The following is a 144,179-nucleotide window of genomic DNA, read 5'->3' as shown; positions in this document are numbered from 1 at the left end:
GGACGGGGATGGGGATGAAAATCACATACCCGACAGGTACGGGTACGGGGACGGGTATAGATTTGGCTCGCGGGGACGGGGACGGGTATCATGAAACCCGTACCCGCCCCGCCCCGTTACCATCCCTACTCCCAAGGCCGTTACATGGTATAACGCAACTACTAAACATCTCATAAACATACTAAGATAGGTATATAGAAAATATATATACATAAATATAAACAACTAAGTTGTTTGGCAAACAACTATGAATAACGATACTACATAATAATCTACAACAAGGGGCAGTCAACAAAAGAAAACTATCCAACTCCTACGCCACTGGTGACCTTCGCTGCTACACTCCAGCATATCTTTGTCATGCTCTCATATCACGTATGATCATCACAATCCATACCTACATGAAAATATGCAAGGGTAAACTAGGTAAAGCAAATAACACACACATATATATAAAAACATTTTACTATCATCACAGCATACAACACACAACACAATGCAACTTTTAATCAACACAACAACTCATTTCTTCACAATTCAACCAACACAAGAACAACACACAACATCACAACATATTTCAACATTGAATCAACACGGCAACACTATCAACACAATTCAACATATCATCTCTATGCGTTGTTACGCATTTCAACTCGGAATCTTCTACAACACAGGATAAGCACTTTAAGTGGCTAGATCCTACCAAAGCGACAACACAAGTGATCTTTTTGGGCTTGCTAGATCAACAACAAATTAGATATCAATCCACAACACGAAAACACAGTTTCTCAAACTTCATCATTTAAACAAGGAAGTATAGTACTATGTCAGGATAGAATAGCTAGGTACGGGCCTACCACGACATTAGCTAGCTTAACCAAGCCTCCTATTAGATTAGCTCATCGACTATCTTCCAAATACTACAACCTTCCGATACTCAGTTAGGAACAAAATTTCTGACTTCGTATTTTACTCGATTTTGGTCGCTTGTAATCAGTATAGCTTGACCTGACCCCTATACTGTGGTCACTTCATACACATGTGTCTCAACCTTATTCACACAATACCAACTAAGTCCTAAAGGAGAACAACACGACATCCACTCTAAGGGACAACTTCCTATGGAGGGTTTTCAACAAATTAGGCTCTTAGAGCACCACAACACACTCAATCCACACAATGGGATGAGTAATTTTCAAAAACATCTCTGCTAGTCCTAAGTGGTCAATACATCTCATCAACACAACAAAACAACCCAATTACATCAACATTGTTTAACAACACATTTTTAACAACGCAACAACTCAATCAACTAACAATTTTCAACTCATATAGCATCTCTACACAACTCAGTTAGAGCATGCATATCACATCTCACAACTCAATCATCACTACATGCCTCAACAACACACCAATAGTCAACACACGAAGCAACTCAACCAACAAACTTCCAATATACAACTCAACTACACATTCAACCATATAACAACTCAAACATCATATTAGCAACTCATATACAACACAAAACTAAAAACACATTTCTACTACACATAATAGAACCATGCCCGGTAAAATTATTATTTCACATAGCACTAGGCTCACACAAAGAGCTCTAAAGCTTTGTCACGCCCGACATGTGTAAAGTCACACCCGACGTCAGTCTATTAGAGGCCTATGAGGGTAATTACACCTGGCGTGGTAAGTGTCACGCCTGAAGAATTTATCTGAGGGCTCCATGGCCCTCTCATGCCCAACACGGGGTGTCATGCCTGACGCTAAGGCTTGATAGGGACCACCCAAGATAAATCACGCCCAGCGTGATTACCTTGCGCTCGACCTCATATCAGTAGAGACCCAAACCACTCCAACTACTGATATCACGCTCGGCACCACCACCTCCACGTCCAACGCCATTCATCCAAAAAAACCCCAATTTCACTATTCACCTAGCGCAATCAGTTTTGCACCCAATGTGAACATAAAACTTGGACATTTGATGAATGTCTGCCCGGTGCCATAAAGGCACGCCTAATGCAAATTCAAAAACCAATCCTTCAAGTTTGAAAATTTTCATCAAAACTAGCAATCTAAGACATTAACAACACATGCAATCCAAAGATAAGCCAACATATTAACCACATATAGCACAGAAACTCCAAGAATATCAACATGCAACTCTAAATTGTAACATTCTGAATCTTCTACATAGTTAATTATTATTATTTTATATTTATGGAGCTTATTTAATGAAATTTTATAGAACATTTTAGAGATTTTTAAAAAATTAATTTTTATATGAAATTTTATTTTATTTTATTTTTTTAGGCCCAGAATGGGCCGTTCCAAAAAGTAGAACGGGCCGTTCTAGACAAATAAAATGGTCTAAAAACCTTAGTTGAAAACGGGTTGTTCCAATTATGGTCAATGTGTGTTAATATCAACCCTAAAACAGGGCGTTCTGGTTTAAGAACGGGCCGTTCTGGTGTTGAGAACGGGTCGTTTCAGTGATAAATTTTGCACATAATGAATGGCTCCAAAACGGGCCGTTCCGAGTACCCTTGAATGCCTATAAATAGGAGGGAGGGGCTGTGAAAAAAATTGTAACTGACGACGGTAAAAACTTCGAGAGAGAAAGAGAGAGAGAAAGAAAGAGGGAATCCAGAGGAAGAGATTAGCAAGGTTCTGCTTTAGTTTCAGCTCCTTCTTATCGAGGTAAGGGGGAGTGAGAAACCTCGCTCGAGGGTGTGAGAATAATTGTTGGGTAGTCGGATTGGCCCCCAATCTTTTGCTTGATGTATGTTTCTAGCAACATGAATATGTTCTGTTTTACTTTCTGTTTGCTCTACTGTGTTCCTTGTTGGAAGTGATGAATGAATATGTAATTAATTTTGAAAATAAATAAGTTTTAATATGAATAAGAGTGCTCTGTGGATTCTTGTGTGGACCTTATGAGGAATAATTATGACATGACTATGTGAAATATGAACAAATGACATGAGACATGAGAATGGGCTATCGAGATAAGCTATGACTATGAGAATATGAAAATGATGACATGAGGTAATAAACGAAATTCCGTAATAAGTGAAATGTTGAGTCAATAAAATAGTGAATGTATGACATACATCATATACATATATAACTCCAGGTGTGCCGCTTATGCCGCATACCAGTGATGTAACAAGCTATGTGATGAAATGACTTATTCCAGGTGTGCTGCTTAGGCCACATACTAGTGATGTACTGAAATATTTTAGGTGTACCTTAGGGTCATCAGTGATGTTACTGGCTAACAAGGTGTACCTTAGGGTCACCAGTGATGTAACAAGCTAACAAGGTGTACCTTAGGGTCACTAGTGATGTAACAAGCTATGAGAAATGTGAAACTTCCATATGGCGCCACATGCATGTATTTAAGAGTTGAGTTCATGACATCATTGCATGATAAATGAGTGTATATGTGATATTGATTGTGTATGTGTATTGTTTACATGTCTTATGTTTGTTGTGTGTGTGTATGCTATTTAACCTTTATTTCTGCACTTGGAACCGAGTGAGATATTTCTCACTCCCTTGTTATTCTTGTACATGTTTAAATTGTGTTGCAGGTGATCATCATCATGGGGATGTTGGTGATGAGGCTTAAGGTTTCAGTTGGGCATGCTCTTATAGGATATGTGACATCGGAGCATAACTAGACTTAGTTCAGGATGTTATTATTTTGAAAACCTTGGTTTCTTTTCTTTTGTAATTTCTAGCGAAGGTATAACGTAAATAAAGTCTATAGTGAGTGTATTGTAAATTTTGAATGTTCTTGATGAAAGGCCAAAGTATGCATCTTTGTTATATTTTTATTACATGATTTGGAAGTTATAAATTAATTCCTAACTAGGAGGCACTGCTACCTTTACTGGAACTAATCTATATTTCCTTTATTATTTTTTATGATTTCTTGAGTTTTGATACTTACATGTTGATTTTTTATAGTTTATGAGTTACGAATGTGAACCTTCTATGTTATGATATTTGAGACATTCGTTTTATACATGAAAGATGTTATTAAACTATGAAAGATTTTATTTACTCAAAAAGAAAAAAAATTATTGTTTACATTTATTGTGTATTAATGTTGGGGTAGAGGGTGTCACATAAATCACTCAAATCATCTCTCTTTCCAAAACAACTCAAAAAGCCACTTTCAACTCCAACTTTCTCAACTTAAAACCCACACTCAACCAACGATTTCAAACAGCACACAACTCATACTTCAGTTTAACATTTAATAGCGAAAATTCTAGCTTCCCTTACCTCGAATGAATCGAAGCAGGATCTCCGAGCTACACCGAGGAAGAAAAAAAGAAAACTCAACTCTGTATGACCCCGAAGACTTGATTCAAGGTTCTCCACCACCTGAATCACACAACACTACTTAGAAATAGGTATGGCAATCTAACCCGCCCCCGTGGGTACCCGCCCGAACCCGCCCGAACCACCCCGATTTGGATGGGGAAAACCCGTGTTTATCAGGTTCGGGTTCGGGTTTGGGTTTTCCCCGGTTGATAAAATCGAGGGCGGGGCAGGGGCGGGGATGTTAATACCCACCCCACCCCCGCCCCCATACCCGCCCCCGTCCCCGCTCTGCTCTGCTTAATAATATAATTAAAAAATTATTTGTATATATATATATATATAAACCAAAGGTATAAATATTTATATGTAAAAATTTATATTATTTTACTTTTCTTTTATTTTTTTAAATTTGTTCATATTTATTTAAAAGAAAAAAAAGAAGAAAAAAAATAGGAGCGGGGGCGGGGGCGGGGCAGGAAACCCGAACCCTGACGGAGGCGGGGATGGGGACCCAGATTTTATCCCCGACGGGTATCGGGGGCGGGGGCGAAGGCGGTTTAAATTTGCAGGGGCGGGGGCGGGGAATGTAAAACTCACCGTCGCCCCGCCCCGTTGCCATGCCTACTTAGAAATGAAACGGGGAAGAAAGGACAAGGAGATTGAAAGGAAAGAGTTCACGGACCAGAGTCCCTCTCTTTTAAGATCTTTCTCACACATAACAATATTTTTCAATAAACGTTTGTGTAAATATCACTCTAAAACAAAAACAAAAATTTAAGATAAGATTTTGCAAAATTTGTTGTTTTAATTTGTTTTAAAACCTTCTCCAACTATTAATTAATATAATTAATCTTTCATCTTAACTAATTATTTATTATATCATGTTATTATAGTTTTTATATTAATAATCTTCTATATATTTATGTCAATTTTATTAAAAAAAATGGTTAAAATTTATTAAAAAAAAAGTAATATATCAATACATAACATTACTTTTCAATAAATTTTTTTCCATCAAATATTAATTAGTATAAATATTTTACATTAATTTTGGTTTATATTTTTATTTTTCTAAAATTAGTAACTATTATTTTTAGTTTTTATAATATATTTTTGATTCTCATAAAAAAATGTGTAAATTTTAATTTTAGTCCTAAAACGCTTTTTTTTTATCTTTCTAAAATATAAAAATCACTATTATTGGTGTGTAACGATGATTTAAAAAAAAATTCAAATAATTATTTTTAATGATTCAATTAAATGACATTGTAATTATCATCCAAATTTAACATTTAGAACTAGTAGTAATTAAATATAAACGTATGTGTAAATATCACTCTAGAACAAAATAATTATAAGATGATTTTTTGTAAAATTCTATAATTTTAATTTCTTTTAAAACCTTCAATAATTATTAATTAGTATGATTAAAATTTCATCATAACTATTTTTTTCATCAAATATTAATAATTAATATAAATATTTTACATGAATTTTGGTTCTTGAATTTTTTTCTCTATTTTAATTTTCTAAAATTAGTAAATATTATTTTTAGTCTGTATAATATATTTTTGTTCGTATAAAAAATGTGTAAATTTTAATTTTAGTCTTGAAAAATATTATTTTATTTTTATCTCTCTAAAATATAAAATAATAACTTTTAATGACTCTATTAAATGACATAATAATTATCATCCAAATTTAAGATATACAGTTAGTTGCAATTAAAAATAAATATTTGAGTAAATATCGTTCTAGAACAAAATATTTTTAAGATAATTTTTATAAAATTTATAATTTTAATTTATTTTAAAACCTTTAATAATTATTAATTAATATAATTAAGCTTTCATTATAACTAACTATTATAACTAACTGTTAATTATTTCATGTTATTATAGTTTTTCTTATATTAATAATTTTTTATATATTTATGTGAGTTTTATAAAAACAAATTGATGAAAATTTTTGGAAAAGTAATATCTCAATATATAACATTATTTTTCAATAATTTTTTTCATTAAATATTAATAATTACTATAAATATTTTATATGAATTTTGGTTCTTGAAGTTTTTTTCTCTATGTTTACTTTTTTTAAAATTAGTAAATATTATTTTTATTTTTTAGAATATATTTTTTGTTCTTATAAAATAGGTGTAAATTTCAAATTTGGTCATGAAAAATATTTTTTATTTTTATTTCTCTAAAATATAAAATGGTGCCTAATTATGATTTCAATAGAATTAAAAATAATAATTTTTAATGACTCAATTAAATAACATAATAATTATCTTCCAAATTTAACGTATATAATCAATTCCAATTAAATATAAATGTTTGTATAAATATCGCTTTAGAGCAATTTTTTTTTTAAGATAAGTTTTTGTAAAATTTTACAATTTTAATTTATTTTAAAACCTTCAATAATTAATAATGAATATAATTTATATTTCATTATAACTAATTATTATAATTAATTGTTTACTATGTCATGTCATTATATTTTTTATATTATTAATTTGTTATATATTTATGTGAGTTTTATAAATAAAAATGGTAAATGTTTTTGGAAAAGTAATATCTCAATACATAATATTATTTTTTAAAATAATTTTTTCATTAAATATTAATAATTAGTATAAATATTTAACATGAGCTTGGTTCTTGAAATTTTTACTCTATTTTCATTTTTTTAAAATTAATAAATATTATTTTTAGTCTTTACAATATATTTTTGGCTTTTTGTAAAATATGTGCAAATTTTAATTTTGATGCTGAAAAATATTTCTCTTTTTGTTTTTTATCTCTTTAAAATATAAGATCATTATTACTAATGCTTAACGATGATTTTAACAAAATTAAAAATAATGACTTTTAATGATTCAATTAAATGACATAATAATTATTATTCAAATTTAACGTATACAATTAATTGTAATTAAATATAAATATTTGTATAAATATTATGCTAGAACAACAATTTTAAGATAATTTTCCTAAAATTTTTAAGATAATTTTCCTAAAATTTTATAATTTTAATTTATTTTAAAACCTTCAATAATTTTTAATTAATATAATTAATCTTTTATTATAGCTAATTATCATAACTAATTATTTATTATTTCATTTTATTATAATTTTTTATATTAATAATTTGTTATATATTTATGTGAGATTTATTAAAAAGCTTGGTGAAAATTTTTGGAAACGTAATATCTAACACATAACATTATTTATTGGTATTTACATGTCATTTATTTATTAATTAAGCTCGTACAATATATTAATAACTCTTTTATTTTTTATTTTATTTCTTCATTTTAAACTTAAATATTGTTGTTTTTCTCTTTTTGAATTCATACAAAAATTAGATAATTTGTTTTCAAAATTAATTATTTTTAAACAACTATTTATTTTTGTAACGTGAAAAAAAAATATAGGTGATTTAGTAGCCCAGAACGGGCCGTTCCCAATCTGGAACGGGCCGTTCCATGCTTCTGAATTGATCTATAAAACGTAGCTAAGAACGGGCCATTCTGGAGGGAGAACGGGCCGTTCCAAATTCCAAAACGGGTCGTTCTAGTTGGAGAACGGGCCGTTCCAGAGGGAGTACGGGCCGTTCTGGATGGAGAACGAGACGTTCTGGATGAATACTAGAACGGGCCGTTTTAATTTCAGAATGGGCCGTTCTGCATGTGATTTTTGTACATGTTGAGGGAGAGTAGAACGGGCCGTTCCGGTTTCGGTACAGGCCGTTCTGGCCACTCCGGAACTTCTATAAATAGGGGTTGGGGGTAGTTGAGGAGAACAAGTTTTTAGAGAAAAGTTTTAGAGAAAAGGGCTTTGGGTCTGTGAGCTCCTTTCTCTCCCAAATTTCTCTGTATGATTCCTTTTCTCCTCTAGATCACTGATGCCTTCTGTCTTTCCTTGAAATTCAAATTAGGAAGCTTACTTTGGGAGGAATGAAGTTCCAGGTTGAGCTTTAGAAGAGAGTTCTACTTCTTCTTAGTTATTGGCTATTTTGAGTCAATCTTCAAGTGAGGGAAGCTAGAATGTTTGTTATTTAGGTTGCATGTGAGTTTACAAACTCAATAGGTGCATGAATGTTGAGAATCCATAGATGGATTGAAGAAAATCTCATTTTTTTTGGGGGTTTTGAGAAAAAGGAAGATTTTGATGATTTTGATGCATATGTTGGATGCATGTGAGATTTAAGTTTATTTTGAGTCGTATGGAGCCTATGCATTGTGTTTTGTGTTTGCATGTGGCTGAATTTGTTAGTTTGGATGAGAGTTTTAAACTCTCTAACTGGGATTTAGGCCGGGCGCAGGTTGAGCGTGCCAGACGTGGAAGAGTTTAGGGCTTTCGGGTTGGATGTTGGGCTAGGCGTGATTTGGTTGCGTCAGGCGTGGAGACTCTTAGGAGTCTTTGTCTCAAGGACACCGAGCGTGAGTTGAATGCGCCGGGTGTGGATGAGTTTTAGGACTCTCAGGTTGGGATTAGGCTGGGCGAGCTCAGGCTGCGCCGAGCATGAATATGTTTATAAATAATTGATTTAAATTGATGCTTATGCATGTTTAAAGTTGAAATTTTAGATCATGTATGTATGATATATGATGTATAGTGTAGTGTGATTCATATGTATGCTTTGTGATGATACGTATGAATGTCTAAATATGATATGACATGTGTATATGTTCATATGGGTATGTTTGTTGATCATAATGGTGGGTAGACCATATATGATGTATGATGCATTATTGCATGTGATGTCTTATGACATGTGTATGGTTGTTGATCATGATGGTGGACAGACCATGTATGATGTATGATGCATATTGCATGTGATGCCTTATGGCATAAGTCTAGCCTAGGACTTGAGGAGAGGAAAAATATTTTCGAACTGGAAGAGCTCACATAGAGTCTCTTAAGAGTGGTGCTTGGATAGGCCACTGATATATGAGAGTGGTGCTCAGGGAGGCCACTGGATTTAGGAAAGTGGTGCTCAGATAGGCCACTAGGTTGGGTGAGTCTCCTCTAAGTCCTTAGCTAGTGTTGGAGCAGGGTATGAGGTCGAGGGTTATTCCCTTAACCAAGTACTCGGGAAGGTGCGTGGATCCTTGTGTATAGTCGGTGGGCGAACTCCATAATTGACTTGGTTATGCATGCCAAGGTCGTGGTAAGCCCGTACCCAGCTGTGTTATACCTGACGGTGGATCTGGACTTCTAATTGTGTAAGTGACATCATCCGAGTAAACTCGAGTGAGGATTATATCCTATTTAGTTGTGACCGAGCGGGCACATTGGGAGTGAAAATGGTTGGGGTGGTTTCGGTAGGATGGAATATCACTTATACAACTCTATTGTTATGGAGATCTCCTAGGTGTATGCGTGACGATGCATTAGATGATTGATATGCATTGATATCTGTCATGAGATACATTTATTGCATGATTATTAATATGATGAAATGTGGTGTTTGACTTCATGATTGGTGGATTTTATTTTATGCATGAGTAGTATTGGATAGAGTGTATGGTGTGACTCTATAAATATGATTGATAGTTGGATGATGTGTAGTATAGATTTTATTCTATACTTGTATGATTGGTTTTGAACTCTAGCTTACCCTTCTGTTTCCATGTGGTGGAACTGCGATGATCATACTTGGTATGAGAGCAGGTTAGGGCTAGCTTGGAGTTGAGGTGTCCGTTGCGAGACCGGAAGTTTTGATCCTCATGTTAGAGTTACCATTTTGGGTAACGATTTTGTCTGTGTTTGACCGACACTAGGGAATATTATTTTTGGGATGACTGTACATATATGGAGTTCTATTTTATAACTAGAAACTTAGTTATTTTCATTTTTATTTGTACATGTATGTATGAGTTATCCAGCTTAATATTTCTCTTAGTTTCACTAGCAGTTGTGCGATTCCACTAAGTGTAGAGACTATGGCAGGTCGTTACAATTTTTCATTTTTAAAATATTAATCAAAATAAAAATCCCTAAAATTATTTTAATATTTATATTTTAATTAAACAACATAGAAAAAATATATATTACTCTTTAGAATTGGCACTAGTACATATTTTTATTTTTAGATTTTTAAATTTTTATTATATATATTTTATAAATTATTTTCAACTATTTTAGATTATTAATATATTATAATTTTAGTATTATTATTTTTTTTAACTTAAAGTATTAGTCTATTATTCATTTTTTATTTTGTTAATGTATTATTATTGTAGTAATATTTTTATTTTTCTTCTATAATTTTTTTATTACTTGAAGGCCTTTTGGGGTTTTTTCGATGTTGAACAGTAACTCTCTCTATAATTAATCTATGTATGGTTTTAATTTTCTTTTCCTTCTACACCCCTATGGTCATTTAGTGTTGCTATAGTTATAGACATAAAATTTGAATTCATTAATCTTATTGTTGCTTTCTTTTTCATGTAAAATCCTTAGATTCATGGATATGACAATGGCAAATCTAGATTAAGGGTGGTTTGATGGTTCTGCAAACAATTGTAGAGAAGAAAAGTGTGACAAGAGTGTAACAAAGGAAGAAGATTTTACTTTTATTTTTTATTTTTTATTTTTTATTTATAATTTTTTATATTTATTTTTTTTGTTGTGTAATTTAATTTTTTTACTTATTTGTACTAGATTGGACTTTTATGTTAAATGAGATAAAGTGACAAATTTAAAGTTTATGAGGAAGAAATTAATGAATAAAGAAAAAAAGGATGACAAAATTGGGTATTCATATTTTTTAATTATTTTTAGTTTCTATAGTTTAAGATAAATCTTTTTAATCTTTATACTTACTGTGAGGTTTGACTTGAAAGGGGGTTCTCTAGGTAGATACCCAGTTTGACCCTAAAGGAAATAACATATAAGGTTTCTATTTTGAATATAACCTCATAAACTCTTTCCTTCAACTTTTTAGAGAGATGAGTCTAGAGGGAAGGTCTCTAGTCTGTGAGCTCTTTTTCTCTTAATCTTCTTCTCTTCTTCTTCACAATTCTCTTATAAGTGGTGTTGTTGTGATTCAAGTAGTGGAAACCTCGAATCAAGTCGTTAAATTTGTGTAGAGCCGATCGTTCTTCTTTTACCTTGGAGTTCTTTAGTTTCACTCCATTTTGAGGTAAGGGAAGCTAGAATCTTGAATTCTTATTGAAACATTGGATTATTGAATGAATTAAAAGCTTATTGTTGATGAAATTTCAGAAATCTATAGCTGTGGGGATGGATTCAAAGGGGTTGCTTGTTGAAAATTAGGGTTTTGGTGTTATTAGTGAAAGGTTGAAATGTTGATGATTTCTTTGAGTTTTTGATGCTTGCATGTGGTTCTTTTTGTTGTGATCGAGTCGACGCTTCGAGCGTGAAAATGATTGGGTTGGTTCGGTAGGGTAGAAATCACTTAGATTGCTCATGTTGTTAGGAGATCTCCGTAGGTGAATGCATGACGACGCATTGATTGATATATTTGCATATGATGTGTGTTGAGGTGTGTTCATATGTATTGTTGATGTTTTGTGGGACATGATTGGATGAGGTACAAGTTTGCTTCGAGTGTGTTAGATTTCATGTATGATATATGGTGTGTTGTATATTATAGATTTATTTTCTATATGTGCATATTTTTGAACTCTAGCTTACCCTTTTTATTTATATGGTGGTTTGGACTACGATGATCATACATTGTATGAGAGCATATTAGAGCTAGGCTTGAGGAGCTGTTGTGGGCAAATGTTGTGATCCTTTTTGACGACGGTGCTACTGATATAGCTTGTATAGTCATGCTTGATTGACACTTAGGATTCTATACTATTTTATATTGGATGATTGTACATATATGGCATATATTTATAAAGTTGTTTCTTAGTTGCTTTTATACTTATATACTCAGCATAGTGTGCATATCCATGTATAGTGAGTATAAAATCTTAAGCATGTGAGTAGTTTCGCTATTATTTGAGGATTTCCACGAAGTGTATCAACCATGTAGGGTTGTTACATTTACAATTTTTAATTCTTTTAGTCTCTACTATTTTTTTTTATAACATTGTCACCTTTGTGTTGACATGACAGAAGCATTCAACTTTATATTTCTATTGTCTAATTTATTTTGTTGAAATTATCCTAAATTTGACCCTTGACGCTTCGCATCTTTTTTTTACTCTTGCTTGCAATGTCCATTGGTGAGACACATTTTTTTACTTTCATGAAATTAAAATTTTTTATCATGTCGATACAAAATAGATGATGTTAAAAAAATTAGCAATAGAGACTAAAAAGGATTAAAAATGGCAAGTTTAAGAACTAAAAAGGTATATCTTAAACTAGGAGTTTTTGTTGGGTGTTTATTATTGCTCGGAGCAACATGATGTGTTGTATGTAGAAATTACAATTTTGTTAGATGGTATGAAAGTTTGTTGGGATGTAGGTTATCGTGAGTCGATGTGTTACTCGGACTCACTAACTCTCATAAATATGGTTAAGAAAAGACCATCGTGATTTCGTAAGTATAGTAATGAGATTCATTTAATCTAGACGTGGCTTGGTAGGGCTTAACATGTAGCCTGCACCATACTCTTCATAAGGGAAATCAATGTGTAGATGTTTTAGCTAAGAAGGAGCTACTTTGGTAAGTTCTTTGGAGGTTCTACATGATACTCCAATGAGTTGTAGTTTCAATTACAGGAAGATGTTATAGGGGTTGCATTTCCTAGAGTTTTATTGTTTTGCATTTCCCTCTTCTCTAATTGCTTGTCTTTTTCTTGTTTCTTCAAGATCTTGTTATAAAAAAATTATAGACAAAAAATGATTAATAAAGATAAGTATAGGAACTAAAAATGCATATTTCAAAGTATAAAAACTAAAAGGTAAAGTAAAACTATATGAACTAAAAATATTTCAACCTTAAAAAATTATTTACTCAATTTTGTTAAACTTTAAATAGTCATTGTAATGATTAACTGAAATTTCAAATCTATCACCTTATCAACTTCTTATAGGTACAAAATGTTCATGTAGCTAAGACAAACATTATTGAACCACAATAATGATTTATAATTATCTTAAATAAGATCTCGAATTCAAGTCTTACATATGAAAAAAATGTGGTTGTGAAGGAAAACTTTACTATAAAGATGACCAGTCAAATACTCGACAAAGATTAATAATTAACGAAGTAAATAAACACTTTGTACCATAGCCATGACCGTGACAGCGGCAAGGCCAATGAGATCACTGTTTAGGTCCCTACAAACATTTTTTTTATTATATATTATTCAAAAATAATTGATTTAAATTATTGGATTATATATTTTATAATTAATTTGTTAGTTAATTATACAATTTAAAATTATGCATATACATAAATATTATAATAAATTAATTAAGAAGTCGACCAATCATTTAGAAAATTATAGATATAAAATAAAGTATATTTTTTAACTAAAAAATGATATTAGAATAAAATGAATAAAGAAAATAAATTTTATAAAAATAGCATGACATATAAAAAATTATTTTGATGAAATCATACATTTATTTAAAGATATAAGGGTAAGCAAAACTTTCAAAAGAATATACAAAAAGAAAGTATAGGATTAAAGACAACTATACTAATCATGGATACCAAATTGCAAACCAACAATAAAGTATGTCATGGTTCACAACATATCATCACAACAAAACACCTCAACATGACATTAACAAGTTTTAAAGACAAACAACTCAAGCATATTAAGTTTACATCGCAACCATGTCATTCAACAATATAATCACCAAAGCATATGAACAACACCAAATCACACCACATCATATGCATACACCTCAACTAATACATTGTCATTCACCTATAGAGACCTCCTACAATAGGGTGAATAGTATAAATGGCTTGATCTTATCAATCCAACATGACCTTTTTACATTTGTTAGGTCAACAGTCAAATTGAGATACCAATTCCTAACAACATGGTTTCTCGAATGTAGTCACTTAAACTAGGAAGTCTATTATTTTTGTTAGGGTAAAACAATTTGATTATGAATTTATCACGACATTAACTTATAACACTAAATCCTTTATGGAATCCTTTATGGAATTAGCTTACTGACTACCTTCCAAATACTATGTCCCTCCAGTACTCAATTAAAGACTAAGTTCTCAATCTTGTATTTTACTCAGTTGGTCACTTTATACAAGTATGCCTTAATTGTCCATATATGAATCAACATTGGTCACTATTAATCAATATAGTTTGACTTGACCCCTATATTGTAGTCACTTATAGTTGGTATGTCTAGACTTGATCCATATACCGTATCAACTAAGGTTCTAGAGGAGACTCAATAATCCATTCCATGAGATAACACATACTCAAGAAGGGTTTTTCAACAATTGGGCTCATGGAGAACCATACCAATATCCACACAGTGGGATATCCAACTTTCAAAAACAACATCTTCTTTAGTCCTAAGTCAATCAACATGCCTAAATGCATATAGTACTCTCAACATCAACACCTCAACTGATTAACAAATTATGCCTAAATGCCCTAAAAATTCTAGCATCACACCTCAACAACATACAATCATCTATATGCATTACCCTAGGCCAATGGATATAGATTTAACAACATTAATCAACTTATAGTATACCAATGCATTTCAACAAACTCAACCATACAATCATCTATATATATTATTCTAGATCAATGTACATAAAAAAATATCACAAATCACCAATCAATATACAACATAAAACAAATTCACATAACCTATTCATGTTCACCATTTAATCATACAAATAATGAGAATTTTATTGGATTGAGCACTTATCACTAGACCAAAAACTATAGTTGATAGTCAACGTGCAATTTTTTCTACTTAATCGTAGCAACCCAAGTGTCATGTGACTTGACTACTCTAAACCTCTACCATGGGACAATTGATGCCACCTGACAAACAAATTTTCAAAGCAACCTATGCTAGGTGCCACACAACTTATGTCCGACGACATTAAGGCATGAAACTCTTTGTCTCACCCACACTCGACTCCATACAACCTGCTCCCAGCATTGATTATGTATAGACCATTGAACCATCACACCTAGCGTGACAAAGTCTCATACTAATAACGATGTCGAACGTTATCAAATAAAATTAAGTTTCCCCTCTGAAAATTATTTGGAGTATAGGGAACAACCTAGGTCATCTCTATAGAGAACACAATTCACAGGAACTTGAATTTGATCAAGAATTAGAGAGGGAAATTTTTATTGAACACTTTATGTGCAGTAATTATTAATTGAAATTTAAACTCTCAAGATCACGAATTTTAAAATCCAAATTCCAACATTTAATATTTAATTTAAATTAAAGAATGAAGAACGCAATCATGCTCCATGAAAACCCTACGAAGACAAATATGTTTTGTATTGTTCCAATCCAAATTGAATCCAATTCGATGTTCTAAAATTAATTATGTTCTTTAATTAATCAAAAAATAAAATCCATAATCATGAATTTAATTCAAAATTAATTGAAGAACAGAAAAAAAGAGAAGAGAGGAATTCAGATTTGAGAAGATTTTACCGCATAATCGAGAACTTGAATCAATTAAGAGAACTTAGTTGTGCATCTCTATCATTGTCCACGCACAAATCTATTCAGAGAGAAGATGAAGAGTCTGGCCAAAATATAGAGGAATTCGTGAAAGAGAAAGAAGAGAGTTGAAAGAAAAAAAAAAGTTTCTAAAGCAAGAAATCTAAATTCTGAAAAATGAAGTGTAAAGTGTATATAACAAGTCTTACAACACCTATTAATAGATAAATATAATGGGCCTAATCTAAGTAATTAAAGGCGTAGCCCACTAAATCAACTAATTACATCACTAAAAAAATCCTAACATTACAATCTAAAAATAAACAGAAAATGTTGCACACGATCGCAACCTTGCAATGCATTTTTAGGTCCCTTAACAATTGAACTAGCCTTTGATCCCAATAGAGAAGTTGTAGAACTCTCTTTTTTATCTTTCCATAGACACCAAAAAAGTCCAAATTCGATATTGAGAGCTCTTGATGGAGCTAAGTTGAAGAAGATTGATGAACTTCAACTCCTCCATGCTTGGACCGAATGTTCTTGAGGTTAATCCTTTGGAGAAGCTTGAATCTCCATGAAAGAAGCTTCCATGGAGGAGAAGCCTTGAAGAGGAGGTTCGGCCACTTCCTAAAGCTTGTGAAGGAAGCTTGAGGAACCAAAGCAAAGTTGGAGAACTTTGCTAGAAAACCTAGGAGAGAACTCTCTACGGTTTTATGACTCTTGAGTGGGAGAGAAATTCAGATTTTATTTCTCAAATTTGTCAAAAGTGAGTACAAGTGTAGGAAAATCAAATATATAGGGTAAGGTAGCTTGTAGGAGAAGCTAACCTTAACCATGGGTAGGGTTATCTTAAACTCCCACGGTTTAGCTAGCTTCTAGGAGAAGCTAACCTTGACCATGGTTCACTTAGGAACCATGGTAAGGTAAGCTAACCTTGCTTGAGTTTAGAAGCTTGCAAGACAAGCTTCAAACTCAAGAAGGAATGCTTGAGAAATTCGGCCAAGGAGAAGGAACAAGCTAGGCGGCCCATGGTTCAAAATGCTCCTTGAATTGATTTGAAAATCTTTGATTTGGTTTAGTTAGGTTCATCATTTGATGATGAAACCTAGTTAAATCAAATCTATGAAAAAATAGGAGCAAAATGAGTCCAATATGTAAAATTTTGCCTAGGCCCAACTCAGGCCCAATTTCTAAGCACACCCTCAAGCATTGCTAAATGTCACCCCCTTTTCCCTACTAAAAAAATACAAAATGAAAGTATCAACTAGGGAGGTTAAATGGAGCTAAACTCTCCAAGTAGCCTACCTTAAAAACAATATACAATCACTAGGAAAAAGCAAGTAAAGTGCCTCACAAATACAAAGGCAAAATAACCTATACAAAATACTATGCATAAACTGTACAATATAAACAAATAGAACTAAGGCCTTCTCTTCATGATAGAGCATTCCAAGTGAAGATTACCTTGGGCCTGACAAGCCCATTAGTCTTCTCAATATCCAGCTCTTCCTGTATCCTCCTAGCCATAGCTCTGGTCACTGGGCCCTTGGCCCATGGTCTATCAGCTCTATATATGACCTGCATAAGAACAAAGTGTAAAAGTGGGTAAAAATCCAAAATTTGAGTAAAAATTACAACAATCATCAAATAATACAACTATCATAAATCTAAGCCAAAACATGAATATAAGACACATACAAAGGTCAAAAAGGTCAAATAAATGCATACAAAGTTGCTTCCCAAAATGCACTATCACACACTCAACCTAAATCTTGGTAAAGACGAGTCTCTCTCCTCATGTCGGACGTCAATCCAAGTAGAGCCAATTCTCTCACCTCACGTCCAAAGCCATTCAATCATCCACCCAACGTTAGGCAGACAGAGAACCTCTTATTGAAACCACGCTCGCACCATGAAGACACACTTGGCACGATAGTGAGTTTTGCACTTGTAGACTCGCAAATTTGACTCAAAGCCACCTAAACATCAGATAACCAAGCATACAACAACATAATTCACATATACAATTCATGAATCACTCATTTCCAACCAAATATAACACGTGAAACAACAATTTGTTCAAGATCACAATATCTTTCTCTTGAAAACCAAAAACAACCAAGTTCAACTTTCATCAAAAGAATTCATGCAAATCAACAACACCATTACACCTAATCAACACCCAATTCATGCCCAACCATTCAACAATTTAACATGCAACTAGTTATAGATTCCTTTTACCTAACCTCAAAGCTAAAGAGAGGAAGGAAAAGAAGAAGAATAATAATGGCTTTGACAATAACTGCGTAGGACACACCTTGATTCTTGGTAATGAACTTTGAATCAACACCCACCATGGATCAAAGATGGTCTCTTACAAGGAAGAAAGAAGTCTTAAGGATTCTAGAGCATCTCTAACTACCTTCTCTCTAAGGTTCTTTGAGAAAATAAGTTTATAAGGCTCAAATCTAAAAAGATCCTTATATATTTTTTTTCTCATAGTCAAACTAAATCTTTGTCTAGAAAAATCCTAAATCACTTAAAGACTCCTAGGGGATTTTCTTAACTCTCATAACCTCTCAACCATACCTCAAAACTTATTTATTTATTTATGATTCAATTGAGATAAATTATGTTACAAGATAATGATAGAATGAATTATAATTCTTTTGACACAAAATAAATTACAATTAAATTAATCATTAAAACTATTTGATTGTTACCCCTTAATTAACAAATTTTCAATTAAAAAAGTTAGAATAATGAAATAATATGTTGAATTATACTAAAGTAAGACTTACCAAATTTGCATTAAGCCTCAAATTTTTTTAGATATTAGTATATGACTCTATTTCAAACCAATAACATAATTAAAAAAAATTATAAAAAAAACATAAAAGGATGATAGTTTTTTATCTACTTCCGATAAACTTATATATAAATAAAAATATTAAATTTTATTTTTAATTTAAAAATATTTTTAAAATAATAAATAAATATTCTATCTATAATAAATATGTTTAATAATATTTTAATAAATATAATGTGTATTTTATATAAAATTGTGAAAATCAAATACATTTAGCTTCTTTCGTTAGTCTATGCGAATTTCCTTTTTTTTTTATTTATTTATTTTATATATAAGTTGAAAGGAGTAGTATTTTTCTAAACAACGCTATAGATTTCGTCATCATCATTGTTGTGTCAAAATTAATTAATTAATTATTCTTTTCTTAAAAAAATGAAATGTGTTTCGGTCAAAAACAAAAAAATGACAATACCGTGTTGTTTTGTACAGTTCGTACAAAGTTGACTTCGGACCAAACAGCGTTTTTTTTTTTTTTTTTTTTTTTTTGGAGTTTGCATGCGTTTAGTATTTACTTGTGAATAAAGTGAGCGAAAAATCAGTTACAAGTGAGGGGAAAAAATGAGAAGAAATACTAATTAAAAAGAGTAATAATTATTTTTATTAGATTTTGTTTGATTTTTGACTTTTGTTAGATTTAGTTAATTAAAAAGATTATTTAGTTAGAATTATTGTATCTACCTTGTGCGTTGGTTTGAAAACCGTATAGAACTAGCCCCAAATCATTTGCGATATATTAGGAGAATTTATTTATTATAAGTAGTTATCTGTTGACTTATTGAGTAAATAATCGACTTTTATGTTGTTTACTTACAGCTCGATTGTCATTTTACTTTGTATGGAAAATTTTAGAGTGGTCTATTCAACTTGAAACATTAGAACTAGATGCAAAAAGGTTGAAAATTTTCCATGTTATTTTTCTTAGAACAATTTGAAGTAAAACTACTTCTTCAATCTAGTAGCTCTAAATTTTTTACTAAATGGATCTGTGAAATAACCTCATGATTCTTATTTTATATTTTTATTTCATTAAAAATACACACAAATGAGCTCATAATTTTCAAGATCCTATTTTGAGAGGTGCTTATATAACTACCTAATGTTTGAAGAACATATACTACAATAAAAAAAATATTATTAAGTAATAGTATTTAATAAAAAAGTGAAATAAAAACCTTGCGTTGAAGGTGCTTTAATATTAGAAGACGAAGAATCCGTTACAATTTACAAACAAAAGTCCTGACATTACTCTTTCTAATAATACTTTATATGAGTAATAAACATGTGTATTTTTTTCAATTATCAAGAAAATGAAGATCTTTAAGACGCAATATTATTAATTATTAATTTCTTAACATACTCTTAATTTATTGTAAAAATTATTAATAAATATCAATCTATTTTGCATGTAAATGAACGCATTCATTGATATTAATGCTTATTTACAAGTCACGAGAAAAAATATTCCTTAAATTATAAATAACTTATACTACAATATAAAACGATATATTTTTAGTAACTGTTTTTAATTTCTATTTTTAATACAGACATTTTTTTCTTATTTATATTCTGTAATTCTTTTTTTACTATTTTACTTTTTATAATGTTCAGAAAAATAATAATAATTTTTTAATGTACTTTTTTTGCTAGTATTATAAAATACAAAAAAATTGTATATATATATTTTTATGATCAAAAGTTTAGGTGAGTTGGTAAACAATTAGAAGTTTATGATAACGCAACGCAGCGCAGCGCAGCGCAACTTGCAGTGTTTGACCGAGGAGACTAAGTAACGAACGATGGCGAAGACGAGGAAGAGAGAGTAATAATAATAATTAAAACTGGGGAGGGTGGGGCCAGCGACAGACAAGACTCTCTTCCTTCCGGTTCCATCCTCAACACCAACTGTCTCTCTTTATCCATCGCCCTTCCCGCTTTCCACGAACCTTCTCCTAAGTCCTATCTCTCTCTCTCTCTCACACACACACAATCACAATCTCTTCTCTTCATTCTTCGCAATCTCACGCTCTTTCTCTCTGCTTCGTTACTTCCTTTCCGGTATTCACTCTCACTTTCTTCTTCTCTGTAACTGCTTCCTTGCTTTCTCAATTGTTTCTCCTCTGACTCGGCTGCGAATTTCATTGTTCAGTTAATTAGGTTATTTAATTTCTACGAGGATCCAGGGTACTAATTTGTTTTCGTTTTATGGAATTATTATTATATTGTTATTATTGGAGTGAATGGTTTATACACTGAATTGTCATCAGATCATAAACTCTGCCTGTACGATATGTTTGATTGTTTTTAACGTAACTATTTAAAAGGCATGTCAATAATTTCTGAATGGTTGACCTAGTAAAATTAAACTCTCTCATTTATTATGTTTGGAATTTCGTCCCTGATTAATAGTGCACTGTTTTAGTAATTCCTACACACACGGTAGCCATCCGTATCGTGATGATGTGTACTGCTAAGTGCGTGCTGATATTTTGAGGGAGACTATATTTCTGGCTATCGCCCTTATTTTTTTTATTATTTTTTTTAATGTCTCTGTTGTCGGCTATTATTGGATGTTTTATTTCGTTTCTGGATTTATTATGCTTTTGCTAATTGTCGCTTATGTCGGATCAAGATATGGGAAGGTGCTTGGGCTACTATTTTACCCTGTTGATGATGCTGTGGATGAGTTTGTCTGTGTTTTGGTTGATAATTGAAGTATGTAACGGTGAGTGTTTCTATTATTTCAGGAGTAGGCTGTGAGATTTTAAGGTGCATGAAGAAGCTATTCAGTGTCCTGTGACGTTTGCACTACACTGATTCATTGAATTCTACCTTGCTTTTGAACTAGGACGTTCAGTCATGAATTTTCAGCAAGACAAATTTGTTAGGTTAGTTTCATGGTGCTTACTTTTATTTTCTCTATTGTGTGATGTTAGTTGTCACTGGAAGCAAGTCTTTTATGCTTGTGATAAAGGCTTCCCTTTTGTTGGTCTCAACTTTTGGAACCACTTTTCAGTTACCACTCTTCAATATCAAAATGCTTTAAAAACTTCAAATTGTTACCCTTTTTCAGAAGTTTTATTCCGTAATAATCACTTCTGTGCTTGTATGTCTCTTTCATAGTTCAATTGTCCCTGCTTTGGAAATATTGCTCATTAGGTGGTTGATCATAGTCTGAGTTTTATATTATTTATATGATTTTCAGATTTCGGGATTGGAATTCAGACAAGGGTTCTGAGAGCAACTCTCCTGCAATTCATGTAGCACGCTCAGGGAGAATTAGGAATACACTATGGTCAGTTTCCGAGAAGTTTCAAAGGGGTTTGGAATCTAGTTCAGAGGGGATAAAGAGATTTAGAAAATCATTCAAATCTCTTCCGTATAATAGAGTTCTTTCTGGAAGTTTTAGTTCCAGAAAGAAAATCCTTGATCCACAAGGTCCTTTCCTTCAAAAGTGGAATAAGATATTTGTATTATCATGTCTTATTGCTGTATCCCTCGATCCTTTGTTTTTCTATGTTCCTGTGATTGATGATAACAAGAAATGTCTTTCACTGGACAGAAAAATGGAAATTACAGCAACTGTTTTAAGATCTTTCTCTGACATTTTTTATATAATCCATATAATTTTCCAATTTCGTACTGGATTCATTGCTCCCTCTTCTCGAGTATTTGGAAGAGGTGTTTTGGTTGAAGATGCTTGGGCAATAGCAATGAGGTATCTGTCATCATACTTCTTAATCGACATTCTTGCCGTTCTTCCCCTCCCACAGGTAAGGAAATTCTAGCTGCTGTTGGACTTTTTGGCTTTCATCTTTTGTACATCCCTATAACTGTTCAAGAACTATGGGTTGATGAGTTTGTGTGTGAATGTAATCCAAATTTTGTTTTCACATGCTCTCTCTTTCTAGGAAGTTGACACATTTTGCTGTCATTATTATTGTACCAAATGATTGCATTAATAAAGTCCAGTACAAAAAATGTGGACTTGTTCAAAAAATATATTGTAATAAGTGATAAGTTTGATCCTCCAAGATTAATATATTCGTATTTTTGTGGGCTTAATATATATATATATATATCATTGAGTTAATTCAATAAGCTTATTGTGACTCCACCTGCTCCTATAATGATAGGTGGCAATTCTAATTATCATTCCAAAGTTGAGAGGCTCTGAATCACTGAATACGAAGACCTTGCTGAAATTTATCGTCTTCTTCCAATATATCCCACGGTTTTTACGAATAATTCCATTATATAAAGAAGTTACTAGAACCTCTGGCATTCTCACCGAAACAGCTTGGGCTGGAGCTGCATTCAATCTCTTTCTTTACATGCTAGCAAGTCATGTAAGTTTATGCTGCAGCTTTTCTTTTTCCTTTTTCTTGTGTATATTACTGAATAATATTTTGTCATATTGCTTTGTACTAAATTTATTATTTACTTTTTCCACTCTGTTTCGGGGATCAGTAGCCTTTTTTCTATCAACCTTTTGGCAACTTGTTAGTTTCTGCCATCCACCAATGATCATTTTGTGGCCAAGAATGAGTCATACAATGATGAACTGGTTGTGATTCACACCATCCTCCTATTGTGAATTATACCAATGGTGATTTCTCCTATTTTCACTAGTAGTAGTGATGCATGAGGATTAGGAAATTTATGTTGATGATCATTCCGGCCATTCTACTAGATTTCTTTCCAGCAATACTATCTCTAGTGTCTCCAACATCCTTGAGTTGCCTTTGCATCCAAGTTTAGTGGATCCCATGTTATAGTTTTCCTTTTTAAAAAGGTTTAGTTGTTACAAGCTAAAACTTAAGCTTTGTAAGCTGTACTGCTGTAGTTTGAAGGGCATCCAATAATATCTTCATTATCTTGATTTCATCTTAGAATTATTTAAAATAATTTTAGATGATCTCTTTGGCTTAGTTTTTATACTTCACAATATTTAATGATTTTATTTCTTTATTTAGTTAGGATTATTATATAGTATTGGCATAAATACGAATTAGTGCTTTATGTCTTGTAACTCGTCATTTGATGTTATATCAACTTAATATCAATTTCAGAGTATTTAGTCTCTATTATCTCCTTTTCTACAATATCATCTGCTTCTCTCCGATGATTTATTTGTTACTCGTAGGTTATTGGTGCCTTTTGGTACTTGTTTTCTATAGAAAGAGAAACCACATGCTGGCAACATGCATGTCGAAGAAATAGCACATGTAATACAGCAGAAATGTATTGTGATAATCATCGAGGTGTGGGCACAATTTCAGGATTCCTGAATGCTTCTTGCCCAATACAGGATCAAAATACAACACTGTTTAATTTTGGAATATTTCTTGATGCCCTTCAATCTGGAGTTGTGGAGTCAAGAGATTTCCCACAGAAGTTCTTCTATTGTTTTTGGTGGGGCCTAAGAAATTTGAGGTGTGCTTTATTGGTTATTTTTATTATATGCTATTAATTTTAAGATTATGCAGTAATCATACATTGCAATGTGTTCATGATTTTGATGACAACTGTGTTGAGTTGATATGAGTGTGATGCTAGGAACCTGTAGTTGGGCTTGGACTCCATATGTCTGCATGCTCATATCATAGAATTGTTTCTTATAGCTCTGTTTACCGACATCCCTTGAATTAAAATATTCTACCATTTAATGTGTGTATACTCAATAAATGAATCATTTCCCAGGTGTTTTGTGTGTGAAATGCATGTGTTTTGAGGGTTTGTTTGGGCATATAATATTTGCAGATAAAGTGGACAAGTATTAAGTATGTTTTTCATATCTGATTCTGTACCGATTTTTCTTGAATTGAAAGGCATTAATTTTCAATGACAAAAATTGCATAATCTATAAGTTGGATTACTTCTGATTTGGTGCTTAGAAGTGGAAAATGGTTGCCTTCAGTTTTGAATTTGTTTAATGCAACAAATGTGAGGTGGGGGACTGGGAGAGGCATCAATCAGTTATCAATTTTGAAGTTTCATACTATTCATATCATATCTTAGGGGATGTATTGAATTGGGATTTCAAAAGAAAATTTTAGCATGAAAAAGTCTTAATGGATTTTAAAAGACTTCGTAGGAATGTATGACTTTTAATTTTTTTTTAAAATACCTTTAAAACTTGGGTTTTAATCAAGACTTTGTAATTCATATTCTAATGGATTTTGATGGATTTATATTATAAGATTTTATGGATTTCATAGGAAAACATGGATTTGTAATATTACGAAATTTAATCATAAAAATATAACATAAATAAGAAAGAAAAGTAAAATCAATACAATTTTTCTATCTTTGACAAATAATTGTCTTTATCTTTTGATAAATAATTGTCTTTATCTTTTGACAAATAATTGTCTTTAATATCCTTTTAATCAAAATTTATTCACATATCTAAAGTTATACAAGCCCTCAATACATTGAAATATTCTCTTTCATGCACTTGAGTCTAAACAATATATTTAAAATTATAGTCTTCATTAACCGGTAGAATTAAAAATAAAGATTCATCTACTAATTCATTTGAAAAATCATTATAATGACATTCTTTGTAAAAAAAAAAGTTATGTAACGTTACATGTTAATACAAGTTCAATTTGTGTCTTAAATAGAAATTGAGGTCTTGGCTCAAAAATTGTGAAGTGTGATTTAAAAATACTAAATATCCTCTCAATCACATTTCTTAAGGATACATGGCATAAATTAAATTTTCATTTTCATTTTGAGGGTCTACCATGATTTGCAAATTTTTTTAATATGTGTTTCAAAATTTTATATTTCGATATTAAATTTTATTAAAATAAATAGTTAAATTTTAATAATTTAAAAAATTTAATAATAGATACTATTTAATAATATAAAAATCATTTCAAATATTTAATAATTAAAAAACAAATATTGATAAGTTATCCATCAATTGACAGATAAAAATAGAAGAAAAAGAGATAAATGAGAGATGAATAAAAAGAGAAAGAGAAGAGATAGAGAAAAAAGAGAAAGAGAAGCAAGAAGGGCAAGAGAGGAGAGAGAAAAAAGAATATGAGATAAAAAAGAAGGGATAAATAAAAAGAGAAAGAGAAAAGAAGAGAAAGAAGCAAAAATGGCGAGAGAGAAAGAGAGAAAAAAAATTGGAGAGAAGCAAGAAAAGCGAGAGAAAATATTTAAGAGAGAAAAAAAAAGTAGAAATAGAAAGGGAAAAAAGTCATGCGAAATCTCAAGTTTTGGTGTGATTGTTTGATGAGTGAATTACATGTAAATCATACTTAAAAAGTCTCAAAAATCCAATATTCAAAATAGTCTATTGAAATCTATATATTTTTTAATACCAACAGACTTTATTTAATTAACAAAAAAGTCTTAATTGAACATTACCAAATTTTGATGAACTCTTAAAAAAATTGTGATTTTTTTAATTGAATACCACCAGATTTTAAGGAACTCTTAAAAAAAATCCTAATTGTTTTAATTGAATATCACATGACTTTTTTATATTAAAAAAAATGTCTTGATTGAATACCACAAAACTTTTTTACAATAAAAAAGTCTTTTAAAGTCCATTGAAATCCTAATCAAATGCACCCCCTTAATATGATTTCAATTTTGATTTTGTTGTTGAGCATATTGTTATCAAGCTATCTGGCATTCTGTTAATATTCCTCCGTCTATTGCAGTTCTCTTGGTCAGAACCTTGCAACGAGTACCTATGTTTGGGAAATCTGCTTTGCAATTTTCATCTCAATTGCTGGTTTGGTATTATTTGCATTCCTCATCGGAAATATGCAGGTTGGTGTCAAATATCTTTTTATTGTCTGTTAATCAAGCAATAATACTGGCAAGTAGCAGTATTTGTTAATTTACAAATAAAATGGTTGGAGTACCATATTTTCCTCCTGTGATCCGTCTCCTTCCATCTTTTTATATTAGCTGTTTTTTGGTGCTGTAATTCTTTTTTTGTTAGTTAATTAAGATTTTCTCTTTTGGAAACTTCCTCGTGAAACACGACATCATAAATCAATTTTTGCAATAAGAATTAGAGCAATTACTGTTATAGTGTGAATTTGCAGTAATAATTTTGAAGTATTTTTGGGGAGTGAACATCAGATTCTGTGGAATTCGTTTTTCTGGGTTGTCCTCCTGGTGAAGTAGATGTCATTATCAATTCTATAACTTATTGTTGTGAGAAAATATTCTTCCCAAAGAAATAGTCTTAATCTTACACTGGATTTTAAGGAAACACATGCATTTGAAATTTCCAGTTTCTCAAATGTTGTTATTTGCCTTGTGCCTGCAAGTGTTGCCTGAAATAGGGAGAACAGTTAAAATTATTGTATATTAAGTTACTGTTATTCTCTTCAGGTAGGCATGGACTACAATATCTGTTTCTAATGCTCTTCCTCTTCCAGAATTATCTATTTTTTCTGATCATATTTTAGATATATATATCTAAAATCTTGGTCCGCATTTTTTTATTTCCACATTTCTGCTTGGAAACTAGTTCCACCCCTGGGCCAAATTTTCTTCTACTTTTTGACTCATCATATTATTCTTTTGAAACAGACATATTTGCAGTCAACGACTACCAGATTAGAGGAAATGAGGGTGAAAAGGAGAGACGCAGAACAATGGATGTCTCATCGATTACTCCCTGACAGTCTGAGAGAAAGAATCAGACGACATGAGCAGTACAAATGGCAAGAAACCAGAGGTGTTGATGAAGACAATTTAATTAGAGATCTTCCCAAGGACTTAAGAAGGGATATTAAGCGGCATCTTTGTTTGGCTTTGCTGATGAGGGTAAGTTTCTTAATTTTTTGTATATCGTACTTAAGAAGGGATATTAAGCGGCATCTCGGTATCTCTTTCTTAATTTTTTGCATATCGTATTACTATTGTTCTTTAACTGTGACTATGATCATTGCTTTTTTTTTTATTTATATTGAAAATGAAAATATGCTTGGCCTATTTTAGTATATCTGTCTTTGATCCATTGGGGCATTGGATAGGAAGATATGGGATACCTGCGTATAAATATAACAGAAATGCTGGTTTAACAAATTTAAGATTTTTCCAAACTTTGCTTCTAGGTTGATTAAATAAAAATATGCAAGTGCGTTACCATATATCTTTATGCAATTTTTTCTTTGCTTTTCCTAGTAATTTGTTTGAACATGTGCTGCATGCACATCTGAACTCTCTAAAGGAGTATTAGGGATGGTTTCCTTAGTAATTTTGAAGCACTGCAGTTTCCTGTGTAATTAAATGGAATGGAGAAATGATAAACATAGTTGTGATCGTTGAGCTAAAACTATTTAGGTGTGTCCTGGAGGCTGGAGAAGGATCCATAATCTATTGGTAATTGAAAATATTTAGGTATATCAAGAGGGAAAGTCTGATGGATTTGAAATTTTAAGACAATCCTTGAAAAGTAAACCAATTATCATTGCTATTGGAAGTTTTGAAGCTATAGTTGTTTTCCCAAGTACGAAATTTTTGTAATAACTTAATCTTTCTCTTGCATGGACTTAAGGTGCCAATGTTTGAGAAAATGGATGAGCAACTTTTGGATGCAATGTGTGACCGACTCCAGCCAGTGTTATACACAGAAGAAAGCTGCATTGTCCGGGAAGGTGATCCTGTTGACGAGATGCTCTTCATCATGCGAGGCAAGCTATTGACCGTGACCACCAATGGTGGAAGAACAGGCTTCTTCAACTCTGAATACCTCAAGGCTGGTGACTTCTGTGGAGAGGAACTTCTCACATGGGCATTAGATCCTCACTCCACATCCAACCTTCCCATATCAACTAGGACTGTCCAAACTCTTTCAGAAGTGGAAGCATTTGCTCTAAAAGCCGATGACTTGAAGTTTGTCGCATCTCAGTTCCGTCGCCTTCATAGCAAGCAGCTTCGCCACACTTTCCGGTTCTATTCGCAACAATGGCGAACATGGGCTGCATGTTTCATACAAGCAGCCTGGAGGCGCTATAGCAAGAAGAAGCTGGAAGAGTCTCTGAGGGAAGAGGAGAATAGGTTGCAAGATGCATTGGCCAAAGCAGGTGGTAGTTCACCCAGTTTAGGTGCCACAATATATGCTTCAAGGTTTGCAGCTAATGCACTTAGACTTTTACGAAGAAATAGCACGAGGAAGAGCAGGGTGCCTGAGAGAATATCACCCATGCTGCTGCAGAAGCCTGCTGAGCCTGATTTTACTTCTGAAGAGCAATAGTTGTGGAAATATTAATGATTATGGATAGATGGCCAAAAATGTCATTTTGTTTATTTGTTTTATTTTGTAAGTTAGTGTAACATATAAAGATCATGTCTATAAAATATAAACTGAAGTTGTACATAAATGTATGATTGTTGCTAAATGCTTTCATTGGTGAACGTAACTCAGAAAAAATAAACCATTTTTTTAATTTTTTTTTTTTTTTTACTTGTCGATTCATGGAAGTGATATTTCAAACGCAAATGGGATAATCTTCCGTTCAAAAATAATTTAAAATTGACTCAATTTTTTTAGTCTTGATCTACAAAAGTTGTCTGGTCTATAGACAATATTTCATTTCGTGTTGTACTTATTAAATATAAAACAATATTTTAATCTCTGTAAATGCACATGATTAAGGGTTTAATTAATAACTATGTACAACAATGTAAAACAGGTTTTACATATTGTCTAACAATCATAAATTATGCTGTCCAGAAAAAACACCATAAATCATTATTGATATAACTTTAATTATTATAAAAGTAAATAAACTTATCATATATATTAATTTGTGATTAGATGATGAAAAATCATTATTGATATAAATTTAATTATTATAAAAGTAAATATGTTGATTTGTGGTTAGATGATGAAAAATTATTATTGATATAAATTTAATTATTATAAAAGTAAATATATTGATTTGTAATTAGATGATGAAAAAATTATTATTGATATAATTTCAATTATTATAAAAGTAAATAAACTTATCATATAGTGACTTGTGGTTAAATGATGACGTAAAATGTGTAGCCTATTTTATCATAATTTAAATAATTTAGTTTTAAAAAATTATAAAATCTTAAAAATTAGTCTTAAAATTGTACGTAGAAATCACCATGTATGCACCCGCGCTTAAAAATTAGTCTTAAAATTGCTCAAGCGTGTGGTTCAGCGGTAGGGGTTGATCCACGCTTAAGCAAGGTCAGGAGTTCGAATCCTGCCTTGTGTATGCAGCCGCGTTAAATCTTGGGGCTAGCTATCCCACCCTTTGAGGTGCCTCCAACGTAGCGAGGAGATTAGTCACTGCTGTCGGCGGTGGATACTCCAGAGACGAACCAAAAAAAAAAATGTACGTAGAAATCACCATGTAATGGATGAAGGAGGAGAGGAAGTATAAAAAATGAATTGAGAGTCAAGCTAAAGTTTCTTTTTTAAATACTCATTTTATAATATTTAACTAAATTGAGAGTATGGGTCAAGAATGTGATTCCTAGGTAATATTCCTTTAGTACCTTTCGTTTAGTATTCTCATAATTCATGGCTAATATTTAGCCGATTATTAATATTAAAAATTTAACACGTAAACAAAAATATTTTAAGCATAACATGCAACAAAATATTAGTAAATCATTAAAAGATGGTAACAAATTCTGGAAGAACAAGGTATGCCTTTTATTTATATATGCATGAATTTCAATTACATGATACACGTAGTAAACAAAAATAAGGATACTCTTTAGGAGCTACTATTACTGAGAGGATGCTCTCCATATTGCCTCTGCTTCTAATTCAGTCTTTCTTGAGATGAGAGGATGATATCCCTTTTATTATTTAATATGAATTTAGAATTTCCTGCACATTTCTCTCTTTACTTTTCTTTTTCAATAGAAAGTTTAGTAAGCCTTCAAATTGGTACGTCAGTCGTTTATTTTTAAATAATCCAACATTATAGATATAAAAATAAACTTACATTATTTTTTATTTTATCTATTTTAAATGTCCTATGGTTGCAGCACAAACAAAACAAGGCTTTTGAATTTGAGCTCCACAGCAATAACGTATTCAAAAGACTAATCTCATGTTTGATTAACCCAGGCAATTGTTCCAAATTGGCGATCAATTCATCAAATTAACAAACAAAATTTCAATAAGAAATCAAACTTCGAAAAAATCCAGAATTGCACCACAAATTATTTCCACGTATAATTTACGTGATTGATAATGCACGTCTTACAAGCATATTCAGAAAGGGAAAAAAACTAATATAGAACAGTTAACTAAATACGAGACAACCACCCTAAGATTTCAACAAAGCTAATCCGAATTAGTTAACATAAAAATAATCACACCAAAGTTCCTATTTATCCCACACTTGTCAATGACAATGAAGTCAAAATCGCTTATTTAGGAATTACATACGTAAACATGCATTGTTATGCTACTGAAGGGCAGGATCACGGAGCAGACTCACTTCTCTCTTCAGAAACACAGGCAACGCAAAAGCAGCTGAGTGCATCTGCAAAAGCATCCATACCCATAAATTTCACTTCATATGAATAAATCTAGAGTTTGCAATTGGCATTTAAGATGTGTTCAAGTAAATAAATAAGTAATCATTCAATAAGCTCTTATCACATGAAGGCTTATATCAAAGCCTTGATGAGAATCACAAAGTCACATGCTCTATATAGTAAAAAGATCACTGATACCAATGAAGGTTATATAGGAAAAAGCATCGACGGCCTATAGACCATATATTTTACCTCTGAGTTATAGAAACGAAGTTCTCTTTTGTGCTCATTAGCACCTTCCAACTTTTCAATGGGGTTGATGGGGTTTACAAAATCAACGGGTGGCCCTTCTGTTGAGCATAGAAGAAAACCTATCACGCCACTGCAGGCAAAGGTAGATGTTAAACAGCATTCAATCACCAATATTATCTACATAAACCAAAATGTAAATTACATTCCTCAACAAAAAAATAAAAATAATCTTGAAGTCGGTAGCAGGGTTCACTCTTTTGATTTCGATTTTCCCAGTTCCTAAATCAAATACTCCCTCCACTCTCAAATATAAGCAACAAAAAGTCTAAAAAATACAAGCAACAAAAAGTCTCGTGTTTGTTAGTCTTGAAATATAAGCAAATCTTAACTAATTTTACCTCATTTAATGATGTCATCTCTAAAAATTCCTTCATTTAATAAGGGTTTTATTTCCAATAACTCATTTTAATTCTTCATATTAAATTCAAATGAAGGGTAGTTTAAGAAAAAAGGATTTTTTTAGGATAAGACTGACACAATTAAATGATACGAACTTTTTCAATTAGCGTGAACTAGTGTTTATTTTTTGTTTATATTCAAGACCAGAAAGAGTAACTTACAATTATGAAAAATTGAAACCCCCCACCAAAAAGGTTAGCTGAAAACTTATGCCTAAAACTTGAAACACAATAAGGCAACAATGATACACACCCAGAAAAGCTAGGATTGATTTAACCTAAATTTATATTTTTTCCTTTTGCACAAATTCATGAAATTTTTAAAATAGTAAAACTAGAAAGGTTCTTGTCTGGTAAAGAATTTTTCCTACATAACCTTTTGGGTCCCACTATCATGGTCAGCCCACAGCAGTAGCACTCACTTCATCAAAAGGTGTAACTGCCACACTGTAAAAAAACATGTTTTCTATCTTGCACCAGATGGAAGCAAAAGACGAGAAAATTTATGAATTTCTGAAAGTAACATGAAAGTAGACAGAGGCGGATATTAATTTATCAGCACATTGAAAAGCACAACTACCTTGGATAAGTTGGTACACTTGCCCATGCATAATGTACAGAACCTTTGAAAGTTTCTCGACAAATGGAGATCATATCTTGAATAAGGTGTGTATGAAGCCACATACTTTCTGCCATATTACAAAGAACTCCACCAGGCCTTAACGCCTTAGCAATAGTCTCAAAAAATGGCTTCTCAACAAGTTCCTGGGCAGGACCTAAATTACGAAAGTAATACTGTAAATAATTAAATATAATAACCAACAATTGAGCAATCTTAATCTCTTAAATCTCTCTATATGATTAGCATGTGTCTAATAGGTTTACGGATAACACAAAATTTAGCAACAAAAATTATGAGAAAACCACAGAAAATGAAACTTTTCAATGAAAATCATAGTTGTATGCAAGGTAGATGCAGATAGTTGATCAATATTATTATACCAGCCAACACAAAGAATTAAAATTGTCAATGAAACTTCCTGGTAAATAAAGGCTAAACACAAGTTGCAGAGAATAGACCTAGTATGTAATTGAGTGTCAAATGGAGTTACAAGGGTTCAGGTCAACATCATCTAGTTAAGCAATGTCAAAACTGAAGAAAAAATATAGTTGTTCATCAAAACACTATTTTTCATTCCTCAATAACGTTTTGTTCAGTATTAAATACAAAACTACACAGTTCTAACCGAATATATTAAATGAAACATTTTAAATTGATGACATACCCACAGGATCAGAGGAATCAACAATTATGGCATCATATTTCCCTTCAGGAGAACTTTTAAGAAATTCAACAGCTGCCACAAATGGGTGAAAATAAGAACAAATGTACTCAGATCTAGAAACTCAAATTTAAAACAAGACCAGCAGATAATATATACCATCACCAACATGCAAGTGTACTCGAGAATCTTCAAACCCAACAGCTAACTGAGGAAAAAACCTCTTAGAAACCTACAAAATAACTATCGCAATAAGTTTTTCCCAATAATGAAATCAGCTATATTAATGAATAAAACAGTGCCTTTACTTACATCAATAACCATCTTATCGATCTCACAAATATCAATATTTTCCACTGAACTGTGGCGGGATACTTCCCTTAAAACTCCACCATCTCCGCCGCCAACAACTAAAACCTGTATCAAGAACATAAGAAATCATTAAACATGTTATAAAAAAGAGACGAAAAAAACAATTTTTTAATATATCTCAATTACTTTCCACCATGCAGATGAGAGCATAAAAAATAAGAAGAACAACCAGCAAGGTTGTCAAGACTCAGGATATATTAAATAACCAAAGCATGCAAATATAGGAGGAGCATTGACAGATATACTAAACAAAAAGAAGGACTACGAACCTAGTAAATAGTACCATAATAGAATGCACTAAACTTTTTGATATATCATTTTGCATTAATGATGATAAGGAACCATACTTTTAAATTGAAACTAAAGCAATTAAATTAGTTTTTTCAATTGAAAGTCGTGATTATAAACTCAAACCAAGATCATTGGATCTAATGACATTACATTTTTGGGGGACTGAATTGAACAGAGGGGAAGATGAGTTATCATCTCCTGGTAAGCACATTCATCCTTCTCAGTCAATTGAACAATTCCATCAAGTACAAGCACTTTCCCATATGTTGATGACTGCAAAATAAAAATTAGGGTTAATCACCTATCACTTAAAGGTATAATTTAGAGAACATTATAATAAGAGGCCAAACCTGAAAAACCAAGACCTCTTGGTACTCTGACTTTTCCTTGTATAAAATCTCTTCTACTTTGATTGAATGGGCTTCTCCTAATGATAGACACTAAAGCCATCAGCAGCAATCATTTCGTACACAATGCACAAATAAAATACATACTGAACAATCAAAGAGAAAGCTTCTATATATGACTGTAAAATACGGACATTGGTGATCATTATTTGCAGTTCAAAAGAAAAGGAGAAAAACAGATTCAAATGTTCAATGCAATAACATCAGACATCTGGGCCAGTCTCCAGCCAAAAGTAATTTTCAATGTCAAACAAGATTCTCTTTTCCCCTTCAGCCTCTACGAGGGTTCAAGGGTATATAAAGTTAACAATAATCATCAAACAAATATTTTCTTTTTTTAAATGTTTGCAATTAAGGTCATGAAACATCATAAAAGAGGAAAAAATCCAACTCCAATAGACATGAAGCAATAATACACGAACTGTGCAAAACTGCAGGTGTATATGTAACACCCACCTGGCCACATTGGGTTGTTGAAATACGCAGCTTTTCCGGATTTTCCTGTAAAAAAAAAAAAGATAATGTGGAGTAATGAACAACGGTAATACTTTTGCTGCAGCAATTAGATTGTAAAGAAAAAAACGGAAAACAAATAAAAGATAATGACCAGAGCAAGTTTGAGAAGCTGAGAACCACCCAGAAACAACAGTAGAATGGCACTTAGCCTCTGACTCCGGGACTGAAGCCAATGCCTTCAAACAACAAGAAGGAATTTCCTTCTCTAACCCATTCCCATTACTCGCCTTCCCATCCATAGTCTTCTGGCATTCCAAACCTCTTCCTGCGCCGTCCTCCATATATTATTCTTTTCTTCTCTGGCTCCAGTCTCTGCATAATAATAAGCACATGACATGACTCATCACAAAAAAATTATCCCACTATCTTTAAGTTGACAAAACAAAAATAGCAGCACTTACAAACCAAACTAAATAGCAGAGAGTAAGGGGGAAACAAAACACAATGCCAATTCCGAGCAAGATGAACCTCAATTTATATGCATAACCCCTAAAGAGAAAAACTGGAAAAGATTTTCTTTCCTATTTTATTTGGTTTTATAAATTAGGTCTGACCTGTGTTCACCGACAACGTACAAAATATATGACTCCTCAAACAAATAAAGGGCGAAATTGGTTAAGAAAACAAGCCCCAGAAAAAGGAAACAAAACAAAACCACAACGATACTTTGGGGCATAATTTAATAATTTAAATTTTAACGATAAAGAATATAAAAAAAATATACTTAATTAGACATAATCAGAACGAAATCATTTCAGTCAGCAGCTTGATATCCGTTTCGAAAATACAATAAAATATAATATATGGTATCATATACAGCATCCATCAATCATGAAACATGAAACATGAAACAAGCACTGATTTCAGGGTACAAAATCATAGACGAGACAATCAAATTGAAATCTCTCTAAACGCCTAAATAAACAAATTAGTTTCATTCCCTATTTAATTACACCCCGACATGACAGACTTGGATTATGTCCTCTCTCTAAAAAAAAAAGTGACGTCCGGTTTCGCTCCATTTGGAGAATAGGAAAGGAAATGATAGTAAAAAATAGGGAATGGTGGAAAATGCAGCGGAAGGTGAAAGGGAGGGTCTTGCCTGGTGTGAATGTGGGAGAGTGAAGGAAGATGGATAGACAGAGAGAGTCACAGTCACACACACTCTGTATCGCACTATCCACCTTTTCTCTCTCTTCTCTTCAGAGCTTGCTTTGGAAGAAAATGGAGTCGCTTCTGCCTTTATTTATAAAGACGATGGTAGAGGCGCACGTTTCGACTTTCGATTCTGCCTTCCACGTTTTCTTTTTTTCTTTTTCTTTTCCTCCCCAACAACAAATGTTCTGTTGCTTTCGCCTTTTATAAATCAAAGGTACCATGCCACCTCAACATTATTCAATTCACATTCTTTAATTTGTTCAATAATTATAAATTTTTTTCAGTTTTGAGGAGGGAGAAAAATTTTATAATCTTTAATTTAGAAATATTTTTTTTTTTTGGTGAAGAAAGGGGCTAAGAGCCCAAAACAAACTCAGATAACACCCGCCAAATCAGCGGCTAAAGCGCGAAAGATGAAACTAGGAGGCGAATCGTAAATAATTAGATTCTCCTCTCCTATATTACATTGTTTAGCTAAGAGATCTGCCACTAAGTTGGCCTCCCTACCAATATGCAGGTACGAAACTGTCTCACAGGAAGCCGCTAACTCTGATATCTCTTGAACTAGGTCAAAGCATTCATTCTGACGGGGGCAGCCATTCCTTAGCAGTGTGATTGCTTCTAGTGAATCAGATTCTATTAAAATGTGCGTACCCAATTTTTTAAGGTGAATTAGTCGAAGTCCTTGGGTGATGGCCCATAGCTCAGCTTTAATGACAGAGCAACGGTCTAGCTTTCTTGAGAATGCCATAATGCACCTCCCATCTAGGTTTCGAATTAAACCCCCACATGAGCTTGTCCCCGAATATGAAAACGGCCCCATCGCCATTTAACTTGATAAACCCCGAAGGAGGGCAAACCCAGTTCCTTGTGATACGTGTGTAATCTGACTGAGCTCCTGCATCAAATGGAGTGCTACTGTTAATTATTGACTTTGCACAATTCGTTACCTTGAGTACTAGTTGGCTTGCCGATAAGGACGACTGCTGAAACACAACTTCGTTTCTTCTGTTCCATAGTGCATCAATTGTGATCGCGAAGGAGAGGGGCCAGTTCATCAGCTCTGTACGACTCCTGGTTAGGTGGAAGATTAGCCACTCTTGAAAGTTACTTCCCGTGGGTTGACTGATGCAACTTCCCTTAGGTATCGAACTCCATACTTGGCGAGCAAAAATACAATCTCTTAGAACATGCATGGTATTTTCCACGTCCTGCATGCAGATAGGGCAAATTGGGCTGGTCGTTAAATCTCTACCAAAGCGAGCTTCATTCGTCATGAGGCTCTCGTGGGCCACGCGCCAGAGAAAAAGCCAGATTCTCTCTGGTCCTTGCCATTTCCATAGGACTTTGAAGATAGGGGCACAAGGATTTGAGTCAAATGCGGACAAGCTTGCATAGGCGGATCTTATGGTGAAAAGTCCATCAGTAGTAAGTCCCCACTGAATTTCATCAGCCCCAGCGCTCATCGTGGGAGGAGTTTGGGCTTCAATACTGTTCAAGGACTCCCGGGGGAGCCAATTGAGAATCTGATCACTCTTCCACGCTCCTTGATCAGTCACGTAATCTCTAACTTTCCGGAACAATTCAACAGGTGGGACGAACGTAGTTGCAAAGTGAATAAGCGGAACCTGTTGTGGCATCCAAGAGTCGAACCAAAATCGTGCAGCTTGACCATCCTTTACTCGCCACTTAACGTGAGGAGTGACATGTATCCAGTTCAAGCAGATGCCTTGCCACAAATTAGACATATTAGCCTTCTTCTCAACTCTGGGTATTGCACCATCTTGACATTTGTACTTCGAGCGGATAACTTTCACCTAGAGCTTGTTGGGTTCCGTAATTAAGCTCCACCCATTCTTCATCATGAAGGAGTTATTGACCGTTCTCATTGACCGAAGACCTAACCCACCTTGATCTTTAGGCATACAAATAGTCTTCCAACTGATGGCATGAATTTTCCTTGAGGTAGGGCTATCACCCCAGAGGAAGCTCATACACAATTTATCCACTTCATCGCAGATGCTCCGGGGTATGTGAACTGTTTGCTGGTATAACTTGGTATAGCCTCGATGACTGATTTGCATAGGGTAAGTCGGCCCGCGAAGGAGAGGGTAGATGCTTTCCACCCACTAAGTCTCTTATTTACGCAGTTTATCACATTTTGGTAATCTCTCCGACAGACTCTGGAGTGGTGGGCCGGAATACCCAAGTATTTTCCTAGGTTATTTGTACGTTGGAAACCTAAGCCTGAGCTGATATCATCTCTCACTGTATGTGCCACGTTCTTTGAGAAGAAGATCTTAGTCTTCTCTAGACTAACCTTCTGACCAGAGCTGGCACAAAAACGATCAAGACAGTCTCGGATTATTTCTGCTTGATTCATAGAAGCTTCGGAAAATAAGATAAGATCATCAGCAAAAGCAAGATGGGAAAGAGGGGGGCCATCTTTTGCCAGTCTGATCGGTTTCCATCTCTTCGCTTCAACCTCCTTGGTGATAAGTTGGAAGAGTCTCTCTATACATAGGACAAAAAGGTATGGAGAGATCGGATCTCCCTGACGAACATCGCGGGAGGGGAGGAATTCATCAAGGGTTTCTCCATTCCAAAGCATGCGCATTCTTGGAGAGGAAATACACGCCCAAATAATGTTCACAAGTTGTGCTGGGAGTCCAATATCTAGAAGGGTATCTTTCACAAAGTCCCACTTCAACCTATCGTAGGCCTTCTCAAGGTCAATTTTGAATGCCATCCATCCCTTTGCTCTTGATTTATATCTCATAGAGTGAATTACTTCCTGAAAAATTATGATGTTGTCTTTGCTCTGCCTGTTTGGAATGAAACTGCACTGGTTAGGATGGACTAGTTTCTCCATCACCTGTCTAAGTCTATTAGCCAAGACTTTAGTTAGAATTTTGTACGAAACGTTGCATAAACTGATAGGCCTCATCTGTTTTAGAGAGGAGACATTTTCCGTTTTCAGGACTAAAACAATCAATGTCTCATTGATATCGGCAACTCTAGAAGGTACAGCTTCGATCTCGTGGATTAATTTGCACACAGCATTACCCACAATGTCCCATTGGGATTTAAAAAACACAGCTTGTAGTCCATCAGGGCCAGGAGCCTTGAACCCACTCATACTCTTCACTGCATTATGAATCTCTCCATTGCTGATGGGCGTTTCCAGAGTGGAGAGTTCGTCTTCGTTAAGTCTCGGGAAAGCATTAGTCAAGCTGAAAGGTTCCATGTGCCTTTCATCAGTGAAGAGCGTTCTGTAAAAAGTAGTTACCATTCTTTCCAATTCGGCTGGTTGTTCCATCCAGTCCCCATTTTCATTCAGCAGCTTAAACACCTTATTTCTTCTGCGTCGAGCAATGGTAGTTCCGTGGAAAAACCTAGTATTTTTATCTCCCATGCGAAGCCACTTACACCGGGATTTTTGAAACCAAATAATTTCTTCTCTCTTGAGAATTTCGTCTAATTCAGTCCATAATTCCATTTGTAATTTTTCAAGAAAACGGTTAGGGCCTTGAAGTAATTTTGTAGTAATTCCATTCAGACGTCTGAGAAGTTTCCGTTTTGTGAAGAACACGTTCCCAAATGTGGACTTATTCCACTCAAGTAAGGAGTGTTTCGTATGATTTATCCGTTGATTCCATCCCTCGTTGGCATTCCACACGTTGCCTATAAGGGTCGGAAATTCCTTGTGGGTCATCCATGCAGCTTCAAAGCGAAAGGGTCGACGATAGGTCTAGGCGCTCATGTTTGCAGAAAATCTAATGAGTATTGGTGTGTGGTCAGATTTTAGGGGATTTAAATGTGAAAGCGAAGCATCCGGGAACCTTACACACCAATCATACGACACCAAGGCCCTGTCCAATCGTTCAAATAGGTTCCCACGGCGCCATGTGAAAGGGGCTCCGTTGTAACCCATATCCATGAGGCTGGTTTGATTAATGCAGGATTTAAAAGCTTGGTCCCCTCTAAAGAGGGTTTGGCTAATACTTCACTCTCTTTCATGGGGTTGTAGTACTGCATTAAAGTCACCCATCACTAGCCAGGCTCCATCCACCAGACTCGCCAGCCGAGATATATCCCGCCAAAGTGGAATACGGCCTTGCGGGTGTGGGTTTGCATAAACAAAAGTGAAAAACCACGGGTTATCACCTTCATTTATCTTGATATGAATGAGGTGAGCATTGTGTTCCAAAATGTCCACGGTCCATCTGCTCGAGTCCCACATGCACCAAATCCCTCATGCTTGTCCCTGAGCCTGCACCATGAAACACTTATCAAGTGAGATCTTACGAGCAACCTTCCAAACACAATCACCACTGATGTGGGTTTCCATAAGGCAAAGGAGTCCAACATTATACTCCCTAATGACGTCATTCATCAAAGAGGAAAACCCTCTTCCCCCTGCTCCTCTACAGTTCCAACTTAAGCAATTCATTGGGAACTACTAGTGTTATTGGGTTTTGAAACCCCTGGACTTCCATCATGCTTTGCTTCCAAAGAAGGTTGACTAGCAGAAAAACTATGATTATTCCTTAGCTTCGGGTCAAAATGCCTCCGTAGTGCCTCCGCATAGATTTGAGTTTCCTCGTCAGGTAGAGACACTCGCGAAGCCATGCCCTGTAGCAATAGCTCTGGTGTAGCTTTATTCGTCATTAATCGTAATCCTTTGAATACTTTGCTGGAGTTCTCTTGCTGATTCAGTATTGTACCCGTAGGTGTATCTTTAAGGATGCTTTTGGCTGTCTTGAAAGGGGCGTTAGATCGTTCTTTGAATTGGCCCTTCTTTACTTTCACCGGAATAGCTATATTGTGTCCCCCACCACTTCGATATGATTGTTTGTTTTTTCCTGCCAGAGGGTTGCGAACCCGGGTTTCAGTCCTGATGGGAGATGGTTTACGGTTTTGCGTTGAGGTTTGCATGGCCTGCATGGTGCCAGGGGGATTGCACTCATTAAGAGAGAGGGAGACTTCATGTTGACGTGGCCCTGATATTTGTTTGGGTGAATTTGTAGCACACCCCCCCACTACATCATGCGTAACAGGTAAAATCACACCCACCGAGCTAGGCTCATCATTCTTGTTTGTGACCTTGACTTCAGGCACGTTATGCGGAAGGGATAAACCACCCTTGATTAATGGAGCAGATCGAATCTTGCCGGAATTCTTTCCCCGTTTAACTATCATCCAGGGTCCATAAAGATTATCATTATCTTGTTCAAATTTTCTGGTAACCACCAGATTTTCTTGTTCGGATACAGATTTGAGCGAACCTCTGGATTGCATTTCTTTCGGATCTGCACTAGGCTCACTCGTATCCGCCACCATGCTTCCTGCACCCTTCTGGACCGCTTCACTAGTCGTAGGTTTTGGTGCACCTAACCTGACGTCACACTGATCTTGTTTATGTCCATACTTGCCACAGTTAAAGCAGATCGAATGAAGGCCCTCATACTCTAGTCTTATAATGTGCCCCATGACATTGATCATGGAAACCAGTCTCCTATTGAGATTCACTTCAACACATATTCTGGCGAATTTGCCCCGTGAATGAATGGATGTTAATTTGTCAATCTTCAGCATTGTTCCCAACTTACTTCCCACCCTCCATAGAAAGCGGTCATTATAAAGTTCTATGGGTAACCCAGGAATCCTTATCCAGGCTGCAACCTTTCTGGTTTGAGTTGCTGTCAGAGTGAAGAAGGGTCTCCATCGTTGGACCAGGATATAATGATCAGCAATCATCCAGGGGCCCTCATACAGCGCGTGCCTGTAGTCCTCCTCCTCCGTAAATTGGACTAGATAAAAGTCGTTGGGCATGTCAATCATACGCATTGAGCCTGACTTCACCCAGTCCCTGTTCACCTTGTTCTCCAAAGCCTTGAAAGAGACACGTTTACCCAAGACATGGATAACGAGTGCCCTCTTCCAAGGTGAGCACCATTCTTCAAATTCCTCTTGACTGACTTTAATGGTGGGGCAAGGATCCAGTTCTGTGTCGTCTGTCATAGCCTGATCGTTCTCCTCCTCCATCTGATCACCGTAGTCATCCATCTCCTTTAGAAGAGTGTTAAGATCGTTGAAGATTTTACCCCCGTTTGACACCATCACGCTTTCAGCATAAGAAAGAACCTGTTTCTCTCTGTTTGGAGAGTGACCTTGTTTTTCTTCCAGGGATAGAGCTACAGTCTCGTCCTCCTTCGTTTTGACCTCCTTCGTGCAACATTGCTTCGCATTCTCTTCCTCTTCCTCCATCGCAATCGCCCTCTTTAATTTAGAAATATAAGAAAACATATTTTAGACATTATATTAAATATATTTTTTAAAAAAATTCTTCTCTTCCATATTTTCTAAGTATTTGAGAGAAATAAGAACTAAATGACAAAGGATTAATTATCTCTTCTCTTAAAAATTGAATCAAACGAAATAAAAGTATTAAAAATAATTTTTTTTCTCCCATTTTCTTTCAACTAAACTCTATCTTAAAGGGAAAATAAATAAATAAAATGAGATATTTTTTTTAAAGTCTTTTAGTTGTATATAAAATGAATAAAGAAGATAAAAAAAGGAAATGTTTATTGAAATGATGTGAACCGTATATGTTTACATAGTAATCAGGCATTATGTATTAAAAAAAAACATAACCAAACCATTTGTACAATTTTCGATTGCCGAATTTCTTTAATTAACAAATATTTATATACAAAAATTGGATCCTAAATAATGAACAGTAAATTAGCTAATTAGTATTTAGTCAATATTATGTATTACGAGATAAATATTTATTTTACATTACTATTATTTATAATATCTAAATATTTATGAATATATAAAATATAATATAATTAAATTTAATAAGTTAATTATATCAAATATGTTCCAGAGTCGAGATATTGTTGAGCCTCAATTATAAAAGAACGAACATAATAATATTAATAAAAGTTGAAGTGTTTGATTAGGTTGAAAAGTATTTGGCCTAATTAAAAACTTTACAATCATGGTTGAAAGTAATATTCCACCATTATAGGGTAATAAAGGATTTTAAATGCATTTAAATGACCAAATTTTGAACAGTAACAATATTTTATCTATAAATATACTTGTATTTCACCTTTATGAGGTATATAACTTTATATACAATACCTAAACATTTCGATTACTTGCTGACTTAGATATCGAAGTCCCTTTTGCATATACAACCATCGCTTGCAACTCCAAGAACCAAGGATCATGGACCAAGAACTTTTATTTGAAGATTCTTTATTAGTATTTTCTCTACAAGTACATTTGGTGCCCACGGTGGAATCATAGAAAATTTTTTCCTACAGGCTCTACTTATTTGAAAGACAATGGTCAGACTAGGAGGATCACCAAGAATGAATCATGGAACACTAGATAGTACTCAGATGTTAATGAATTTACAAAGGGAACTACAACAATAGAGGGAACAGAGTGAGCAACAATAAAGGCGACATGAAGAAGAGATAATTCTCCTCTAACAACAAAATTTTGAATTGCAACAATTAATTGAACAACCATAAATAAGCAAAAAAAAGAAAATATTAAACAAGTGGCACGCTACGGGGGAGTTTAACTTATGCAGACATCTAGACAATCAAAAGCTTCAAAGCCCATTCTCAACGGGTTGGAACATCAACACCTAATTTTGTTGTTATGCTAGAAGAGTTTTGGAAGCACTCATTCATCAATGACATTGTGGAGATTCCCCTTCCAAAGGAACAAAAGAATTTAGGGCTCGATAAGTATGACGGAACCTTTAATCCCGATGATCATATTAACTTGTATGTTTCTTAAGTTAGCATGCTTACCAATACAAATGTCATCATGTGTCAACTATTCTCTACCTCCCTAAAAGGAATGGCTCTAAGGTGGTTCACTTGTCTTCTACCCCATTCGGTCAACATCTTCTGAGTGTTGGTCTCCTAGTTCACTACACAATTCGGTACTAGTTTGATGGAGTAGTTCCTTCCATGGATGATGATAGTGTGATGAAGGGAGACTCCTTGCCCATGATCTAGGCTCACCAAAGGGTAGACAAAAGGGAGGTTTATGGTGACAAGGGAAGCTAGGCGTGAAATGGTTGTAGGTGGCGGAAGTGTATGGTGAATGGTGTATGAATGCTCAAGGTTGGCTCACTCCAAGTGTAGATGGAGGCCAATCTAGGGTTTCACTCTCCAAGGGTGGAGAATGAAGGTGGCTAGCCGAAACTAACCTAGTGACTAAGGAAGAGGATTTGAGGCACAAAAGGCTCACTCAAATTCATATAATCCAAAGTATTTACAAGTGGTGGGGTGTTGGGTATTTATAGGAGGGGAGGCATCTAGGGTTGCATTTGGAGTGTGCATGGCCGAAATTCACAAGGCAAATGCATTCCAAATGACATGCCAAATGAACCCTAGATGCTACTTGGTGACCAAGTTTGGAATCTATGGGTCTAGATTGGCTACATCAAGGAGTATGATATGATCATGCAACCTTTGCCCTCCACTTGAGCCTAAGCCTTTCTATCACCAAAAATAGATCCAAAACTCACCAAAAATGTGTCACCCTTCTAGTGTAATACCCTAGCCCAAATTAAAAACCTAATCATCTAAAGCACCCCATAATACAAGGGTAAAATAGGAAATACAAAGAAAATAAATCCTATGACTAAAATACCCCAAAATACAAGGGTAAAATAGGAAATAAAATAAATGCTAAAAAAAACATAGGAGCCCTATAATATTCAAGGAAGGCTCACAAGGAACAAAGAATGAGCCCTAAACTATTCGACCACACAAGAAATGAGAAGGAGTAGAGAAAAGACCGAATAGGAAAAACAAGCAAGAAGACAAGGAAGACAAAGTTTTACCCTTGATGAACCTTGGCTCTAGATACCACTTGATGGCATCCTTACTTGCATGAACTTGAGATGATGATCAAGGAGGAGGACGCCTTCTCCAAGGATCAAGTTCTTCAAAGGTGGACCAAGGTTTTAGGGTGGATGATGATGGAATGGACGAAAATGAAGGTTGGGTAGAAGGTGTTTGAGGAAATGCTTGAGAATGGTACTCTAGGGTTGGCTCACTTCATGATGATGAAGGCCACTTCTAGGGTTGTTTCTCTCAAGGTGGAGATGGTAGGGTTTGGCCGAAAATAGCCAAGGGTGACTAAGGAAAGATATAAAGGCACTAAAGGCTCTCTTTATATTCAATATCCAAAGTATTTACAAGGTGTGGGGTGTTGGGTATTTATAGGAGGGGAGGCATTTAGGGTTGCATTTGGAGTAGGCAAATGCATTCCAAATGAAATGCAAATGAACCCTAGATGCAACTTGGTGGCCAAGGATGGAATCTTTGGGTTTAGATTGGCTATATCTAGGTGCATGATAAGACCATGCAACCTTTGCCCTCCACTTGGGCCTAAGCCTTTCTAACACCAAAAATAGATCCAATGAACACCAAAAAAATGTGTCACCCTTCTAGTTAACACCCTAGCCCAAAATTAAAAACTCTAATCATCTAGAGCACCCCATAATACAAGGGTAAAAAGGGAAATACAAGGGAAAATAAATTCTAAGTCCTAAACACCCCAAAATACAAGGGTAAAATTGGAAATACAAGTAAAATAAATTCTATGATTAAAAAGAACTTAGGAGCTAAGGTCCAAAAGTGGCCTCACTAACCCATTCCTCTTGCCTCCTTTAGTATATCACCTCTTGGTCTTCTCGGCCTTAGTGTTATTCCATCATAGTTGACCTCACATTATGACCTCCACGACCCTTATCAATATTAAGCAAGGTAAAGATGAGTCTCTTAGAGTCTTCATGGATAGGTTTGTGAAGGTAGCTTTCAAAATTCCCAACATAGTTGAGGGGGTTGTTCTTCATCAAATGTTAACAACTGTGAAGTCGGGCCCTTTTTTTGGAAAGTTTGTATAAGAAATCAACCCTTTCAATGGAAGAACTTCATATGAGGGTAGTGAAGTATATGCAAATGGAGGAGCTAATCGAGTTTTGAGAACGGTTTGACGAGGAATGAAGCAAGGAAAAGGTAGAAACTCGGGAGAACAAAAGAGAGAGATAGAGAAAGATAAAAAGAAAGAGACCAGTCCAAGCACACACGAGAACACAAATAACCTTGATACTCTTAATACATTCGTTTGAATGATACTCATTCTAGGGTCTTGGACGAAGCCTTGAATAGTGATTTGATACCACCTGTTAAGTCAATCCTTACACCTCAAAAGGTTGACCATGGAAAGCATTGTCAATATCTTTTAACTTCAATCATACAACTACGGAGTGTGCAACTTTAAAGGACAAGATTGAAGAATTGATTCAAGCTGAGCATTTCTACAAGTTTATGCAAAAATTTGAAACCAGATCTCATGACCAAGATCAAATATATGAACGCCGTGAAAGACAAAAGAGATAAATGATAAATCTCGTACGAGTCCCAAGCTAGCTTCACAACAAGAAGATCGTCCTAGTTTTGGGTTGCAAGGAGTGATTAACACCATATTTGGAGGATTTGTTGGTAGAGGATCAACCAATTCTACTAAGAAGTGCCATCTTTGTCTAGTTAAAACAATTAATGTAGTTGCACGACAACCTGTTCGAAGATGTCACCGATCACCTTCATGGAAAATAATTTCAAGGGATTGGATCTTTATCAGGATGATCCAATGGTGATTACTATGGAGATGGCGAACTTCGCAATAAAGAAAACTTTGGTAGACCAAAGTAATTATGTCAATATTCTATATATGTCCACTTTTTGTCAACTACAAATTCTTGAGGCAAGCATTAAGCCTTATAATGACCAACTTGTCAGATTCTCGAGAGAGCGCGTTGATACAAAAGGTTATGTTGATTTGCTAACTACCTTTGATGATGGCGAGAATAGGAGAAGAACTATTAGTATACAATATATACTGGTAAATGCCAACACCTCTTATAATGCTTTGTTAGGACGACCCTCTCTTAATGAGTTGGATGCTATAGTTTCAATGTCGCACCTTGCGACTTCGACATTGAGGATCATGACTATACATGTCGACCAAAAAAAGGCAAGGGAATGTTATGCAACAAGTTTGAAGATCACACCTTTGGTGAGTCAAGTTGAGGTTGACGACCAATCTATCTTGGCTATCGAACCCTTCTCTTCGATGAATGAGAAGTAGGTAAACTTAGTGGAGTTGGACCCAAGGGTGAGTGATGACACTCGATTGGAGCTAGTCGAGGAAAGTGAAAAGTTTCAGTTGGGAAATGCAAGATAGTGTACTAACATTGATACACACCTTAGTTTATAAGATAAAACTTTACTGATAAGAAAATTGAAGAAGAATCTTGCTTAGTTTGCATCCAACATGTCGGACATAGATCCAAATTTTCATTGCCACTACTTATACATTTGTCATGAAGCCCGACTAGTAGCCTAGAAGAAGAGAAAGATGGATGAAGAACGAAGAGTAGTTGTAAAGACCAAGGTGTCTAAGCTGTTAAGAGTTGGTTTTATACAAAAGGTGCAATACATCGCCTAGCTAACTAATGTGGTTTTGGTCAAGAAAAGTAATGGAAAGTGAAAGATGTGTGTTGATTGCACTGACCTCAACAAAAACTGGTTCTAAAGATACCTACACTTTGCCAAGTATCAAGCAACTTGTGAACGAGGCTGCTAGGCACCAAGTATTGAGTTTTTTTGGACGCATAGTCAAGATATAATCAAATCCCCATGTACCCTCTAGACAAGGTAAAAACTATCTTTATCACCAAGGAAGCTAACTTTTGTTACCATGTGATGTCATTTAGGCTCAAGAACGTAGGTGTTACTTATCAATGGCTAATGGAAAAAATCTTCCAAAAGCATATATGAAGAAACTTGGAGGTGTACGTGGACGATATGGTGGTTAAGTCCAACAATGTTGTCAAGCACATGGAGTATGTTGTCGATGTATTCTCAAAAGTAAGAAAGTAGAATATGGGCTTAAATCTTGAGAAGTGTGTGTTTGGCGTAGGTGGAGGAAAGTTCTTAGGCTTCAGGCCCACTACAAGGGGAGTTGAAGCCAACCCCAACAAGTGTCAATCAATCATTAGTATGAAGAGCCTAACCAACTTGAAAAATGTTCAATGACTCATTGGCAAATTGACTTCTCTGTCTCATTTTCTACCATGCTTGGTTGAGAAAGTAAAATTGATATTTACTTTGTTGAGAAAAAAAAAAAGAGCCTTCAAGAGGTCACTAAAGTGTGAGGTTGCTTTTTTGGGGGTTGAAGGAGATCTTGTTGACACCACCAATTTTGGCAAAGACGATAACAGGATATGATAGAGAGAATAAGAAGAAGAAGAAGAAAGGTGTGAGGGGTTTGTTGCGAGAAGAAAATAATGAAATAAAGTGGCTGGTGGGGGAGGAAAAATTCCCTTTCTCTCGAATCTCGACTTTCATGAGAAAAGATGTACCATGAAATGGAGGATATATTATGCAGGGATATGAAGTCACTTTAACAAGAGAGGAAACAAGAAATAGAGGGATGTGAAAGTGCGAACAATGAGTGTAATTACTTAGATAATATGCCGTTAAAAGAAATAAAAGTGAGTAGTTCCTTAAATAAAATGACATAATTACTTGTATTAATTATTTAATATGTAATATTATTAAGGGTAAAAAAGTCATAGTAAAAGTGGAGACCAAATGGTAGTTTAAGAGTAAAAAGGTCATAGTAAAAGTGGAGACCAAATGATAATTATAAACGTTTGTATCCCTTTTATATAATGTTATAGATAATACAATTTTAATAAAGATATGATCTTGAACTTAAAGCCTTAAAGATACAACTATCTTAAATAGTAAAATGAAAAGTTTTACTTGTCGGTTCAAATGTGTGGCTCTTGTAAAAAATACATGTTGGCCAAAAAAAAAATAGAAATTTCAATTTTTAGATTTATGTGTACAAAAATTATTTATACAGAAAACTCGATCCTTTAAGTTAATATTTTTTTAGTATTTTTTAATTATTAACAAATATTGTATTTATGAAAATTTAGTTTTAATTTTCCTTTTATTTAAACATTTTCTTTTCATTTTATCAAATAATGTTTTTAAAATCAAATTGATCATTGAATTAGTTAACTCGTTGTTTCAATTTCAATAGTAAAACTTTAGTTTGAACCTTGGTTGAAATTGAACGGTTATTAATATATAAAATAAGAGTTTGTTTAAATATAAGATAGAAATATGTTTTAGGATTTCTCTGCTAAAAATAAATAATATTTTTCAATAAACTTTTTTAAAAATAATTCTAAATTTATATCCAACCTAACTCTAAATCTCGACTATAAAGTCACTGCATCCACTCACTCAATAACAATCATCAGTTTACACATACTTCACTTGAGCTCACTCCATATAATCAAGCATATATATGACTTCTAGCAAACCAGTTAAAATGTTCAAAATGATAGTGTTCCACAAAACCTCAAGTAACTCAACTTGCTTTTCTTATTTCTTTATTTTTAAAGCAAAAATTAAAAATAATTTAGTTTAATATTGTATTTTAGTGACTCAGTTTGAATCAATTTTTGGTCAATTTTCATCGATTTGCAGGTTTTGTAACCATTTTTTTATAGTTTGATTTTATAATTTTATTGAACCGAATATAAACCGGTTCACCGTTTTCGGTTGAACCGGACTGTTCAATTCAGTTTTTGAAACATAGACCATAAGATTAAGAAAGTGAAGGTTATGGGAAACGTGGTTTGATTAAAAAAAGCAGAATGTGCCTTTCAAATCAAGGAACAATCAAACTTTTAAAATTAGGAATTTCATTATATACACCTATTAAGTTCGACGGACAAACTATGATAATCTGTTGATGAATTATTAGCGCACTTTTTTTTTCTTTCAAAATTTAAAAACTGTGATTTAAATAAAAATTAAAGAAAATGCCTTTTTTTCCCCTTCCAAATTATGGTTTTAGACTTAAGTTGCACTCCAACAAATCTAATAATGTAAAACAATGATATATCATATCTAGATGTAAATTTCAGAAGAAAAAAAAAACAAAAAGAACAATGAGAAGTGGACTAAACATGGAGAAAAAAGTTCAAATTCTTATTAAAATTTGAGTCATTTTTAGTAATTTATTTTCGTTTTTTCTAAATATTTTTTTTATAAATATTTTTTTAATTTTGATCTTGTATTTTTGGGTTAGTATAAAAATTTATTTCTTTATTAATTATTTTTATTTTTAGGCTTGTAAATATTATTTTAGAAAGTATAACTATAAAATGAGATATGTGTTTATTAGACTTGAATGACCTATGGGAGCATCATTGGACATGTGATCCATGTGGTGGACACTTGGTGGATGGGATGTTCTCATAGTCATTCAAACTACAACAAGATACCTTTGTCACACTTAATCATACTTTTAACATCTTGTCACGTGGAAAATCCTCATTGACTCTTCTAGATTTAGGATGATGACATTTTTATGAGGAAAATTCAAATTTCAAATTACAACTAGAGTTAGTAATCTTGAGTACAAGTTAACCTAACTTAGGTTACATGTAACCATGGTTAGTCTAACTTGCACCACAAACTACCAAACTCTAAAAATTGAATCTCCCTCACCCTAGTATGTGATTTTTGAGTGCATAGAAATAAAATTCAAATTTCTCTCTCAAAAGCTTCTAGTCTTAGGAGAGATTTCTCCTTATGAACTTTTATCAAGAAATTCCTCCTTATAGCGAGTTCTCACATCTTTTTTATTTTCACCTTGAAGTAGTGCGCATCCTTATCTTGACTCTCCACCATTTTCAAGCTTGCTTACATGCTATAAGTTTCATGGATGAAGATTGGGAGCTTCAATGGAGCTAGTAAAAGAGAAACAACAAGCATCTCCTCCAGTAGTTTCATCATATTTGGTATCAAAGCCTAATTCATCCTTGGAGGCTTTTCTATCAAATTTTTGTGTTGTTTAACTCTTCTTATATGTCTTGTGTAGTGTTTGCTACTTAGATTTAAATTTTGTATGTTATCTGATAGATCTTAAAACTTTTTGAAAATTTTTGTTATTTTTTTTAATTATAGTATTCTTTGAATCAAATTTCTTTATATGATGTTAGGATTCTTGTTTTATCAATTTTCCTTTATATTTTGATGTATAACATGGTTTTTGATGTATGATACAAGATTCATGGGGTGTTATAGAGTTTTTTTTTTGAAATCTATATAAAATGCTTATGTCTTAGAAGTCATATGTAGTTATTGTTTTATAAACACTTATAGTAGTCCTTTTTGTTTATGGATCTTGAAAATATATGATATAAAGTGTCTAGCTTGAAATCGTATTATGTGCTTTTTGCTTATAATCTTTGAGCCCATGCATGTTATTAGTTCATTAACATGTTCCTAAAAGAGTTAGATTGTTATATGTGATGGCATCCTTACTTGCATGGATATGAGATGATGAACAAGGAAAAGGACACCTTACTCCAAGGATCAAGTTCTTCAAGGTGGCGCAAGGTTTTAAGGAGGATGATGAAGGAATGGAAGGATTTGGAGGTTGGGTAGAAGGTGTTTGATGAAAGGCTTGAGAAGGTGCACTCTAAGGTTGGCTCACTTCATGGTGATGAAGGCCGCTTCTAGGGTTTTTCTCTCAAGGTGGAGATGTAGGGTTTGGCCGAAAATAGCTAAGGGAGACTAAGGAAAATATCAAGGCTCAAAGGCTCACTCAATATTATAATTTCCAAAGTCTTTACAAGGTTGCTAGCCTAGGGTATTTATAGAAAGGGGGATGCATTTATGGTTACATTTGAGAGTGCTTGGCTGAAAAATGCAAGCCAAATGCACTTCAAATGAAACCTAAATTAACCCTAGATGCTACTTGGTGGCCAAGGATGGAATCTTTGGGTTTGGTTAAACTACATCTAGGTGCATGATAAGACCATGCAACCTAAGTGCCCTCCACTTGGGCCTAAACCTTGCCAAGTCCAAAAATAAATCCAAGGCTACCAAAAAACATGTCTAGGCCTTATTTTCTCACCCTAATAAAATACCCTAGCTATAAAATAAAATCCTATAATCTAAGGCACCTCATAATACAAGGGTAAAATGAGAAATACAAGTAAAAATAAATCCTATAACTAAGACACCCAAAAATACAAGGGTAAAATAGGAAATACAAGATAAATAAATCCTATGTCTAAGGCACCCAAAATAAGAGAGTAAAATAGGAAATTAAAGACAAGGGTAAAATAGGAATAAAAATAAATGCTATGCTAATAAAAACTTAGGAGCTAAGGCCCAAAAGTAGGCTCACTCCTCCTATGATTTTTCAACACTAACCCATTCCTCTTGCCTCCTTCAATATATCACCTCTTGGTCTTCTTGGCTTTAGTGTTATTCCATCATATATCTCGTAGTTTTCACTATTTCTTTTTCCCTTGAGTTTTTTTGTAATTCAATTTAAATTCAAACTTTGGTGAATCTTTTAAACTCTTGAGGTTGTAGTAAAATGTTGTTTGAACTTTTTCTTTGAAGTTCAAAAAGTTTCAAAAACAAAGGCCTAATTGAAAACAAGAGTAGTAACAAAATCATTCACCAAATTTTGAGTCATTTTGAATTTTTTTACTTCTAGCTTTTTTTTTTTTTTGCAATTTTGAGTTTGTTGTCTCGGAACATTTTGCAGAAACTAAAACAAAAGAAAAGTATTCACAAAATTGCTCCAAAAGAAAGAAAAGCAAAAGTGTAAAAAAAAATATAAAAAAATAGAAAAAATGAGGAAAAATATTTGTGATATAAAAAAATATGTGGAGTACTTTTGTGAAATTAAATTCAAAAATATTTTGTCACATGTCATTTTGGTCAATTTTTCATTTAATTTGAAAATATATTTGAGCCTTTATTGTTTTTGTAATATAATTATATAACTAATTCTAGGATATTCCTTTGATGTTCTAACTTTCAAATTGTACCTTAATTTTTTGCTTGTTTATTTTCTTGATATTCTTTGAGTTTTGTCACATCAAATATCTTTTGAGTTTAACTTATTTTTAATTGTGTTTTTATTGTTTGTCCTCTAAAAATTTCTTTAGTGTTGTTTTGGTGTGCAATTTCTTAGATAAGGTAATTAAGACACTTGTCACAAGATAGCATCTTGGAATGTTGGTAAAGATTTAAGAGGATTTACTCGAGAGGTTCTAAGTGCCTACTCAAAACTTCCAATTTGTTTGTAATTTTTGTTTAGTAATCCATTAGTGCTTGTGAAAGTGTGTTGGAACACTCACAAGTGTCCACCCAAACTTTCACATAAGAACATGTCTAGTTACATTTCTTTAGTTTTATGGTTTCATTTTTCTATTCCTTTCAAATGTTAGAGTATTTAAGAGGTTTCAAAGAAATTTTCAAACACATTAGGTTACATTTTTCATTTAGTTTAGAAAAAATCTTTTTCTAACAAAATGCATTATGCCTAAGAACACTTCATTCACTTTTCAAAGTGTTAGTAACTAAAATTCATGTCCAAACCTTGAAAAACTCATGGGTGAGCTAAAGAAACTTAAGCTTTGGAGAAAATAAAAAATGTTAGAAAAAGAAAGAAAAAAATATTGATGGAAGGGATAGAGGCATGCCTAGAGTGTGAGATTTAACAATTTAGAGAACAACAAAAGATCTTGGAAAAATATGGTAGTAGCTCACATAGTAGGGGCTCTTCTAAAAGCCCTAGCTTGAGTCGTCATGCTAGTTTAAACATGAATGACTACTACAAAAGTGAGCCTATGAATCATAGATCCAAGAGGGGACATAGAAGGGAATCCAAGGTGGATCTCCCTTATTTTCATGGGAAAGATGATGTTGAGGCTTACTTAGATAAGGAGATGAAAGTGGAACAACTCTTTACTTACGACCAAGTGGGTGAAAAGAGAAATGTTCCACTAGCAACTAGGGATGGCAAAAATACCCGCGTCCGCCGGTATCTGTGAGTAGAATCCGCTATGGATAATAAATGGATAGGCTAATTGGGTACCCGTGGATCATGGGGACGGATAATTTTTTACCCATTTATAAACGGGGTGGGGGAGGGTATGATGATATCCATACTCGCGGGTACCCGTTTAATAATATTTCTTAAATATCCTAATTATCCTTGTACCACATAACCCTAAAACTACACTCTCTCATCTTTGTAATATGAGACTTTCACTTACTTGTGAGATTGATGTATTTTAAGTTATTAATTATATTGTATTTTTTATTATTATTTCAACAAAATTAACATTAAATACAAGTTTAAAATTAACATTGGATTTTTATTTTTAATATTTCAATGACATTAAATATAAACTTAAAATTATTTGTAATATAATTTTTTTTTAATTTCTTAAAAAATTTATAAATACCCATGGATATCCGTGGATATTCAAGAAATTCATGGATACCCACGCGAATATAGGGTAGGTATGGGGCCAATTTTTATCTAGGGTGGAGGGGACGAATTTACTATTACCCGCCCCCATGAGGCCCCATTACCATCCCTACTAGCAACCCTTAACTTCCAAGGTTATGCTATGTATTAGTGGGCCTCTATAGATAGAGAGAAAAGGTTTCCCAAGTAGCCTAGTGTTAAATATTGGAATGACCTTAAGAATTTCATGAGAAGGAAGCACATGCCCTTTTATTACAGAATGGGGCTTATGGATAGGCTTCAATGATTTCATCAAAAGAACATGAGTGTACAAGAGTATAAACAAAATATGAAGTTTTACATAATGAGGATAGGTAGTAGAGAGGATGAGATAACCACCATAGCTGGCTTCCTTAGTGGCTTGAGCATAGAAATTAGAGACAAAGTTGAGCTCTTGTCATATAGTGAGAAAAGAAAACTCTCATATGAGAAGGAAACCCCTAAGGTTAGTTCTAGGACTAGTAGTATTAAGTGTTTTAAGTATCTAGGGAAAGGTCACGTTGCATCTCAACGCCCCACCAAAAACCATGATCATGAGGGGCCTAGAGCACTATAGTAGTCAAGAAAAGACTACATCTGTTTTCTCCACCTCTAGTGGAAGTGAAGAAGAATGGGGGTAAATTCCAAGATAAAGAATGTTTATTCTTGTGATGGTAATCTCTTATTGATTATAAAGCTTCTTGTCAGACAACCTTGTGAAATTAGCACTTCACAAAGAGAGAACATATTTCATACAAGATGTAAAATTTTAGAACAAATTTGTCCTCTCATTATTGATAGTGGATCAAGATCCAATTGTTGTAGCACAAGGTTGGTTGCTAAGTTAGGCCTCACTATCATTCCTCATCCAAAACTTTACAAACTTCAATTGCTTAATGAAAAAAAGGATATAGTAGTCAATCAACAAGTGAAGGTCAAGTTTTCTATTGGGAATTATAAGGACAATGTTTTATATGATATAGTTCTCATGGAAGTTTGTCATACTTTGATAGGAAGGTCATGACAATTTGAAAGAAAAGCCATGCACAATGACCTTTTAATGAAATATCCCTCACCCATAAAGATGAGAAATTTGTGTTACATCCTTTTATACCTATCCAATTGGTAGAGGATCAAATACAAATGAAATTAATTAGGGAAAAAGAAAATAAGAAAACAAAATAAAAACAACTCTTAGAAAGTGACAAGAGTGAAAAGGAGGAAGATGTTTCTTCTAAAGATGTTATTAAGAAAGATAGTCATTTTTTTATATTAAAAGTGAAATAAAGAGGACTTTATCTTGAACAACCCATTGTTCTATCACTTAATGAGTTGATGAAGAACATCATTCCTTCCTTTTGGGATCGGAAAGCTTAAGCATAATTTTCAATCCTTAAAAGATGAGCTCTCCAATGCATATGCTCTACCTCTTCCAAACATTTTTAAAACTTTTACGCTAGAATATTTTGCATGCGGATTAAGTGTGGGGGTTGTTTTGTTGAAGGGTGGGCACCCTATTGTTCTTTAAAGATAACTCATTATGGTGTCACTTTTAACTACCCCACCTATAACCTATAACTAAGAGTTCAATGTTTCTTTCCAAGCCTTCCAATCTTAGGGACAACCCTTTGCTCCTAAGAAGTTTCGTAGTCATGGTGGCTCTAGATCACCTCAATTTTTAGGAAGACAAGTTAATTTAGTTATAGAATAGGTGATCATAAAGGACACCCAAGGCAAGTCTTTTTAGAAGTTAGTAACAAACCTCCTTTAGAAAAACTTTAAAAATATAGTTTAAGTTTAGATAGAATAAAAGAAGTTCAAAGAGGACCCTAAGCAAATAAGAATACTTAAGGATAGGTTCATCCCCAACTTGGAGAGGATAAATAGGCTAAGCTTTCTTTTTTTATCAAGAAAACAATGCTTCTAATACTTGCATTTTACTTTCGATTGCAGGTGTTAAAGAAGAAGAAAGGGCTTATGATTTAAAGACAAATCCTTTTGAAGAGAGAGGGGATGACGAAATCATGCCTAGGAGGATAATTTAGTAGTCTATTTCCTTTTTTTTGTAAATATTTTTCCTTGTAAGTATTTTCTTAATTTTGACCTTGTTTTTGTGGGTCAAACAATTTAGAAATTTATTTTCTTGTAATTTTTTAGGGGTGTAAAGTATTTTAGGGGGTGTAATTAGAAAATGAGATATGTGTTTATTATATTTGAATGACCTATGAGAGCATCATTGAACATTTGATCCATGTGTGGTGGATGTCCACTTGGTGGAGAGATGTTTTCATAGTCATTCAAACTCCAACAAGTCACATGTGTCACACCTAGTCACACTTTTGACACCTTGTCATATGGCAAGCCCCCATCGACTCTTATAGATCTGAGATGTTGACACGAGTCTCACTTTTCACACCTTGTCATGTGACAAGTTTCTATTGACTTTTTTAAATCAAGGATAATGACATTTTTAGGAAGAAAATTCAAATTTCAAATTATAACTAAAGTTAGTAATCTTAAACAAGTTAACCTAACTTAGATTACATGTAATTATGGTTAGTCTAATTTGCACCACAAGCTACCAAATTCTATAAATTGAATCTCCCTCACCATAGGATGTCAGTTTTGAGTGAATATAGAAACAAAATTAAGACTTCTCTCTCAAAAGTTTCTAGTTCTCTCTTTGGCAACACTTCTCCTTATGAATTTTTATCAAAGAATTTCACCTTATAACAAGTTTTTCAGTTCTTGTTTATCTTCATCTTGAAGGAGCACACATTTTTCTCTTGACTCTCGAACATTTTCGAACTTGCTTTCAAATTGAGGTCCATGAATAAAGATTGAAAACTTCGATAGAGCTAATAAAAGAAAAACAATAAGCATCTCCTCCACTAATTTCATATACTTTGAAAATCCTTAAAATTCGCCGACATTTTTCTTTTGGGAGTAATTATAGCTGACATGTGTTTTTTTTTTTATTTTAAATTTGAACCTTTTTTAAAATGATAGTAAATTTTGCACGTGCATTATTACGAGCCCAAGAACGTTGACCTAGTTATAGCTGATGATTAAGCATTACATATTCAATCTTTAAAAATGCGTGCCATGCATTATCAGGCACACGCGCTCCTTATTACTAAATAATAATAAATAAATAAACTTAAGTTAAATTTAACCTACACCTCAATGCTTAAAAGAAACTAATGGCGCTTGAAGCTAGATTATAAGATAGAAATTCATCATTATTCAATATCCAAAATATAGATGGATCAATATAAAAAGTCAATTTTAAGATAATTGATCTAAAAACAATTAACTTGTATTTAAAAACAATGTTTTATAAGTCTTGAACTCCAAATTTATTTGATTAATTAAAAAGTGTTAAAAATGTTTACTCATTTAGAATTTATTCTTACTTGCATTTCAGTTCATTTTAAAATTATAAAGTTATCGAAACATGTTAAACTACTCTGATTCCCATTTTTTTTATAGCATAAACGTGATTGTATACTTACTCAAAGATGCAAATTATGGATTATGAAATTATTTGTTCTAAAAAAAAAAAAAAAGCACATGATACCTTTTGGTGGATGGCCATACGGAAGTGAAAGATGCTAACTTTGCGATCGGATAGTTATTAATAATAATCAATAAAAGAAAAGAAAGCTTTCATTCACGAATACAATATAACACCATTAACAATACCGATTGAGAGAATTGATTCTAATCAAGTTGTATAAGGTTTAAATACTATTTGAGTATATTAGAAAATAAATATACCCATTTTATATATATTTATAAATTTCGACAATTTTACCAAAAAAAATCATGAAAATATACATGATTTGTAACAACGAACTTTTTAACACAAAAAAAAATATAATAATATAAAATTCGCTTAGAATTTAATTCAATTATAATTTACACACACGTTTTCCCTTTTAAAACAAAAAAAAAAAGATAATTTAATTAAATACATCTTTTACTCAAAAATCAAATACATTTTATTTAATTAAGAATTGTTATATTCAATTAAGTTTATTAATTTTGATAATAATCACTGATCTTATAATAGTGAATTTAAGTCTGACTCAACCCTACAAACTTGGCTTGTAGGATGAGGGTTGTTTTCCACTTATATACTAAGTAATTGCCTAATCTCTAGTCGATATGAGACTTGAATTTTTTCTAATACACCCCTTCACGTTCAACACTATTGGGCTTGGTACGTGGATAAATGGTGAATGACCCTTTTTAATGATCTAGGATTGGCGGGACTTAAGTTTTTCTCAATACACTCCCTCATGGTCATGATGCATGTATCAATGGTAAGTAACTCATTTAGAGTATATTTAAATGGTTTTGATACCATCTTTGAATAGTGAATTTGAGTCTAACTCAACCCTATAAAACCGGCTTGTAAGGTGAGAGTTGTTTTCTACTTATATATTATTTAATTGTCTAATCTCTAATGGAACTTAGGTTTTTTCCAATAACCGATAGAGTTGAGATATTTCGTACCTTTATATTTTATTTAATAAAGTGTTTAAAAATTATCAATTTTTGATAGATTAAAAGTCTTGAGTTTGAGTCTTATCTCTATGAAAATAATTAATTTTAATATTATTTTTATTATTAAAAAATTTAAGGATAACATTGTCAAAAAAAAAAATATACCAAATGAGATAATCCCCTTTATTATATATTATAGATATTATCAATGATATTGAAGAGGATTTTTGAATGATTGATAATATAAAAACCTTTAAATTAAAAATATACTTATGAAATAATATTAATTAATAATTAAATAAAGTAACAAAGAGATAAATAAGATAAAATAAAATAAATATGAATAAAATTAAAAAAAAAAAAAAAAAAAAAAAAAAAAAGAGAGAAGAAAAAATATATAATGTTCACAACAATTTATAACCTACTTTGGCCAATTTAGTGATAGAAATTAGAATAATTTACAAAAGATTCAATCTTTGTCTTGTTGTTAAATAACTCCCAATAATAATTTAAAAAAAAATACAATAATTTATACAGTGTGCTGTGTCTCAACACTAAATTGCTCCTTGAAAGTTATGTGGGAGAATATTTTGATTACTTGGTTCTTCTTGTAACGAATAAAACACTAAAATAGGATTAATTAGTGGGAATCATATGACCCACCTTAATTGCAGAAATACATATGCTCTTACCTAATTAGAAGATGGCAAAAAACATGATTCTCAAAGAATTACTTGATTTGATAAAATATTCAGAAGAAAATTGATTTGATAAAATAACTTTTATATACTGATTATCTTTAATTATAGGAATATAATCTTATTTTTCTTGTATTTACTATTTTCAAAAATGTATATAAGAAATAGTAAAATTAAAACCAAAAAATATTTTTATTATTTATTATATAAATTTTCAAATAATAAATAAAATTAAAATATTAATTAAAAAAGACAAAAAATAAAAAATTATTTTTATATAAATTAAGTTTAAATATATTTTTAATTCATGTAAAATGAACAAGTTTTGATTTTGATTCCTAAAATTTTTTTCTTTATTTTTCATCTTTATAAAATTTATAAACATTATTTTTAGTCCTTATAAAATATTTTTGCCATTGTAAAATAAGTAAATTTTTGTTTGACCCCAGTAAAAATATTTTTTATTTTATTTTTATCCCTCTAAAATCACTATTTTTGGTTCCTAGCAAGTAGTGACAATTTTAAGGTATATAAAGAATATTTATTTTAATAATTTATGTAACTTTGTAAATAGAAGTGTAAGTAAGTTAGGTTGGGTCGGGTTTGAATGAATCTGTTACCCGATCCAATCAAAATTTAACGAGTTGAATTGAGTTGGGTAGTTTGAATTGTGCAATATTTTAAAAAAAAAAATTCAATCCAACTGTTGAGATTTCCGTTGAAGTACTTTTGTTATAATTGAAATTTAGTTTAATTCCATCAACGGTCTCAAACACGGCAAGTATACCGGCCGTTCAAGTAGTAAAAATATCGTATCCACAGGGATTAGAAGGTAAAATAAGCATTTAATGACTATTCGTGACTAAAGAATGATTCCAAATTGTAGTTCGTCATGTATATGAATCGAAGAGCATGACTACTGGAATGAAAGCTATAAATAAATAATGGTTTGTGAGTGGAAAAGGGTAGAAATGGTAATGGTTTTGTGAGGTTGTGGGGTCAGATTTCACCAAACGTTACACTAATGAGTCCTTAATCTCTTGTTAAATTCATTGCTTAGTCAACCCAAGAGTTACTCAAACCTAATCCCTTAGAACAAGAGCCTAGGTGCGGATATTGAATATCAATCCCTTGAGTACCCAATACCTACACCCGCATTACGGGCTAGGGTTTAAGACTACTAATGGGTCAAGCTCTATCCCTAGATACAATCTCCACTAGGCATATGTTCCAGAACTAATTTCAAAGGTATTTCCCAATACTCAATGGAACCTTAAATCATGCAAAGGGTGATCAATCCAAAGCAAGCATTAAGCAAAGAAACAAACACAACAATGAATGAAACAACAAATATATATATCATTGAAAACGTAAGGATTACAATAGAGTATGTTGGCTACATCTAACCCCACAAAATGGGTGAAACCACTCAACAAAGAGGGCAAATACAAAATAGAGACGGAAGAGGAAGTGAAGAACCGAAGGAAAGATCCGCACACGGACGATCCCAAGCCCTGGGAATCCCTTCCGCAGCTCCTGGAGGTGCCCAATGTGAGAATGAGGGAGAAACCCTCGAAAATGGCTTCAAATACGAGCCTGGGAGGTCAGATTAGGGTTCTGCGCCCGGCGCATAAGTTGTCGCGCCCGACGCATAGTCTTCTGAGCACTTTCTGCCTCGTTATAAGCCCGGCGCAATTACTTTTTACGCCCGGCGCAGTGTCTTCCAGAGACTTTCAAGCATTCTCTGCCTTAGAGCGAGCCCGGCGCAATTCTCTATTAAGCCCGGCGCAATTCGTTCCAGAGAGTATTGAGGTACTCTCTGCCTCGATCACGCCCGGCGTGGTGGAGTCTCGCGCCCGGCGCATGTACAACTTCCAAAAGTCCACTGCTCTGTTCTTCTCAAGCCCGGCGCAGCGTCATCTTACGCCCGGCGCAGACACTCTGCTCTGCTCCTTGGCTCCTTATGTTTCCAATCCTATAGGTCTTCAATCCTCAAGTCTCTAGCTCAATACCTGCACAAAAAATGAGATGTATTAAGGTATTGTTAGCTAAATTTGGGTTAGTTATATCTGCACACAAAATGAACCAAAAAGAGAACAATTATATTGCAATGGTTCAGAGGATGACCGGAATTTGTTTAATAAGTCTCATCCAAAAAGATGTAAAATTGAGACTTAACAACTCCCCCAAACTTAGAACCTTGCTTGTCCTCAAGCAAAAGGTCATTAATCTAGCAGATAACAAGCAGTGCAAGTGTGTCATATTCTACATCCCAGTTCACTTGTATTTTCTTTTCGCAAGCATGAACCTAAGATGGATCTCCAGTCACAATTATTGCAAAAGAACATGACAAGGTGCAAACAAAGGTTTCGAAAGAGATCAAAGAGCTGAGAAGAGTAATGACTATCTGTGTATACATCCTCACTAGGAAAATGTTTCTCTCTATGCACACTAGTGTATTAGGGTGAGTGTTTCTCTCATATCTACTACTCACGCCACATGATTCAACTTTGCTCTTCGTTTCCAAATGAAACCAGTGGTAAAACAAATGCAGGCACTTATCACAAGGTCTTTATTAGGGCAATTCTGGGTCAAGCAGGGTCAAGCATTAGCAGTTTTATGATTTTTCAAGGATTGAAGGTGTTATAGCTTAAGAGAGCAATTGAGATTTCTACAATGATATCCCTCTCTACACCCCTACAAACAATTTAGCACATGCCCTTAACCGGATCCAAGCCATTAGCCTTTATGTGATGCATATTTACACTTTTGCACCTTAATATTTTTGCTTTTTTTTTGCTCTTTTTTTTTTTTTTTTATTTTGAATGGCTGACCACATATTTTCTTCTTCCCAAAATTCCTCACTTAACAACTCTCCCAAACTTGTTTGATGTCATCAATTTGCTCTCTTAACCAAAGCAAAGGTTATGGTTAAATTTTCTATGGTTTGGGATAAGTGGAAGGTGTGGTGTTTAGGCTTATGAAGGTATGGGTCAAGTGAAAAGTGGGGATGGCTTTTTGGCTTAGAAGGTTAACAAAATATGGAAATATAAATGCCTTGATCATATAAATGCACAACATAAGCAAACCACCAGGGAAACTCAAGCAAAGTCTATCATGCAACTTAAGTGTAGTTTACTCATTGGTGTTTGGGCTCAAACCTCACCCGGCTATGCATCCACAAACTATCAAACTCAGCTCAGTTCTATGATCAACATTGAAACCCGTATGCAACTAGTCATGAACTAAAGATCTAATGTGACTTGAAAATGTCTAGGGTACATGCACCATAACATCAAGCAAACTACAATCCAGAATTGACCACAAGCAACGCAAGTATCAACAAGATTAAAACCTGTGCTAAAGCAGAATATTCACAAAAAGAACCAACAGTGTAATCACCAGAAGAGATAGATATAAAAATAGTTAAAATACTGAAAATAAAAGACAGAAAAATAAATTGCAAGAAACAAAGGCAAACTAAGGTGAGCTCCATCTGCTTCCATCTATGGGGTCTGGTCATCATCAGCAGCAGCTGCTCCACCATCATCACTCCATTAGCATCAGCAGCTCCACTCCCCCAAACTTAGGAGCCTGGTCCCCAGGCCAACCAGTATATGCCTGAAAGTCCTAGTAACCAGAAGTGGTGAAAGAGTATAATCATGAAAGAACATGGTGAGCATAAAAATTAAACACAGTGATGACCATGCAGTTATAACCAAGATGAAGAACATCCTTAGACCAAAATTAAGCACAACAAACAAACACAAAGAAGCATGATTGAAAATAGATAAACATGGGGTATCAGGAGAGTGCGCGCCGGGCGCGACACAGGCGCGCCGGACTTGTTATCAGTAAAAAAATAATAGAGGTTTCAACTCTGATATCGCGCCGGGCGTGACTGATGTCGCGCTGAGCGCAATTCCAATTGTGCCCGGCGTGGTGGTTCCAGAGACCATAATTCGAGTCTTGCGCTGGGCGCGAGGTAAATCGCGCCGGGCGCGTAACCCTGATATGGTCAGTTTTGCCTAAATTTGCTTTGAAAGGAGGCCTTATAACCACCTGGAAACAGAGTTACCTCATCTCTCACGCTCCAAACAAAATGCACCCTATATTTACTCATTCAAACATGATTCAAACACTTAACAATTAACACAGACAACACATAACACAAACAACATGTAACACAAAACATATATACATATAAACAGAACAAGTCACAAATAGCTATAAATACTAAATCGCCATTCTAATCCCCGGCAACGGCGCCAAAAACTTGTTGAGATTTCCGTTGAAGTACTTTTGTTATAATTGAAATTTAGTTTAATTCCATCAACGGTCTCAAACACGGCAAGTATACCGGCCGTTCAAGTAGTAAAAATATCGTATCCACAGGGATTAGAAGGTAAAATAAGCATTTAATGACTATTCGTGACTAAAGAATGATTCCAAATTGTAGTTCGTCATGTATATGAATCGAAGAGCATGACTACTGGAATGAAAGCTATAAATAAATAATGGTTTGTGAGTGGAAAAGGGTAGAAATGGTAATGGTTTTGTGAGGTTGTGGGGTCAGATTTCACCAAACGTTACACTAATGAGTCCTTAATCTCTTGTTAAATTCATTGCTTAGTCAACCCAAGAGTTACTCAAACCTAATCCCTTAGAACAAGAGCCTAGGTGCGGATATTGAATATCAATCCCTTGAGTACCCAATACCTACACCCGCATTACGGGCTAGGGTTTAAGACTACTAATGGGTCAAGCTCTATCCCTAGATACAATCTCCACTAGGCATATGTTCCAGAACTAATTTCAAAGGTATTTCCCAATACTCAATGGAACCTTAAATCATGCAAAGGGTGATCAATCCAAAGCAAGCATTAAGCAAAGAAACAAACACAACAATGAATGAAACAACAAATATATATATCATTGAAAACGTAAGGATTACAATAGAGTATGTTGGCTACATCTAACCCCACAAAATGGGTGAAACCACTCAACAAAGAGGGCAAATACAAAATAGAGATGGAAGAGGAAGTGAAGAACCGAAGGAAAGATCCGCACACGGACGATCCCAAGCCCTGGGAATCCCTTCCGCAGCTCCTGGAGGTGCCCAATGTGAGAATGAGGGAGAAACCCTCGAAAATGGCTTCAAATACGAGCCTGGGAGGTCAGATTAGGGTTCTGCGCCCGGCGCATAAGTTGTCGCGCCCGACGCATAGTCTTCTGAGCACTTTCTGCCTCGTTATAAGCCCGGCACAATTACTTTTTACGCCCGGCGCAGTGTCTTCCAGAGACTTTCAAGCATTCTCTGCCTTAGAGCGAGCCCGGCGCAATTCTCTATTAATCCCGGCGCAATTCGTTCCAGAGAGTATTGAGGTACTCTCTGCCTCGATCACGCCCGGCGTGGTGGAGTCTCGCGCCCGGCGCATGTACAACTTCCAAAAGTCCACTGCTCTGTTCTTCTCAAGCCCGGCGCAGCGTCATCTTACGCCCGGCGCAGACACTCTGCTCTGCTCCTTGGCTCCTTATGTTTCCAATCCTATGGGTCTTCAATCCTCAAGTCTCTAGCTCAATACCTGCACAAAAAATGAGATGTATTAAGGTATTGTTAGCTAAATTTGGGTTAGTTATATCTGCACACAAAATGAACCAAAAAGAGAACAATTATATTGCAATGGTTCAGAGGATGACCGGAATTTGTTTAATAAGTCTCATCCAAAAAGATGTAAAATTGAGACTTAACACCAACCCAACTCAATCATGAACGGGTTGGGTTGAGTTGATTTATTCAGGTTAACATAATTAAATTTATTTATTTGTTGTAAAAATTTAAATATTTAAAAATAGATGTAAATCATTTAATACATTATTACAAATACAATTTTATCAACCTATAAAGCAAACAATGATACAAATTTAATTCTAAAATAAAATTATTAATTTGTTACATTGTTATCAACTAAAAAACTAACATTAATTAATATAAAATAAAATTTAAAATAAATATATTATATTATTACAATTCTACCAACCTAAAACACAAAACTTGTTACTAAATAAAAGTGATAGTCAAGAAAATGAGAAGCATGAAATTAAAAGTTCTAACTCCTTCATAAAACTCTTAAACCAATTTTAATCTTCCCGTAAAATAATTAAAATGTGATTATAGTTTTCTTCCCTTAAAATATTTAAATAAACAAATAAATAACTAAAGAAAAAATAATTTTCATTTAATTAAAAACCCAATTAATTATTAAAAAATATTATTAATTTATTAATGAAAATCTCGAGGGTTTACAATTATTCAACGATAATATTTTTTTTAACTCTCCAACAGAAATATATTTAAAATATTTTCTTAATTTCTTATCTTTTTCAATTAACGCATTTCTTCTTTAGTTCTAAATTAAATTTCAATATTTTAAAATTAATTGTCAATAGTTAAAAACAATGTTTTTTCACAATATTAAATTATTTATTACAATTCTAAAATCTAATTCATATGTTAAAAAATGTTGATTACAAATTACAGTTATAATATTTTATATTTAAAATACTTATTTATTACTATATATATAAAATATGTATTTATCACATGCTACACACGTGTTAAAATATTAATATTTCCAAATTAAAAAAAAAAGTCTAAGAAATTTTTTATTATTTTAAATTTTTTGTTAAAACTTTTCTCTTCTAAACAAAAAAAAAGAAGAAAAATAAATATATACAATTCTATTAAATTACAACCGTGCAATCGAAGAATTAACATTACGATCTAAACTATCATTGTTAATTTTATTATTTACCAAAATTAAAATATATTATCTTCCAATTTAAATTAATGAAATGAAATATTAAATAATTTTTAATTTTTTTAAAATTTTGCAAAATTGATCTATGTACTAAGAACTTTAAATTCAATGGTTAAATCATTGAAATTTGATATAATGCATGAGTTATTAAACAAAGTAAGTCTAGACTTACTTTTGAAGTAAATAGATCCCTCCTCATATATATATATATATAGCAGCGACATATGATGCAAAGAATGGTATAACTGTCTAATATATAAATATAAAATATTTTATTCTTATACCAAAAGTACTTTCTAACCAACAATTAACAATAACTTCTTTTAATATTGTAAAGAGACGAAGAGTTTGCTGAATATGATTTTCTTTCTCAATAGTTTTTCTATATACATATAAAAATTAAACCTTTGATAACATATTTTAAGAAACATAATTATCTACTAACTATATTTTATCTTGTTGATTATAAATTACTGTATGACCATTATCCAATGAAGTGAAAATGTAGATTCCAAAAATAATGCACTTTAATTATATGCAGTGAACCTTGTGGGAGGGAATTGAGATGTCCACACACACCATCACAATGAATATGCAGTGAAACTTGTCAAAGCACCTAGCTCAATTATGTCACATTGTCGCTCATCACTCATATATAGATGCAAAAAATCGAATCACTTAGGATTCACTTGACCCACCTGTCACACATACAAGTTAGTGAACTATAACCACTAACTCCCTCTTCTGCTATGACCTATATATGGCGGGAAATTTCCACATTAATGTGAGTCCTTTAAGCAGGAGGAAATCATAAATTGAAGTCATTTTCTCATTCAATAATATTATGCTAATTGACTTAGAATTTTTTTTTTAAAAAAATGTCAACCCACATTCTTTAACACATTTTTAAATATATTTTTTTCTAATTAATTAAATTTTATTAAAAAATATATAATTTGATGTGTTTCATACTCTACTTAATAATTCACTTTCTAAATTTTATAGTTTTTCATTAATACTAACCAATGAAAATGTGAGTTAAGAAGAGTGTGTTACCAACATTCTTCTTAATCTTTACGTCCTAGCAAGATTTGTTGGTTGCCCTTAATTGATATTGTCTACAAATGAAACACAAAGAAAAATAAAGTTATTGTTTTTTAAGTTGATTAATTGAGGTTTTGTATATTTAATATCTTTTTGTCTTTTAAATTGTTGCTTTTTAAGAAAAAAAAATTATTTATTATTTTTTAAGTTTAAAATAATATTAATTATTCTTCTCTTTTTTTTTTTTTGTTAATTATACTCTTTCTTTTCACTTTTTTTTAAGAAAAAATTTATACGTTTACAAATAATGTGTATTTATTGTGAAATAGAAATGAAAAATATGTAACAGAAAATTTTCAAAATTATTTTATGAAAAATGTAAAAAAAAAATTATTATTACACTTTTTGCCCTATGTATAAAATGACGCTTAAAAAATGAGCGAAAGAATTTATTGGAGGTACATTAATGAGTCCACAAAGGTCCTTATTTTCAAGGGTTATGATTGTATGTTTCATTTTTGTTTCTTAATTTCCCGCTATGATTTTGGTTATAAATTACTTTAAATGTAAGAACTTACTCGAAAACACTATCTCTCTGTTGGTATGGTGGAAAGAAAATGGAAGGGATTGAAAAGAAAATTGAAGAAAAAATAAAAGGATAAAAATAATTTATAGAAGTTATTTTTCTTTTCTTTTTAATTAAATAAAATTAAATGTATCATTATTTTTATTGTATTTACTTTCCTTTCATCCGAATACATTCAAAAAGAAGAAGAAAAAATTGTATCATGAGATATAGGTGTGTAGGAAGATTAACTTAAATTTTTCAAACATAAGTTAAAGTGAGTGATTATGATGTATTGTAAATTGTTGAAATTAAAATTTTGAATAAAGCATACGATCAATGGAAAATTTTCATTCATTTTTGGATAAAACAAATAACGATTTTCAATAGCTGAGGCGATTAATATCCATCAATTTATATTCATAAGGTCAAGTCACATCATTGTAAAATGTGGCACTTTAAGTTGAAGGGGTAATAATGTAAAGGAAAAATAATTATTAATGAAAGATAAGATATGCGAACCAATGAGATGTGAGAAGATTTTTTATAGGAAAATGCTTATCATTAACATGTTAGTGGGAAACTCAAATTTGTAGGGTGGTAGTGGTACATCAATCGCATAAAGTTGTTAAAATTTATATAAATAAGCTTCTACTTTTTATTTGAAATTATAAATATTCATTGAATTGTTTACGTGCATGTAAGAAAGTCTCAAACCTAGTTAAATTTGTATTTATGTTTTTTATTTTCTCTTATAACACATTCTCTCCGATTATGAATATAAAAAAATTAAATATATTAATTTTAAATATAAGTAAATTTTAGGCTTAAATATATTTTTAGTCCTTCAAATTTAAGATACATTTATTTTTGGTCTCTCAAATTTAAAACTATTATTTTTAGTCTCTGTAATTTTTAAAAATCTTATTTTAGTCCCTTAAGTCACCAATAACATATTTGAAAGTGACTAATTAATACAGTTATGCAATATCAACTGGATTTAATGTGATATTTTCACTGATAGGAATACTAATAGGTAGATTTTATGCAATGTTTGATAAATTTCTTAACAAAATTTGAATATAAGGACTAAAATAAGATTTTTTGGAATTACAGGGACTAAAAACAACAATTTTAAATTTGAGGGACTAAAAACATATATTTTAGCCCAAATTTTAATATATTATATTATTTTCTATTTGTAACGACCCGGCTGGTCACTACACACGGCATAACACACTAGAAACACCAGACAGATAGAACAAGTATATAAATATAGGATCTAGAATATATAAATATACAAAGTTCCAGTCTGACTAGAGTTAAAGTGTACCAAAGAAGTTTACAACCAAATGCTACTATCCCAAGTAGCCACAAGCAAAACAACCACACAAGCAAAACAGCTGCAAGGTCTGCCGGAGACTCACCACAAGACGCCCACCTATTCCTGCCCTGCTCCCATACATAGTATGATCATCGCAGTTCAATAACATGGAAAACAACAAAAGGGTAAGCTAGTGAAATTAAAATTCAACATACAATTATATGAATATCAATATGAATAACCACAGATACAGTTATCACACACTTGTACAGCTTACACCACTCAACGATATCAGCACCGCAATACGGCAATATCAGCACTGCTAAGCAGCAACAACAGCACCACTCAAGTGGCTATGACGGCACCGCGCAGCGGCAACAACAGCACCGCCTTAGCAGTTAGAATCAGCACTACATGTGTGGCTAACAACAGCACCGACTTAACGGCTGTAATATCACCCAATCCAGCATAGCTCAGCACAGCACAACACAACACAACACATCACAACACATCATAACACAGCACAGCCATTCAACAAAATTATTATTTTCTACAATTCAGCCCAACAGTCTATAATTCCGCTATACTATATAATTTCTCTTATTAATCCATTGATTCCAGCTCAACAATACACCTCTAATACAACTAACATATATATATATATCTCAGTTTTATCCCCTAGTCATCACAGCATATTCATCAAATTCAACTTGGTTCAGCATATAACATCATTGATTAACAATTTCGGCACAACTCAACAGCCAACATCATATAGATCATCATCTCCTTGCGCGCCCGGCGCACTCGAGGTCGCGCCCAGCGCGGCTTGACCCGAGAGCACCAAGACCAGCGCGCCCAGCGCAGGAGTACTCGCGCCCAGCGAGACTCAACCCGAGAGCACCAAGGCTCTCCCGCGCCTGGCGCAATTCCAAATTGCGCCCAGCGCCTGCCTGGCAGAGACTCAAGGAGTCTCGTGCGCTCAGCGAGGCCTAACTCGCGCCCAGCGTGGGGAAGGCAGAGACCTACCAAGGTCTCGTGCCCAGCGCAATTCGCAATTGCGCCCGGCGTGCTCTTGGCAGAGACTCCCAAGGAGCCTCCGCGCCCAGCGAGTTCAAGGTGCGCCTAGCGCGACCCAAGTATCCCAAAAAACATGTTACTCTTGATATCGCGCCCAGCGCAGCTCGAGCCACGCCCGGCGCGGGCCAACCAGAGACTCCCATTTACAAGCTCGCCCAGCGCACACAGCCTTGCGCCCGGCGGACTTGCCTAAACAGAGTCTCCTGGTGGTCGCGCGCCCGGCGCGAAGAACAACGCCCAGCGCGAACTCATCAGTAACTCTCCCAAGTTCGAAAAATTCCCAAAACCTGCAAAATTTCACAGCAAACTCACATGCAAACGGTTCAAAATGCTACATTATCATCAAGGAGCTCGAAAGTTCCAGCTTTATACGCATGCAACAACAGATCAAAGAAATCCCAAATTTTTACTCCAAACCATAAAATCCCAAAACCCCAATTTTTCCAGCAACCCAGCCAAAACACAATCAATTACCAGCAGCCAGATGAGTTCCTACACCCATTTTCCAGTCAAAAACGCAGCCAAAATACTAACTTCCCTTACCTCAGTTTTGAAGAAAATTCGAGTTTCGGGTCTGCGGAGATTGGAGAAGAAGAGAAACTTGAATGAAGAAAGGAGGAAATCTTCAACTAGCCCTTGCCTAAGCTTGATCAACACCTTCAGCTGCCAAATATCACCACAAGCAAGAGGAAGAAAAGGAGAAGTGAGAGCCTTGAGAGGGGAAGAGAGAATTTTTCTAGTGAGAGTTGGGAGGGGAAGTGTGTATATACCAGCCACGGGTCTCACACTATTTCTTTCTACTATCTCTAAAATATCTCTTCATTTAATTGAGGTTTGATTTTCAATGATCTTTTTTATTCTTAATATTAAGTTTCAAGAAAAGGTAATTTAAGAAGATAAATTAAATTTTAAATGAGATTAATGTGATTAAATGATGTTAACTATTCTTTTTAGTTAAAGTGAAATATTTTTTTATTGCTTATATTCAAAATTGGTAAGAACATTTGTGCTATTTCTCCATATTCGACAATATTTTTGGTGTGCAAAGTTTTTTCTTATCTTAGTGTCATGCATTCTAGTAGATACATATTGTTGGGAATAAAAGATTTTTTTCTTTACACTTAATGGTGAGAAAATACACACAAAATAATACCATAAAAAAATATCACACAAAATATATCACAAAATGTTCATTATTTTAAATCACATTATAATTTTTTTTTGTCAAATTTGATGATAACACTAAAACAATTCTCATACAATTTTTCTAACAAAATTTGGAAGACTTTCCTTATAAGTTTTCTAAAGAAACTTTAGAAACATTTTCTTCATATAATTTCCCTTCTTATTTAGGATATTGACCTCCTCTAAAGACTAAATAATTATTTTAATTTTAAGAATCTCTATTTATTAACTTTACATCATAATATTATAACAGAAAATTAAAAATAATATTTTAAATAAAAAATAATATATCCTTTTAAGTCTAAAGAACCTCCAAAAATTTAAATTTAAAAATATGGATTATTTTTTCAATACATATTAACAAAGAGGAGAGCTAGCAATGCCACATAAACTTGTAATTTTATTTTTCAACTTATGTGGTATAAGGCGGTAGTTTATTCTATAATATTCTATACTTTTATATGACATCATATTTTTTTTACCTTAAAAAATCCACTAGAATTTCTTAACGAACCCCACGAAAACCTCATTATTTTTATATTTTATTATCCATTTTAATTTCACTTTAATATATTTGAATGTCAATTGTTAAATAAGAAATTAATTTAAAAATTCTAAATACATACAAATAATGCTGATTAAAATTATTAATGTTTCTTAAAATACACGAAGAAACAAAAACAAAAATATTTAAAAATACATTAAGCATTCAATTCAGCCAAACATTGCACATAGATTACTATGTATGGCATATTGGTGCAAAAGAAACTAGATAATGAAAACACCGAAAAGACGGTCATGTTTGAGTAATACGGAAAATTTGAAGACATCGAAAGATTTTCAATATTTAATTATTTGGACTTAAAAAATTTGCATAACGAATATTATAATATCAATAATTACGGCTGTGTACTTGTTTATATAATTTAATTTTCCTAGTGTATTGTCTGTCTCTAACATGGTGCAATGGTTTGTTTATTGCAATATCACTGTTGGGTCTCAGGTTCGAGACATGACATGCATCATCCAAACCAAAACCATCAACAACAAAGCAAACAAATTCATCATAGAGGTACTTAAAAGTACCCCTCTTTTATCATAGAGGCCCAAAAAATTTGCCTCGGATGGATGAATGTGAATCCATTTAAAGTTGTTGTCTGGGAATACTCTTCACGATGATGTTGCGGAAACACAAACACCGTCATATAAAATACTTAAATATATATTAATGGTGTAAAAATAAATTTACTCTTTTTTTTTTCCCCTCCTATAGATGCTTATTGAAAAATTTATCCGAACAACTCGTACTTTCTTAGGAATGATTCATTTGCTCTTTATGCCAAGTTCATCAACTTGCGGATTAAATAAGTTACTAACACTAAGCTATCGTGATTCAAGTCAAAGGCAAGTTGAAAAAACTGAAATCGGTGTGGAATCTTGCATCATTCCGGCCACCTAATGGAAAAAGACATCAAAATTTAGTATAAGTAATCATTGTAACTATTTGACTTGGATCAAATGAGAATTGGGCACAATGAAACAATACATGCTTACTTAGAAGATACAGAATTGGGCATGCAACAAAACAACCAACACATCATTTTTTACACAAGATCATTCATTAGCAACTTTTAAGTTACAACCAAAGTCACCACCTGCTCACACATTTGTTTTAAACAATACTTGAATAACTTCCGAATTTTAAAACTAAGCGAGAATTTAGAAATGTAAAAATAAAGGTTTTATTATAGGTGTATTATATGTTCTACCTTTAACTTAACCACCAGTGGAACAAGCAGAAGGTGTCAAGGAATAGATACATATAACAACTATTTGTTGACGATTACAGTACTACTGCAAGAAAATGATGTGCATTATCTGGTAACACAAAATTAACAGCATATCAAGCTTAGTACAATTCAACTTCTTGAAAATACACATAACAAGAAGTTAAGAACCACACGAAAACCAAAGTCATAATCCACATAATAAGCTTTAACTGTGCCTTAAGACACCTTTAATTAGGTATGGAAGCCAAGATTGATAATATTGACTTCACAACATCTTGTCATCTAGCTTAGACTAAATTGGACATCACCATTAATAGTAGCGTTGTATCCAGTTTATATCAACAGTGTCAGCTATCAACTTATTTTCCCAATTCAAAACATGGCCACATATCATGCCAGCAATACAATGAATTCACTATTAGTATTAAGGCTAAGCTAAGATCTCAGTGCAAGAGTGGAAAGATACAAATTATAAACAACAACAACACGGTTACAACATCATGATGAAATAATCATAAAACAAAACATAATGATGAAATAGCAATTTCATGATTCCAGGTATTACTTGTTCACAACATAATATACCAGAGGAATTCATAAATCACAACACACAGTGATTATCAAGATAATAGTACAGGTACCAGGAAATATTTCACAACATAGTCCTTCTCATCCGCTACTGTCAGTAATCTTATTCAGCTTGCTCACTGTCACGGGAGTGAAAACAGAGATTCTGTATACACAGAGACCTGGGATCGACATGGACCATTACAATAGGATCGATGCTCTAGTAGCTGACCCTTGTCATTATATTTTGCCAATCTACAACGCCCATTAGTCCCAACCATATCACCATCTTTTGTAGAACAAATAAGGGAGAAGCATCCAGTGGGAATATCATTAATAGACACAACAATAGCCTTAGTCCAAGATGATTGCACTTTGTATTCATTCATCACCCATATTTCTACCGACTGGTTCCACCCCACAATACAATATAGACTGAGCAATTCTCTAAGTTTCCCCAAATCACAACATTCAAAGTGACCCTGAAAATCATCTGACAGGGGTATCTCCGAAAAACTCCTTTTTGTTAAATCAAAGGCAACAACGGCAAACATTGACATACCATGACGAAACCCCAACCAATGAATAGCACCGTTCAAAATAGACCCTCCTTTGGTGCTCTCGAAGGAGTCTAAATAAGACAAATGGGAAGCCTCAATATCTCCCCAAGCATTGTCTCTGAGCGAGAAAAACTGCACGCATGTCGCATTATATCGCGAGTTTGGTTTGTGGGAGGCTTTAACCACCAAGTAGTCATCCTTTGATGGGTCATACCAGAAACCATAGGATAAGGTGAAACAGATGGCATTCATAGTGAACTCAATAGGTGAGGGAGATACTTTTTTGTGGACACGTGTGGATGGATTCCACACCCAGAGACTTTGACAACAGTTGAGAAGTAGAAACCCTCTACAGGAACCTACGATTTGGAGTTTGTAACAAGTGTTGGGAGGCAGAAAGCTGAGGTTTATGACAGCGGAAGCAAAATCATGGTGAAGGGGTGCATTGAAATCTATGAAACGGATTTGAGAAGCAGAAGGGGCTATTAATATAAGTGTGTGTGTCCGTGCTGAAGCTAGTTCAAAATGTGATGTTGCAAAGCGAGGATCTGATAGGAGAACAAACCATGACTTACATACACATTTGAATCGGACAAGAGACTTCACCGGCAACCTCAACAGGATTTCAATTATCATTTCCCACGGCAGAACAGTGGTATTCTTCATTCTCCTCACTCCACTTCCACTCTCTTCTTCCATTTTAGGGTATTCACAATTATGTTACTTCCTATATATATATATATAATTTTTATTAAGTATTATATCATTCAACAATTTTATATTAAATGACTCATGGATGGGTCCATAAAATAAAATATAATTTTCACGTGATTTATTGGTAGTGAAGTAAAAGATACCATTAGATATATAAATAATTAAATTGAATGATTGAAATTTATTTAATAATAAAAATTTTATTAGTATATTAAATTTATTTTTTGATAGTAAATGACCATTTTATCCAAAGAAAAATTGTATAGTTGTCCCGTCCCAAATTTAATTCATTGGTTATTTTGTTCAATATGTGCATGTCGCATGATGACGATGAGATTTTGGTAAATCTCAACACCGACAAGGTCTTCGTGCACTTTAGGTTGGTTCTACTTTAGAGCTTGGAGCTTGACGACAACAACGGTGATGGCACTTTGGAGGGTTCGAAGAAGCTAGTGTCATTTGCAAAAATGTTGGCATAATCAAACGTGAATAATTGGTAGTGGGTTTTTCGTGTCGTGGTATTGCGCCCCATTCTAGAGCTTGAAGCTTGACGACGACAACAACGAAGACACCTTGGAAGGTTTGAAGAAGTTAGTGTGGTTCACAAAGACGTTGATACAAACAGACGCGAACAATGGTGATGGATTCTCCGTTTTGCGGTACTACGCAAAGACGAAATTTCTACAGTGGACTACTCAAACCCCGAACCTAAGTCTCAAATTCCTTACACTTCTTCCCAATGACGTTGACTCTGACAATAATAATAGACCCTAATTCCGACTACTGACAACCACACAACATTCCTCTTTGTTGTCAGCTTTAACTTGGAGCATTGTGTGAAGCTATTAGCCAACGTTGGTGCAAATCTACACCACCATGATCAGAGCGACGACCTCGTGGCATTGCACATGATTGTGGGTACGTGTGACGAAGGTGCATTTAGATCTTGGCTCATATTTGTTAGATGACCTTGACTAGGAGTACTCCGTGAAGTTGTTGTTAGAGGTTAGTGTGAAATTGCACCACCACGATTAGAGCGACAACCTCCCATTCATGATGATCGGTGCGAGGTAAGTATGACAAGTAAATTCATATCTATGGGTAATGCCCGAACTCGCCTCAACATTGACGGAAAATACCCAATTTGATTGGACACGTACGAGTATGGGTAATAGTTGATTCATTAAACCGAATACAAGAATAGAGATGACTATATACATACAAGCAAGTATAAGGATAGGGATAGGTATAAAATACGAGAATAGGGACGGGAACAAGTATATAGAAACTCGTTCTTACCGGAAATCTGCTGTAGAGCTGATCCGCCGTGTAAGATCGGCGAGCCTCCTTCACTAGTATGCTGGTGCTCCAAGATGGGGGTGGTACCTGCAAAAGAGACTCCGATGCTAAAGTTAGTGTTTGTGGGAGTATGAGTCTCGTATAAATAATGCACATACCTTTGTGTGAATTAGGGTTGTCTTGGGCCTTGGGCATGAGATAAGACATGATATGATAAGATATGATATGATATGATATGATATGATATGATATGATATGATATGATATGATGAGATATGATATGATATAATTGGAGGGCGGTTCTGATCTGGGACGAGATCCCCGGCTTCGGGAATGATCTGCCCAAATACCGGGCTGACGTCGCTCAGCGTGTGCCCGGGGTGGCTTTGTATCGCTAATCCGGGCTCGGAGCCCGGGTGCGAAGTACGGTCAGTACACTAGCCCCCCGAGCTCTGAAGGCCGTAGGTCGAGGAGTTAAGACCGAGCTCGTCAAGGAGGACGACGTGGAGGATAGCTCCTGCGAGAATGCCTCTGCGTAGACCAATTTTGTTATAACCTAGTTTAATTTTCCCTTTGCTTTGATTTTCTGTTTTGAATTCAAGCGTTGAACTCTGGGAACTTTGTTTGTATATGCATATTTTTCTTCTACCTTTATGTGTTTGCGTTTGGTTTTTGCTTTGCACACATTTTGAGACACACGTTCGATGTCTGTTGTACACTCTCATTTTTGGTGAAAGCTCACGCTGAGATCCGAATTCGGCCTTAATTTTAAGTAGTTTCTCGTGAAGGTTCGAACTCGATTTCAATCGAACCAGGATTCGAATTCGATCTTAGATCTAAGTAATTTTTGTGAAGGTTCAAACTTGACCGTAATAAGCCGAGGTTCGAACCTGACCTTAGATTTTCGTGAAGGTTCAAGCTTGATCTTAAGTAGTAGTGCCGAGGTTCAGATTTGACCTTGATCATTCCGAGGTTCAGACTCGACCTCAAGTTCGCGTGTTTAAGGTTCGTATTCAACCTTAAACAAATACGTTAAGGTTCGTATTCGACCTCGAATAAACGTGTTAAGGTTCGTAGTCGACCTCGAATAATCGTGTTAAGGTTCGTGTTTGACCTTAATCGTACTATAGTTCGGATTCGACCTCAATCATACCGAGGTTCGAATTTGACCTCAGATTTTTCATTAAGTAACTTTGCGAATGTTCGGACTCAGCCTTTGTCATACCGAGGTTCGAATTCATCCTTGGATTTTTCTGTTAGATAATTTTTGTGAAGGTTCGGACTCAACCTTAATCATGCTGAGGTTCGAACTCGACCTCAGATTAGCATACTAAGGTTCGTACTCGCCCTCGAATAAACATGTCGAGGTTCGTACTCGGCCTTAAATAGACGTGTTAAGGTTCGTATTCGACCTCAAATGAATGTGTTAAGGTTCGTATTCGACCTTAAATGGGCGTGTTAGGGTTCGTACTCGACCTTAAATTTTGAGTAAAATGATTTAATTAAGGTTCGAACTCGACCTTAGGTGAGGGCATCGAGGTTCGTATTCGACCTCGGATGATGAGATTCAGACTTGACCTTAACAAGAGTGTCGAGGTTCGTATTCGACCTCGGATTTGGTTCGTACTCGACCTCGGATTTGGTTCGTACTCGACCTCAGATTTGGTTGAAACGATTTTATTAAGGTTCGGACTCGACCTTAAATAAGGATGTTGAGCTCCGTATTTGACCTCGACCTTTAACGAGGTTCGGGTTTGAATTCTGCTGAACGAACTTAAGGTTCGTACTCGACTTTAAATAAGGGTGCTGAGGTTCGTGTTTGACCTCAAACTTGGACGAGGTTCGGGCTAGTATTCGACCTTGAGATAGGGTTAGGTAATCCTTCACAAGGTTCGTTCTCGACCTCGGATGAGAATGTTTAGGGTTCGTATTCGAACCTCAAATAAATGCGTTAAGGTTTGAACTCGATCCTCAAGTGAGCCTGTTGAGGTTCGTACTCGACCTCAGAATTTTAACGAGGTTCGTACTCGACCTCAATATTAGGGTTTTTACTGTCTACCGGTACATTGGCATTGTTAGGGTTTTACCTTGTGATTGCGATGCGGTGACAAAATTGTATTTTTATTCGTTTGATGACGTGGCATCTTTGGGCCGATGTGGTATTTCGATATCCATGTTTCATGGCCGAGCTGAGGAACTCGATAATAATGAGTTTGCTACTTGGTCAGGCTAGTAAACCTTTGACCGGGTCAATAGATTGGTGAGAGACAAGTTGGCAACTCTGCTGGCCAGTGCACTTGCCCCCCCAGCACCGAGTGATGTAAGAGCAAAGGGGATTTTGAGGAGCTCCCAAATTTGATGTTTGAATGTTCTAATTCGATCTTGTTAAGTAGATGTGATTTTTAAGGGTCGAGCTCGACCTTGGCATACCAAGGTTCGAACTCGATCTTGGTTAATAAAATGTGATCTCAAGGTTCGGACTCGACCTTGGCATATCAAGGTTCAAACTCGACCTTGGTTGATAAAATGTGATCTCGAGGTTCGGACTCGACCTCGGCATAACAAGGTTCGAACTCGACCTTGGTTAAGAAAATGTGATCTCAAGGTTCAGACTCGACCTTGGCATATCAAGGTTCGAACTCAACCTTGGTTGATAAAATGTGATCTCGAGGTTCGGACTCGACCTCGGCATAACAAGGTTCGAACTCGACCTTGGTTAAGAGAATGTGATCTCGAGGTTTGGATTCGATCTCGGATGAGAGTATTGAGGTTCGTATTCGACCTCAAACCAAAGTTGGATGAACTTTTAACGAGGTTCGAATTCGACCTCGGATGAGAGTATTGAGGTTCGTATTCGACCTCAAACTAAAGTTGGATGAACTTTTAACGAGGTTCAGATTCGACCTCGGATGAGAGTATTGAGGTTCGTATCCGACCTCAACTTCGAGTGAAACGATTGAACTAAGGTTCGAATTCGACCTTGGGTGAGAGTATCGAGGTTCGTATTCGACCTCAAACTGAAGTTGGATGAACTTTTAACGAGGTTTGGATTCGACCTCGGGTAAGATACTAAGGTGAAGCCCCAAGTTGCTGAGTAGGTCGCTCCAGCTACTGATGTGAGTGGTGTGGCCTGTGGCTTTTTCTATTTGATGTCTGGTTTCTCTGTTTGGTCTTTGTTCGGATTTGACCTCGGATTAGAGTATTGAGGTTCGTATTCGACCTCAAACTAATGTTAGATGAATTTTAACGAGGTTCGGATTCGACCTCGGATTAGAGTATTGAGGTTCGTATCCGACCTCAACTTCGAGCGAAACGATTGAACTAAGGTTCGAATTCGACCTTAGGTGAGAGTATCGAGGTTCATATTCGACCTCAACTTTGAGTGAAACGATTGAACTAAGGTTCGAATTCGACCTTGGGTGAGAGTATCGAGGTTCGTATTCGACCTCAAACCGAGTGAAACGATTGAACTAAGGTTCGAATTCGACCTTAGGTGAAAGTATCGAGGTTCGTATCCGACCTCGAATTCGAATGGAACGTTTGAACTAAGGTTCGAACTTGAACCTTGGTTAAGAAAATATAGTCTCAAGGTTCTGACTTGACCTTGGCATATCAAGGTTCGAACTCGACCTTGATTAAGAAAGTATAGTCTCAAGGTTCGGACTCGACCTTGGCGTAACACGGTTCGTGTTTGACCTTGGTTAAGAAAATATAGTCTCAAGGTTCGGACTCGACCTTGGCGTAATAAGGTTCGAACTCGACCTTGAAATTTTAACGAGGTTCATTCCCGACCTCGGGTAAGAATATTTAAGGTTCGTTCTCGACCTTATAATTTCAACGAGGTTCGGACTCGACCTCGGATAAGAGTATTTAAGGTTCGTGCTCGACCTTACGATTTCAACGAGGTTCGGACTTGACCTCAGATTATGGGTTAGACGGTTTGGCGAAGTGATGAGCGAAGCGGTTTGATTAAGGTTCGAAGTCGATCTTGTGGGGATGTCGAAGTTCGCATTCGACCTCGAATTTGTGATAAACTGGCTAATGAAGGTTCGAATTCGACCTTTAAGTGAGAATGTTGAGGTTCGTACCCGACCTCAAATTGAGATGGACGAAGGTTCAGACTTGACCTTAGGTGAGAATATTGAGGTTCGTACTCGACCTCGGATTCGACCTTTAAGTGAAAATATTGAGGTTATGAAGGTTCGAATTCAACCTTTGAGTAAGAGTACCGGGATTCATGCTCGACCTCGGGTTTACGTGAATGATTTGATTAAGATTCGTATTCGACCTTTAAGGACAGTACCGGGGTTCGTGCTCGACCTTGGGTTTACATGAATGATTTGATTAAGATTCGTATTCGACCTTTAACGAGAGTACCGGGGTTCGTACCCGACCTTGGGGTTTATGTGAATGATTTGATTAAGGTTCGAATTCGACCTTTGAGTAAGAGTACCGGGGTTCGTGCTCGACCTCGGGTTTACGTGAATGATTTGATTAAGATTCGTATTCGACCTTTAAGGACAGTACCGGGGTTCGTGCTCGACCTCGGGTTTACGTGAATGATTTGATTAAGATTCGTATTCGACCTTTAACGAGAGTACCGAGGTTCGTACCCGACCTCGGGGTTTATGTGAATGATTTGATTAAGATTCGTATTCGACCTTTAAGGACAGTACCGGGGTTCGTGCTCGACCTCGGGTTTACGTGTTTAAGGTTCGTACTCGACCTCAGAATTTTAACGAGGTTCGTTTTTGACCTCGGGTAGGAATGTTTAAGGTTCGTACTCGACCTAAGAATTTTAACGAGGTTTGTTTTCGACCTCGGGTAGGAATGTTTAAGGTTCGTACTCGACCTCAGAATTTTAACGAGGTTCGTTCTCGACCTCGCGTAAGAATGTTTAAGGTTCGTACTCGACCTCAGAATTTTAACGAGGTTCGTTCTCGACCTCGGGTAAGAATGTTTAAGGTTCGTACTCGACCTCAGAATTTTAACGAGGTTCGTTCTCGACCTCGGGTAAGAATGTTTGTCATCCCTAATTTGAGGAGGATGTCGAGTTAAAAAAAAGAGAGGATTTTTTTAGTAATTTTAAATAATTTAAATAAATAAAATAAAAAATTATTATTATTCACTTGTGCACCGATAGACAATATGTTAAACTTGTCCAACGTAGTCAGGTCCTATTTTTACTACACAACATAAACAATATAATTTTCACTTAACATATGCATAAACGAAGAGTGTTATTCATACACTTTTTTAACACATTTTATTAACATATTCAATCTTATTATCATAATTTATTAAAAATTATAAAATTTAAAAAGATAGTAATTAAATAAAATATGAGATTCAATAAATTTTATATTTTTTTAATAAATTTTAATCATTAAAAAATAATATATTTAAAAGAGTGTTATAATAAATATGTTGCTATATATTTCATGCAATGTTTTGCATGAGATCGATGAGGAGGTGAAGAGAATTTCCTAACACTTCTCTTATAATCATCAAGTCTTGAACAAATATGGGACATTTTTCGTCAAACATGAAATTTTTGTGTTAAACATCTCCTAGGGCACGATAGGACTCAACAAAAATAAAGAAAACAATTTCTTTTTACTGTTTTTTTTTTCACTTTTAGTATTTTAAACTATTAATTATATTAAGAAAAAAATCATGAATATTATCTCAACAAATGATTTAAAACGCAAAAAGGATGACGTATACATTCGTTAAACACATCAACATGTAATAGGAGACTACTAAGTACTAACAGCTGCTAGGACTACTTTAAAGAATAAAATTTCAAAGAAAAAAAAATAACTAAAAGCAAAATCTCCTTATTATATATGACGATTTTATTAAAGCCAAATAAATTTGTATTTTTTTTCTTTAATTTATCTGGTATAAGGCAGGGTTGTGTGTTGGGTGATATAATGCAAAAGTTAAAAATATTAAAATAATTTATTTGATTATGATATTATATCTAATATTTTTAAAAAATTTATCTTATTTTTGCACATATTATTTCATCATTAGTTATATTCAATTATTCATTATTCACATAATTTCCTTTTTCTCTTTTCTTTATTTATTTATTTAAATAAAAACACAAGACACGATATCTTTTTCTTACTAATTATAATGATTGAAATTTATTTACGCATGGAATATGAAAAAGAAAATATTATAAAATAAGTAGAGAAAATAAGATAAAGGAAATGAAAATATTTTTTAAAAAATTGTTATTATTACAATATTTGTAACGATCCGCATTGATCGTCATACTACGAGAAATAACTAAAATCGACTGAATATATATATACACTAAATAGTATACTATCAACAACATAAGTAAAATTACAACTATCCAATAGTAGTGGCTTAACAGTAGGGGTGAGTATACGGACCGGTCCGACCCGTTTAAGACCCGGTCCGTAAAACTCGCTTTTTATATGGGCCGGATAAGTCCGGTCCGTAAAATAAATGGACTTATTTTTTAAGTCCGTATCCGGCCCGCCATAATTCACGGATAACGGACCAGTCCGCGGGCTTAACTAATGGTTCAAAAAAATAAATTTTTAAAAAATAAAATACATAAAATTAGAAGAAAAAATATATTTTATATTTATAAGCTAAATTTTATCATACTAAAATTTATCAATAGGTAAAATGGTTTAAAACACTAAATATTAAAATAAAAATAATTACAAATACTTAAATAACAATATCAAACTTTCAATAATAAAAGCATCAAAATGTCATAAAAATAATTCAAATGACAAATATATACCAACTAAACATAATTTTAATTGTGGAAGAACATATGTAAAGGATTTTGATGATGCCAAAGAAATTGTAGAAAACAAGAGGTCAAGTTAAAGCAAGGTGATCAAGAAACAAGAATCTCAAAGTATTTTAGATAAGTCTTGTCAACCTAGCTTTATATGTAAAAAGAAATCTTTAGAAATATTGCATAAGATTCTTGGCCATTTAAAATAAAGAATTTCAAGAAAACCCAAATATAATCTTTTATATTAATAAGGTTTTGAAAATAAAGGTTTTCTGTATTTTAAGTTTTAATAAGGTAATTATTATTTTTAACAGTCTGGTAATTGATTACCAGTACATGTAATCGATTACCAGAGAATGAAACTCATATGATTCAAAATTTACTTATTAAAACGTGCTCTGGTAATCGATTACCAATTCCATGTAATCGATTACCAGAAGATAAAAATTTTGAAATTTGAATTTAAATTTTACAACGTTTCGAACATTTTGAAACTAAACCGTTGTAATCGATTACCAAGTCTTGTAATCGATTACCAGAGCCTATTTTCTGGAAAATTTTAGAAAGTCACAACTCTTCATGAAAAGTCATGACCTTTGAAACAATCATCTATAAATACCAATAATTTTTCAGAAAAAGGTTACGAACTCAATTGTGAAAAATTATCTTTACATATCACTTGGCCAAAATCAATTGCAAATATTATCAAAAGAGTTCTACTAGATCAACAAAGTGTAAAATCCACTCTTCTAAAGAGAGTTGTTCTACTTCATTCATTTCATCTATTGATCTGTAAAGGAGAAAGTGTTGTTCTCCTTGGTGGTCTGTGAATCTCAACACAAGGAAAGGGAATTCCTAAGTGTTGGAGAATTTGAGTCTTGTAAAGGTTACAAGCAAAGTGAAAAATCTCAAGTGGGAGACTTGAGGACTGGATGTAGGCAAGGTTGGCCGAACCAGTATAAAATCAAGTTTGCAATTCTCTTTCCCTATACTTTTAGTTTTGATTGTGAAGTTTTTGCATCATTACATTCAATTTGTTTATGATATTGAATTTATAAGAAATAAGTTAGAAAAACTTAAAAAGAGAAGAAAAATTAGATAACTTAATTCACCCCCCCTCTTAAGTTATACGAGGCTACTTGACTAACATTAATGTCATAATAATTTTAAAAAATTAAATACATAGCTTAATATTAAAATCATAATATTTAAAAATATTAAATGTGAAGTCCGCGGACTAGCCCGCGAGCCCGCGGATTAAATCCGCCAAGTCCGCGAACTTAACAGGCCGGGCTAAAAAATTAGACATAATCATACGGATTTAAAAAAAACGGGCTCGTTATCCGCGAAACCCGCGGGCTTACAGACCGGTCCGCGGACCCGGGTCCATCTACCCACCCCTACTTAACAGGCCATAAAATATATACAATACCCACCAGAAATGCTACTCCAACTAAGATAGTCTATAAAATAAAATAGAATCATCTACTCTAACTCCTGCCATCTAGGTGGCCTCCACAACATACACCAACCTATCTTTGACTTGCTCTCATACATCGTATAATCATCGCAGTCTAAACTATATAGAAACATGCATGAGTAAGCTAGTGAAAATAAACAATTCATATATATGAAATATACAACACAGGCACGTTAGCATCACTATCATCATCTTAATCAACTTGTTCAACATATATAATACTTAAACAACATATGAATATAAAAGCAATCTGCAACACAACATCACTATCAACAATAACAGCTTATTCATCATGCAACACACAACACATAGACAACACATATCTTTACAACAACTTCAAAACATATCAACACATACAACTCTTCAACACATATGTGTCATCACGCATTTCAACTTGAAGATCTCCTACAACACAGGGTGAGTAGTCTAAGTGATTAGGTCCTACCAAACTGACAACACAAAACCTTTTTGGGTTTGCTAGATAAACAAAAAATTTAGATAAAAATCCAAAACACGATAATAGTTTCTTAGACTTTTTCATTTAAACAAGGAAGTATAATACTATGTCAGGATAGGACAGTTGGGTTTAGGCCTATCACGACATTAGCTAGCTTAACTAAGCCACCTATTAGCCTACTAACTATCCTCTAAATACTGCAACCCTCCAATACTAGATTAGGAACTAAGTTCCTGACTTCGTACTTTACTCGAATTAGTCGCTTGTAATCAATATAACTCGACCTGGCCCCTATATCGCAGTCTCTTTATACAAATGTGCCTTGATCTTGCCCACACACGGGATCAACTAAGTCCTAAAGGAGAACAACACATCATCCACTCCAAGGGACAACTTTCCAAGGAGGGTTTTTCAACAAATTGGGCTTTTAGAGCACCACAACTATCTCAATCTACACAATGGGATGAACAACTTTAAAAATATCTCATCTAGTCTTAGTGATCAACAACTCATCATCACAGTATAACAACATAGTTATAATCTCATCAGCTCAACTATCAACTCATTTCAACTTTAAACAACATAATCAACTCAACAGCTAAATAGCTCAATAGCTCAACTCACAACTTACAACTCAAACATCACAAAGTAACATGTTTTCAACACATAGTACAACATACAACTTTATAACAACATACAACTCTCATCTAACAACTTAGCAACACAATTTACTAATAACTTTTGCATCATCGCAACACATTTACACACTTCACATCATGCTTCTCACAACTCACAACATTATCATCATGCACTTCAAAACTCTTAACTAGATCATCTCATCATATTTCACTACATATAAATAGTCAACACACAACATAAAACAATTTTAACAACTTAATTTCAACATGCTTTAACAATATCATCTTTTCAACATATAATTGATCAACACAATACTCGTAAATAATTTAAACAACATATAACATATTCAACACATAATACAACTCACCCATCATGTTTACAACTCACCTATCATGCCAACTTACACAACATAAACAACATGAATTAACTTAAGCACCCAAAACAACTTTCAACCTAACTAAATCACTTATTGTGAAATGGCAACCTTCATCTAAAACAACATATATGCAATTATATTACTCCTATCATGCTCATCCTTATCTCATATGAAAGATAAGAAGATTTCCTACAACTCTCATGAAGACGTAAAGTCCTAATTCCATAATTTACCTTGTTAAAAATTTTAAAAACCGCAACAATTAGCCTAAATCGTGACAACTTGACATTTGCTCACTAAAAAAGTCATAACTGGAGTTTTAGACCTCCTTTTTAGGTGATTTTAGTGCCATTAGAAAGCTAACATCCAAGACTACAACTTTCATGAAGATCTCAAGACCACGTTCGGTCATCTACCCTCACCGCTGCAATGCTCAAATTAGAACTTTAGCGCTATATTTCTGTCAGCCCAGTCTCATTCCCACGGTTGCGGCCATGAACTACAACCATAGCTATGGATCTCTGCCATTTCATTTTTACCCATGGCTGCAGCCATGAACCATGGCCATGGCTACAAATTTCTGCCATTTCATTTTTATCCCATGGCTACGGATACAAAATTATCTGCATTTCTATGGATTTCACCTTCAATCTTTACTTTCCCTTCACCAAAAATTTTCATCAAAACATCAACAATCAAGAGAACCTAGCACAACTAAGTGCAAACACACAACACTACCAACAATACGCAACACGAAAATCATCTTAAAAGCAACATGCAACAAAAACTCAACTTAGAGCATCTCATACTTCCCTACACTCAAAAACCCACAACTTCAACTTCACCCCTTTCATTCATCAACATGCAACCAACAACACTCTCCGCATTCAGCAATTCTACTCAAGATTTAAACTATCTAACTTCCCTTACCTCTTATCAAATTGAAAATCCGAGCTCTGAGCTAAAGAGAAAAAAGAAGGAGAATGAAGAACGAAAATGACAACTCCAAGCATCGAGGAAGAAGAAAAATGAGGAAGAATGACAACGAAGGCCAATTAGGGCTTCAAGCTTCCTTGTACTCCTCTACCCAGCACCTTCAGACAATCCACAGGGAAAATGGTTCAGCACAAAGATTTCAACAATGAAAGGGTGAATGAAAAAAGAAGAAAGTGAGAATAGAGAAACAACAAGAGTAAAACGGTGCGGGTCTCACAATATCTACTAATTTCATTAACAACTAATTTCTAAAAAGAAATTTGACTATCCATCTTTAATAGAATTTCTCTCACAATCACTTTTTTTTCTACACAAGAGTCGAACTTCATATCTTAAGAAGATCAAATTTTACATGGCTCGAAACCACAACTCGTTGGCATAAAAAAATTATTTTGAAATGAAACGAGATAAATATTTAATTTTAACTATATGTCGATAATTACGCAACGTACTTGCGTATATAGTTTATATTTCATTGATAATTGTCCATCGACATGGTCATGTTTCGAGCTCTTCATCACCAACAAAACAGCAACAAACAAGGTACTCTAAAGTACCTTCCTTTTTCAAGTAAATTATTATTTTTACTCAAAATCCAAATACATGGCAGAGCCATAGAGCATGCAAATCAATAGAAATATGGCACGGATTTCATTCGGCGTCTTATTTTCGGGGTTATGGAAAGGGCCACAAAATTTGCTTCGGCCTTCGGGTGAATATGAATCCAGTTAACGAAAATATTGCGGAAACAAAAATACCGTCATATAAAATACAAATTAATAATTTAATTTAAATATATATTAATGATGTAAATCAATATTATCATCCAATTGTAAACTGTTATTAGGAGACATCTTGTATTTTGTGTTTACTAATTGATGGCCACACTTCAGCTTTTCCTTCATGCCCAAGTCGATCATGAACCCCTTACGATTTTATTATTGGCAGGACATTAAAACTTTCACAACTTATGAAAGTACCTCACCAACTTGAATCAGAAAGAGTGACAATTCCTCTTCTTATTTTTTACACTTATCATGGCAGTATGCTTCTCTCAAGAAGATAAAATGTTCATTTCTTTGCGAGGTCAATCTTCAATAATCATTGACAATTTCCAAACATACCAAAAACATTGTGAGTGTGTTTGGAAGTAGAATCTCTACAATAAGAAGAATGAGAGAAAAGAAAATACAATCTTAGATTTATTCATATATATTTTTGTCTGGATAAATTTATTCACACACATATATAATATATATATATATATATATATATATATATATATATTAGTCAAATAATCCCGTATAACTTAAGAGGAGGGGGTGAATTAAGTTTTTCAAATTTTTCTCTTATAAAACTTTTCCGAATTACTTTCTTATAAATTCAATTCCTTAGATAAATTTATATGTAAAGAATGAATGATGATGCAAACTACTCAATCACAATTATTAACAAGTAATTAAAAATGTAGGGAAAGAAGAATTGCAAACTCAATTTTATACTGGTTCGGTCAATCCTGCCTATGTCCAGTCCTCAAGTCTCCCACTTGAGATTTCCACTATTCTTGTAAACCTTACAAGACTTGAATCCTCTAACACCTCGAAACTCCCTTTCCTTGTGTTGAGATTCAAAAACCAACAAGGAAAAAAACCATTTTCTCTTTCACAGATCCAATGATCAATTTGAAATTACAGAATAACTCACTTTTAAGAGTAGATATACACTTTTATGATCTTAATGAACTCTTTTAGAATAATACAAATGAATTTGGCCAAGATATTTTTGTATATGAATTTTTCATCATAGAGTTTGTAAACTTCTTCTGAAAAATTATAGGTATTTATAGACAATTGTTTCTTAGGTTGTGTCTTTTCATGAAGAGTTGTAACTCTTTATAATTTTTCAGAAAATATACTCTGGTAATCGATTACAAGACTTGACAATCGATTACAATGGTTTTAAGTTTAAAAAATTTGAAACATTGTATCTTTTAAATTCAAATTTTTGAAGTTCTCTCTTCTGGTAATCGATTACAAGGTCTGGTAATCGATTACTAGAACACATTTTGTATTCAGAATTTAAACTTTGAAGTTTCTTTGTTCTGGTAATGGATTACAAGGTCTGATAATGGATTACTAGAACATATTTTTGCATTATTTTAAAAATTTTTATGTAAAAAACTTCATATCAATAATTTCTTTCACAAATCTCTTTTAAGAAATGATTTGAACTATTCTTTAAAGTTTTTAAGTCTTTCAAAAACATTTTTACTTACTTTCAAAAGATTTAAAACTTGCTTAAATTTAAAGAGATTAATTTGAGGTTTTTGAAAACTCTTTCTTAAGGTCAAGCATACTTGCAATTCTAAAAGATTTTTTTACATTCTTAGCTAAGTTGACAAAATTTATCTATGTAACACTTGAGATCTTGTTCTTGCATCAACTTGTTTTACCTCAACCTTGATTCTTCTTCAATACTTTATAATCACTTTGGCATCATCAAAACGTTTGTGCATATTTTCTTCCACAGTGTATATATATATATATATATATATATATATATATATATATATATATATATATAAGGAAAAAAACAAGAAAAATAAAATAAACATTTTCTATAAAATTCTCACTCTCATCAAGATGAAATGTTTGATCATAATCCTATATATTTAACATTTTATTATTTTTCAGTTTTTTTATTTTTTAAAAAAATTATTAATTTTAATTTTCTGAAAATGCATAAGACCTAAATTCAAAATTTGAACACATCAAAATTAGCCTCAAGTTAGTGAGAAAAGAAAATTCATAGTTAGTTGTCAAATTAATTAAATTTGAAATTAAAATTTAAATGTATATTAACATAAAATGAAGAAAAAAAATACTCGATATATGAAATTCAGAAAAGACATGAGGCTCAAAGAAAATAGTTATTACTCTTAAAATACTCTTATTTGATAATAACTCCTAAAAATGTGATTAAAAAAATTAACTTGTAGAAAGCACTTCCGTTCAAAATGATAATTCAGATATTTACATTTGTAATAACTATTTTAAGAGTTTTAGTAGCACGATTTTTTATCAGTTCAGATTTACATTACATTGCACAGAAATTAAACTCTTACATTAATAGTCAATTTACTTTTTTTTAATTATAAAAACTGACACCAGTTAGATTCTTTATCATCAATTCTCACAATCCTGTTTCCTTATGATTAGCTTTCTAATTTGTAACCAATTTTCTCCAAATAATTCAGAGTAAAAAGGTTTATATATTTAGATGACTAAAACTCAACCAAAAAGAAAATGTATCCTTTAAATTTCTTTTGGCTCAACTTGTTTCTGGCCAACGAATCGTTTAAAATTCATCTAAACTGTTTTAATCTTAGACCTTATTGTTATGCTTTCGGCCAGCATCATAAATCGTTTGAAAAAGAAGATAAAATTTGAAACATAAAAGATCCAAAACTGCTATATTGTGTTACAATTGCCCAAGAAGTATGGAGCAAGAACCTGGTACTTAAATTAAGGATTTAAGGAGATAAGTTAGTTATTGGGAATCAACTTCTTTAACAGCAAGAGGTTCATACCACTGAGGACCAAATCCAGCTGCTTTTCTCGCTTCCTCATTAAAGGGTGGTTTTAAAGGTCCTCTAAAATATGTTCTCACTATTGCATGAAACTTTGATATCACTTCATGTTCGTGCTCCTCCTCTGTTCTACTTCCTCTTTCCTCTTGCTCTGAGGCTGGATTCGTAGACCTCCGACATAGATACTTGAACCACTTTACTCCAGCAGCACAGTGAGTAATCTCTTCTGGATAAACTACGCTTTCTAGTAAATCTGCTGTAGTGTTGTCACCGCTGTTGCGGAAACGTAAGATTGTTGTAGGCAGCACATCAAGTCCTCTGGCCTGCCAGGGGTACATTTAGATACAATCAATAGCACAATTTTTATGTCATGTAGAATCATGTAAGTGACAATGCATCAAAATAAATTCATAGACGTTCTGTCTAACTGTTTCTTTCTGGGGTGTATAAAAGTTTATGGATGATATTCTATTAGAAGTCCATAATCGAGAATCAAATCCACGACCTTTTTTTGTCAGGAATGGGATTGTTGGATCCTGCTAGGCTACTAGTTGATCCACAAACAAGAACACTTTGTGAGCACTTAAGCATGAACGTAGTTCATTTCAAGGGTTTTACTAGTAGCAATTTAACTTGTTATAATTTTATCATAAATTGTAGTATTCTTCCCTCATCAAATGATGACAATAGAAAATCTCCAAGAAAATCAGTTACTTGAGAAATGAGAACCAATGAAAAACTAGATATGTAGAATAGTTTAAAGCACTAATTTGAATGTAAATAAGCAATGCAATTCAGGTCATCAAAACTGTGAAAACTATACTTTGGCACAGAAGATAAGTTTCCTGATGCTAATCAAGTTGTTTATCTAATTGAACAATATGGGCATGTTTGGACAAGCTTCCAAAGAAGCACTTTTAGGAGAGAAAAATAGGAAGAAAAATTAAAAAATGTTTCTCCATAAGTTAAAATTAGCTTATGTAAGAGTTAAAAATAAGATTTTGAAGAAGCTAATAGGATAAAGTTTCTACAAATTAGCTTACACACTTGTGATTTTCTCTTCCTATTTTTCTTTCTCTCTGAAAAGTGCTAATGGAGAAGTTTACCCTATATATATTTGCAAGATTTTTTCAACTATAGTAACAGCAAACAAGTTTTGTAAAGAAATAATATACAATGATTACACTCAACTTTGTCTTTCAGACTTCTGAGTTAGTTCCACCACCCCTGAATTTGGAATGCTATATTTTCATCAAAAATTGGTTCATATTCTTTTTCACCGAGTTAGCATAGAAAGTCAATGTCATAAAGAAATAATAATTTATCTTCATTTGATTTTTCCAGTGTTTTTCCTTTGTTTTAATATATAAGAGGAAGGAGTAGACATACACAACCAAAGGATAGAATACCTTCCCATTACATCATTTGGGAAGGGGAGGAAGGGCAATGAAGAAAACGTGAATGATAAATAAAATAAGAAAGGCAAAAACAAAAGAAATAATTCAAGTTTTCCAGTGTTTCGCACCAGCTAAATGGGACAAATTAAAAGCACTCCATGTGGTGCAGTCCCACCAGATCGTACTCTCCCTTCTTTCAAGGTATATGCAATAAAATAATTGCTACATGTTCCTTCGGACAAGCCGATAAGTGGCACCCCAGCACAAAATAGTAATAAAATAATTTTTAACAGTCCAACCAACCATACAGATAACAAAAATAAGTGAATATAAACTGCTTGTAGTTTCAAATTTCCAAGCTTAAAACGAACAAGATAAACCTTCCCCAAAATTGATCCAGAACTTTTCCTGTAAAACATTTAATTCCACTTCAATCAGAAAACTTTGCCCTTCAGTTCTTCACAAGAGAAGCTTTACACCAAAACAAGTAGTAACTACAAGTCGACAAGAGATAGAAGAAACCCACATCTTACTTCAAGAAAGAAAAGAAAACTATTTGGAATATTATGAGTTTTTTTTTTTTTTTTTTTAGAAACTATTTTGTAGAACAATTTTCGAAACAAGAAACAAACAGTCCATATGTGGAGTTTTCTTTTGTAAGAAAATAAGAGCTTGTTAAAGGCATAGAAATTCCAAGGATTGCTAAAGCACACCACAACCCCACCCCACCCAAAAGGGGTGGAAGAAAGAACACAGTCCATGAATCCAGCATTAAGAATCAATCCTCTTGCTTCCATCTTGATCTCCACACGTGATACAAGTGTCTAATGAAGTTAATAATTTTAATTCATCGTGAGCATAAAGCAAAACTATAAATAACCAAAAATGAGTATGGCAAAAAAGCTCAAAGACACACCTCATGGACACAATGTTCAACAGCTAACCGTGCTAGTAAATCCTGGGAAGTAGCAGTAGCAGAATCCCAAAGGCCATCATGAGCCGGTAATGCTCCATAATAAGAACCTAGCTCCTCAAGTCGTGCAGCAAGAAGAGTGAAGTGTCGCCCTTCATCCTGTGCCACCTTCACAAAATCTGTAAAGAATTCTCTAGGCATTGACTCTTGCTTGCCAAAACGTGCTATTATATCCTGCATTCATGTATTATACACATAAATATTTACCAATATATGTTTAGTTCAATAAAAAACATATATTGATGTATTTATACACATGAATTGTATGAAAAAACAAAACGTGTTGCAAACAAACAATAAAAACACACTAAAGGAGGCCCCAATAAAGTTTAGTTCAATACTCTAGTAGTGATGAGTGTGATCCTAATACTGAGATCTAGAAGCACAGCTTACTAAAATTTTAGTGGGAACTCGGGGTACCAAAGTTAAATTGTCATTAGACACTTGATTTAGACATGGAGAACAGAATCATGCAGAAACAAGAGTAAAACATGTCATGTCTCTCCCATTAAAGAATATTTATATTGAGCCACACAGCTCAATCACAGAGATAAAGTAAAAGTCTAAGGATATGAAATATTAAATGCCTTTTTTAATTATTATTTTGCAGGAAGACTGTAACAGTACTAAAATGGAAAAGAAATCAGAATAAAGGAAAAGGCAAGGAATGGCAGTGATTGTATTCTTCTATCAGCAAATAGGTACCAATAGTAAAGGATGAGTACAGAATTAGAGAATATGAGGTGAGAGAGAGAAATCAGAAAAATACAGATGAGAAGAGAAAGAGACAATTCATCATTCTACACTACTCTCACTAAAGGGCAAAAGTTGTTATTATACTGCCAGCCTACTTTCCTTGCACGAGATCTCTCAGCCTAGTGTTGGTCATCTTAGTGCGTGTGCTCCTCCTGAGCAAAGCATTCTCTGGAAAGGCTGCCACGTGTCCTTCCTCAATAACTAACTTATCATTTTCTGCCTGAAGAGGAATATTCTCCTCTGGGCCCATGACAATGCTTCCCCATTGAAAATAACCTTGTCCTCAAGGTTGAAATTGGGATATAGGTGGCTCATGTCCTCTGCATTTTCCCAAGTAGCTTCAGAAACCTCTTGTCCACTCCACTGAACCAGGACCTGAGGAATGAGTTGCTCTCCTTTAAGAATCGTACGTCTGTTGAGGACTTGTAGAGGTTGCAGCATGATACCTTCTTCATCAATAAGTAATGGAAAAGGAATAGTTGTTGCAGTGTCATCTCCCTTGAATTCCTTTAGCTGTGAAACATGAAAGATAGGATGTATTTTAGCATTGACCGGCAGCAGTAACTTGTAAGCCACCGAACCAATCTTAGCAAGGATAGTAAAAGGGCCAAAGTATCTCATGCTAAGTTTTTGATTCTGTCGCAACTGAACTGAATGCTGCCGATACGGTTTCAGTTTCACCCACACTTTATCACCAATCTGAAAGTGTTTCTCAATCCTCTTCTTATCTGCTTGATGTTTCATGTACTGTTGGGCCCTGAATAAATTCTCCTTAAGCTTGTTCAACAAAGCATCTCTGGCTAGTAAGGAATCCTTAACTGATTGGTTATCAGATGGTGACGGTTGATACCTCAATAAGCCAGGAGGGTCTCTGCCATAGACCACTTTGAAAGGAGTCATGCCAATGCTATGATGGAAGGAAGTATTGTACCAATACTCAGCCCATGGTAAAAAATTGACCCAAGTCTTAGGTGATTGTGAAGTGAAACACCTTAGATACAACTCCAAGGCTTTGTTGACAGCTTCAGTTTGCCCATCTGATTGGGGGTGATAAGCTGTACTCATGGCCAATGTGGTGCCTTGTAGTTTAAACAATTGCTGCCAAAATTTACTTGTGAAAGTCTTATCTCTATCAGAGACAATGGACTTAGGCATGCCATGAAGTCGAACCACTGTATTGCAGAACAGGTCAGCGACTTGAGTGCTTGTATAATCTGCTTTCAAAGGTTGAAAATGGGCATATTTGGATAACCTGTCCACTATGACCAGAATCACAGTAAAGCCTTTTGAAACTGGCAGGCCAGTGATAAAATCCATACTGATATCTTCCCATATCTGAGAAGGGATGGGCAAAGGTTGCAACAGCCCAGCAGGTTGCACAGCAGCATATTTGGCTTGTTGACAGATGGAACAATGTTGTACAAACCTGTGTATTTGTTCCTTCATTTTGGGCCAATAGAACTCTGCTTTCACTCTGGAAATCGTCCTTGCAATTCCAAAATGACCGCCAATGGGAGAGCAATGATATTCTTCTAGGATTTTGGATATCAAGGGAGACTGCTGTGGAATTACCAATCTGCCTTTCCAAAATAGAAGTTGATCCTTACTAGAAAGATGAGGATTCTGATTGTTACCCAGCTCACAATCCTGTAACTGCTGTTTCCAATACTCATCCGTGGCAATGTCGTGTTTGAGCTCTTGCAAAAATGTTGGCTGAGTTTCAGACCAAGCCATGTAAAAAGATCTGGACAAAGCATCCGCAGGAATGTTATCTTTCCCAGGTTTATACTCAATTTTGAAATCATAGCCAAGAAATTTGTGAAGCCATTGTTGTTGCTCAGGGGTTTGAATTGTTTGATCTGTTAGATGGCGCAAGCTACGTTGATCAGTTCTAATTGTGAATTGGTGGCCCAATAGGTAATGCCTGAATTTAGCCAATGCCTCTGTGATGGCATATAACTCCCTGGAATAAGCAGATTGCTTTTGCATCCGAGGGGATAGCTTTTTGGAGAAAAAAGCAATAGGGTGTTTGCCTTGGCTGAGTACAGCGCCTATACCAGTCCCTGATGCATCAGTTTCTAATATAAAAGGCTGATTAAAATTAGGTAAGGCAAGCACTGGAGCTGTGGTAATGGCTTCTCTCAAGCTCTGAAAGGTCTTTGATGCAATGTCAGACCAATGAAAAGCATCTTTTTTGAGCAGGTTTGTTAACGGTTCAGCAAGAGCAGCATAATTCTTTATAAACCGTCTATAGTAACCTGTGATGCCTAAGAACCCTCTGAGCTGTTTGAGATTTGTTGGCTCTGGCCAGTTTAAAATAGCCTGCACCTTTGCTTTGTCCATAGAAACCCCTTTTCGCAGAAACGGTATGGCCCAAATAATCTACTTGTTGTGTAGCAAAAGTGCACTTAGACAACTTTGCATACAAAACATGAGATTGTAGAAGCTGTAAAACCGCTTCTAAATGTTGGAGATGAGAGGACCAGTTGGGGCTATACACGAGGATATCATCAAAGAATACAAGAACACACTTTCTCAGTAATTTCTGAAACACCCGATTCATTAGTTGTTGAAATGTGGCAGGGGCATTGGTAAGCCCAAAAGGCATCACCAACCATTCATAATGGCCTTGATGCGTTCTGAAAGCAGTCTTGTGTCTGTCCTCTGGCTTCACAAGAATTTGATGATATCCGGACCTCAAATCCAACTTTGAAAAGAATTGTGCACCAAAAAGCTCATCAAGTAATTCATCCACAGTTGGCATAGGAAAATTATCCTTAACTGTGATGGTATTAAGGGCCCTATAATCAGTGCAAAATCTCCATGATCCATCTTTCTTCTTGACTAATAAGATTGGAGAGGAGAAAGGACTAGTGCTGGGTGTAATTATGCCTTCAGCGAGCATATCTGCAACCATCTTTTCAATTTGAGCTTTTTGACTGTGAGCATACCTATACGGTCTGACCTTAACAGGATTACTGCCTTCTATTAAAGGTATGGAATGATCCTGAAACCGTTGAGGTGGTAGACCTGAGGGTTTGGTGAAAACCTCCTTATAAGTATGCAACAACAAAACAAGTGCAGGTTCCAAATTTTGAGGTATTTCCTCACAGAATTCAGACTTGTTGTCAGATTCTTGTAGCTGTATAGAAAACACTTCAGCAATGGCATGAGTTTGATGGAGCCTTTTGATATGGTGAAACTGGGCTAGCTGAGGCAAGTTCTGTTTTTCACCATATAAGGTGATAAACTTACCATCTAGCAGAAATTTGAAGGCTAGAGCACTGTAATCAGCCACATGAGGGCCTAAGGTTGCCAACCATGCTGCACCTAGCACCAAGTCTGCTCCTGCTACTGGTAACAAATAGACAGGAAATTGGAGAGTGTAGCCTTGCACCTCAACTTGCAGGTCAGAAATAAAGCCTTCAGCAGACATTGAATTTCCATTTCCCACCATCACTTGGAAATTTGGGGCTGGTTCGATTGGTAATTTCAGAAAGTGAGCAATCCGTGGCTGCAAGAAATTATCAGAACTGCCACTGTCCAATAAAATGTTTACTGGACAACCATTAATTCGACCCTGGAACTTAATGGTACCAACTCCACTACTGCCTTTTAGAGCATTGAAAGACAAATGATGATCAGTTGCATCTTGTGGTAAGCTGTCTACAGAATCAGTCTGAATCACATTGTCCTCATGGGTGCACTGCTCCTCATCAACTTGCAGGATCATGTAATGCTTGTTAGGACACCTATGGTTTGGTGAAAAACGTTCATCACAAGTATAGCAAAGGCCTTTTTCGCGCCGAATCTGCATTTCAGTGGGTGTCATTTTTTTAATAGGATTGGCCGGTTGGGCGAATGGTTTAACTGTGGGGGTAGGCAAGAGAGGGGGTTGGGAATTTTGTAGTTTAGGATATGTGTATGGGGTGGTCTGTGTGTAAGGTTTATATGGTGGTTGAGATTTTGGTTTGGGAATGTATTTTTCTTCAAAGAGTTTGGCTAAGGACACAGCCTTAAGAATGGAAAGTGGGTTTTGTGCTATAACTTCTCGTTTTAAGTCTGGTTTAAGGCCACTAATGAAGCAATCTAGGAGGGCATCAGGACTAAGGCCATAAACTCTATTAGCTAAAGACATAAATTCAGTATAGTAATTACTAACAGAATTTGATTGAGAAAGCTTAAAGAGTGTAGATCTAGGACAATCATAAGGTGAAGGACCAAACTCTAATTCCAAGGCTTTTGCAAATTGTTTCCAATTTTGAAAAGGTTGAGTTCTAGTAATCATCTGGAACCAAGGGATCACATCCTTTTCAAAATGTAGGGCAGCAATAGATAATCTATGTTCATCAGGTGTCCCATAAAATTCAAAGAATTGTTCTGCTTTAAACAGCCATTGCAAAACATTTTCACCATCAAAGCGTGGAAAATCAACCTTAACATTTCTCACATGGTATGGAGGTTTGGGCCCAGGAGGTGGATCTGAGATGTTTGTGCTTACCGTGCTAAAAGGAGGTGGAGTATGAGGTCCTTGATGAACCAGAGTAAGTCTGAGTTTCTCCAAAGCAGCTTCAATTCCATCCAAACGGGTAGCAGTTTGTTGATCTCGAGTGTCTAATAAGGCAGCAAAGTCATTGTCGCGTTGCTCTAACAGCTCTACAACTTTCTTCAAATCACGAATATCTGAGGTCACCTCTTTCATGCGAGTATTCTCAGCCATTTGCAGAAAAGTTGATGTAGCAGAATGAAAGCACCAATGTAACAGTACTAAAATGGAAAAGAAATCAGAATAAAGGAAAAGGCAAGGAATGGCAGTGATTGTATTCTTCTATCAGCAAATAGGTACCAATAGTAAAGGATGAGTACAGAATTAGAGAATATGAGGTGAGAGAGAGAAATCAGAAAAATACAGATGAGAAGAGAAAGAGACAATTCATCATTCTACACTACTCTCACTAAAGGGCAAAAGTTGTTATTATACTGCCAGCCTACTTTCCTTGCACGAAATCTCTCAGCCTAGTGTTGGTCATCTTAGTGCGTGTGCTCCTCCTGAGCAAAGCATTCTCTGGAAAGGCTGCCACGTGTCCTTCCTCATAACTAACTTATCATTTTCTGCCTGAAGAGGAATATTCTCCTCTGGGCCCATGACAAAGACTAGACTCTAAGGCTATATTTGGATTAGTGGTAGAAGGTGAAACAGAGGAAGATGAAATGGAAAGAGAAGTTTTTCCATTGTAAAATAAGGATGGGCTATATTCATTCTATTCTGTTACTTAAACTTTCTTTTCCCCAAATTAGAGTGCAATTGATAAAGCCAAAGCTTTTGAACTATGAAATGACTATTTTATCTTTACTAATTTTGCCTTAAACATAGATAAGTCGCTTCTCCAATTCTTTTATCTTTACTTATTTTACCATCATTCCATTTCTAGCCACCATTTTCCACCATTAAACTCCAAAACAAATTCAGAAAACCCAACACCTTAATCAGAAAAACTCCACCTTTACCTCGTCAATCTACGTCACAATAATGCAAAAGGGAAAATTGTACTAACCTACGCTATGGTATTCTTAAAAGACATCCACACTTCCTCTAGTTTGTAGAAAACATTCACCACCCCTAACATAGCATCAAACAATAACCCTTTAAAATTGGTGTATTCTTATTCATCTAAATAGCCCGAACACTAATCTCTTTCCCCAAAATAACAAAAAACACACAGTGAAAAGAAAAATCGAGAGAAACTTATGGAAAGATCAGGCACTTCACAAATAATACATAGGAGAACTATTGAGAATCTGGGAGTGCACAGTATAATTTTACCTCTACAACATAGAACTATATTCACCTTCTTAAAAATCGTGGGATGCAGAGTTGTAAAGTCCTATGGGTATCTCCCATTAACATGGTAACTTCAGTTATTTCACGAAGAGTGTGTCACTTGATTAAACAAAATAAAGGGGTTTGTGTTGCTTGATTAAACAAATAGGGGGAGGTGAATGCTTATTTAAAAACTAGAGGGGGTATGAGTGTAATTTGAGGAAACCTTAGGAGAGGTGAGAGTAATTTTCATTACATAGTGTTTGGTTGGAGGAGAGGGAAAGGGATGGATTTTTATAAACTTTTCTTGTTTGGACTTTGGTTCAATTTTTTTGGAGGGGAATGAAGGGGAACAAAATCTCTCCTCTTCAAATTTTAACTCCCCTCCAATATTGAGAGATTTGGAAGGAAGGGGAGGGATTTTCGCTTAACATAGTGTATGGTTGGAAGGGAATGTAAGGGAGGACAGGAGCGGGATTCTAAAACATTTTTAGTACAATGTCAAAAATGTCCTTATTTATATTTTTAAGAGTTAAAGTTATAAGGATACAAAGGTAAATTAGTTTTTAAAATCTCTTCCTTCTCCCTGTGAACTAGCAAGAAAAGTGTTACCTCCCTTTCCCTCAAAATTTCTTACTCTTCCCCTCCCCTTCCTTCCCTCCCCTCTCCTCCCTTCCTTTGAACCAAACAAGTCCTAAAACATTTTTAGTATAATATTCAAAATATCCTTACTAATGTTTTTGAATTTAAAATTATAAGGATACAAAGCTAAATTGATTTTTAAAATCTCTCATCTCCCCTTGTGAACCAAATAAGAAAAGAATTACACCTCCTTCCCTCCCCTCCTTTGAACCAAACAAACCCTTAAAAAAAAATCCATTCAAATGAAGCATTTCCTCTTCTCTTCACAAACCAGTAAAACCACTAATCTAGTATTTTTTCATTCAAGTTATCTTCTGTTATGTCTTTTTACTCTCTGAAAATTACTTCTGTGGGGTTGAAATTGACTGATCTCAGCTCCTCTAAAGTGAACAACTTATTTTAGAGGACTAAATAAGTAATCTCAACCGCTAATAAAAAAAACCACCACTGATATTACCTGCACATGCCTATCAAAATTATGAATGTGTTACCTCAGTTTAGAGGAGACAAATTCTGAAATCAAATTTATAAACAATATAGCCTACTATTCATTTCGTTCTATTATTTTTCAATTCCCTGAAATGGAATCTTCGTTTTGTTTTCAACAGACATAAAGAATAGAATGACATTTTTAATCCAAATTATTCCGTCTCAATATGTTTCTGTTCCATTAACTACAACACAACCAATTCAAACATAGCCTACATAAAGTGTTCCATTCCATGCAAACCATCTTAATGCAAGGGGAGTTAATCCACAAATACCCAAGACAAGTCAATGGCCCAGCTTTCAGTGTGAGCAAGGCTATGAACGATGGCTATCCTGCTCTGCAAGCTACCCGCTTTGCCCAGCTTCGGCATCAGACCTGGCGCCACCAACTTCACCTGCCAACACATTATTCTATTCGTGTCAGTCACAATGAGGCATTTCGCCGAACACCTGAGATTGGAAGGCGAGAATGAAGAATGGTGCAGACAGAGGATAGCCTCGCGGGTCGATCAGGGACCATGAGCTCGCCGGAAGGGTGGTAGGGCTCCGCCATGGCGCCATCGAGCCACCGCGAAGCAACGGCGTCGCCGAGTCGCGCCTTCTCGAAGGGGTCGCCGGTGTTCAGAACTCGGAGCGCCGCTTCCACTAAGGTTTCCATCGAATGAGTCAGTTTTTGTTTTCCCTGTGGATGTGTTAATACCGAATGTTTTGTACACAAAAAATTTAATTATTTACTACAGTTAATATGTTAATGAATGTTGACTAAAATTTTGATTATTTACTGTGGTGTTTTAAATTTAACCAAAATCATATTTAAGTTTATATTTTAGAAAATACATTCTTTATTCATGACCTCACAGTCAATTTTTGAATTAACAATAATTACATTATTATAAATATAATTAATTTTTATATTTTTATCTTATGGATTAAAAAAGGCCTTTGATAATATTGGATATGACATGTTTGTTATTTTTTACTTCAATTATGTTAAATGTCATGTCAATATATTTTTTTACACTAAAAGATCATAAAAATTAAATTTTAAAATTTATCGGTAATTGTTTATTGTGAAGTAATAATTTTATAGTGAAAAATTATGTCAACATAAAATTTAAAACAGTTAATATTTGATATGGCATTTTAGTTTAAAGTATTTAAAATTTGAGAAATGTAATTTGGGGGAAAGTTGAATGTGGAAATGTGGTGATACAGAAGAGTGGAGAGTGGGTTGAAGTGTTGTTGTGCGAAGAAGAAGAGGAAGAGGAAGAGGAAGAGGAAGAGAATGAGTCAGTCAACACACACACACCAAAGGCTCTATGATTTTGCGAAAATGGCTCTCATCAACATCTTCGCTCATCCCTACGCAACGGTTCTTTCTCACTTAGTTCTCTTATTCCTTCGCTTCCCGCGTTCTCATTCTCGCTCTCGTTTCAGGTCTGTGACTTGTATTGCGGAGATGCTGATGCTGATAAATGGGTCGACGCGCAAATTGGCCACTACATTGGAATTGGTACTCCTCTCCTTTGCTTCTTCTTCATGTTAATCTCAATTAATTGTTTTTGTTTTTCTTGCCGTAGACGCGTCTTCGTCTGGAATTGAGCAAATGCGAGAAGCTTGGGAGAGTCACAGGAAATCTTACACTGCCGAGTTCTTCCAGGTTGATCCTTGCGCGGTAATGCTCACTTCTCTCTTCTGCCTTTAACTCTCCACATAGTTTCACTTCAGATTTTGTTAGGGTTTCTTTGGGCCTGAATGGTGAACATGTATGACAAATTTAGTGTAAATCAGTCTAATATTTTATTTTCACTTTTGTCATGTAAGGCACACACTTCGCCGCCTTAAGGTGTTGAAACTTGAAACCCTTTTAGACCACCTTGATTTGAAGTAAACAGAATTGTATCTATTGTTAATATTAATTTGTGATTTTTGACAGGAGAATATAGAAACGCGTTTGGAGGAGAAGACCAGTGTGGCTGATGTTGTCTGCTGTTTGCAGCATTTGCAGGTCTGACTTTCACTTTGTAACCATCTTTTGAACCATTGTATTTGTTGATTTATTTGGCTATTTACATGGAGCTATAGAAGCTGTTCAGCTTGTTATGTAGGTGTCTTGTTTTCTAACAAAATATTCTTCAAAAATAGGTTAAGTAAACCCTGTTTGAGTTTCAGGTCCTTTTTGAAATATAATACTTTGGTGCTTGCAAATTTGCAGTTGTTATCTCTTTGAATTTTGTTTTTAAGTTTATCCTCTCAGATTTGCCTGTTGGTCCTCTTCTGATTATCATCTCTGATGCAGTTGTGTTTTGAGACTGAAGAGAAAGCACGGAAACTGCTGCAGAATGTGTCTTCTCTGCTGAAACCTGGGGGCTATTTTCTTGGTATTACTCCTGACTCATCTACCATATGGTATGAGAGTTGTCAGAAGCCTACTATTATTGGATTTAGTTGCATGCTCTCTCTCTCTCTCTCTTTTATTTTTATTTATTTATTTATTTTTTTTTACATTTTTATTTGGTCTATAGGTGGAAGAACATTCATTTGATTAAGTGTCCAAATAAATTTTTGTAGATTTGACTAAGGGTTTACCCATTTGACACCAGTTTTTGAAACATAGTATCACTATACACTCCAGTTTGAATGAACCATTTCATGTACTTCAGGTCAAAATATGTAAGAATTTTCCTTGATTTGTCTGCTCTTAGATTTCACTGCAAGCAAAAATATGTTATTCTGGAACAATGCCCTGTGATACTTAAAGTCATACATGTACATTGCCCCTCTTTTTCAGCTTCATCTCTTAAATTATATCTCTCAATTGGATAATAGTAATACTGCTTTTGCTGACATTATGATTCTTTCCTAGGTGTGAGATTTCTGAATTATGTCTTTTAGTTAGGTTATGTATTTGGTTATTTACAATCATGGCCCTAGTTTCTCCATCTTCTTTCACTCTGTTATTCCTTTATTAATGTTTAGATAGTTTCAAGCTCAACTTTCAGATTGAATTTTGGGGTTTTGGCTTAGATTTAGAGTTTTTCTACTAATGATTCTTTAAAGGATGCCACTTTTCAGTTTTGTCAGGACACTTTGAATGGATATGGCAAACTGGTTTATTTATTTCTTTGTATTATCATACATATATATTTATAATGACTTCCCTTTCTATGTAATAGAGAGAAAAATAAAAATAAAAAAGTAAAAGAATAGCCTAGTGGTTTCTGATGAAATCTGCATAAGAAATCCATAATTATATCGTGATTCGTGAATGATCTTATTTTGGTTAGGCAATTTTATCCATCCTCCTACGTGCAATTGTCTCTATCTATTATTTATATATATATGAATTGCATCCATTGCATTACTTCTGATCTTGGACTCCGTTGGTTCTTGTCTTCATTACTGTTTTTCTGAGCATTCATATAAAGTCTATGTGAGTTCTTTATTCACAAATATACTGGATAAAGTTAACATTGTAGCCACGTAGGGCCAAGTACCAGAGGAATGTTGAAGCCTATCACAACAAAAGCAGCAGCATGAAGCCAAACATTGTTCCCAACTGCATCCGGACAGAGAATTACATGATTACTTTTGAAGTTGAAGAAGAAAAGTACTTATCTCCATAATTGATCAACTGTGTGTTGCATATTCTTTTCTTTGGTTATTTAAGTTAAAATCTTGTTATTAATTTGAATCTGTTCAACATTTCCAGGTTTCCTTTATTTGGAAAGAAATACCAGTTAAAATTTGCTAATGATGTCTCTGCTGAAACCCATTGCTTGGTTCATTTTCCAAGTTTCATCAGGTTTTCATCTTACTTCATAACTCAACTACTCAAGATGGACGACTGTGAATTGTTGCGTTGGTTGGTGCCAATGAGTTCTGTTGATTATGGTCCCTGATATTACCTAGCAAATATGATTTATAAAAGGAAAGGTTGATTGCAAATTTTTTAAATATGTTTTTCTTTAAACTTAAAATTTCAGTCATAAAGAAGTTCCAAACAAGCTGAATTTGACTTCATTCCATGAGGAATGTAAAATTAAAACATTGAAAGAATGAGAATGCATTTATGACTTGTACTTGTTTGGTTCATACCTCATATCTTAAATTATGACTTTTAAAACAATCTAACGTGTTTTCTTCACAAAACACAGGTTGGCAAGGGAAGCTGGCCTTGAGTATGTGGAGATTCAAAACTTGACCGAGTTTTATGATGACAACAGGTTAGTTTTGCTTTCCCTGGAGAGGACTGATACTTCCAATTCCTTCAATTATAATGTTTGTTATTAGCATTTATTGAGTTTGAAATACTTTTTATTGAATATCCCTTTTGTGATTGTTTTGTAAGAGCACAATTAGCAGGCCTGCTAACGCACTATGTTCCAAACCTCTTGGATCCTAGGGGGAGACTTCTACCTCGTTCATATGACGCGCTAGGTGATGCACTACTTGTTTTTTTAATCTTGTTCTTGTTTATAAGTTTCTCGGTTTCACTTTCACCTACTGTGTATGAGGATACTCAGATACTGTATTTTCCGCCCCAATCCAGGTCTCTACACCACATTTATATTTCAAAAGCCTGACCCGGAGATTGCACCTCCAATTGCAACTCCACTCTTGCCGGATGCTAGTTATAATCACGATGAGGTAATCAATAGATACTGTAGACTATTTTACATTGATTTACCACTTTTACTTTGATCAATTTTGATTTAATATCCTAGAATGTGTCAGGTGCCTTTTTATCTTTTTAATTCTATCACTTACTACCCTTATAACTTGCTGGTTTAACATTCTCTAATTTCTCTTCAAATAGAGTCATCCACCATGCAAACAGCCTAAAGATTTTGTTTATAAATTTTATTTTTAAAAAGCTTGCTACTGTCTGGTAATCAAATTAAGCACTGACTCATTACTGACATTGTGAGATCTGTTCAACATACCCTTCAAAATATATATAAATTATTAAGTAGTGATCCTTCCTTACACTGCACAGAAGAAAATTTCTTGCTCCAGGTGAATACTGAACGTTAGATGTGGTGGAGCCCACTAAGTATGGGTTCTCACGTTTCACTGTTGGATTTGGACCTACACATACCTGATAGGCGGAATTCATGGTGTATATAAGAATTTAATTTTCATCGAGTCATGCTTGCTTTTTAGGAAACTTGCAGGTAACATCAGTTTAAAAGAAATGAAAAATAATTAAAATTTTAATGTGAACTAAAAGGTGTAATTAAACATGTAGTCTTTCTATCGTGATCAATGTGTGATTTTGCTTTTTCAACAATTTTTGTTTTATTATAATCTCCCAATTTTTTCAGTTGTTACAATCAAAATTTTCCGTTAGTTTTTTCCTGTGTAAAGTCCTGAAACCTTTATTTTCTACTCAAATAATTAAGGGTTTATAACAACTTTGCCGTAAAAGATTATTCGAAAGGTATTCGACATTTGATAAAATTTAAATAATTATGTAGAATACGAGGAGAAATAAGAGGAGGGGCAAAATTTGAGGTTTGTGAATTTGAATGAAATACGATGTTTTGTTTGAATGGTTTTGTTGATTCAATTTATGTAGATTTGAGAAGAAAATGAGAGTTTTAGAAAAACAAAACAAGATTTGGTTATGGCAATTAAAGAATGGGAAATTAAATTTGGGAAACAAACTATTCAGAGGCTAAAATCGTACGTTGGCTATAACAAAGGGATAAATGATTTAATAAAACCAAACTATAATAACAATTATTATAAATTTCCAGTCATTCACGTGGTGATGAATGACTCACTATTTTATTTTGTTTATTTCCAATATATGTATAGATGAGTCATTAATAGAGGTAAAGAGGCCCAAACCAAAAAAATCAATTAAATTATATTGGGAAAGTTCTTTGTAAGTGGTACATTTGAGACTTTAAAGCAAATAAAAAAAAGAAGCAATTATGTGTATGATGAAAGAGTTGATCTTTACCAACCTAACGTTTTCATGTACAGTCAGAACTTACTTTCTTTAAGCAAATGAGCTTGTTTTGTCCAAGCTGACAAATCCAAAATTGTTTCTCACTTTCATGGTCCAGCTTTGTATCACATCAGTACTAATCATGTGGAAATGCATCTGCCTCATGAATTTTGCTTTGCCAGAATATTCCTTTCAATGGTTTTATAATTAAAATATAACATTATTTTGCATCTATATTATTTATTTGTTTTTGTTGGGATGCGTTTGCAATTCACTTTTTTTCCATGGTGTTCTTGTAGCAGGGAATCAGCTGGCGAGAAGACGAAATAATAAATATAGAACCTGCTATTGGGCTGGGCAAGATAAGCGAACAAAAGGGGATATTGGGCCCTGGCCCTGCAGATTTACGTTTTCCAGAAGCACTTTGAATGTTAGGAATTCATATTCACTGCAAAATCATGGTGAAATCAATACGAAATTAACTATTTGTTGTTTCAGAAAATCACAGCTAGTTACACTTACTGTGTTACCAAACATGCAATGCACTGAAGCTACAGGTTTAGGTGATTTTGTTGTTTCTGATGCAATTAATATTTTACTAGCAAATGGCAAGCAAAAAACAAAAAAGGCAGATAGGTGTTAACTTCTTTTTTAAATGGTAAAGGTTAGGTTTGGTTGTTTTCATTGACATGTAGTCAATGTTCACGGATTAGTTTATCATGTATTTACATATTATTGTACGTGTTAGCTTTTCTTCCAGGCTTCTGCCAAAGGTATCCCAAAAACAGTAGAATTAAAAATGTAGTGTTGAACAATTTTTAATTGATACCACTTTCCTCGAAATAGGGATAACCATGAGTCAATATTACTAGTCTTGTGTTTTTTATCTTTCTCCAAAAGGAAATCAACGGTTGATGCTTTTTATGGTTTGGATTTTGCGGGAGCAGAATCCTTTGTCTCTAATTATAACTTAAGATTCTGTTTGGAGTAATATTGAAGTGTTTGGTTTAGCTTAAATCATCAAAAACAATTATTTTTAAAGTTCTAAATAAATGTAGCAAAATTAAATCCTTAAACAACTCGTCCGAACATGCATTCATAGATCCTTACAAATTTAAATTGGTTTGGTACACAATTAATAATGAAAAGAAAATTACAATCTTTCGCTTTGAATCCACGCTCTTTAATTTCTCTGAGGTTTCATTTACACTTGCGTACTGTCTAATATAAAAATAAAGCGATGGCTTTCATTTAAAAGATAAATTATATTAATGATTTTTATAATATAAACTTGATTTCAATTTTTTTTTATATATATAATCGAAGGGAATTATATCGATTTTTGTATTAGAATATAAAGTTAATGGCGCGCTTTTAAATAACTGTTCTTATAATATTTTATATATTTTTTTGGGAAAAAACTTGTAGGTAAAAGGACTTCTTATTTATTATTAAAATTAGAACACTTCATACTTTGTTTATTTAATTTAAATTAATAAGATTTAATAGAAAAAATAAAATAAAATCGGAGGATGATAAGTTATAGACGTATCATGGTAATTACAATAGAAAGAAAGCGAGTTTAATTAAATTTTTCTATTTACATAGGAGAGAATATATAAATAATGAATAAGGTAAAACTAAAATTATTTAAAATAGATATAAATGAATTAGTTAAAGAGTATACGTGTCTTAAGAAAAAAAAAATCTTTATCTTTTTTTTTTATTCGTTCCTGGAATATCCAGGCCCCGATAGCAGTGACTAATCTTCTCGTTACGTTGGTGGCACCTGAAAGGGTGGGATAACTGGCCTCAAGATTTAATGCGGCTGCATACACAAGGCAGGATTCAAACTCCTAACCTTGTTTAAGCGTGAATCAACCCTTACCGCTGAACCACACGCTTGGGGTTAAAAAAAAAATCTTTATTTATTCTATTGTTATAGATATTTTAAATAACCAAGATAAGATGCCGAAGTAAAAGTCTTAGTTATGTTATTCTTTCGAAAAAATTCACGTAAAAACTATGGCAGCATTTTTTCATCCACGCCTCTATATTGTATATCTTTCATTAAAAAAATGTGGGACTGCCTTAATATTATGTTACTTTTCACAATTATAACAAAACTTTATATATTACATTTTATAGAATTTGCATGTTACTTTTGGTGGGTAGGAAGTTTTTTATACTTAGAAATGATTCTTGAAAATTATAAATATTGAGAATCATAATTTTTAAGAATAATTAATATCTATTTGATTATTTCTTAAAATATTTATATAAGATTTTTGGGAATTATAAATTTTCTGATTTTGTTACAATAGTATATTTTTAGATATTAAATATTTTTATAAAAATATATTTTATTGTAATAATTTTATTAGATATATTTATTTACTCAAATCTTATTATAAATATAATATTAATTTTTTTATGATTTAGTTAATTTTTGAAAATAATAAAAAAAAATAGTTGCATATAAAAATAATTTTTTATATAATAATATTTATATTTTGATAAAATTTAAACTATTTTAAAATGTTAAAACTTACTGTTAAAATTATTTAAATATATAATTTAATAAAAAAAATGTTACCTTATAATTAGAAAAGATAAAAGTATATTATTTTATTTTATTAAAAAATTAAAAAAAAAAGTGTTAAGAAATAATTTGTAAGAAAAATAGAGATATGAAAGGGAGAAAGATGGATTTATGAGAAAGTAAAAAGAAATAATTTTAAAAAAAATATTATTTTGGGTGAGTTTTTTTTTAAAATAAATATCAAACATAAGAAATCGATATTTACGATCTAAAATTTTCATGAAAATAATTTTTTTTCTCTATTAAATTTTTTTTTTCTTTCTAAAACTCCATAACTTAATGGTTGTCAATCTAATATTGAAACAAAGGGAAATTCCAAATGCAAATGCCAAGAAAAACTGTGTTAAATACTCGACCTAGTTAGTCAAATCTAATCAAACATTTTCATCATACAGCTGTAGGATAATCATTACATTACAAGCACTCATTAAAAATAAAAGTTAAAAATGTACCATATTATATAATATAAGATAATATTTTCTTATTCAATAAGCAACTAATGAGTGTTAATTTGAGTGAAACAAACTTAACTTCCTTAAATATATAATTTTGACTTTGATTTGTGCATGTTAAAAATATCAACTGATTTTGTTTTAGAATGATGACTATCAAATCTAAGCCAATAAACTTATAGATATTATCCAAATTCGTACCATTAATTTTATTTTTCAATTGCTTCGTTCAGGTACATTCAGCCTTTTACAAAATCAGTGAAAACTGAAAAACACTTAAAAAAATCCTGTTATTTAATAAATAGGAGATCACGACCAAGATTTTTTTTTTTGCTGATTAATTTTTTTTTGTACCAGTGCTTTTTTGAAATAAAATAAATATTTTTACGCTTTTGATGTATTTGTCTAATTCTTTTAAACAAGTAATTTTCTAGTTTTTTAAAAATACAATTGCTATTTACTTATTTAAGAATTTTTTTTTTCCAAAAGTACTTTTTTAAAGTTTAAACAAACAAACTCAATATTATATAAAAGAGAAATATTTAAAAGAATAATGTTTTTATTCAAGTATTTTAGATAGAAAGTATATAATTAAAATAAAGATTCATTAAAAATAAAATAAATAATTTCTTAACTAAAATTATTTATTTACAAAATTAATAAAATTTCATACTAATAAGATACATAAAAAAATATTAAAATATGTTGACTCAGAAATGCTGTTAATTTATGGTCATAGTCTTGAATCTTATCCTCTTAGACAATAAAATAATCTCTTATATCTTTTGTATGCTGATTTATTACCAACAACTTTATTTTTACTTTTTAGATTTTACACGCGATTGATTGGAAAGGTTGACATCATCAACCAAAACTAGCATTTACAAAGCAGCCATACACACGCTTCAAATAATAATAATAATAATTATTATTATTATTATTATTATTATTATTATTATTTATCTTTTAAACTAGTTAATTAAAGTGTGATAAATAAATTATAAATATGCACATTTATTTTTGATAATGTCCTTCGAATAATTTTTGGTTCTTTTATTTGCTTTTGTTTTTGTAAGAGCATAACTTTTTGAAGGAAAATAAAAAGGTTACAGATTGATTAGTCAAAGACTGAAAAAAGAGTTTAGCAAAAAGAAAAAGATGATGAGAACCACACACCAAACATTTCTTTATCTTCTACCAAACAAAACCTGGACTTTGCAATTCGGGTCGTAAACGCAGCCGTTTTGACATGTTTTGCAATATCGGATCCGGGTCAGGAAAACGGAGCATAGGAGGGGTATTTTGGTAAAAGAACAGAATTCCGCGTCGTTGCCATTAATGATTGTGACGGGACTCTCTCCCCTTTGTTCGGACCCAAATTCAAATCCTTTCTTCTATTTTTTTTGTCATATGCATTGTGTCACTCTCTTTAATGTCATATTAAATTCAAAAAAATCTTTCACCTATATCCTACTCTTAATTATATACAATAACACTTGAAAAATAGATATCATATATGCTAAGGATATTTTTTAAACATGTTTTTACTTATGTGAAACAATAAATTTTTTTATTTTTGTTCTTAATTTTTAATCTCTTTAAAATTAAAAAATTATTATTTTTAATTGTATTATCATGTAACACTTATTAATTGTTTATATAGTTAACATTAGGTGAACTAATCATCTTATGTTACACCGACCACTAATGTCTAAAATTATAGTATAAAAAAATAAATGTTATTTATATGGCTAAAAACAAACATTAAGAATTAAAATTAGTAATTTAAGATTTTAAAGAATAAAAATATTTTACATAAATTACAATTAAATTTTTTTCATTTTATAAGAATAAAAAATAAAATCAGGATGATTTTATTTTATATAGATTAAAAACGTATTTTATTCTTATTTTTTTTTATGATAAAGGAGCAGCATGTGAAGAAAATTTGTAAGTAACTAATTAGAACCAACCCTAAAACATCATCATCACATTATAATACTAGAAGCTAAAACTGCTACCAGAAATGGTACAAGCCTCGTGGACAAAGAACCCTTCTTGAATATATCGAATGATTTGTTCTTAATTTTATAAAAAGTATGTTCAAAGCAAGAAATGCAAATCCACACAATAATGATTTGTTTGTAGATGTAATAAAGAATTTTTCTGTTTCACTAAGTAGTCCATTGGACATTTTTTAGTGATAAAGTTAACGAGTTTACAATATTTTTAGTTTCTCTACCTCTCAGCAAATTTAACAATTTGGTGACTCAAGATTATTTTTTTCTTTCCAAAACATGTTGGTAAGTTCAAATTTGAGACAGGAAATTAATGAAAAGACATTTAAGGATTAAACTTCAACTCGAACTCTTGATTTGGCCTTTCAAAATTTGTTGAAACATCAATTTAATTTTTAAAAGATTAATTATTGTTCTGGTTGTTTTTTCAAGCAAATGGCATTGTCACTAATCTCAATGCAAAATTGTATTTATAAGACACATTTTTTTCAAGCAACAATTCCCTGTCGTGACTCAAACAATGAATATAAATGTACATTTTATCAAATTAAGACTTTTTTGTCTAATAATTTTTTTTTCCAGAACCGTTATGTGAATAACAGTTAATTATTTTATAATGCATACGTAACCACTTATATTTTAACAAAAAAAAATCTACATTTTCAATTTTTCTATAATAACATTCAATCATATTCTAACTTCATATAATTACTAGAATTAGTTTAGTGGTGAGGTGAAAAAAATTGAGATAATTAAAAATATAGAAATTTAGATTTAATATTCATTGTGATTATTTTTGTAATATTTTTTTATTTTTATATAAAAAATATATTCTAACTTCATATAATAAATTATTAGATCACAAAATATTATTATAATTAGTATTGATCATTCACATAAAAATTACACACTACTGGCTACTATTGTAATTTATTTTGAGTACTCTAGTATTTCATTATTTACAATGAACACAGTTATTTCAATCATGCACACAAAAATTAATAAAAACGTGTCAAGAAAATTTGACCGTTTTAACTAAACTAACTACATACAACCTTTTCAGATCTAAGCATCAAAGTATTTGAACAAACAAAAGCAATAAACTGACATTAAAAATAAATTTAAAATAAAAATTGAACTTTTTAGATTAATCTTGAAAATGATGGTAATATTTTTCTAAAACAAATAATAGAGAAAAAGGATGGTGTATTTTGAATGAGTTGTGAAATATTAATTTCATCAAATATTTAAATTTGAAATAAAATATTTATTTTGGGGGGTCATTGGTTTCACTCGGTTTCTCTCTGTATCTGAGTTTCTGCTTTGTTTGCATTCCATGTGCACCTTATTTCCTAACACTGCACCTTCTCTCTCTTCTCTCTCTCTCTTCCTCAAGGATTCACGGGTTGCTTCTTCTTTTTTGTGATCGGTGAGTTTCTGGGTTTCTCTCTGTTCTTCCACTGTACTTCATTTTCTCTTACTCATTCTATTATTTCTGTACTTCACTTTTGCTGCAATCACTTTGCGGTGTTAAGATTTGAGTTTTCACTAATATAGTTTTTTGCCCATATAAGCAAACAAGCTGGTGAAGTGATGGAAAGTTGACAAAAAGTATGTAAATTTGTTTTTTTATTTATTTATTATTTTTATCATGGAGAAAAGAAAAGAGGTTTTTGGAATCTGGGTTTGCTGGTAGGGTTTGTGTTTAATCATGAGTTTTTAGATTTATGTCATTTTAATTGCAGTGTAAATTGGTATGAGACCAATTGCCCAGAAAAATGCAGTCTCTTTCAGCTTTGAATTTTTGTTAATTCTTTATTTAATGAATGAGTAGACAGGGAATAGGATCCATGTTTAGGTTTATGTGATGAGCTAGCCTTTTTATTTTTTAGTATATATTCTTCAGGAGTATTTACCTGGAATGAAAAGTTATATTCCCTCGTTGCTTCTTAATGAAGCACTTCTGTCCATCAGAAACTGCACGGCCAGGACAAACACCAAAAAGAGCAACAAAGGGGAATATAAACATTATTTTTGCTTTTACTGGAATATATGTTAATTTTTCAGAGGTAAGAGAGCCACTTCACAATGACTTACTGTTGATGATTTGATGCAAGGAATTAGTACATCTGTTAGAATTGTATGCCTTGACAAAGCATGTAAAACATAAAGAATATTTACCTCAGCCTTATCTATCCATTCCTTCAAAATGCTTAATATGTGGTATAAATTTGAACCATATGTAATGAAGGGGAAGAAAGATATAGTGGGTAGAAAAAAGGAAACTGATGCTTTCAATCTACCTAGTGATATATTTTTGCACTTGATTCTTGAATCATGTGAAGCAAAAGAAGTAATATAATCTAGTTGTAAACTTAAAACACTTAGAATAGCTTGGCATGACTAATGTTTGATGCTATGTAGCAGGTAGAAATAAGAGTACCAAACTGGTATGCACTATAGACCAAAGTGAATTACTGCAAGCTCAATCCCTGTCATTCTCCTTCTTCTACTGGTGTGGGACAGAATAGTAAAAAAAAAGGTAAGGTAAGCTAGATAAGATGCATATATTTTTTGGGTTCTTTTTTGATTGTCAAGTAGCAACATGATGAACATTATCTAGTTTCCTTTCATTCAAACAGTGTTTAGTAGCTTCTTTGGTATTATTTTGAGATATTTACCTGAGCATTTGAATATTTTTATGGGATGAAATTTATCTGAAATGTACATGAGATATTCAATGGCCATTTTAACAATCTCTTTTTTATTTTATTTGCTGAGCACAGAGTTATGGCGCAGGATTTGTCTTAAAGGACGTAGGTTTACTCCATTTCTATATAAGCAATGGTTGCGGAATCATGGTTTCGCAGTCTGTGGAAGGCTCCTCGGAAGCATGATGCTAATTCCGAGAAGGTGGTCATTGAAGTATTAGCATTTGAAATAGCAAGCTTGATGTCCAAGCTAGTTAACTTATGGCAGTCTTTGAGTGATAAACAGATTGTTAGATTGAGGGAGGAAATCACAAATTCACTGGGCATAAGAAAGCTTGTCTCAGATGATGATAATTTCATTGAACGCTTGATCTGTTTGGAGATACTTGAGAATATGGCGCACGTGGCTGAGTCTGTGGCCAGGCTTGCTAAGAAATGCAGTGATCCGATTTTGAAAGGTGTTGAAAATGCATTTTATGAGTTTATCACTTCGGGTGTTGATTCATATGGGTGGGAATTCACTTCCAAGAAAATGGAAAAAAAGATTAAAAGGATGGAAAAGTTTATAGTGACTAATGCAAGTTTGTATCAAGAGATGGAAGTGCTTGCTGATCTTGAACAAACTTTTACAAGAATGAAGGCTAGTGGTGAGTCAGATGGTGTAACTTTAATGGAGTATCAGAAGAAGGTTGCATGGAAGAGGCAGGAGGTGAGGCACCTACAGGATATTTCTCTGTGGAACAGGACCTATGATTACACAATACATCTTTTAGCAAGATCTTTATTTACATTATTCTGCAAGATCAACCATGTGTTTGGAATTCAAGAGATGGTGGATGTTGGTGGAACCAATAACTCTGGTGTCTTGAATTCTGATTTCATTTATAGAAGTCAATCGGTTTCCACATTATTGCAGTCTTCATTCCACCCATCAGAGAATAATGTTGCCAGATTTTCTTCAGGACCACTTAACGCTATTACTGCTAGATCTGGTCCAATTGGTAGAACAACAAATAAAACAAGCATTTCTTATTCAGGTCCTCTCGGTGACTCATCCACAAAGTCGGGCCCCATTTTAGGGAAATATACAAACGTCAATTTTTACTCAGGTCCTCTTGGAAGGAAATCGAATCAATCAGTCCCAGTTACTGGAAGAAATAAAAAGAGCAAGATTTGGAGGTTTTATGGACACTCTTCTGCCATTAGTGGGAAGGCAACTCCCTCAAGACCGAGTAGACTGACTCAAGTAGGACCGTTCAAAGGATGTATGGCTTGGGACAGTTCCATATTCACTGACTGCCAGTCAAGTGCAAATGGTGTTCAATATGGAATTCACAATTCCAAAGATGTTAATTCTAACCCTCTTGGTCCTGGAAAAGTGGTTCATCATACTCAATCCGTTTTCAAACCTCTCTGCAAGCTATTAAATCCTCCACCTGAAACCCTGGGTGCTGCTGCTCTAGCATTGCACTATGCAAATGTTATCATTGTGATTGAGAAGCTAGCAGCTTCTTCACACTTGATTGGTCTGGATGCAAGAGATGACCTGTACAACATGTTACCGAGACGTGTGAGAGCTGCCCTTAAGGCAAAGTTAAAGCCATTTACCAAGACCATGGCTTCATCATCATCATCATCTATATATGACCCAACTCTAGCAGAAGAATGGAATGAAGCAATGTCAAGCATACTTGAATGGCTAGCACCACTTGCTCACAACATGATAAGATGGCAGTCTGAGAGAAGTTATGAGCAGCAGAGCTTTGTTTCCCGGACGAACGTGTTGCTGGTACAGACCCTTTACTTTGCAAATCTAGAAAAGACGGAAGAAGTAATCACTGAGCTTCTTGTGGGTCTGAATTATGTTTGGAAATATGGTAGAGAGCTCAATGCAAAAGCTCTGGCCGAGTGTGGCAGTTTTAGGGTTGACAATGAATATCCTAATCTGAATGGATAAATAATTTGTATCAAGGTTGTGGCCATTTCCTGCAGGAGTTCAGTTCCTTGCCACGGATGAGACTTCAGGAGCACTAATCATCAGTCTTGTAGAAGCAACAAATGTGAATCAAGTGGTAGCTGAAGTATGAGAGAAGTACCTATGTATTCATTATTGTGGAAATTTAGTATCAGAATGCGTACCTGGGGAGGAATTTTTTTAATCATTATCGTTAATTTTCTTTGATGAGTTCCAAGCTGCTAGAACTTGGATGGCTGGTCTCATCTTTGCAATGTTGGCCTTCTTTCCTCTTTGATGAGTTCCTACTTCCTACGTGATGTTTAGGGTGTGCATATTTATGAGCATTTATTACATATTAAATTGTATAGTTCTATCACGCAATGGTGAGTGTTATTTCGCTATATTTTCTGAATTCTCAGGCAAGATATTTGTCATACTATTGGTAGTACGTACCATAAAATCTACTTTTCTTTTTATGCTCAAATTCAAACTAGTGTTACTGTGTCTATATAGCTCATAGTACCGTGATAGAAGCTATCACAAACCCATCTGCGGAGAAATTGTCATCTCAAACCCATATTTCCACCGATTTATGGCAATTTTACATCTGGAGTCTATTTGGCAGGAAGAAAAGAAACAAGTGAGAAAGAGAAGAGAGAGGGAGAATGAATACAAATAAATCACAAATACAGAAAAAACGAGTGTTTAAGGAAGAAATAGGAAGGAGAGAAAAATATTTTAAAATGAATTTTTAAATTAAATAATTGATTGACTTAATTGATTAAATTAAAAAGGCAAATGATTGTTTTTTTTTATGTAATCAGTTATATCAAGATTTTAATCAAATTAAATCACCAAATGAGGGAGATGATCAATTTTAATTGGTGTCATGCATGTTATTGTTGATTTTCCGATTTGAGTAGAAATAAAAAATGTGGATTTTACAAAAAAAAATTTATTTCTTTACTCACCTATTTCCAAGTAAATAAATAATCCAACATTTTTATTTCTTATCCCCTTATTTTTCCTCTCCCCAGTTTCTTTGTTGTTTGTCACACACCAAACGCGGCTTAGTGGTAATTTTCATTCCATCTGCAAATATTACTTATCTCTCCCATAGTTTACTACTTACTAGGGGGCTGGATAGTTCAGGGTCTAGTTCGTGTGAGGTCAATGATTGATATTGCTATTACATCACACGCAGTACAAGTCAAAGTGTCAGACATAAGCGGTGAAAGAAAATAAAGTTGCGAGGAAGAAGGTTTTGGCTAAGCTATTTAACACATTCTCTCAACCACTTCTAGAAGAGTAGGGCACATCTGAACAAGCACGGAACATGTTGCCCAACAAATCGGAAATTTTGATGATACTTTTGTTTTCTTCTGACTATAGCAAACAAGAAGATTCAAAGAATCGAATTTTTTACTGGAATAATATTTTTTTTAAAAAAAATTACAAGAATGATCACTGTGCAGGATTATTTACCGAGATAGAATCATTTACTGTTGGGAACCGAATTCTGAGCATCAAAATGTAATTTTTTTTGTTTTTTCAACTCAGAATTCGGTTCCCGGGGAACCGAATTCTAAGTTGGTTTTAATTTTTTTTTTTTTTTTCGTGTCTGGGGCAAATGTGGGCTGATGTGGGAAGCGGAACGGCCCGTTCCAAAAGCAGAACGGGCTGTTCTGCTTAAAAAAACAGAGTGCAAATTCTGAATGTGAAACGGCCCGTTCTGCTTAAAGAATTTGCACTCTGTTTCTTTAAGCAGAACGGCCCGTTCTGCTTTTGGAACGGGCCGTTCCGCTTCCCACATCAACCCAAATTTGCCCCATACACGAAAAAAAAAAAAAATTAAAACCAACTCAGAATTCGGTTCCCCGGAAACCGAATTCTGAGTTGAAAAAATAAAAAAAATTACATTTTGATGCTCAGAATTCGGTTCCCGGAAACCGAATTCTGAGTTGAAAAAATAAAAAAAATTACATTTTGATATTCTGAGCTTGAACAGTAAATGGTTCTATCTTGGTAAATAATCCTGCACAGTGATCATTCTTGTAATTTTTTTTTAAAAAAATATTATTCCAGTAAAAAATTCTCAAAGAATCTTCTGCTCATTTGCAAACCCAAGATTAATTGGATGGGGCTTCACAAAAAAAGAAAAAAACATCAACATCAACATCAACAACACATTTTCATTCTGCCACTCATTTTCCCCCGAAATTGAAAAAATCTAATACCTAGTTAAGCCACATTCTGCATAATTAATTTTGTGGTGAGTTACATTTTGTAATTGATGGAAACAACTTATTCAATGTGAATTGAAGACACAGCTGATGTGATTTCATTGGTTCGTGGGTCAGCACTCTCTACACATACGCCACAAGGATCTTCTTTAACCAACAGGGCAAGGACATTAAGTGAACTCCATGTTTTTGTAACATTGCTGCTCGAATCTCCTAAAGTGACAGCAAAGACTGCATCAAATCCTCCAGCCCCTGGCACTCCAGCCAACAATACTCCTTCCAGGTTCATTGTAGCATCTAAAAGTTGCGTTTGTGATTCTGGTTCAATCTGTATACGTTGAAACTTATAAGGCTGCTGAAGTCATAAATTGTCAAATTTTTTAAATGATGAATCAATCTGAAAAATGAGTTTCTAATACCAAACCTCTGACAACACTTCAATGGAGATTATAAAAGCTTAGCATCAAGTAAATATAGCAATTATGCTTCATAAACAGAGTCTAAATCGTATATCTGATCCATTAAACATCTATCTTCTGATTGATTCAAGGGGTTCATAATTAACATGTTAGATAAAGCAATTCTATTTTAACTGATCCAGAGTTGTAGCACTCTAGAACTCTAAGAAGACATTGTCCCTACAGCCGGTTTATAGGCAGTAATAGTATATTATTATCACGAATCAACTATACCAAAAGCTTAAAATGTTAGATGATACATATAAATGATATTTCTTTTCTTTTTGAATTGGAGGGAGGTGGGGGGATTTGGGGCCTACTGCTTAAAACTAGAACCCACGAGGAAAAGAAACAAAACCAGAGTCAGCTAAAATGAACTAGCTAACAAGGCTTGAAGCGCGGACAGTGCACAATCCACCCACCTTGTGTTACAATTTAACTTATTTATTAAAAGAATGGATGTGCTAAGGATTGAAGACTAGATGGATGACTTGGTCATATAGGTTCTAGAACCATGCCATGAACCATCACAAGAGCTTAAGTTGTTAAGTGAAAATATATAGATGGTTTAATATTTACATATTTAACTCCCAGCAACAGGTTTATTGGTGGTAAATTGTACTTTATAAGCCAACAGGAGTAGTCACTTGGCAGTGCAAGAAGCCTTGATATGAAACTTCTTTCAGTTTATTAACAGCGTATTACGGCAATGCATGCTATCATTTTATTTTACCATGCACATTGTACAGATACCAAATCCAAGACACTAACCTAATTTACCTCTTTATATGGAATGTGCAGAGATAGCAAGTTCAAACTTGGCTTCACTGTCATTCTTATTTCATAGGAATATAAGAGATGTAGTATCGCAAGAGGTGTTAATATAAAGCAAAATCACTAAATTTCAAACAAAAAACGTTCAAGGGTCATGTACATTCCGTCAAGCATATCTTGTATAATCAAAATCAACATCATATGAACAGAGAAACATAAAAATAAGTGTCCAATTAGTGAAATGAACTTACTGGAACACCTGCAGCTTCACCCATCAGGCGCATATGATATCTAATCCCCAGCATTGCATCTTTTACACCTAGCAGTGCTTTAATAACTGCTTCCTTGCTAGGTTCAGAAGCTTGCTCTATCCACTGATCAAGCAATTTTAATTTTTAAGTTCAAAGATCAACATGAAAGAAGAAATGTCACAACATATGAAAAATTCCTAAAACTTGACATAAAAAAAATAAAGTCGCAAGAAAATCACATCACAAATGAACTTGTGAAGTTTTCAACCAAAAACTGAAATCCAGGCTGCAATGACTATAGAACTTCATATTAAGTTACATGAATCATAGCATTATCCTGCACGGATGCATCCTGATAATCACAATATTAAATTTAATTTCTGGACATGAAAAACAAGGTAGGAGTAATCTATTTTATGAAATTGCTCATACTCCATTATTTAAGTGTTCGCAAACTGACCATTAAAGTTGGGCCACAGAAATCTTACCATTCCATAATTATGATATTTCAGTTCACTGTGAGCTAAGAGGTATATAATTCTGAGGAAATAAGGTCATATCAAGTAGGAAGGATATCAAGTGATACAATAAGGATGTTAAATATTTCTAGTTAGTTCCAACTTTACATCTGGCCATAATCAGACTCAGGAAACCTATAAAGAGTATGGCTGTTGCCTGCAAATAAGTTTCTATATTTCTCTCCAGGGTAGCTCTAGACAGAGAAACAGTTGAATGTAATCTCTTCCAAAACCATTCAAGTAACATGCGTATAAGTATATTCAATAAAGATGTACTACTTCAAGAAAAACTGTCAAAAAGAAGAGTGAAAGGCTAATCCAATGCAAAGAATGCCACAGGGACACACCAAGATCATGTTATTTGAACCTAACAGAGGAATATCAATCAAATTACTTCAGTTGCATATGTATAAATATTCTGATTTAAAATTACTTCCATTTAATAAAAATCAATAAATCATCTAAACTCAAAGAAATACCTTGTCTGATCTGAGCATGCTGCAGCAGTAAATCACAGATTTATATGCATTCCATTGTTCTTTTGCTAATTTGCTTAACAATTTTAGTTGCATTTCCAATGCTGAATTCGCCTCTGACAATCTTTTCCATGTGTCCAGGGATTTCTGAGGGTCAGACTTCTGCCATTTTTTGACAGCACCAACCATTGATGGTGTGGATGATCCACCAGTACCAGGTTCTCCTAGTAACTGAAAAGAAAAAGATATCAATCAGCCTTGGAACCAAGAGAATTCATATGTGATAGAATCTGGATTAAACACACTCAGATTTAGTAAAACCCTCTGTATTGTTCGTCTGCAGATACTGATATCACTATGCTACCAGTACCCAGTGGATTTACAATTAAAGGTAAATACTGAAATAGAAAGAAATAACACAGGGTATCCAAGAGACCCTGCAATCTCCCAAACAGATCTCAATATGCAGGTGAGGACATTAAAAAGTTGCCTAAATATTCAGTATAGCTAGGTTCAATGAATCAAAGGAGGTTGTGGTATCTTAACTGTTCATTCGTAAATTGTGTTGGCATTAATTATCTTTGTAATACTCTTGAATATAAATAAATCCATTCTGCTCGGACTGTACTGGTTGGACAAAGGAAATGTCTTTCCAATACTCTAAGTAGTGGACATCTCTGTAATTATCTAAATGTGGATTGCAGAGATGAAAAGAAAATCATGGAACAAAAAAATTGAAATTCTGAAAAGCCTAGAGGAATGCAAAAAAGACAAGACTCTATCTAAAAAGTAGGACATTATTTGTTTTTTATTTACTATTAAAAGAAGGTTTTGAATAGAAACCAAACATATAAAAAGAGTTAGGAATTAGGTACATCCCACCACCACCACCCTTTCAACCAAAAGGGAGATGATATTGGGAGAAGGGAGGTGGGCATGGAGTAAGTGCCCACACCCATATTTTTAAGGTATACCAAGTAGCAAAATATGCAAAAATTTAGGTTGCTTACAAGAGTCATCAAAGGTGGTAAAGAGAACTCAGTCGTGTCATGGTCCCATTTTCCTTTTAGAATTTCAGGGATAACATCTGGTAAAGGCACTGATTTATCTGCAACCTACAATGTCAATAAAACGAAGACAATGAAGTTATTAATGTTCCCAGAACATTGCTACTAATTCCAAAACAAAATTTGGTTAATGTAAGAAATAACTAACAGAAGAACATTGATTGCAATGCACAGTGGTGGCTACATAATATATGAAAATATTTGTCATGAGCATTTCAAGAATTCACAGATAATAGTTGTCAATAATCTCAAAATGGAAGCCAAATATGTGTTAAACAAACCACGGATGGTGCGATATGTCAGTTCCATAACACTTGCATTGTTAGATTAATGCACATCTCTCACTATATATATATATATATATATATATATATATATATATATATATAGAGAGAGAGAGAGAGAGAGAGAGAGAGATCTACTTACTCCATTTAATATCTTTTCAAAGACATTAAATTTCATCAATTAAATGCCAAATTGAAAGCTTTCATCAAGTAAATCAATTGTACAAAATTTTTTAAAATTTAAAAAAATATTAGATACTTCATCAAATGACTTCAATTTAATGCATAATATACTTCTTAAAATACAAGTAAATGTCAACTATAAGATTACATATTTATGAATGTACAATTAATTTAACATTTGATGCACGTGATCATTGTAATAATATGACAAGATTGATGAAATTTAATGTCTATGAAAAGATATTAAGAGTAATATCACGAGTTACTCTTGAACCAAACAAAGTATGTATGAATAGTACATATATAAAATAACAAACTTGTATAAACAAGAATCAGTGTTGCTCAATTCACAAAGAATATGAGAGGGAGGGGGACCTGAGTGGAAGAAATCACTTCTGGCGAAAACCGCACGTAGCGCTGACTTCCATACACAGCTGAACTGACATCAAACCCACTGCCTACTTTCCCTTGTGCAATACAGTGTGCTGTTTGAGCTATTTTATGTACCAAATCAAGATCTGCAACATCCCTCCTTTCCTGATGATCTTTCGAAGAGGAAAGTTTTACAACATCCAGGTAATGAAGTAAGGCAGCAACTACAGCTGTTGTCATTGCAGCAGATGAGCCTAAACCAGTTTTAGCCACTTCGGGCTTGCAATCTCCTCCATCGGCATCACCAGTATTGAAGGTAATGGAGGAAAAAGGTGGAAGGCTAGCCAACGATTCTGGCGTCAAGGGGAGTCCTCGTCTCTCAATCTGCAGAAACATTTATTAAGACACAGAGCTTGGTCTAAGGTTTATTTGGATAAACTTCTCTATAAACGCTTCTAAAAGAAAAATAAAATAGGAAGGAAAATCAAAATAAGTTTTTGCATAAGCTAAAATTAGCTTATACATAAAAGAAATTGATAGAAGAGAACTTCTATAAATTAGTTAATGCATAAGATAATTTTAGCTTATGTTTCATTTTCCTTCTTATTTTTTTCTTCTATAAGTGCTTTTAGAGAAGTTTATTCAACAGACTCCTAAACTTTTAAATACGCAAACCATCAATTTTAAGGGGGGAAAAAAGGCTGATGCGGGAATAGGCAATACATAGAAAGCATATAGAACAAAACAAAGGAGAAATTACCTCATTCCTATACGAATAAAAATCATTGCTACCCAAAATAGTAATGTCAAGACCTACAAGATCAAACGAGTTACGAAATTGGACGTTTAAACCCGTTTTTAGTCTATAAAAACGGTGGAGAAGGGTAATCTCACCTTGTAAAAGCAGTTTGTGCAAGAGCTCCCTTTTATTGTGGTCAAAGGTGGCATAAGCCGCAGCGACGGAATACTGCACCGCGTACTCGACAAAAGGATTCCTCGAATCACTGAAATAACAAACCAATCAATCACAGTAATAATGACATGAAATAACTAATTTAACGGTGAAAGCGTGCCTCGGGGAAACGGTTTGGATGGTGAGGGTTTTGAGCGCGAGTTTGTAGAGCGCTTCTCTGGAGAGCTGAGGAGAGGTTAATCGCACATCCGTCCACGCCTGAAGGAGAATTAATAAGAGCAGTGAGTAAAGGATAAAGGAAGAGTGTGAGGAGAAGGAGAAGGAGAAGAAGAAGAAACGCACCCATGCCCAAGAATCGGATTTGATTTGGTGATGGATGGGTTTGACGATGGCGTAGAAGCGAGCGTTGGTGCTGAGGACAAGTCCTGCGTTGGGTCTCTCCAGAATGAGGTAACCCCCTGTCATCAACACTTTCCCAGGAGCAGAGGCAACAACCCTGTCAAACTGGAATTCAGTTGGGAAGCGCAATTTCAATATTGATAATGTGAGGGAGTTAGTTAGTAATTGACTTACACGGCCATGGCTGATGCGATCACCACTCACTATTCTGATTTCAGTTTCAGAGCGGAGAAGGAGAACAACAAATGGACCTCGCGTTGCACGTGGCGGGTGTTTTTTTATTTCGTTAAGAAAGGGACACTGCTTCTCTTCTCTTGTCAACTTCTTCTATTCAATTGGGTTGGGCTCTTTGGATTTATATTTTATAACACTACTCAAAAATTCTTTCTCTGCTACACTCAATCGGGCCGTCACACTCAAGTTTTAATTTACTGCAAACTTAAAATTAAACCACGAAATCAATACACACAGAATCTATCAATAATCTATCTAGACTTGGTGAAAACCTAAATTTTAGGATAGGATAAGATCTAATAGATTCAATTATATTAAATTAAGAATTTAACTGTTATTAAATACTATATACAGTTCACTTTTGTAATGCTATTTGTACAAAAAACAAAAACTTTTTGTAATACAATAATGCAATTAATATTTGCATTTTTTTTTTGTCCATGAGAGTTACATGACCACAACATGATTCAAATTTGAGATTATGTTATACTACTCTAACTCTCACTATTTGGTCATTTCTAGTAGTTTATTAATATTTGCATTTGATTGATTATGAACATCTTTAGAGTCACCAAATGAAACGATTATTTTACCCAAAAAAAAAAAAACAATTTGTTGTATATTTTATTGATATTTCAAAAGGTTAATATTTTTGTTTAATTAATTTAAAAAATTGTTTTAAAACTAATTTAAAGTTTATTTAAAAATTAGATATTTTGTTATATTTACTCGATTTTTTTTTATTTGATCTCAACTCATGATTTAATGGAATGAGGGAGTTTTATAACTCCTATTTTTCCTTTATCATTCTCTTTTTTTTTTTCCTTTTTATTTGAGTTAGTGGGTATATATTAAAAAGAATCTTGCAAGTTATGATACCTCATCCATTGTTTAGAATGATTGAGAATATGTGTCATATCTGAAGGACTTGTATGTCACGAAAATAAGTCCTCAACGACAGTGTCACCATAAGTCTGAACTAGTTTTATTTGTTATACTCAATGGCAAATAGGAAAAATAATATTTACATTACTAGCTGTAAGATATGTTTCACATAACAATGTAGGAGAACGTAATAACTGATGAATCATTTGCGTCTAGAAAGTTTATTGTCTCTAGATGTGGTTTGACCCCCGAAAAAGAGTTATCATATTTACTAGAAGGACTGGTGCATAAATTTGGGAGATAGAAAGTTGAAGCATTATGGTGATGATCTAGCACGCGGTTGTGGTAACTTTGAGGGAGAAGTTCGGCAAATAGGGCAGGACGCGTTCAGTGGAAGCCATTCATCAATGCATTGTGCATGAAAACAGTGTCCACATTCAGGTATGGTTTTCACTGTCTCTTTGGGCATGTACTCTGAGAGGCATATTGAGCAAGTTTTGTCACCCTTCTTGGGTAAGCGTCTGTTCTCACCTATAACTATTTTTGGGTAGGATTCAATTGTGGGCCTGTCCAGGCCAGCTACCGTGGCGGGCGGTGAGCCTGCTAGAGCCTCAAAATCTGCCACCGTTTCATAAGCCCAAGGCCCATTACGGATCCTGACTCTGAACCAGCTGCAGATGCAACGCAGTACTGCAATGGAGCACAACAAAGCCGGTACCCCTATGCATATGGCTATGGCATAACGTGCACCACGGGAAATCCCTGCCATTCTTGAAAATTCATGGTTAATTCTTCTATATCATGTCCAGTTGCATTATCTAATTTCTCAATTCTTAATTTTCGAGATAATAAATATATGCCTTATTAAATACTAGTTTCTTGTGTTCTAAGGACACGCACTGATAAAACTTTTAATAGTGTAAGCCCAAGTAATGTTATGGATGTTTTTTCAAAAAAAACAACATTCCTTTTAAAAATATGTTCAATCACAACTCTAAACTCAGCAAAATTACACATCATTTACTAATACATCTCTTATATTCAAAATCGCACATCTTGTTTGAATGAAAAATTGCCGGTGCTAAAAATTCAAAAACTACAAGAAAATGCAAGTCCAAGTTTTCACTTTCGTAAGATAGAAGCAATAAAAAGAAAAAAAAAATGTTACATCAGGTGACCCCTACATAAGTATTTTCTAATCTCCCCCAAATCCCTTCTTCTGTTTAAATAAACTTGAAACAGTTTTTTTTTCCCCCGTTTTCTGTTGATTCACATTTCTATATATTCACAGAAAGAATGTTACTTTCGCAGTAGGCACATAATTTAGAAATAGATATATTTTTATTCACCTAGTTGACTTCGCCAGGTTATACACAACCACAAGTTATATACACGGCCAGCCACGTTTACCTATTTTAATCTTCTTAACATTACGTTAGAATAAGTCCAAAACAATTTTAATAAACCGCTTAACGTTCTTTTCTATAACTATTAATAATTTAATCTTCTTAATATTATGTTAGAAAATAAGTCCAAAACAATTTTAATAAACATCTTAACATTCTTGTCTATAACTATTAATAAAAGTGAGAGATTTTTTTTAAGTAAAAAAGAAAGTATTTCATAATGTAAACACCTATTTAACATTTTTAATTTCTCTCTTTTTAAAATCATATGATTTGTTATTTATATCTTTCTTTAAGCATAAATGAGAACATTTATCAAATACTTTTAATATTAAAAAAAAAAAAAAAATACCGGAGACTATTTAGCATGATTTATAGTACTTAAAATATTATTAATTTCAGAGATTATTTAGGAAAAATAAAAAAGAATTTAAAGGATTATCATTCCATTTTGGAAATGGTGCGGTAGGTGGTAGTAGTACCTTGTGAAGGGAGAGGGTAACAGTCAAGCTCAACAGTGTCATTACCCTTGAAGCCGCACCGGCCACCGTGGGACTCGCACCTGCCGCACGCCGGCGAGTCCCACGACAGGCGCAGGTCGTCGCTGAGCTCAGACGAGAGCACCCGGTCATAAAACGGCAACTGAACGGGGACGTTGACGGCTCCAACCAAAACGCAGAGCGACGACAAGTGCACAACAACGGTGGGAGAAGGAGTGGCGAAAACGGCGTAGGTGGGAGCGTGGCTGAGGCAACGTATGGCGATGTATCGGCGCTGGAGGTAGTCCAAGTTGGAGGAGCAGTTGAAGAAGGTGAAGCGGTGGTGGTAAACGGCGTGGAAGGGGGAGGCGGAGAGGTTGAGAGAGAGGAGGCGTTTGGGGAGGCAGTTGTTGGGGTCGTTCAGCCATAGTTGCTGCGCGGCGTAGTTTATTCTCTGGATTTTGAGTTGGCCGCAATTGGGGAGGTTGAGCAGTGTTTGGTTGTTCTGGCTGCATGATACTTGGAAGCCTGGGTATCCGCATGATTCTTCTGTGTGGAAGGGGAATCGGATGAGGACGTGGCAAACGGTGTCCACGCATGTTTCTAGGGTTAAGGGAGGGTTGAGGAGGATGAAATTGAAGAGCGTGAGTATGGGATTGGGGATTTTCATGTTTGGGGAAGGGGGAGTCTTCACTCTTCACTTTGATCTTCTCACCAATCTCACCTAATCCCAATGCTCGTGGCACTCGAGCTCAACTGTTACTATATTTTTTTATATCTTATCTTGCTTCATACAACACTATATAACGGAATTTAATGAGAGAATTTATTATTATTATTATTCAATACTCAATTGACAAACTTACGACCTACTTCAAGCTCTTATTACCGACTTTAGTAATTAACATAATAGGGTCTTCATTTATGTTGGAGAGAAAAAAGTTACTAAAAATACATGATAGCTTCTTGGTCCAAGATAAAGGAAAATAGAAGTTGTTTAATGAAAGAAAAATGTATTAAAAATTAATTTTCTGAAGTTATATGATTTTAAAAAGAAAAATTAAGATTATATATCCGTAATATAATAAATTTAAATATATTTTTAGTTCTTTTATATCGTTGATGTTATGTGAAAATAAGATAAATTATTCAAATATAAAAAATATAATTGAATCTATTTTTTAATTTCAATAACAATACTTAACGGTAGTTGACATCGAAAAACTTTTTCAGAATTTGTATGAAAATTGGCTTTCATATTTTTATAGTGATAATGGTTGATGGATAATAGAAAAGTTTAATTATCCGTTTAACTGTTTGACTTACAATTAGTTTGGGAGTTACATTATTTGAATGTTTTGTGTTTTAGTGACTCTTCTTACAGGTTATACTTAGTGTAGAATTAGTGTAGGAATACACATAAATACAATATTATTATTCAAAATATTCAAGATTTGTTAAATAGAGATTGAAATATAAGATTGCCACATATTTTATATGAGGATAATAAATGTGTTATTGTAAAAAAAATTGTATCTTATGTTCAAATAAAGAAATTATTATAAATAAATAAATATAATCACATAAAATTAAAAATGCATATATATTGTGCATAATATATATTCAACAAAAATAAATTACAAACTTACAACAAAATCAAATAAAAATTAGTTCACTTAAAATAAAATCAAAAATCAAATTACAAACTTACAAATTACTAATAATCTAAATTTTCTAATAATTTACAAATGAAGCTTAATTATTTATGCGGGCTAGTGAAGTCCAATTATTTATGTGAGTTGGTAGATTGTGATGGACTAGACTGCCATTTGGTCTAGTAGGTTGGCGGATTTCGCAAGGCGAACTTGACAAGTTGACGGGTTGAAATGATGAGCCAGCTTGTAGACCACAATCCATTTTGTCACCCCTACATGAGAGTAAGTAGGGTTTCTAAGATTGTAATTTCTCATTTATTTTGTTGTTTTTATTCATCTTTAAGTTACAAAAAAAAAATACTTAACTATTAATACAATATTTTTCTAATTATATGAAACTGATAATGAACTCCTTTCTTTTAAAAAGTTTATAAAAATAATTATTATTTATTAGATTTAAATATATTTCTGATCTCTTAAGTGTTATAATTGTGCAATTTTGATTCTTTAAATTTTAGTTAAGCAATTTTGGTCTCTCAAATTTTAATTGAACAATTTTAGTCTCACAAATATCACCATTGTATGATTTTAACAACTTAAGCATCATAATTATGCAACATTTTTACTTATTTAAGTTATACATTATTATTTTTTGTAATAATAAATATCATCTAATACAATGAAAATTATAGTACGTAAAACTTAAATAGGTCAAGAATTATATAATTATTATTTAATTAAAATTTGGGAATTAAAATCATCCAATTATAATACTTGGGATTAAAATTGTTAATTAAAATTTTAGAGACCAAAACCTCACAATTACAATACTTAAAAGAATAAAAAAACTCAACTAAATCTATTTTTAAAAGAGTTAATCACCTATACATTTTTTTACATTGACAACTAATCATATCTTTTAATAGTGTCATATCAGTTATTTATTTAATAAAATAATAATAAAATAAATAATTTTAAAAGATATAATTGATTGCCAGTGTAAAAAATTTTACGCTGGCAGTATATGGATGATTAACTCTTTTTTAAATTGTTTTTATTGAATTTTAGAGATGTTTGGATGAATTTTTCTTAATAATAAAGTGAGGGAAAAAACTACAATTTTTTTTAAAGACTAAACAAACAACCCCATATATATATATAATATTAAAAAATATTATTAGTATATTATAACTATTATTTTTTATAAACACCGCAGCTGGTGTAGTTGGTGTACATGTTTCCTAATTGATAGGTAGTAATAGAAAGAGCTAAAGAGAGTTGAAACATCCAATTTATTTAACTTTCAAGTGTATCCAAATTCAGAGTCTCTAATTTCAATTCTATTCATACCAAACAAATAAATCGATATTTGAAACCTCCTCCCAGGAGAACACTGTAACCAGCATTTGGCTGTGGAAAAGTCAGTCAGATGAGGAGCTCACATATTCTAGAACATCAATACTCACTCAAAGCGATTTAAATTGGAAACAATAATCTTAAATCATTAATCATGAAACTGTACATTTCATTCCACATAAGACCATAATTAACTAAGAACTAACCTTCCCTGTTTCCAACACGAAGCTTCTGCATAAAAGCTATAAACATTTATAATTTCCTATGCTCTAACCTTGTACCCTTATGCACTATACGGCAAAACAAACATCTTGCTTTGCGTATACTAAATCTCCTTTCTTTATTATTTCCCCGCTTAAATGTATATGGCGCACCAACTCCCAATCAATAATGTTCAATGAATCTCTAGCACAACCTTGAAGCCATATTTTCTTTTATTTATTCTACCTAGTAACTAGTGCTGTAAGAAACGAAGAATCAAAGAAGGCTCCGAAGTCATCATTGTTTGTTTGCCACTGCCACGGTGCCCCTCTTGGTTAGGTCCTGCTGCTTCTTGATAAGTTCATCTGGATTCCCAGCAATACCGTGCTCTATATCTTCATTTGTGAGGTAACTGTCAACTTGTGCTGCAGCTTGTCGTCCCTCTGAAATTGCCCATACCACCAGGGACTGACCGCGTCGACAATCTCCAGCTGCAAACACCCCTCTAACACTCGTTGAAAAGCGACCATACTCTGCCTTCAAGTTTGACCTATTGTCTCGCTCTATGCCCAACTTCTCTGCAATTGTCTGCAAAACCAAGAGCAGAAAAATCAACGATTAGCAACTTCCTAATGTAATGGACATCATTTGGGATAAGAGATGAAGCTATTATGAATACTTACAGACTCAGGGCCAAGGAATCCCATGGCCAGTAAAGCTAGGTCAGCCTCAATAATCTCCTCAGAACCTTCGATTTCCTTAAATTGAAACTTCCCAGTTTCATCCTTCTCCCAGCGAACACGTACCACTTCAAGTCCCTTCAAAACTCCATTTTCATCTCCCACAAACCGCTTAGTCAATACCTCATAAGATCTTGGATCTTTCCCAAATTTAGCTGCTCCTTCTTGGTGCCCATAATCTACACGGTAAATGCGAGGCCACTGTATTCCAGAAACATTTAGTAGTTAAAAACTGCAAAAGTCACGTGGACAATGAAAAAGCTTGACACTTAGTCATTCCTTTTCAATTTTGCTTAAGGGGAAGTTTTTCAATTAATGTACATGGAGGGCTTCAAGAGCAGCACCATTAGCCATCATTGAATTTTAAAAATCTAATTTTTAGTATATAGTCCCAGTAATGGGCCTAATGGCTGGTGAAATGTCCAATTTCTCAAGCTGTCTATGTCGACAAATGGGCTGAACGAATAAAGACAACTAGTATTTCAGAAATCAATGGATCTAACCTGTGGCCAAGGATTGCCAGGAGCCCTAGTTTGTGGTGGCTGAGGGAGAAGTTCCAAATTTACAATGCTAGTACACCCATGCCGAATGGATGTCCCTATGCAATCTGTGCCCGTGTCACCCCCACCAATGACCACAACTTTCTTTCCCTTGGCAGAAATGAAGTTACCATCCTCGAGATTGCTATCAAGCAAGCTTTTAGTGTTTGCATGAAGAAACTCCATAGCAAAATGAACTCCTGATAGCTCCCGCCCAGGTACCGGGAGATCCCTGCATTGAAAGTAAAACTTCCTTTGAAGCATCTCTCAACAACAATTCCCTCTTCTGATATACATCCATTCCAACCAAAAATTGAACTAAATGCAAACAACAGTAGTATACAGGACTCCTGCACTATGACTCACCTTGGTTTTGTGGCTCCTACAGCCAAGACAATGGCATCATTTTCCTCTCGAAGCCTATCAAGAGAGTATAAAGCATCATGCCCGATATTAGCATTCACCACAAAGTTAATTCCCTCCTCTGCCATAAGGTTGACCCGCCGTTGAACTATATCCACTTTGTCAGCTTTCATGTTGGGAACCCCATACATCATGAGCCCTCCAATCCTATCAGCTCTTTCGTATACAGTTACTGTATGGCCCATTTTATTCAGTTGATCAGCAGCTGCCAAGCCAGCTGGTCCACTTCCAACAACGGCCACTCTTTTCCTGTATAAATGGAGATATTAACTAATGGCACTATATATCTTAGTGATAATTGCAACAAAATTAATAGACCAGTTTAATAATAACTACCACAAAGCCAAACAGTTTAATTACTGAAAGTTACTAAACACCAACTCGTGGATTTATACCTATTTGATTGAAAAGCAACATCAGAAAAAACGGAAATGAAACTCAAGAGATGTCAAGTACGGGGGAAAATTGCATACCCAGTTCTCCTAGCTGGAGGTCGTGGCACCATCCAACCCTCCTCAAAAGCTTTGTCTATAATAGCACATTCTATGCTTTTAATAGATACTGGATTCTCAATAATACCAAGGACACAAGAACCTTCACAAGGTGCTGGGCATACCCTACCAGTAAACTCTGGGAAGTTATTTGTCTCAAGAAGCCTCTCTAATGCTTCACGCCACCTATTTTGGTACACTAACTCATTAAATTCTGGTATTTTATTTCCAAGAGGACACCCAGAATTTTCCTGCAAATTTATTTAAATATATTAAGTCTAAACAAGGGTCCAAATAACTAGAGAGTGAAAACTGGGATTTATAGAAGTGGCAATGCCCACCTGATGACAGAAAGGAGTACCACAGTCCATGCAACGGGCTGATTGTGTTTTCAAAAGTGGGCCAGGCTTTGTTTCCATCATCACTTCTTTCCAATCATTTATTCGAGCATTGGGATCCCTGTACTGGACACCTTCCCGCTCATAAGCAACAAAACCTCCATGTTTAACAGGATCACTTACTTGACTAGGCCTCTTGGATGCTTCATCCTGTTCAGCACATATTCAAAGACATCAGCTTACTAAAAATGAAAGAAGTAATCTAAGGATTGATGGCGTACAAGTAAATCACCCATTCATAGTCAAGCAATAAGAAAGTCAAATATACCACTCTTGGATCAAGAAAGAAAGTCTTATCATAATATTATCTACTACATGTCTACATCCAGCAGAATATTAAAGATGGACTAATGATAAGTTTTACTACAAAAGTTGGACTAAAATTTAAAATTCATAAGTTATTAATGAATGCAAGCATTCTAAGAATCGGTGTAAGTGGATCCCACTATATTAAGAAAGGTTACAATTACCTGACTAGGCTTCCCATTCAACGATGCAGTAGCTACTTTCTTGAGCTCTTCAAAAGCATCTTTCTCCACCAATTCTATTTCATCTTGCCCCTCTCGATGTTTAGAAGCAGGCTCTGCTGCATTTTTGGTGGCTTCCTTCAATTTCATAGTTGCCAAAACTTGTTTATACTCCTTAGGGAAAACCTTGATAAATTTTGGAAGGAGATTCTCAAAGTTAGCGAGCACTTCTTTGGCAAGCCCACTATTTGTGTGGCGCTGATGTTGTTGTATCAACATTCTAAGAGTACTAATATCCTCTTCCTCTTCAATCTTATCCAGATCTACAAGCTCACTGTTGCACCGAGATAGGAATTTTCCATCCATGTCAAGAACATAAGCAATCCCACCACTCATACCTGCAGCAAAATTTCTGCCTGTGTTTCCAAGCACAACAACTATCCCACCGGTCATGTACTCACATCCATGATCGCCAACACCTTCCACTACTGCCTTAGCCCCAGAATTACGCACGCAGAATCTTTCAGCTGCCATCCCATTGAAATATGCCTCACCAGTTGTGGCCCCATATAGAGCCACATTACCAATTACAATATTCTTCTCAGGGTCAAAGGTACTTACCTTTGGAGGATATACTACAATCTTGCCACCTGACAATCCTTTACCAACATAGTCATTGCCATCGCCTTCAAGTTCCAAAGTGATGCCAGGACAGAGGAATGCGCCAAAGCTCTGACCTGCACTGCCCTTAAATCTGATATGAATAGTGTCAGTTGGAAGACCCTTTAAGTGGTACCTTTTAGTCACCTCATGGCTTAGCATTGTTCCCACAGCACGGTTTACATTATAGATTGGACTTTCTATGTATACCTGGAGACCCTTTTCCAAAGCAGCTCTGGACAGACTTATAAGCTTATTATCCAAGGCCATGTCCAAACCATGATCTTGTTTTTGAATACAGTACTGAGCAGCTTCTGGCCGCAGTTCAGCTGCAGGTCTAAGCAATAAAGAGAGGTTAATGTTCTCTAGTTTCTCATTGCTTTTAACAACTTCTTTATCAACTTCGAGCATATCTGAACGGCCAACCATCTCATTGACAGTCCGAAACCCAAGCTGGGACATAATTTCTCTCATTTCTTCTGCTATCATGAAAAAGAAGTTAATGACATGCTCAGGTTCTCCAGCAAACTTCTCTCTAAGTACTGGATCTTGGGTGGCAATGCCAACAGGGCAGGTATTCTTGTGGCACTTGCGCATCATGATGCAACCAAGTGTAATGAGTGGAGCTGTACTGAAACCAAATTCTTCTGCACCAAGAAGAGCGGCTATGGCCACATCTCTTCCTGTTTTAAGTTGCCCGTCAGTTTGGACAACTGTGCGACCCCTAAGGTCATTAGCAACCAAAGTTTGATGGGTCTCCGCCAAGCCAAGTTCCCAAGGGAGACCAGCATTCTTTATGCCAGTCCATCTGGATGCCCCTGTACCTCCATCATGGCCAGAGATCAAGACATGATCAGCATGGCCTTTAACAACTCCACTGGCAACTACACCAACTCCAGCTTCAGATACCAACTTCACACTAATTCGAGCAGCAGGGTTGGCATTCTACATGTTAAGAAAAAAAGGATTAAGGAGGATAAACACCTAAGACGATGAAATCCGACCAAAAGCATCGAACGCAAAAGGATTGAATCTAGATCTGAACATACCTTTAGATCATGAATTAATTGGGCAAGATCTTCAATGGAGTAAATATCATGATGAGGAGGTGGGCTGATAAGTCCTACACCAGGAGTTGAATTCCTTGTGACAGCAATGTCTCCTATAACCTTGTGGCCAGGAAGTTCACCACCCTCACCAGGTTTTGCGCCCTGAGGAAAACGTAAGTTAAAATAATACCAATCTAGTATTCTACATTCAATGAAAAAATTCAATCTTCCCAAAGGTCAAATGTAGAAATCGATTATATAAACAAGAGAACTCAGAGGTGCCTTTTAAGCCTCAGAATCATCTTCCCGTAGAACCTCAAGTCCATGAATGTAGGGGCTAGAGACCATTTGATGATTTTCTTTAGAGTATAAGGAACTGAAACAATAACCTCAAATCCAAATGTCATGATTTTTGACAATTACCTGGGCCATCTTTATCTGCAATTCATCGGCATTTGTCAGATAGTAACTTGAAACTCCAAATCTCCCGCTAGCTACCTGCTTGATAGCACTCCTTTTCGGGTTCCTTGAGCCATCAGGAAGAGGCTCCATACGAGATGGCTGCTCACCTCCCTCACCTATGGAAAGAAATAATATATATATAATAAGAACAACAACAACAACACCAACAACAACAAAAAATTGAGGAGACCAATCTAGAATAATTAAATTATGAGAAAAGAGAGACGGTTTTCAAGTACTATTTGTCCCGAAAAGCATTTTCATAAACACGCACGCACACACTTGCACTTGGAAACAAACTTGACATTTTTTTTCCAATAACAATATGCAGCCATATTTTCTTTCAAAACAAACCTGTGTTGGATTTCCCTCCAATCTTATTCATAGCAGTTGCCAATGCAGTGTGTGCCTCCAATGATATTGACCCATAACTCATGGCTCCAGTGCAAAACCGTTTAACTATCTCACTAGCAGGCTCTACTTCATCAAGAGGAACTTTCACTGCTGCCTCTTTAAATTTCAGAAGTCCCCGCAAATTGCAAGCTTTATTTAACTCATGAATGAGCTTAGAGTACTGTTTATATGCATCTATGCTGTTAGTTCTGGCAGCCTCCTGAAGCTTTGATATGGCAAGTGGATCATTCAGGTGAATTTCACCACCTTTTCTCCAATGATAATCCCCAGGATTTGGCAATGCTATTGCTTCAGCACTTCCAGGAGAGAAAACCCGAGAAGGAAATGCTAACTCGTGCAATTGAAGAGCGTCACGAGCAAGCATCTCAAATGTTGCACCCTCAACTCGACTCGGGGTTCCAGCAAAGCACCTTTCAATAACTTCTGAAGAAAGACCCAGAGCTTCAAAAATCTGAGCACCTTTGTAAGAGGCCAAAGTAGATATTCCCATCTTCGCAAGCACCTTCATCATTCCATAGATGCTTGCTTTGAAATACTTCTTAACCAACTCATCTTTTGAGTATAATTCACCACTTGCTTTTGGTGGTATCTTTCCATCAACCTGTAATCGCCAAATTGCCTCTACAGCCAAATATGGACATACAGCATCAGCACCGAAGCCAACAAGTGTGCAGAAATGGTGCACTTCACGTGGCTCGGCAGATTCTATTACCAAGGCAACTCTAGTACGCTCAAGTGTTTTCACTAGATATTGATGGACAGCACCAACAGCCAGTAGGGAGCTCACAGCAACGCGTTTCCTTGAGAAGGCTACAAGATGCAATGTGAGATACAAATCTATTAGATGGAACTGCGGTGTATATATTACAATACACAATACAAGTATAATGCAATACCTCTATCAGACAGCACAAGGGTAGTGTAGCCATGACTAATTGCATCATGTGCTTCTGCACATATTCTGTCCAAGGCTTCCTCCAACCCTTTCTTACCACGGCCTTTTGAGTATGTTATATCTATAACTTTGCTCCGCCATCCCCGGTAATTCATTCTTTTAAGGGCTTCCATTTCTTCGATGGATAAAAGGGGACCTTTTAGGGAAAGACGATGGCATTGTGCCTCAGTGATTTCTGTCAAGTCACCTTCTGGACCAACCATACATTCCATGGAAGTGACTATTTTCTCTCGAATAGGATCAATCGGTGGGTTTGTCACTTGGGCAAACATTTGCTTGAAGTACTCAAAAGTGAGTTTTTCTCTATTAGACATGACGGCTAATGGAGTATCATTTCCCATTGACCCAAGGGCTTCCGTCCCATCTTTTGCCATGGGAAGTAATAACATTTCCAAGGATTCAATTGTATATCTGCTTGAACAAAGCAGAATATATAAAAACACTTCCTTTCTAAATACAATAGTTAAAATTAAGAAAATATTCAGGATCGATACGACATACCCAAAAGCTTTCAAAGGAGCCAGTAAACCATGAATTCCCATATTTTCCATATCCACGTCTTCACCAGATGTCTGTAAGTGTAACCATGGAAAAATTTATTGGAGAGCATTGCTTACAAGAAATTCATGCAAAGTTTAGAAGAATTTTTATTTTTATGCTTACTTGCACCACTCCTGCTATTGTTGGTGGCACTCTTTCAGATTCATGGACAGAATCAACTATGTCTTTCAGTTCTAACTTCTGTCTTTTCAGCCACTCCCCATATGGCCTTGCCAATGAATACTGTTCCTTTAAGGCATCATCATTTACAACAATATGCTTCTCAAAATCCACAAGAAGCATCATGCCAGGATTTAGTCTTCCCTTCCTACACACGTCTTCTAGAGGAATGTCTACAACCCCAACTTCACTCGCCATTACAACTCGTCCACTGTGGGTGACATAAAAGCGGCCTGGTCGCAGCCCATTCCTGTCCAAGGTTGCTCCAAGATAGTGGCCATCAGTAACTGCAATAATATTAAGTTAATACCAAATAAGAATTCATAACAAAGGTTATGTTACAGTTACAGAAGAAGCACATAAAAACCAGTCCAGGAATTTTACATGCTATAAGAGCTGGCCCATCCCATGGCTCCATGAGAGCTGAAAAGTATTCATAAAATGCTTTACGCTGAGGATCCATGTTCTTGTCATTTTGCCATGCTTCAGGAATCATCATCATAACAGCTTCAGGAAGACTTTTTCCAGACTGAATCAAAAACTCAAGGACACTATCAAAAGCTCCTGCAGAAGAAAAACCATATTACTATATGAAGTTTGAACATATCAGACAAAAAAAAAACAAATTCAGAAAAAAATAACACCTGAATCAGATGAATTTGCATTGACAATAGGCAAAAGCTTCTTTAACTCATTCTCCGATAGCCCAAGCTCCTTGCTTTTCAGTAGGCCTTCACGTGCCTTCATCCTACAAAATATAAGTTATTAGCTGGTATACAGTCCTTCACTAAATGGTATCCAGCGCAAAGCTGTTACACCTATTTCAAAATCAACCAGCATCAAGCTCGCAACTTGACTGGAACATGGTAGCCATTATTAAAAAAAATGCATCAACTCTCCGATTCATCCATTTCAACTGCACTGGAATATTACTGATACAACCAATTATATTGCCGGCGCAATATAGTATCCATTCTTTTAGATCTTAAATTACAGTATAATAATACTTATTCAAGACATACCAGTTTACATTCCCTTTAAGTGTGTTGATTTCTCCATTGTGGCCCAATACACGCATAGGTTGAGCACGATCCCAACTAGGAAAAGTGTTTGTAGAAAATCGTGAATGCACCTGCACATCATGTATGTCAAATTGTCAGTATTTATGGTTACTTATTATTACAGAATATAAACTATTGCAAAAATCCAAGAGCAAAAATTAATTCTTTTTTCTCCAAATACATCATCTATAAAAATATACAGAAGTGACAGTAGAAATTTCAGAAATTCTGTTCCATTTTTACCAAAATGATTTTTTCCCTTCACCACACTAACATGAAATTGTCTTCCGGACCAACTAAAACAGAACATCAGCAGAAATTTCTGTAAACATCATTATCTTCAGAATGAACTGTCTTACCAACTCACCCATTGCATCCAAATTCAAATAGTAATCAAGGAAGCGGAAGAACTTAAGAGATCATTCAAACCTCAATGCCTCAGAAGTCATTCCCCAACCTTGCATCTCTTCAGTTACTGGTTGTTCCCCATGCTGTTTGTTGGAGTATATAGAGTTAGTGGAGAAAGAAGATAAGGTAAAGGATAATATATTTACCAGGGCCATGTAGCTCGTAAACCTTTCATTGCCAAGGTCTGCAAAATAGTAATCCTTCAACTGAGCTGGTGTTAACTGACCTTTGTAAACAACAGTCCTGTACAAAATTGGATAGCAGTTTAAAATTGGAAACCATAATTTAGTTCTCAAAAAAAAATAAATTGTTCCATCTTGACAAAGCACCTTGATGAAAGTGAACAGATGTAGAAATCTGTGATGCCATCATTATGGAGGTCTAATGCAGATGTTATAGCAACCATGGAAAGCTTCCTTAATATATACATCTGCATGAAAAGAACATATTATCCATTAAGCATGGCGGGATGATTATTCAAATCTCACTTAAAACTAATCACACAAAGTGAGTTGAACCAAAAAACTTTTAATATCCTTTTCCACTCTTAACCCCCGTGAATTTAGCTAGCATATTATGCCAAAATCATGATGTGTAGTTTAGTAATTTACTTGAGATTTTGTTTCTTTCAGAAGAACTTTGGCTTCAATCATATGTTCATTTTTAATGTAAAAGTCATATCAAACATGTTACGTAGAATTGCTACCTGTCTTTCCAAATCAACTTTTGACTTGGTACTTGGAGTAAGAAACACTTGTTCGATCACTGGTTCAGTTAGCAGGGCCGATTTGCCCAATTCTGTGTTATCAGTGGGCACAGAACGCCAACCAAGAACAGAATGCCCCAGAGATTCGGCAACCTTACAACAAAAGCACAAGCACATTTAAAAAGGAATGTCACTAATATGATTATGAAATCAATATACTAGTTACCACCGTAATTTTAATAGCACAATACAATAAATACGCAGTACTGGAACTGCAGTACAACTTCAGTATGATAACAATAATATGATGAAATCAAGTTGAGCTCAGCAACCAAGCATGCATGAAATTAATTTTTAGACAAAATAAAGAAATTTCAACATTAAAATTACCTTTTGAAATACATTTTTGCTCTTTTCCCAGCGACTGTTGCATGTAGGCAAGAAAAGCATGCCAACTGCATAAGATCCTAGGGGAGGAAGCTCAAAATCCACAACCTGCAATTAGTCAAACCTATTAGAATCATCAACCTTTAGAGAAAAGAGGTGAAAAACACTGCATCAAATAACAGTAAATGAAAAATTGTGTGTTAATCTGATTGAAACTACAGAATCATCACTATTTATTCCTCTTTGTCTCTCCTTAATTGAGAGCTTCTTGCGGTGATTAATCTAATTATCAAGTAAAAAGGCCCTAGAAAAGCGCAAATGAAAATTTAAATAAAAGATGAAGAAATTTATTTTCATGAAAGTAAGACAAAAAAATACGCAAATTCTTTTGGTAATTCAAGTGTAATATTTGTAGTTGGGTTATATTTGGATTTTCAGAATTTTAGCAATCCAGTCATTAAACCATGTTATTATTGAAAAAATCATGTGTACCAAAATCCAGACAAATAAAATATTCTTACGTAAATTAATATTATGTGAAGTAATAATAATTTTAAAGGTTATTATAACAACTAAACATATACATACTTTGTTTTCCATCCCATTTCCATCTTTTTTTCTTATATTTCTTTTCCTTTATTATCACATCATTTATCTGATTTATTATTTTTTTGTCTCTTCATTTTTTTTACTTCCTGTCTCTCTATTCCTTCCACGTCTATTCACCTCATAGTGGGGTTATAAAAGTCCATGAAATGCTATTGACTTGATCTTATGATAACTTTGAATCCAACTATACTTATTCGATTTAGTGCTTTGCAATTTGAAAAGTCCGTGAAATGCTATGAACTTTAATCTTATGACAACTTTGAATCCAACTACTAATGGAATAAATAATAAATAATTAAAAATAATAATGAAATTCAAACCTTTCATAAGAAGCCAGGCTCCAACAAATCAAAAAAGGTTTAGAAAAAAAAAAAAAAAAAAAAAAAAAAAAAAAAAAAAAGCGAATATAGCTCACGGCGGCGCCGAATCTTGAAAACGCACGAAAGCATAAGTACACGAACGCAGTAAACATCTTTTTTTTCGAATAAAAAAATCAATAAACAATAAATTGAAATATTTTAAATAGAGGGGATGATAAAACCACAAAATACAAATTGATTCTCGGAATAAAGAAACAGTAAAAAGTAAATATATGGAATTATTAGTAATCGAGCTCATAAAATACAATTACTATTGAGTGAAATATTATTAACGGAACTAATTGAAAAAAATAATAGTAAAGGTACATCCATTTTTACGGTAAAATAGTATAAAAAAAAAAGAGAGAGACAGGAAAAAATATAAAACAAAAAGATAAAATAAACGTGAAAAACAATGTACTGTAATCGATAAAAATAGAAAGAGAAATAGGTTGAAAGTAAATAAATAAATAAATAAAATCAGAGGTTCTCAGCGAAAATTAAAAAATAAACGAGTACCTCCTTGTAAAACTGGTGAGGAAGAGCAACCATAATCCCAGCTCCATCACCAGTGTTGGCTTCGCACCCGCAAGCGCCTCTGTGCGTCATGCGCACCAGCATCTCCAAAGCATCGGTCACCTACACATAAACGACACCTTATTATTACAAAAACGCAGCACCAAACACACGCATGCAAACGGCAAAATCGCACTCACCGTTTTGCGGCTGCTTTCGCCGGACAGTTCCGCCACGAATCCCACGCCGCATGAGTCCTTGTCCATCGCCGGATCGTAAAGGCCGAGCGGCTTGTTCGGCACGGCGGACATAGCCGAGCGAACCACGACCCTCAGCTTCGGCGCCCGACCCGGCCCCTCCATTTGCCAAACGTGAAGCCGCCCCGAACCGAGGCTCCTCCCGCTCGAACGCAACCGCGTTCCGAAAAACCTCGTCACCCTCGCCGCACACCGCGCGTTGAACACCGCGGAGCTCTCGTTTTCGCATGGCAGAGTCGTCCTCGCCGTCGGAAGCGTCGGGAGCGAGAGAGAACGCGACATCGTTTCGGGAGATTCTCAATAAAATAAAGAAAGATCCGCGTTCAATTGTTATTTTAATTTTTCTACGTGAATCGATTTTAAATGCAACAACAGATCTGAAGAGATTCGTTTGAAGTCACATCAAACAGGTGATCTTCTGTGCAATCAACAGTCACAGATTGCAGAAACGAACCTGAAAACGGTTTCAGATTCAAACGCGAAAAGTGAGAAAGAGAGAAAACTGCGCCGCCGCTATGTATGACTGTTCGTTTGAGATCAATGGATGGAAGACAGGGAAATGATGAATTTATAGAGAGTGAGCGAGGAGTGTGTGTGTATCTGCTTTTTTTTAGTTTTGCTATAGAATTTGTTTTTCAAAGAAAATAACGAAACTGGGGGTGGCTGACTTGTGGGGTGGAGTGGGACCATAGAGATTAGTAATTAATTTATGAATTTATTAATTAATACTGAAATACTAATGTGTAGTTACGAAGTAGTAAATTGAAACTTGGTTGACAGCTCACGGTGTGGGACATGTGTGGGGTGCGCTATGGCGCTATGCGGCATACGACAACCGTGATACGTGGGTCCCACCACGTCGTTAAACTTAACTGCAATAATAGGACGTTTTCTTTCTTCTTTTTTTTCAGTTTTCTTTTGAAAAAGACATAAACAGATTTTGCTTCTCTTGTTTCTACAAAATATATAACATTAAAAAACATAATTAATGGTTTGTATTATAAAGCAATAAATAATTATGATTTATGATTTTGTAATAAATACGCATGAAATATAAATTATGAATGATTTAATAAATTTAGTAAAAGTATGTGCATGATCTTATCTTTGCATTTTGTTACCCATTTTTGTTTTTTAACTAATTTTGCAAATCACTCTCGAGCACCTTGTTTCTCAAATACTTCTATTTAACTTTCACCTATGTTCTTTTGATTTTCTTCTATTTTTATCTTAAAAATCTATAACAAACAATAAAGACACTTAAATTAATTAATCTATAAATTAATTTAAATGGTTTGATCCTATTGAATCAACATAGTATTATTTTTCTTATTTGTTAAATCAATAACAAAGTTAGATATCAATTCATTTTCAACATTACATGATTTATAAAATTTCACCACTTATACTAAAAAAGTTCAATACCTATCATCAAGTATAGTAAAATTTAGGTTTAGGAGTGGACGAAAAAACTAAATTGAATCAGTGGTGAACTGAACTAAATTGCATTATAAAAAATTGAACTATTTGTAAAAAAAAATTAAAATATTTAAAAAAATTAAACTGAATTGAACTATTTG

The 144,179-nt window shown here is 34.1% G+C and overlaps 9 protein-coding genes across 28 annotated transcripts; 3 read left to right on the top strand and 6 right to left on the bottom strand.

Annotated features, from left to right (window-relative positions):
- Nucleotides 1-20,569: 20,569 nt before the first annotated feature.
- LOC109796021 (cyclic nucleotide-gated ion channel 1) lies at nt 20,570-29,244 on the top strand. Of its 2 annotated transcripts, XM_083076984.1 has the most exons (9): nt 20,570-20,898; nt 20,990-21,024; nt 21,588-21,728; nt 22,046-22,613; nt 22,977-23,189; nt 23,987-24,276; nt 26,529-26,640; nt 27,415-27,651; nt 28,385-29,244. In XM_083076984.1, exons 3-9 carry the CDS (start codon nt 21,700-21,702, stop codon nt 29,081-29,083), a joined length of 2,148 nt encoding a protein of 715 aa, XP_082933110.1. In that variant the 5' UTR covers nt 20,570-20,898; nt 20,990-21,024; nt 21,588-21,699; the 3' UTR covers nt 29,084-29,244. The 2 variants fall into 2 exon arrangements, with proteins under 2 accessions (XP_082933110.1, XP_020211211.1); XM_020355622.3 differs by lacking the exon at nt 20,990-21,024.
- A 1,785-nt stretch (nt 29,245-31,029) lies between these two features.
- SPDS3 (spermidine synthase 3) lies at nt 31,030-36,280 on the bottom strand. Of its 3 annotated transcripts, none has more exons than XM_020357501.2 (11): nt 36,044-36,277; nt 35,033-35,253; nt 34,882-34,926; nt 34,369-34,445; nt 34,169-34,291; nt 33,668-33,772; nt 33,515-33,587; nt 33,359-33,430; nt 32,653-32,848; nt 31,615-31,744; nt 31,030-31,367 (listed from the first exon to the last, which is right to left on the bottom strand). In XM_020357501.2, exons 2-11 carry the CDS (start codon nt 35,220-35,222, stop codon nt 31,290-31,292), a joined length of 1,089 nt encoding a protein of 362 aa, XP_020213090.1. In that variant the 5' UTR covers nt 35,223-35,253; nt 36,044-36,277; the 3' UTR covers nt 31,030-31,289. The 3 variants fall into 3 exon arrangements, with proteins under 3 accessions (XP_020213090.1, XP_020213091.1, XP_082933111.1); XM_020357502.3 differs by lacking the exon at nt 36,044-36,277 and adding an exon at nt 35,343-35,980; XM_083076985.1 differs by lacking the exon at nt 31,030-31,367 and adding an exon at nt 32,449-32,519 and having other exon boundaries at nt 31,612-31,744; nt 36,044-36,280.
- Nucleotides 36,281-74,020: 37,740 nt separating this feature from the next.
- Nucleotides 74,021-75,420, bottom strand: LOC109797033 (F-box/kelch-repeat protein At3g23880). The gene has a single exon (XM_020356921.2). It carries the CDS (start codon nt 75,401-75,403, stop codon nt 74,288-74,290), a length of 1,116 nt encoding a protein of 371 aa, XP_020212510.1. The 5' UTR covers nt 75,404-75,420; the 3' UTR covers nt 74,021-74,287.
- A 15,348-nt stretch (nt 75,421-90,768) lies between these two features.
- Nucleotides 90,769-101,823, bottom strand: LOC109798050 (3-oxoacyl-acyl-carrier synthase-like protein (Protein of unknown function DUF455)). 2 transcript variants are annotated; one of them, XM_020358252.3, is made up of 4 exons: nt 101,613-101,823; nt 101,401-101,520; nt 93,361-93,591; nt 90,769-91,370 (listed from the first exon to the last, which is right to left on the bottom strand). In XM_020358252.3, exons 1-4 carry the CDS (start codon nt 101,781-101,783, stop codon nt 91,008-91,010), a joined length of 885 nt encoding a protein of 294 aa, XP_020213841.1. In that variant the 5' UTR covers nt 101,784-101,823; the 3' UTR covers nt 90,769-91,007. The 2 variants fall into 2 exon arrangements, with proteins under 2 accessions (XP_020213841.1, XP_082933109.1); XM_083076983.1 differs by adding an exon at nt 98,675-98,940 and having other exon boundaries at nt 101,401-101,756.
- Nucleotides 101,824-102,288: 465 nt separating this feature from the next.
- Nucleotides 102,289-107,884, top strand: LOC109798039 (S-adenosyl-L-methionine-dependent methyltransferases superfamily protein). Of its 3 annotated transcripts, none has more exons than XM_020358234.3 (11): nt 102,290-102,497; nt 102,563-102,638; nt 102,706-102,800; nt 103,062-103,133; nt 103,425-103,534; nt 104,613-104,735; nt 104,838-104,930; nt 105,283-105,351; nt 105,477-105,565; nt 105,678-105,775; nt 107,384-107,884. In XM_020358234.3, exons 1-11 carry the CDS (start codon nt 102,411-102,413, stop codon nt 107,510-107,512), a joined length of 1,041 nt encoding a protein of 346 aa, XP_020213823.1. In that variant the 5' UTR covers nt 102,290-102,410; the 3' UTR covers nt 107,513-107,884. The 3 variants fall into 3 exon arrangements, with proteins under 3 accessions (XP_020213825.1, XP_020213823.1, XP_020213824.1); XM_020358235.3 differs by having other exon boundaries at nt 102,291-102,497; nt 107,387-107,884; XM_020358236.3 differs by lacking the exon at nt 107,384-107,884 and having other exon boundaries at nt 102,289-102,497; nt 105,488-105,565; nt 105,678-105,781.
- Nucleotides 107,885-113,425: 5,541 nt separating this feature from the next.
- LOC109796624 (type-1 restriction enzyme mjaxp r protein (DUF668)) lies at nt 113,426-117,236 on the top strand. 11 transcript variants are annotated; one of them, XM_083076981.1, is made up of 4 exons: nt 113,430-113,585; nt 113,731-113,767; nt 114,584-114,698; nt 114,956-117,236. In XM_083076981.1, the coding sequence occupies exon 4, from the start codon at nt 115,001-115,003 to the stop codon at nt 116,822-116,824; it is 1,824 nt and encodes a 607-aa protein (XP_082933107.1). In that variant the 5' UTR covers nt 113,430-113,585; nt 113,731-113,767; nt 114,584-114,698; nt 114,956-115,000; the 3' UTR covers nt 116,825-117,236. The 11 variants fall into 11 exon arrangements, with proteins under 11 accessions (XP_082933106.1, XP_020211923.2, XP_029126700.2 ...); XM_020356335.3 differs by having other exon boundaries at nt 114,943-117,236; XM_083076979.1 differs by having other exon boundaries at nt 114,584-114,703; nt 114,943-117,236.
- Nucleotides 117,237-118,996: 1,760 nt separating this feature from the next.
- Nucleotides 118,997-125,095, bottom strand: LOC109796716 (GHMP kinase family protein). Of its 2 annotated transcripts, none has more exons than XM_020356476.3 (10): nt 124,937-125,095; nt 124,706-124,859; nt 124,524-124,621; nt 124,345-124,454; nt 124,211-124,263; nt 123,454-123,834; nt 122,555-122,659; nt 121,548-121,775; nt 120,551-120,673; nt 118,997-119,395 (listed from the first exon to the last, which is right to left on the bottom strand). In XM_020356476.3, the coding sequence occupies exons 1-10, from the start codon at nt 124,942-124,944 to the stop codon at nt 119,129-119,131; spliced, it is 1,527 nt and encodes a 508-aa protein (XP_020212065.1). In that variant the 5' UTR covers nt 124,945-125,095; the 3' UTR covers nt 118,997-119,128. The 2 variants fall into 2 exon arrangements, with proteins under 2 accessions (XP_020212065.1, XP_082933108.1); XM_083076982.1 differs by having other exon boundaries at nt 124,706-124,867; nt 124,937-125,062.
- Nucleotides 125,096-126,005: 910 nt separating this feature from the next.
- On the bottom strand, nt 126,006-128,550 carry LOC109796717 (RING/U-box superfamily protein). Its single transcript, XM_020356477.3, has 2 exons — nt 127,770-128,550; nt 126,006-126,643 (listed from the first exon to the last, which is right to left on the bottom strand). Exons 1-2 carry the CDS (start codon nt 128,434-128,436, stop codon nt 126,198-126,200), a joined length of 1,113 nt encoding a protein of 370 aa, XP_020212066.1. The 5' UTR covers nt 128,437-128,550; the 3' UTR covers nt 126,006-126,197.
- A 2,346-nt stretch (nt 128,551-130,896) lies between these two features.
- Nucleotides 130,897-143,188, bottom strand: GLT1 (NADH-dependent glutamate synthase 1). Of its 3 annotated transcripts, XM_020356619.3 has the most exons (22): nt 142,543-143,188; nt 142,346-142,465; nt 140,862-140,966; nt 140,472-140,624; nt 140,095-140,195; nt 139,912-140,008; nt 139,319-139,428; nt 138,941-139,044; nt 138,681-138,860; nt 138,240-138,583; nt 138,078-138,148; nt 137,518-137,987; nt 136,562-137,431; nt 136,169-136,323; nt 135,746-135,907; nt 134,040-135,641; nt 133,513-133,719; nt 133,154-133,422; nt 132,624-132,929; nt 132,222-132,489; nt 131,662-131,919; nt 130,897-131,566 (listed from the first exon to the last, which is right to left on the bottom strand). In XM_020356619.3, exons 1-22 carry the CDS (start codon nt 142,879-142,881, stop codon nt 131,276-131,278), a joined length of 6,582 nt encoding a protein of 2,193 aa, XP_020212208.2. In that variant the 5' UTR covers nt 142,882-143,188; the 3' UTR covers nt 130,897-131,275. The 3 variants fall into 3 exon arrangements, with proteins under 3 accessions (XP_020212208.2, XP_082933103.1, XP_082933102.1); XM_083076977.1 differs by lacking the exons at nt 140,095-140,195; nt 140,472-140,624; nt 140,862-140,966; nt 142,346-142,465; nt 142,543-143,188 and adding an exon at nt 139,787-139,848 and having other exon boundaries at nt 139,934-139,983; XM_083076976.1 differs by lacking the exons at nt 139,912-140,008; nt 140,095-140,195; nt 140,472-140,624; ... (1 more) ...; nt 142,346-142,465; nt 142,543-143,188 and adding an exon at nt 139,717-139,832.
- Between the last annotated feature and the right edge of the window lie 991 nt (nt 143,189-144,179).

The sequence above is a fragment of the Cajanus cajan genome, chromosome 6, assembly GCF_000230855.2.
Source record: "Cajanus cajan strain Asha chromosome 6, NIPB_CcT2T_4, whole genome shotgun sequence".
Taxonomy (NCBI): Eukaryota; Viridiplantae; Streptophyta; class Magnoliopsida; order Fabales; family Fabaceae; genus Cajanus; species Cajanus cajan.
Note: the sequence above shows the minus strand (reverse complement) of the source record. Positions and strands in the feature narration are given on the sequence as shown.

What these genes read in the sequence shown, in the direction of transcription:
- LOC109796021 (XM_020355622.3), top strand. Translation starts at nt 21,700, where the DNA reads ATGAATTTTCAGCAAGACAAATTTGTTAG. An exon ending in TGGGGCCTAAGAAATTTGAG is followed by an intron (nt 24,277 to 26,528) that starts GTGTGCTTTATT and finishes CGTCTATTGCAG; the next exon opens with TTCTCTTGGTCAGAACCTTG. An exon ending in GTTTGGCTTTGCTGATGAGG is followed by an intron (nt 27,652 to 28,384) that starts GTAAGTTTCTTA and finishes CATGGACTTAAG; the next exon opens with GTGCCAATGTTTGAGAAAAT.
- SPDS3 (XM_020357501.2), bottom strand. Translation starts at nt 35,222, where the DNA reads ATGGAGGACGGCGCAGGAAGAGGTTTGGAATGCCAGAAGACTATGGAT. An exon ending in CAATTCAGTCCCCCAAAAAT is followed by an intron (nt 33,773 to 34,168) that starts GTAATGTCATTA and finishes TTCTTGATACAG; the next exon opens with GTTTTAGTTGTTGGCGGCGG. An exon ending in AGTGTACCAACTTATCCAAG is followed by an intron (nt 31,745 to 32,652) that starts GTAGTTGTGCTT and finishes CTTTGCCTGCAG; the next exon opens with TGGCGTGATAGGTTTTCTTC.
- LOC109797033 (XM_020356921.2), bottom strand. Translation starts at nt 75,403, where the DNA reads ATGGAAGAAGAGAGTGGAAGTGGAGTGAGGAGAATGAAGAATACCACT.
- LOC109798050 (XM_020358252.3), bottom strand. Translation starts at nt 101,783, where the DNA reads ATGGAAACCTTAGTGGAAGCGGCGCTCCGAGTTCTGAACACCGGCGAC. An exon ending in GACCCGCGAGGCTATCCTCT is followed by an intron (nt 101,521 to 101,612) that starts GTCTGCACCATT and finishes ATGTGTTGGCAG; the next exon opens with GTGAAGTTGGTGGCGCCAGG. An exon ending in GGGCCATTGACTTGTCTTGG is followed by an intron (nt 93,592 to 101,400) that starts GTATTTGTGGAT and finishes ACATGAATGCAG; the next exon opens with GATATAATAGCACGTTTTGG.
- LOC109798039 (XM_020358234.3), top strand. Translation starts at nt 102,411, where the DNA reads ATGAGTCAGTCAACACACACACACCAAAGGCTCTATGATTTTGCGAAA. An exon ending in TCGCTCATCCCTACGCAACG is followed by an intron (nt 102,498 to 102,562) that starts GTTCTTTCTCAC and finishes CTCTCGTTTCAG; the next exon opens with GTCTGTGACTTGTATTGCGG. An exon ending in CCTGACTCATCTACCATATG is followed by an intron (nt 103,535 to 104,612) that starts GTATGAGAGTTG and finishes GTAGCCACGTAG; the next exon opens with GGCCAAGTACCAGAGGAATG.
- LOC109796624 (XM_083076980.1), top strand. Translation starts at nt 115,001, where the DNA reads ATGGTTGCGGAATCATGGTTTCGCAGTCTGTGGAAGGCTCCTCGGAAG.
- LOC109796716 (XM_020356476.3), bottom strand. An exon ending in ATCCAAACCGTTTCCCCGAG is followed by an intron (nt 124,455 to 124,523) that starts GCACGCTTTCAC and finishes TTGTTATTTCAG; the next exon opens with TGATTCGAGGAATCCTTTTG. An exon ending in GCACAAACTGCTTTTACAAG is followed by an intron (nt 124,264 to 124,344) that starts GTGAGATTACCC and finishes TTGATCTTGTAG; the next exon opens with GTCTTGACATTACTATTTTG.
- LOC109796717 (XM_020356477.3), bottom strand. Translation starts at nt 128,436, where the DNA reads ATGAAAATCCCCAATCCCATACTCACGCTCTTCAATTTCATCCTCCTC. An exon ending in TTACCCTCTCCCTTCACAAG is followed by an intron (nt 126,644 to 127,769) that starts GTACTACTACCA and finishes CAAGAATGGCAG; the next exon opens with GGATTTCCCGTGGTGCACGT.
- GLT1 (XM_020356619.3), bottom strand. Translation starts at nt 142,881, where the DNA reads ATGTCGCGTTCTCTCTCGCTCCCGACGCTTCCGACGGCGAGGACGACT. An exon ending in ATCTGTTCACTTTCATCAAG is followed by an intron (nt 140,009 to 140,094) that starts GTGCTTTGTCAA and finishes AATTTTGTACAG; the next exon opens with GACTGTTGTTTACAAAGGTC. An exon ending in TGAATGGGAAGCCTAGTCAG is followed by an intron (nt 133,720 to 134,039) that starts GTAATTGTAACC and finishes TGTGCTGAACAG; the next exon opens with GATGAAGCATCCAAGAGGCC.